The sequence below is a fragment of the Scardinius erythrophthalmus genome (genome assembly GCF_964197995.2).
Source record: "Scardinius erythrophthalmus genome assembly, chromosome: 8".
In the NCBI taxonomy this organism is placed as follows: Eukaryota; Metazoa; Chordata; class Actinopteri; order Cypriniformes; family Leuciscidae; genus Scardinius; species Scardinius erythrophthalmus.
In genome coordinates this window covers 7,185,506-7,329,684 of record NC_138228.1, presented here as the reverse complement: position 1 = coordinate 7,329,684, position 144,179 = coordinate 7,185,506, and the positions used below count along the sequence as shown (strand labels likewise).

The 144,179-nt window shown below is 37.5% G+C and overlaps 2 protein-coding genes and 2 long non-coding RNA genes across 6 annotated transcripts in view; 3 read left to right on the top strand and 1 right to left on the bottom strand.

Annotated features, from left to right (window-relative positions):
* LOC308695120 (arrestin domain-containing protein 4-like) overlaps positions 1-1,678 on the top strand; it is a 5,546-nt gene extending 3,868 nt beyond the window's left edge. The window contains exons 8-9 of the mRNA XM_081373105.1: positions 1-148; positions 1,174-1,678. The exon at positions 1-148 is cut by the window's left edge and continues 4 nt beyond it. Of these exons, the coding sequence (XP_081229231.1) occupies positions 1-148; positions 1,174-1,194 (169 nt within the window). The 3' untranslated portion in view covers positions 1,195-1,678. The remainder of the gene's footprint in view (positions 149-1,173) is intronic.
* A 37,163-nt stretch (positions 1,679-38,841) lies between these two features.
* Positions 38,842-43,445, top strand: lysmd4 (LysM, putative peptidoglycan-binding, domain containing 4). Of its 3 annotated transcripts, XM_081372016.1 has the most exons (5): positions 38,842-39,112; positions 40,684-40,961; positions 41,076-41,641; positions 41,727-41,814; positions 41,914-43,445. In XM_081372016.1, exons 2-4 carry the CDS (start codon positions 40,692-40,694, stop codon positions 41,728-41,730), a joined length of 840 nt encoding a protein of 279 aa, XP_081228142.1. In that variant the 5' UTR covers positions 38,842-39,112; positions 40,684-40,691; the 3' UTR covers positions 41,731-41,814; positions 41,914-43,445. The 3 variants fall into 3 exon arrangements, with proteins under 3 accessions (XP_081228142.1, XP_081228141.1, XP_081228140.1); XM_081372015.1 differs by having other exon boundaries at positions 38,844-39,112; positions 41,076-41,814; positions 41,914-43,443; XM_081372014.1 differs by having other exon boundaries at positions 38,844-39,112; positions 41,076-43,439.
* Positions 43,446-74,244: 30,799 nt separating this feature from the next.
* LOC308694467 lies at positions 74,245-137,491 on the top strand. Its single transcript, XR_014030597.1, has 3 exons — positions 74,245-74,327; positions 74,531-74,588; positions 137,418-137,491. It is a non-coding gene; the product is annotated as an uncharacterized lncRNA (long non-coding RNA).
* LOC308694688 lies at positions 91,104-92,304 on the bottom strand. Its single transcript, XR_014030631.1, has 2 exons — positions 92,133-92,304; positions 91,104-92,042 (listed from the first exon to the last, which is right to left on the bottom strand). It is a non-coding gene; the product is annotated as an uncharacterized lncRNA (long non-coding RNA).
* Positions 137,492-144,179: the final 6,688 nt, after the last annotated feature.

Here is a 144,179-nt window from a genome sequence, read left to right as displayed (position 1 = left end):
ACCCAGCTATGCAGAGGTTGTGTCAGAGGAACAGTTTGAAGAGCACAGAACTCCAACCTACCAGCCACAACCGGACTGGCTGTTGGATGGCCCAGAAATCGCTTACATCCAGCAGTTCCGCCTCCAGCCTCCTCCCTCTTATTCAGAGGTCGGTCATTTCTTCATCGTTCCATTCTTTATTACACCTTTGATAGTGTCTATGGCTGCGTTTACACTTGGCATTAACATGCAACCTATATCCGGATGTTGTCCACATACATATTGAAAAGACAAGTGTAAACGCGCTTCTGATCGGATTCCGATCAGCGTGTCTAGGTTCGAAGGTAGTCGAGGACGCATTGTGATCGGATCTCAGTGTAATGTAAACGCAATCCAGCCATCGTGTCTGCATTCACAGGTGGACGTCACACAAAACCCCACCCACTGTCATTATTCCCCCTCCTCTCTCCAGTAATTTCTGCACGTAGCTGTGTGGTTTTGCGATACAGTCGAGTGCGAAGTACATCACAAATATACTGAAATGTTTGCTTTCGCACCCTAAAGTTGCAGAACCATTCATTTTCTTTAAAGAACGCCCATTTTTCCCATCACAGCTGGCAACGTTCTCTGATATGTTTCTCTATACCGTTTCCATTACGGCATCTATCCACATTATTAGTACTTGCAGCCTCTTCTTCCACCTCATTTTAAAATTAAAATGCACCTCGACTGAAAACTGTTTTTAAAAGAAAACCCACCAGTTCAGGTCGACTTTGCACCGACTTTTTTTTTTTCTTTTTTCTTTTTTCTCGGGAATGCAAGATCCGATCTGTTATCCAGATACAGAAGCCACTTGATGTGGACAGGTGTAAACGCACCATGTCCTGATTGGCTTATGATCCGATCTGCTTGATCGGATCACGGTGATCGCATGTTATTGCCAAGTGTAAACGCAGCCTGTGTCAGGGCTGTCCAAATTCGGTCCTAGAGGGCCACTGTCCTGCAGAGTTTAGCTCCACCTTGCCTCAACACACCTGCCTGGAAGTTTCTAGTATGCCCAGTAAGACCATGATTTGCTGCTTCAGGTGTGTTTAATTGGGGTTGGAGCTAAACTTTGCAGGACAGTGGCCTTCCAGCAGCAGGATTGGACACCCCTGGTCAATTTCATATTATCAAGCCTTTGTCACATTGCAGATTTACCCAACTGAACACTGAACTGAGCACAAAAGTTTCTTTTGTGGAGAAGACCAAAGAACGACCATGTCCCTACACATAGCATTTTCCCATTTTCTTTGGATTATGGATTGAATATTGCTGCTCTTAATGGTGAAATGTTTGTTCTGATGAGCACATCATAATCAAGGCTTGTCCACTTTGCAGCTTATTCTGACTTTCTGAAGAGTTTTTTTTCTTGACTCTTCTGTTTGTTGTTGTGACATTTACAATTTCAAATAAACTGTTCTATAAAATGCAAATTAAATGCATAATAACTGTAAATGTTCTCTTTATAAATCAATCACACAGACTCTTCCCGTCCTATTGGCCAGAATTAACTGGAATGCCATCAGTCTGAAATCTGGAAATATTGTGATTTGGTTTAAGAAAATGTTCATTAGAATTTGTAATCATAATGTATGGTCACAATATTGTGATGTGTAAATATTTGAATCTGATTATGATGTGCTGCTTTAGGTCCAGGTTATCACCAGCATAGTTGCACTTGTATATATATATATATATATATATATATATATATATATATATATATATACACATCATGTTTAGCTAAAAATCACAAAAATGGATAATTAACTGGAAAACAACCAGCTGAATGGGGTTATCTGGATTTGTAATGTTTTTCACAGCATTATAACTTAATGATCCATTTTTGTACGACTGAATATCTTTTGGCTTTTCTGAAAACATCTTACTACTTTTTGTATGAGTATAATGTAAGCAATAAACTGAAATGCCCAGCTGTGGGAATCAAAATCCGGGGCAGAACAACTGCATTAGCACAAATGTTCATCAATAACCCCTCACAGTCTCGCCTGTCACCTCATTTGTCACAGAGGCATTTCCTTTGAATGGGAAAGATTAGAATTGCATGAATAAGTGTACATTCTTTATTCATTGTCAGATGTACACATACTGTATGATAATGATGTTAAAATTAACATCTGAAAAAATACCCAAGTTTCAGGAAAAAGTGCATAAGTGTAAAGAAATATTCACAGCATCACTTTTCACAGTTACATTAACTATAGCTTTATTGAATATTATTATGTAATTACTGTACACAAAGTTATAATAGTTACACTGAGTTTGCATTTACTGAATTTCACAATTATATTTGGATTGATACAATTACACATTTCTATCAACAAATAATGCAGTTTTCTGGCATATTTAGTGCCCATTTTGACATTCAAAGATAAAACTTCAATGTTATTGTACTGCATATATCAAACAGTTTAACCAAAAAAAAAAGTTAGTTTACTAAAGTAATGTTGCAAAACTAAGTCTCAGCAAAGCTAACCATTTTTTCCTCACAATCTGTGCTTTACATAAGTTTACAAAATGCAACTGTCTCCTCAGAAGCAAAAGAAAACATTAACAAATCGAATAAAATGTACCTATTACTGAAAAATACATTTTCCGTAACCATTAAACACTTACTTTTCCCCCGTATACCGCAACCAAATGAGCATAAATAGGATGAAGACCTACCTCACCATATGTGTTTATTTATCTTGCTGTGTCTCAGTAGTCCCATAAAGTGGATTATTGGACCGGCGGATCCACCTGAACTCTGAGTGCCCTGAACCCTAAGAGATATCTCAGTTGAGATTTTATCCAAGTGTGAATGTGCAATATTTATAAGAAGTGTGAATTATTTAGCATTTGGCCGTCATACAGCCAGTTTTTACCCTCTGAAATGCATCATTGATTAAAAAAAAAAAAATGAAGAGGCTGAAATATTGCTGAAATGAAAGATGTTAATATAATTTAAACTGTGTTACAGCAACATTCAGACCTTCCTCACCCTAAATTAACAATGTTCTAGATTGAAACCATGTCTGCAAATCATTATGATTTAAGAAGATTTTGAGAATATGAACTCTGCCTTTTTGTTTGGTTGAATGTGGATTTAATGTGATCTTACACAGTTTTATCTTCTATCACCTCATATATTTAGACGGGACACATGGTTATACACGGAGATGAGTCACACCAGGTTCCAAAAATCTTTGTTCAAGACGTAACGTAAATGTATCATCCATGTGCTCCTCATTATTTGGTCATTGTTCCATATCCTTCTCCGCCAGTATATTGTGTAGTCAACAAAAGTCACTTTTCATTCAGTTCATTGACACTTCTATGTTCCCTGTTATTCAAGCAAACACAAATGAGCTCTTCACTGAAAATATAAGATACCACATTTCTACATCAAGCAGCTAAAATCAGAACAAAGCCACTTTTTGTGAGGAAAAAAAGTTTATCAAAGTTTTTAACTTTTTGATTTTTAACTTTAATCAAACACTGCCCGATGAATTCACATCACGTGAAGACGTGTGACAGAAGATTCTTTAATCAAAAACGTTAACCTTTCCTACCCCTCGCAATGACATCTCTTCATGATGTGTCGCTGTGTACAAAATTGCATACTGTCTGAATAGGTTTTACATTTGAATTTAAATTTACTTTGCGACCGTTAAAAAAGTGAAAAAGTGTACTTCCATTAATAAATCCCCTCCCGTGGCCTCATGGGATAGTAAAGTGTCCATTGATTGCGCACTTCAGAATCTCAGTGAAGAAGGTCATCTGGGGACTTTTCGAACACTATTCGGACATACTACTCTTCTGGCGTACTGTTTTTCAAATACTATATAGTAGGAAGGAAGTATTCGATTTTCAGAGGGTGGGGCTAAATATCCTCCACAACTGACTGCAAACTGGCATTCATTTGAAAATATGTCACAATAAGGAAGAAAAGACTATTGCAACTGCTGTTTCATGCCGACTTTAAGAGAACATTCATTTAAAGTTATCTGGTCTTTAATAATGTTCTCAAAACGTTAGCACAAATACATTAGGCCTATTTATACATCAATCAGGGTATGCATCAAACGTGATCCGCGCCACAACAGCGGTTAACACTAGACATGACAAAGCGACCGTTGTTGACATTTGTCCTTTGTGTCAGAAGTTGCGGGAGCGCTTGAAGTACGCCCAGTTGTGGGGAATTTGTTGTGTCGTATGACTGTTTCGCTCCACGCCGCGCCGCATCAAGTGTAGACAGCATTACTAATTATAATGGGTTCTATTTGCTTTTGTCGCTTTGCGCCGCTCGCATCCGGTGTAGACACTGTCAATGCTCGTACAACCAAGAAAAAACATTTTTAAAACATGTTTTAAACATTGAATTGTTTTGTTTTTTTAAACGAAGCAGAGAGGGATCTCATATACCAACCATTATAGCGTGTGTGCAAATTTCACATGCACAAAGTCTAGTGTGACCATGGCTTAAGATGCTCATCAAGCATATGTTTACATGGAAAAACAATTAAAAAGTCTGTCCGTCTCACATATTGAACAGCACACTGCCAACAGTTTTTAAAGATACACTCCACATGCAAATGAAAGGCAGCCGAGGATGCGGCTGAAGTGGTTCATTACACTCTGGCATTTATCTAATTTTATTTACATTTGTGTAATTTGTTTTGTCCACTCTCAAGTGTGATATGAAAAGCCTGTTAGCGCTATTCACTGGCTTAGCAAAAAGCAACCCAGCTGAGCGGACTAAAGACAGAGTAAACATTGTTTCAGCATTACAATGCCGATAACTGCTGGAAGCCCCGGGTCTGTGGCAGATAAGAAAATGAGCTGACTGTCATCCGTCAAACACCAGGTCTCAAAAACGCCTCCACCTTTGTTTTGTTTGTTCCACCACTTCCACCAAAGCTTTGTTTGTTTTCATGGGCTTAGCAGAAGCAAGTGGGGTTCTCGAATCAAGGACGCAGGGGCATAGAGTTGTGCAGTGGGAAAGCGAGTGACGCCACATGCTGTGATGCCTGAATTTCCCCTGTTCTTATGTATCGGGTTAAGTGAAGTCACTGAAGGTTTATCTGCCTTCATATTGCTCCCTGCCACCATCAATAAAACGCAACAATGTGTCTTGAAAAGTCAGCTTATAAAAGTTTCAGGAAACTCTGAGAGCTTAAGTGATCTTCCTCCGGCTCTGCGGTAGCCCTGCAGCAGCCAGGATGTCTGCTTATATTAATTTCACAGAGTTTAAGAGGTCAGCAAACTCATTTGGAGATTCTTATTCATTTATGAACCCAGCAACCCCCTGTTCTGCACCGCTCTAAGCTACAGGGCCTCAGATGCTTAAATTTACATGGAATATTATATAGTTAGGTGTGTGAAAAAGTATAGTGCCCTTGCTCAAGCAGGCAGATTAAGACTAAGCAATGCACTCAGAGATGGCAGTCACCCACATTTTAATAAAAAGGCAGGTGGATGAACCTGTGTTTCATATGCTATGTTTTCCAAAGCTTTTGGATCATTGCTTCATCTAAAATTCAGAAGATTTATAATGAGACAATGAGACTGAGAGAAAGCAACTTAACAAGAGACCTGAGCAGAGCAGTCAGTGAAATAGAGTAAATGAGCTCCAAAGAGTGCAGATGAATTAATAATATAGTGTACACTTAGAAAATCTTATAATAAATACAATTTGAATAAAAACATTTATGGTGGTAAGGATAAAAAACTAAGCAGTAATTTTGAAAAAGTGACTCTGCATTATATTATCGAAAATCATACCAATGCATTTAATATCTAAAAATCTAAAAAACAACGTGGATAAGACTCATCAAACTTCGTCTCGGAAAACATCCATTCCTGTTCACGTAAAGTCCAGCTCATCCCTGCTAACAAGATTTTCCTCTAATTTATTATTTTTTCCTATCTCCTGGAGTACTTTAGCATTGATATTATGGAGAGGGGGTTGGGGGGGTTGGGGGGACGAATTAACGAAAAAGGATTTCGCTTGGTCCCAGAGCTAGTAATATAAAAAACAAATAACCATGAGATTTAGTCCATGAAAATGAGGCCCAAAGAGAACTGAACGATGCAGTGCCACAATAAAAAGCTCAGCCAAATCTTCTCTGATCATATTCATATTAAAATCTACTATAATTATATAGAGAGAATGAGATACTTACAACACATTATGCTATTGTATCCTGCAAAAGATGGCAAGAGAATAAATATAATCATAATACACATACTTTTTGAACATTTTTGCATATACATTGAGACAGCCATGTTCTTATGATAGATAAATTAGAATTAACTTAGAATAAATTATATTTAATACAAGAAAGCTTTTTCAATGGATATTGTAAATAAGTCTTCAGAACATAATATTTTCAGTTTATTTATATCTGTTAAATTGAAATTGTAATGTTAAATGTTGTATATTTCGTGTGTGTGTGCGTGTGTGTGTTTGAAGAGCATGTAAACATTTCTCAGAGGGCACAGGGAATCTCATTGTCTTGCAGGTTTTCTAGTGGGAGTTCAGTTCCATCCATCTGAGACTTTATTTAGTTCTGTTGTCCTGTCTAGGTTCTCTCTGAACTGAAATCAGTCTGCCGGCCTCCCTGGGGATGACAGTAATGTCACATACCAGTTTGGCTCTCATATTTCACAAACAGGCCTCTACCTATTAAGGATGTCTACTTACCATGGAAAAGGTGTGTCCTTCACATCTGCAACCTTCTCATATTTTCTGCATAGACATATATGATTGTTCACAAACACAGATATACGCCTGTGAGGAATACCACAAGAGCAAATACCAAACAGAGTGCACATGTGCAAAGCTCACAAATGATAGATCTAGCTTCACTTAGACTGAACTATTATAGTTTATAACTAGCATTTTTTTTCTGTGATTTGAGATAAAATGCATAATTCTGAGCAACTATAAGAGAACAGCATTATTCTTGAAGTTTGAAAACATTTAGACTAGACAACATGTAAAAACGTGTAAGGGGCTCTAAATCCCTTTCAAATAAACCCAAAGGAGTTGGTTGGGGATTGTGACTTTCCCACACACAGGAGTTTAAGTGCCTACTTGCTACTTTAATAATTCACCTCCATCCACCTGCTCATCCATTACAGGCTGTCCACTCTGGTCACGCATTCTCTAAATCTGTCAGAATATTCTCGCAAGACTCTTTGTGCAGTCATTAAATCTATAAATCTTCAAAATACAGTATGTTTGTTACAAAACTAATACTAGACATGTATTTGACATCTCATTCAAGGGTCTACGACAAACGGTGCGGGACGAGTTACGTGCCAAAATTCATACAGAAGAATATAGTTTCTATCATTATATAGAAAAAATCAATTGGAAAAAAAAGTATGTGAGATAGTAATAGTGTGCAACACTAGTTTGCAAGCATAATAATAATCAAATAATTGATCATCATTATTACATTGTTCTTTTGCTAAATTAGATATTTGGAAATGTAACATTTTTAATTACATTTGATACATCTTATGTCGGGTAAGTAAATGCAAATGTGTTGTGTATAAATAATATACATTAATGGTCATTATACACTGCCTGGTCAAAAAGTTGCAGTTTTGGATATAAATTGGCAAATGCTTTAGAGTCTAGATCATTATTGCAGTGATTATGCTTCTCGCATGTTGTATGTTTGGCAACAGTTCTTCTAACCCTAATTAATGGCTCAAATTGTGAAAGAATGGTTGTAAGGGGGCATGAAGAATCATTTTCACACATGATTTGGCACCTCTGAGTCCAGACCTTAAAAAAATTCACTGAAAGTCTTTGGGATGTGCTGGAGGAGACTTTACAGAGTGCTGGACTCTTGCATTAACCAAAAATTGGTCTTGATCTTGACCAAAAATTGATGCACCTCTTGATGGAAAAATTTGTATTTGGTCCAATTGCACTTCAGTAAGTGAAGGAGATAGGAGATCAAAATGCACTGTAGTGCCTTTACACTGTTAAGACATCAATGTAATTAATCAAGAGATGTGATTAATAAGTCACCCTCATTACGCCGTTAAAGGTACATTTGCATCTAAATAATTAATGTTTTGACTTTTTGTTAAGTTTGACTCAGTTTATTTAAAATTATAATTTCAAAACATCAAACACAAGCCATAACCAGCATGGTTCGAATTATTGGAGAGACACACTAGAGACGCAAACCCATCTATATTCTAGCGTTAAGAAAAGAGAACAAGTGCATGATTAATGATCTTACCTCTCTTTATTTCTCTTGAACCATACAGAAGAACAGCTCCACCTTGACCGCTCTATTAAATCGAAGAGCCAAAGTTATCAATCGAGATGTGGATGGAAGGAGAGTCGTCTTTTTGCAGCGCCACGGCTCCTCTCGGCCCTAATGGCCCTCAATACACGGCAAAGCTAGTGAGAGAGATGTTGCTTCTACATTTTTGACTGATTATGCATTTTTTTTCTTCTCTGTTCTCTCTCTCTCTCTCTCTCTCTCTCTCTCTCTCTCTCTCTCTCTCCTTAAGCTATTCATAGAAGATAGATTCATCATTCCAATTTGTCAAGCCAGCGAAGTTTTCAATTAATTATGTTGCTGGAGAAGAGGCAGTGTGTGTATTAGGGCTCCCTGTCAGGACTCGTCTGAGGCCCCATTTACAGGACTCAAAATAAAGAGGTATCAGAGAGGTGGTTGGGCGCAGCAGTAATTAATTTGATGAATGCCTTAGCGGTGCAAATAGTGGCAGCCGTGTGTCTCTTCATCAGCCGCCGTCGCGGCAGTCACCCTGCTCAGTGCTAATTTGAGAGGGGCCGTCTCATCTGTGTAGTGTACGTCCTCACGAGCGGGCCTACTCTTCACATCCGGGCCGCATGTGGGGGCCTTATGTTTCCTGTCAGCTTTGTCCTTGGTGCCAAGCAACTTGCTCCACTTAATGCCCAGTTCTTTGACTTTGTGGCCTGAACTGGGTAATCGGGAGCTGGCGGGATTTATGGGGCCTGGGGGTGCCGTGTCCTTTGCTGGCTTCCGTTGTCGTTCTCCCCAAAGACAGATTAGTGAGACGGGCGGTCTCAGTCTGGCAGGTGGAACCGATGATGAGGGCGAACCTGTGCACCCTTATGCCAGAGATGATGGCGAAACGCACCAAGCATCTTTAACACAGCGGTGATGAAGAAATATGGTGCTGTTCGCAGTGAGCAACGATGGAGTCTGCAGCTCTGCGCTGGTGTAAGCGAGAGAGGAGAGGTGAGTCTGTTCTAAAATGATGGATCATATTATTGTGGTTAGGCAAAAGCTGGGCAGGCAGCTGTTTTGACAATGCGCACCATCAGTGTCAACAGTCACCAAAACCTCATAGAGAAATAATTGGGCTTGTGCCACATAATTCAGGTTCAGATTTTCACAAGTGAGGGGACCTCATTATAAATCAGGTCAGGCTTTGATGCAACACTATAAATCAAAGACAGACATGACCCAAACAATTAGATAATTACCACAGCCCCATGTCATCACTGTTTTAGCAAACCACTTTGGAGGTACAGGAGCGGGGTGGTAAAAGTGCTCCATAAACCCCAGCATAATTAGTCTGGAGCGAGACAAGGAGAAAGAGAGGTGAGATGAGAATAACAGAGGGAATTCCTTTTGGCTTGCCAGGCATATGATTGACATAATGTTACTTAATGCTTCAAAATACCATTGATAACAATTGTATAGCATAGGCCGTAATGTCTTTAAAGGGATAGTTCACCCAAAAATGAAAATTCTGTCAGTAATCACTCACCCTCATGGTGTTACAACTCCGTAAGGCTTTCATTCATCTCCGGAACACAAATTTCTTAATTTCTTATTTTTGATGAAATCTGAGAGCTGTCTCACTCCTCCATAGGCTTCTATGGCATTTAAACTTGCCGGCCCAGAAAAGTTATTAAAGGGGTCATATAATGCCATTTTTGTACAAGCTAATATGATTCTTTAGGGTCTAAATTAAAAGTTTGTAATATACTTTAATTAAAAATTCTCATTAGTATTGTAAGAAAACACTAATTTTACCTGGTCAAAAACAGCTCTGTTTTCAGCACGCCGTTTCAGTGCATGTGTCTTTAAATGATAATGAGCTTTGCTCACCCCGCCCCTCTGTTCTGTGGGTACACCGTATCTAACACAATAACCACGTGTTATTCGTTATAAACGTGTGATTATGAATTATATTGAGAACGTCGTACATAGAAAACATGCCGTAATGTACCCTGAGTGTAAACCTTAGACGCATTCATTGTGAAGCCTGCAGCAAGGTTTGCAAATTTCGCAAAGATTAATATAAATACTAATATAAAGGTTAATAAAACATTACACTCACATCTTCTGGAGGTTCAGCAGTAACACGTTGGTACCGATCCGTTTTTTCTCATTTGTAAAGCTGTCTGGTGTGAAATGATTCGCTAAACATGAAAGCATGGACGATCGTGGGGAATCCCCGTGAGGGAATCCCCGCGTCAATCCTTTGGGCATATCGCTTCAAAAACAAAACTCAGCCTCTGCATCTATAACGGCTCAGATTTAGGAACATCCAAATGACTGCTGTGTTCCTTATTACATCTAAGAACAGAACACCACAATCGCGTAGACGCCATTCTACTCCGGCATATCAACAATGGCGGACTACTATGACGACGGCTGTCACAGCTTGCTCAGGGCGGGTCTTGTGTTGAAGCACGGCTGTCAATCACAATCGCGGGAGGGGCGTACGATCTTATGACGTCACAATATCGAACGGCTTGATTTCATAGATGGTCAAACATATAAGGAGATTAAAACAAAACCACTGGATGGATTTTAATCATGATAGGATGGTTGTGTACAGGCACTGCCAACAGACATTTCAGTGCAATCAACTTGTAAAAGTGCATGTACCATTATATGACCCCTTTAAAGACTTCGTTAAAATAGTCCAAGTGACTACAGTGGCTCAACCACAAGTTTATCAAGCGACGAGAATACTTTTTACGCGCAAAAACAACTAAAATAATGACTTTATTCAACTATTCATTTTCTTCTGTGTGGACCTGAATGAATTCACGTAGTGTAACAGCGCAGCGCGTCTGGGTTGTACGTCACTACGTAGGCTCACTATTGGCCGATGCTGGTCGTGTGTGATGCGTGTGACGTACAACACAGAATCTATCTATCTATCTATCTATCTATCTATCTATCTATCTATCTATCTATCTATCTATCTATCTATCTATCTATCTATCTATCTATCTATCTATCTATCTGTCTATCTGTCTATCTATCTATCTATCTATCTATCTATCTATCTATCCATCTTTAAATTATCTTCTTTTGTGTTTCATTTCATTTTTTGGGTGAAATATCCCTTTAAATAAAAATATATACCCCAATACCCACAAAAATTAAGATCAGTTATTTTGAAACTATAAGTGAATGTAAACATGACAACATTAAAAGAAAAATGGATAACAAAGCATGTCTATAAAGACTAAAATCAATAAATTCATCAATAGTTTTATTAAAGATTAATTTTAAGTGAGTGCTAGATAACATCAAAAGTAATCAAAATAAGAATGGAGAATTAAATAACCGATATTTACCGATACTGTACCGATACTTGCATTCCTAGTAAAGATTACAGTGTTTGTAATGAAAATGTTGAGTATGATTAAAGCGACAATTGACCGTTCGCAAAGACCCGCCCCCTTTAGTTACTGTTGCTATGTCCGACAAGCCATGCCGCTCTAACGCCAAACCATGTTCTCACGCAGTGAAAAATACATTGCGGAGCAAAGAGGACACTGACAACGTGCTGGCAGACAGGACAGAGTAGGTTACTTTTGATATGAAACAAAGTGTCAACTTTCAAAAAAAGAAATCGTGACAGATCGCTGTAGCGCCTCAGTTAAAGCTGCTCATGAAGCGATCATCTCTTCCTTCTAGTTACTTTATAGCATTAAATAAACATGAATGAACATCAGAAGGAATGTTGTTTCAACCGTGGAAAGACGTCAGTTCACGTTTTTCAAGTTCAAATCCACCGACGTTAATCTATTAACTCTCCTGACTGCTTTGTCGGACAAAATGGTGGATTTGGCGGATTATGATTGGTTAGATCGCCTGTCAGTCAAACTCCCTGCGAAGGGTGAATTGTGATAATAATAAAAAAAAAATTGTGTTACAGGGATGGACATGTGGCAGTAGCTGGTGTTTTAACATAGTTCACCTTTCTCCCACAGATCTAACCTCTGTGATTCACGCTAGATCCGCTGGTACCTCCATATTTAGGAACCTATACTCGGTTTCACACATACTTGAATGTTTTTGTGGACTTCCACTGACCCCTAGTGTTCCACAACCCTATATATCTCCACTGCCTGGTCCCACTATTCCTCCAGAAAGCCAATTATTTCCTCATCCTGAGATTACCCCTCGTCATGGCTGCCATCTCAGATCCAGAGGCAGGGGTCCAATTGACCCCAATTGAAAGTGTCATTTTTCAGCACTGCCAAACTGCAGAGATGTTCATCCCACCCTAGACAGGGGGGCAGTGAGAGCAACACTTTCCTGCACCAACTGCTCAGCTTTATGGGCAGCTCCGTGTCCATACGCACACGCACACACACACACACACACACATATTCACACTTGCCAAGGTTGGGACAGCATTGAGAAGGGCGGTCCTGTGCTTGTGTCAAGCCTGAGTGCAAGGAGCCTCTCAACAGCAGTCCAGAAATCGAGGTCACAGCACTGCAGCGAACCAAGCGGAACAGATTGTTGCAGAACCTCTAGGCTTTTGCAGACACGTGTTGATTCTGGAACAGTGTGCCCTGCTTTTTTTTGTTCACCCTTTCCCCCTTACACACACACACACACACATACACACTTCACATCTCCTCAGTCAAACTCCCTTGACTCCGGCTTTATAGAATATGAGGAAAATCTAAACTCCTCAACCGTGGCAGTGCCCCTTAAATATCTGCTCTACAAGCACTCAACACTGCCCTCCCTGGAGGCCGCAAGAAGGATCTGCCAAAGAACACTGTATGCTCTTATAGTCTACATCATCAGTCTTCATGCTAACTTTTAAAACACTCCATTAATGTCAGTGATGCTCAGAGGTTGCTGAAAGCTAAAGATGCCACTCATGTCAGCAGCCATATCACCCTGTAGCCCAAGACTGGTTGCCCACTGAAGCTAAGCAGGGCTGAGCCTGGTCAGTACCTGGATGGGAGACCTCCTGAGAAAAACCAGGTTGCTGCTGGAAGAGGTGTCAGTGAGGCCAGCAGGGGGTGCTCACCCTGTGGTCTGTGTGGGTCCTAATGCCCCAGTATAGTGACGGGGAAACTATACTGCCAAAAGAGCACCGTCCTTCGGATGAGACGTTAAACCGAGGTCCTGACTCTCTGTGGTCATTAAAAATCCCAGGATGTCTTTCGAAAGAGTAGGGGTGTAACCCCGGCATCCTGGCCAAATTTGCCCAGTGGCCTCTGTCCATCATGGCCTCCTAATCCTCCCCATATATACTGATTGGCTTCATCACTGTCTCCTCTCCACCAGTAAGCTGGTGTGTGGTGGGCGTTCTGGCGCAATATGGCTGCCGTCGCATCATCCAGGTGGATGCTGCACATTGGTGGTGGTTGAGGAGATTCCCCCTTCTATGTAAAGCGCTTTGAGTGTCGAGAAAAGCGCTATATAAATGTAATGAATTATTATTTATTATTATTATTCCCATGACAAATGTGAATGGTATACAAGACTCACTTAAAAATTAGAGGTCATAAAAAAAATGTTAAACCTTAACCGCTTATCCTTTTAATTAATTTTCTTAATTAATTATTAATACTTCATTAATACAACAAAAACTCAAAATATTAGGAAAAAAAAGTCTCCCAAATTGCAAGGGCCAATAAATGTAAAATCCTCTGCTCGGTAGATTACTTACAAATTGTAATCCGTTACTGATTTCAAATCACATGACAAAAAAATTTAGTTAGTAACATAATCCATTAAATTACACATCGAAGGTAATATAATCTGGCTATGTTTCGATTACTTTAAGATTACTTCTGACTCGTTTATCAAATTGAATTGAATAGGATGTACCATATTGATATAAAAATACAAAGAAAAAGAAAATACATTTCATTCTTATCAACAACATGAAGTGCATTATATTCAGTCAGGGTTTCCCAGACTGGGGTTTGAAAGTTTAATGAAAAGCTAATCATTAAATAAATCATAAAAATTTAAAATGAAAATAAATAAAAAAAAAATTGAAAGAAAAAAAATTAGAAAGAAAAAAAGCCTTTCAAAGACATAACAATACATGTTAAATGACTTATGGAGTGAATTCAAATAATAATGAATGGGTTTCTTCAGGATTTGATTCAGTATGCAATGTTGAGAAAACACTTCTTAACTTCCTTCTGTAATTCCAGTGATCAAATGCTTTGTGGTTTCTCAATTTTCTCAATTATAGCCACCTAGTGGCTCTGTGTGTGCAATTTCACTTTTTTTTTTTAAGAAGAATTAGTGAGAATCATAAATTATGATTTACTGCCATTGTGTGAATATGTAATAATGAAATCAATACAAAAGTAACTAGTCTGTTTACCAGTATTTTCAAATGTAATATAATCTAACTACAAGTACTTCATTTTTGGAATTTGATTATGTAATCCAGATGACATGTAATCAGTTACTACCCAGCACTGTGTGTATATATCATGTATCTTATATATGTCATTTTCCAGTGGTTCAGATCTTGGCATGTGTGACTTTCCCGCTTCTAATCAATCCACATTTCCTACAATAAGCTACATCAGCACAGCTGTCACTTCGGCTCGGGTCAGGGTTTTGTCAAAGCCATAGGTTTCAAAAGTGTTTGTCTCACTAGATCATTGTCAGTAAAACCTCTTTAAATAGATATTAAAATCACGTCTACATAAGTCCCATCTGTCGCGGTCATAGCCGTACAGTAGATCGGCAAGGTTTTGAGGCACAATTGATCTTTTAATAATGTCACGACCATCGTGTGACCTGTCGAAGGGGCTATATTTGTCATCGCAGAGAAAAGGGAAGCTTTCAGGTCTTGTGTAAATGTGGCAAAGGGTCAGGTGATGCAAGATGGACACAAGTTCTCCTTTTTCTTCACTTATTTGCCTTTTAAAAAGTTATTAGACTTGATATCACTTGTGGCATTCTGTCATTATTGTCATTTTGCATGAGTGCCATATGTGAGTTGTGAACACGGTGACAGCAGATTGACCCAGGCTGCTGTTCACTTGATTGATATCTGTGCAGACAATGATCGTTCGGAGCTTTTTTATTCTCCCCCTTGTGCTGTGCTAGTTGGTCGGAGAGGGAATTGTGGGTAGGGGGAGGGCCGATATGGGGGAAAATGTCACACCAGGAAAGTCAGCGAGGCGTAAAGCCCTGCATGGGCAAGCGGGGGTCAGTGGCTTCTTTTTGCCCTCTCTGTGCCCTAGGTAAAATGATCTAAGTGATTCTGGAGCTCTGCCACTGAGCCGCTGAGCGAGAGACAGGCATAGTGTGAGGACGAACGCATGCAGAGAGAGACAGAGATTAGCATGGATAGCAAACAACCACCTTTAAATATTCTGGGTTCAATACAAGCTAAGCTCAGTCGACAGAACTTGTGGCATTATATTGATTGCCACAAAAATAAGACAAGACAAGTGCTATGTGTGCAAAATCACTTTTTCTGTGTAATGTTACACACATATTAAAAATATATATTTTCTTCACATTTCTGGTTTTAAATTTACTTGTGCCTCACTGTAAACCTGTTTGTTTTTTAAGAAAATGAAAAAAAAATATTGTGTTAATCCACATTATGTGACAAATGCTTGTATTAAACCTGGAATACTCCTTTAATACTCCGGTGCTCTTCTGCCATTTTTGACCACAAAATATAACATTTAGTTTTTTTAGAATTTTTTTACATCATCGGAATGCTACAAAACTTGGTTTTGGCACTTGCTATGTGAAAAAAAATTGATAAATCATGAACACGATTCAAAAAGGTTAAATGGTCCTGAATAAAATAGTGGCACTTGTACTCCTCGCAGTCAAAAATGACCACATCAACAAATCTAATCTAGTGGATACATTTGGTACTGCGCCCAAACAAAATCTTACTGAAAGCTAATTTTTTGAGATATCAACCTCAAATTTGGAACCCAACTTTTTTTAGATTTATGGTTCTGATTTTTCTCACAGCTTTAGAGTTAACATGTTTTGGAAAATATATATTTCATATACAATTTTAAAATTGTATTTTTGTGCAATTTTCATAAACTTAAATTTCCATAACTTTTTTTCACTTCAGCCAAGTGTTGTCTTTAAAAAGTAACACCAATGTGGAATTCATCAATAGCAACAGTTTAAATGTGTAAGTCTAAATGGAAATGCATTCAAACAAAGCTTTCAGGATGATTAACATTTAGCTCACACACACAGCGCGCACAGTTGGGATTAATTCAGAGGGAGAGGATCCTTTTTAACTGAACCATTCGGCTTTTATGGTGTGTCCTCTGCCGTAAAAGACACAGATGTGTTTCTTCATTTCCAGCAAAATGACTTAAAGTCCCTGATGATGAGGCAGGGGGAAAGGTTAAAATTACATTGTTCTGGTAAATTACACTCAGAGAAATGGCTGCAAGGCAAGAGATATATCAGAGAATGGAGCCAAATGCAGATGGAGGTCCTGTGTGGTTTAGCCAGGCTGCTGGATGAGTCTGAGCTGCCGGTGTTTGATGATTGCGATCGGCGTTAATTAAATGTGCTAATATTGCCCTTACTCAGTGTTTGTCCCCTCTCATTTAGAGCAACCGGGTTTGAGAAATGCTTTTCTTTTCCATCTCCCCTCCCCCTCCTCATTGGGTGGTGCTTCTAAAACAATTCCAAAATATGTATGTTCATTGTTTGATATAATATTTAATTAATGTTGGAAGTGATCTTGAGGTAGAGAGATGGAGCAAAAACAAACGTAAAGAAATGGAGAGGGAGTGTGTGTGTGTGTGTGTGTGTGTGTGTGTGTGAGAGAGAGAGAGAGAGAGATAGCAAGTTCAGTGGCAAGCTCGTCACAGCGCAGGGTAATAAGGTCAATGCGAAAAACAACCCAGGGGCACATTTCCCAGTAAATGTGTGGAGCAGAAACACACATACACAAACACACATACACAGAGACACACACACACACACACACAGTCACATACACAAAACATCGTACCAGCCTTATGCTGCAGAATCCAAACCCATCGAGTCAATTGCCAGAAAACATGACATGACCTTTCAGATTCACTGAGCATCAAGCGTGAGCGGGACTGGCGTGCTTTCCATCTCACCGCACCCCATGCCTCTTCCGCCCACCCTGCAACCCCCAGGGCCCTCGACTCACCACAAATAATTACTCTCCATCCAGTCCACTCTCTGCAAGGCATGGCCGAAAAAACTTGACTCTACACTTGACCCATCCTTGTGTGCATATACTATAGACAAATCAGAACATTTTCAGCATACATATATAACAGATCCTTGTAGTCCAGCAGGATATCATTACAACATCTTTAGATTAATCTTGTTTTAGGTAAAAGCCCACAGAAATATTCTGCAAGTGGTTAAGATAATATCATACAAATTTTTAAAACTATTATTGTAATGGCTTTACTCATTTACTACATTGTTGTATAAATGTGGCCAAAGGATTTTTTTATATTTATAATTATATTTATATATATAATTTATATATATTAAATATTATTACATTTATTTATATATTTATAGTTGATTTATTATATTAAAATTATGTTTTTATTTTAAAATACTATTGTATTGTTATTATTTTAAAGCACCACATTTTTAATTATGTTAAATAATTTTTAGCATTTTATATATAAACAAAATATATATATACAAATATGTTTTTATCATTATATTAAAATATTTTACATATGCAAATATGTAAAAAAAAAAAAAACATTTTAAATAAATTGCACAAATGAAATATATATATATATATACTAGTTTCATTAATAATATCAGTTTCAAAACAAAAGATGCAATTTAGAAGCCAAACATGAACTAGCGCATCTCTCCCATGTATTGCCATGTATTGTCAAGTATCATTTCCGCATTCGTCCTGAGTTTAACTCCACAGCTGCTCACTTTCAGGAAGAGAATGTATGGGACCTGCAGAGTTATTCATATAGGGAGGGTGACTGCCTTTCCACAAACTCTGTTGTGTCTCTGAGCCGTGCCAAACTTCATGCTCTGATGTAATGTGACTACCCCCTACTGGTGGAAAAACAAGTCCCCAGTGCCACTGTCCCCATTTCCTCATGTCTCTGTGAACCACGGGCACTAATTGTCTGAGACACAATCGTCACAACTGGCTCTTGAAATGACCAATTTGGTTTGTTTGCTTGTTTGTTGTTTGTTTGTTTTCGCCCTACTTCCCTAAGCAAAGTTGAAAGCAGTACCATGAACTCTTATCATACACAGTTATGATATCAAGTGGCAACATGCTGTGCTGTTCCTTTCTGGTTAATTACAAAAGCCAATCACAATCATCTTGGTGGCCCGACCCTTATAAGGGTCTTTAGATTAAAGGATTGTATATGTTAAAAGGTTGTTATAAAGTCAAAAGCTCTCCTGATCTGCATGGCAGTGCTTTTAGTGCAATTTCCTATATGTACCAAATATGAAGTCCGGAAGCAGACGCTAAGCTCTTTAGAGGACTGACCCATGTTATCAATCTAATGAGGGAGGGGAGCTCGGTCAAGCAGCTTTTCCAAAGGCTATGCTTGCGATGCCTGAAACATGGATCACTGACTCTGCTTGTATTTCACAGTATGAGAGTTTACCTCTGTCTACTTCCACTGCTGTAGACAAAGGCAGGTTTGCCTTGGGGATTTTGAAGCGTGGTCCAATGACTCGCAAAGTAACAAGTGCTTCTGCTGTAGTCTGCTTAGGGGAAGCTTCTGGAAGCACGGATCACTAAGAGCCCTGTGTTTTTCTGTTAGAGGTCCCGGTCTTGATGAGAGGGCGCTGAACTCAAACATGGCCGAGGGCTGAATTCTTGACCCGAAAGTATCTCCTCCGTCTGAGCCATGCGCAATTGCATTGCCTCGCCAGCCTGACAGACATCTCCCGGCCATGGTCAGCAGGCTTGACCACACATTAGCCCTCATTATGTATTTCAACAAAGAGGAAAGTGAATTTAATGGGAAACTGCATTCAGAATGAAGTCTTAATGCGTTCTCTGAACTGAAGGCTGGCACATGTTAGGGGTAAATATTTGTATTTAGTCTAAGAGTGTAAAAAAACATACCACTCTGAAACGTCCTGTGAAATTCATGCTTGCAAAGTCTGTGCTTGAAATCCGTTCAGCACAATCCTCTTTGTTAACACTGTCAGGGTCTGAATCGGGCTTGAAATGGTTTGAAATTGACGCCATACGCCATCGTTAAGGTTTACATCTGACTGAGTAGAGCTTGCGGTTATGAAGGGCCGGGACATTTCCCGAACACGCGCTAAGCAGTGCCAATCACAACACACTGGGCCAGCTAATCAATCACAGCACCTTTCGTATTTTAATAATGTAAAATATGCAAAAAATAATGCGTTTTTTGAACAATCAAGCATGAAAACATATTATAGTACACCCCAAAAACAAAATCAAGACTTTGTAAAAGGGTATAATAGGACCCCTTTAAAATATCATTTTAAAACCTGAATTAGTCATTTTGGATTAATAGGCAATTTAAAATAGCATGTGGATGCAGCACTTTTCTTGTAACTATGTTGAGCAAACCAACTTAAAGTAATAAAGGACTGAACCATTCAGGGGTGTGTTTCCCATTCAGCAACGTACGATGCATCCTTGAAGAAATCGACTAGCTAAGAGAGCTTCCTGAAACCATATTATGTTGGTTAATGATGTCACGCAGGTGGTGGAATAACTTCTTTTAATTTATCTGTTTCAGATTAATGCCAATATTTTTGCTATAAATTATGGACATGGCACTGGGGACTAATTCTCTTTGTTTCTGTTATTTTACTTCATTTCCAGACTCAATAACAGGCTCTTTCTTACATACTAGAGCACATGAGAATGAAGGCACATGCGCACTCTTCAAAAATGGTGCTTTAAATCTTTTGATAACCAAATGTTGAAAGAAATTTTTATATATTCGAAATGAAAGATATAGGGCCCTATTTTAACGATCTGAGTGTATGGTCTAAAGCGCTATGGTCTAAAGCAGAGTCTCATCACACATTCCCTTTAAATGCCATTTGCGCTTGTGCTATTTACATGACGGAATTTGCAAGTGGAAAAACTGAACGCGTCTCCAAAGAGCAAACGGATCTGCTCGTGCGCGAGGTTAAAGAAGCAGACCATCTACGGGACAAGCCGGATTCCACCATATCTTAATGTACACAATAATAATATTTTACTTTGTAATCTTTGTAATATTTTACTCGGTAATCTTCTATTTTTAATATTTGGCATGTTTGTGTGCTCCCTGTGTGTTTAATAAGCAGAGTGTACACACGTTGTGGACCCGCCTATAGGCGCACATTATTAACACGCTCTTTAAATAACAAAAAAATACATTGACTTTAGACCAGGTTTTTGTTGGTCAATGGCACAGTCTATTTCAGTTGCCTCAAAATAGCAACGCGTCAAAAATGCGCCTGAACACACCTCATTTTCATTTCACAGATGGGCATGTATTTGCTATATTTAAACATCATAGCGCAGGACGTGAAAATGATAACTGCGTCGGGCTGAAACTAGCAAAAACACTTGCGTCAGTGTAATAGTATACTATGGAACTCAATGGGTGCTGTCAACTGTCTGGTTACCTGATAACATTGGAAACTATAACTTGGCAAGACAATTTTTAGTCAAATAGACCAAAGTAGGAACTAGTTTAGCTATTGACATTGTTACCAACATAAACTTTGTTATGTGAACCTATAATGTACAGCAAATGTGATGCTATATGCAAACTCTATGCTATGTTGATGCATGTTTTATTACGGGTAGCCTACTGTCGCTTAACCTTTTTGTTTGCCAAACTATTTTTGGTTCAACGTTCAGTTGTTGTGGCTTCAAGCTCTACTGCATATATTAACCTGACCTTCTTTCCTTTATTTGTGGATTTGAAATCAACATGCATGGCCATGGATGAATAATAAAAGCATTCTGACACCTCTAAAACAAACAATTATTATTGGCTTACCATGATAATTTAGGGTAAGGCAAAACACAGTTTGGAAGATGGTTTCATTATATATTCGCACATTATTTACATTTTGATAATTGAATCAAATAATGATAATTTATTAAATATTTAATCATTACATTTTGAGACTGATATGGTTCCAGTCTCAGGTGATTGTATATATCACTTTAAAAAAAAAAACACATTTATAAATGTAAAACCTGTTAATACTGAGTGTACCTTCAAAGGTAGCCTGTAGTTCAAAAAAAAAAAAAAAAAAATCATTGAATTATTGTATGACATTCATTCTTCTGTTGAACACAAAAGAAGATTTTTCGAGGAATAATGCTATTAATGTATAATGCTGTTCATTTTGCTAAATATCTTATTTTATGTTCTACAGAAAAAAAAATAAGTCATATAGGTTTAGAACAAGACGAGGGTGAGTAAATGATGACAGAATTTTCATTTTTTAGTGAACTATCCTTTTCAAACAGCAAAAGAGGGGGGAAAGGCAGTCTGTAACAGCCAGACTTGTATCACATTTCCAATACACGTTTCTTTTGATGAGATTGTTGCATACGGTATTGTTTTTGTAATCTTCCATAGCTTTGTTCACCTTTGATCCCTTCCTGATGGAGGGACCTCTGATAAGCATGGACTTTATATGACACAAGCAACCATGTCAAGCACATTTATTCCCTTATTCATCCAGCTTGTTCCGTCCTGACATTCATCCACCACCCCCAAATCCTAAGTCAGACCGCAACATAATGTTTCGAAACTCTTTGGCACTCAGCAGGAGGGATTCAACAAGTTTCTTTTTATTTAGCAAAAGAAATGATTGGACCTTGCAGGGGCAAGCTTCATCCCATAGCAATCCTATTTCATGGAGGAAATTTCCCCCTTTTCCCCCTGTCCCCCTGTAAAGTTGAATTGAAGTCATAGTTAAGATCACTCTCTTTGAGTCTGAGTCAGACCAATTTACCACCTGGAGAGGAGGGTAGGTTTGGTGGTGTCCGTTTTTAATTGGGGGGCTCACTTGGTACAGCGACGCCACATCCTTTGGGCACTGTGTCTGACTTTGTGCTGGGCTCCAGCCACAGGAAATCCCTCACCTCATTAAGGAAGAAGAAAGATTAATTGACCAGTTCACTAACTTCCAGCCCCAGGACTTGATCAACTTTGTAAAGGAACTCGCCAATTAGACCTTAGCTCAGCGTGACGTCTTCTTTAGACCAGGAGTAATCCTTTTATTATCATTATTCTGGGCAATCATCTAAGGAGATAAAGATTTGTTCTCCCTCATTTGCAGACACTACAGAGACCTTGAATTACAGCCAAGTTTTGTTTTGTTTTTTTATATAATGTCAAAGAATATCACCCTAAAAAGAAATGTACACACTGGGGAAAGCAATCACATTAGCAAAAACAAGTTGATGCAATAATTTCAAAACAGGAAGCAATACTGACCATCGACTACTTTTAGGGCCACCATCCAAAACACGGCTGGTACAGAGACTTATTGTGACCTGGATTCATGTGCGCGCTCTCCTATGTTCAAATATTCTTGTGAACAAACAGAAGAGCAAGATGTCCAAGCAACTTCATACAGGAGCGTTGTTATCGCACCCCGGGAGGCCTAAAATATGAATTTAATACAAGTTGTGAAGGTGGCTGGGTCCTGTCTACAACACATGCAGTTATATATAAGACCAGACCAGGTCAGCAACACAGTAAGCCCATTACAAATTTAACAACCCATTGCCTATAGAAAAACCCCATGTGGTGATCTCCGCCATTTCTCAACAAAAGGCCAGGCCAATTTCCTCTGGTAAACTGCTAGATTGATGTGACACTTTTGGCTCCAATTAACCTTAAAAGTGAACGTTCTTCCCCAGCCCCCTTGCTTTAGAAATTTACTTTATTTATTTATTTTCTCAAAGCATCTTCCATTCACAGGATAACAAAAAAGTATGGAGCAATCCATTTCCTTACTTTACTTACCTAACTTTTTTTTTACAATCCCTGCCAACGTAAACCGATCGCACAAACACATTCCATTAGACTAGAGAATAGCCCAGTGTTTAGGAAAAATATTTCCATAATACACAAACATAACTCCAATATGAAAACAGGTTCAAAATTAGTGTTTGTGATGCTGACCCTATAATGCTTTCTTCTCTGGTTGTTTAAGCAAAATTGCATGAGCAAGAGTGCTGCTGTTCCAAATATTTACAGCCTCAGGTGATATTGCTCTTATACTACAACAAATCATTAGTTCATTCATTCATACTGAGTAACTTAAACAAGAAAAAAGTTTATCTTTATCAATTGTAAAGAATATAGGCCAACTACGAATCAAGTGGATCACTCATGGACACCAAGTAGGCTATTTCAGAACCTGAATGATCGGCTCACGATTGCAAGTATTGTGCATAAATGTTACGTAAGTTCTGTGCTTATAATGCATGAAATATTAATAATAACTTGAAATAATATTTCACAAAGTAATTTCACAAAATAGCGTGAGTAAATTAGCGCTACTGTATCTCACGCGCGCACAGTGATCCGTATGTAAAGGAAGCACAGTTTTGCTCGGTGAAGGCTCGACACAAAAATGCCGTAACATAATGCGATGCAACAATTTCTCTCGCAACTAGAATCAAAGAAGCTATCTATATAATGCCAAATCCTCTTTGCCAACGTGCAGTTATAATACAGCACGTTTGTCAAGAAAGACAGCAGCAGTAAAATGTGTCTAATGCTACGAGAGGGGGAAGACGGATAAGCTACTCAATGCATTACCTGATAGCTCAACTTACAGTTACATACGGTTAATAGAGTAGTGCAGGTATGACATCACTTTCTAAGCCAAAATGCGGAAACGAGTTAGCATTTTAGCACTTTAGCGATTCCATCGTCCTGCAGTCAATGGGTGTTTTAAATGGGATTTTGGTTAAATGTCTGAAATAAAGTCTGTGCTAAACACAAGCTCAAGACACTTACGACATAAAATGCATCTGTATTACCCCACTAGTGATTCTTTTAAGCAGTTACATGTCTTGAAAATGGTGGGTTTTAAGTGACTAAATGGGACTACATAGCCTGGGAAAACCCAGACTACTTCCAGCGAATTTTCATTCTCTCTCCAGGATAGTCTGGAGAAGAGCCCATTCAAACTCATTTCTGTGCCGCCGAAATCGCGGCACCAATCAGAAACGTTTGGGGAGGGATTTACATGATGACGACAGCGCAGCGACGCTGAAGGAGTTCTCACGCACACGCAGTGAAAAATACATTGCGGAGCAGAGAGGAGACTGACAACACGCTGGCAGACAGGACAGAGCAGGCTACTTTTCGGTTACGTTTGATATTAAACATATTAAACAAAGTCTCAGCTTTCAAATTTGGTAATTTTTTAAAAGAAATTTAAACAATAAATACCGTTTTGTTGCTCTTTAATGTGCCGTGACAGATCGCTGTAGAGCATCAGTTAAAGCTGTTCTTGTGAACCGATCATCTCTTCCTTCTAGTTAATTTATAGCCTCAAATAAACATGAACAAACATAAGAAGGAATGTTGTTTTAACCACGGAAAGGCGTCAGTACACTCCATTTTTCAAGTTCAAATCTATGTTAATCTACTCTCCTGACTGCTTTGTCGGACAAAATGGCGGATGGCGAAGTATGATTGGTCAGATCACCTGTCAATCAAGCTGAGCTACGTCGGTTGGTGACGCCCCTTTGGAAATGATTTGTCTACATAGCTTCTCCAGACCCTACACTCAGTTTCAACTGAGAAGGGTCTGGTTTTAACCAGGCTAGGGACTACAGGCTGTTGGGGAGATTAAACGCCATCATGCTGGAAGCTCAGTCCAAAGCTCAGTCTCAAACTCTTTCTGGGAAAAAACTCTTTTTTAGATAAAAAATGGAAAGAGTTGTCAAAAGCTTAGTAGTGGTGACGTTGAAGTCGTGGGACCGTGGTGTAGTTCGTTTATACCCTACCATTAGCTTTTTTTACTTCAGACAACTGCATTTAGTTTTCAAAATTCATAAAAACTGGGTTCATCTGTGAAAATTATCTTGATGGACAAAATGTGTAAGTAGCCTATCATAAACTTTTGTTGATCTTAGAGCTTTTTTTTTTTTTGTTGCGATAATCCAAAAGCCTATGGTAAAATCCTATTGGGTTTTGTCGAGGGAACCAATGTGTTGCTAACTGCCTGTTGGCCTACACAGTGACTTCATACCTGCACCACTCTATGGTTATATACTCTATTGAAAATGAAATCAAACCATCTTATGTTATTGTGTCGGTTATTTCACATACAATGAAAATAACCACAAAGTGCCATCTATTGTTCAAGTTGTAAAATTCATTTGCATATGACTGCCTCCAGAGCAAGACATTGACGAATAGTTATACATGTGAAATGAGCAGACTGAGAACTTCTTGAGATCCAATTAGATAAAAATATATGTGGACATTTTTCCTTTCGGGACATTTGCAGTAGAAAAAAGGTAATCACAATATATCACAATACATTTTATTGCATTGTATTCAGCATATCACAATAATATCGTATTGTGTCTCAAGAATTGTGATAATATTGTATAAAGATATGTTGGTATGCTATTTCAAATTCAAGTCACTTGTTTCATTTTGAATGAATCAATATTTCAATTAAATTGGTTGACTGCATGAATCAAGAACTCAACAAATTAATCAAGGTAAGTGTGCAAGACTAAGTGTACCCAGTAGAAAGGGTCACTGAAAAAATCCCCACCTCTAATGCACAGAGTTACAGATAAGATGAAAATTCAAGAATGAGAATTTCTTAATTTTGATTGGATAAGCTGTGATCAGAGCTGTTTACCGTTGACATACACCTTGTTGAGTTCTGTATTAACCCACAGTTGCCATGTTGTCCTCCGTAAACAGCCTACATTTTTTCTAAATAATTATTAATAACTTTATTGCAACAATTTACTGAAAATATGTGGTATTGTTATTTATACAATTTTATTAAACCAATAAAGCACTTATCGCATGACAGTAATATTACCACAGTTAATTTAGGATTAGCATCATGCCTAAAAACACTCATACCTGTGCTAAAATCACTTCAAAGTTACTGATTCATGTGTACCACCACAATTCAACAATATCTTCCTCTGCCCTCAGCCATGCTAGGCAATGCGATAAAGAGGCCTCAGTCATTTAGCAATGTGCAATGGCTTTTTAACTCGAGGCGATAGAGATGTCACATGCAGCAAGGTGCCAGGAATATGGTGCTGCCAACACCTGTCGTTTCTGAAGAAGGTAATGTCGCCAATAGCAGCTCTGCTTCTAATAGACTGCATCTGCAGCACACACATGTGTGTGTGTGTGTGTGTGTGTGTGTGTGTGTGTGTGTGTGTGTGTGTGTGTGTGTGTGTTCGACACTCGAGAACACGCACACGTGTGCTTAGAAGAGAACAGAAGATATGTCATCCTCACTTACTTCAGGAGTTCATTATGAAACTGCTCCTAGGTGGGCCGCTGCATTTTTCCTCTTTCTCTTGGGTCCATATGGGTCAACTAGCACAATTGGTTGATGTTTCTGGTTGCAATTAACCTTCAATTTGACTAGCAGTGAATATTTTGGATTGGTGATTTTATATATAAAAACAACTAAATGAGCAGCCTGATGTCACTTCTGGGCGGTGTTATTTTATTATTATTTATATACTATTATAGTGCTTGTTAATATTTTATAAGAGGTCTTTGTACCATTAAAACATCCAGCAACTTAAAATGTTCTCCTCATTGTAAACAAAGCATTCATTTAATCAAACTCTAAAAATGCCTCTTTTGGATTTCGTGGGATTTGTGACATCACACAGGCAAATACATTTGCATATGACTCCTCCGGAGCAAGATATCGACGAATAGTCATCATCATTGCACCATAGGCCCCGCCCACCGCTGTTCAGTAGCTTAATGGCTGAAACTTGCCAACACCAGATGTGAGCATTGTGTCACATAAAAAATATAGAACCCATTATAATCATGAGGCTGTCTACACTGGATACAGTATACAGATGTGCGTTCAGTTTCTGATGTACTCCACACACTTGAGTCTGTCGACAACAGGTCAAATGGAAGAGTGAAAGAACCTTTGCTTTGACACGTCCAGTTTAAACAGCTTGTTTGTGTCTCTGTACAGACTTCAGAAGGATCCCAGCGTCGGAAACAAGTGGATGGTTTATTTTAATGGCATCCCGGATGGCGTCAGAGGATTATATGTTTTTCCGGAGAATTTTGCTTTGTAAACTAACACAGTGTAATGGAGAGTTCACAAAGAAACGTTTGTTGAAAGATGAAGCAGTTAAAGGGTTAGTTCACCCAAAAATTAAAATTCTGTCATTAATTACTCTCCCTCATGTTGTTCCAACCCCGTAAGACTTTCGTTCATCTTCGGAACACAAATTAAGATATTTCTGATGAAATCTGAGAAATCACTCCTTCATAGGCTGCTAATCGATATCTGCCATACCAGAAAAGTTAATAAAGAGTTCACTATGTGAACTCACTCAGAGGCCCACACAGAAGAAAATGAATAGTTGAATAAAGTCGTTATTTTTGTTGTTTTTTGCGCACAAAAAGTATTCTCGTCGCTACCTAGCAGCCTATGAAGGAGTGAGCCAGCTCTCAGATTTCATAAAAAATATCTTAATTTGTGTTCTGAAGATGAACGAAAGTCTTACAGTGTTGGAACAACATGAGGGTGAGTAATTATGACAGATAAATTTTTGGGTGAACTAACCCTTTAACTGTATTGAATCTGACAGCAGCGGCTTCACAAACCGTAAGTAAATGATTTCATTATACTTTGTCTGTAAATTATGGATTTATATGGATAATGTTTCCTAAAACACTTTCCCAGGCGCAATAGCGAGTGGGCGTTGATACTGTTTCATATGCAGTGACGTTAGCGAATCAGAACAGTGGCCGTTTACTGATAAGCCTTGAAGGAGCCGCCCCTTTAAAACAGATCATTTCAGACAGATCGAGGGTCAGAATGAAGGTTGCAAAAAGCTTTATGAACTTCAATGAACATATTAAAATAATAAAATAATCCATGTCATGACCCATTTAACTCTGGAGCTGCAGATGTCCCACATGTGTGGTCCCAAACTATGTGGTCTGTGATGTGGAAAACAACATAAAGTCCATTTAATGCTTTTGAGATCCATCCAAATAGTGTGTCACTGGTAAAACATCTTCTTGAATATAATGAAATACAAATTGTCTCATGGCAGATTAATTTTATATATATATATATATTTCTTTGTTTTTAGCATAAACAATATTACTAAGTCTTGTGAATGCAATGTATGTTGTCATAAGATTCTGTTGTGATGTTTTTAAGAATCAAATTGGATAAAAGTCACAATGCTGTAGGGCACACATGGTGCAATTATGCAGGAATGATGAATACCATGTTTCTGGGAAAGAGCCACATGTGATCAGTCAACATAGTTGAGATTATTTGACTTCTTGTACATTTGTACATTGTTTTTCCAATCCATCAAATGCACATAATCATGAGACGATTTACCTTGCCGTTTGGCTTTTTGTCGGTTTGATCAATGGTCTTGATGTGAGAATTAAAGATGTTTTATTGTGGATTACATGTATTGCAATCATCTATTTCAAAGCAACATCTTCCCATTTCATGGCTCCCTCCCATTTTCCACTGGTTCATTCAAAGGGCACCCGTGCCGAGTGTCTTCATGCAAGAATTTTCCTCATTTCAACCAATTCTGACAATCCAGGGCTCTGGGCACTTTCCGTTTCTCTCTCTCTCTCTCTCTCTCTCTCTCTCTCTCTCTCTCTCTCTCTCTCTCTCTCTCTCTCTCTCTCTCTCTCTCTCTCTCTCTCTCTCTATCACACGTCCATTCCCCCACATCCCTGACCAGTCTTTTATCCTTCCCTGAACAGTGTGAAAGGTCTTCTATCCATTACCTGCACTTTCATTTGAGGCTGTGATAAAAGTGATATGACAGATGTTGAGAGTAGAGGTTTATTTAGGGGAAGAGTAGAGGTGGCCAAAATTAGGGAAAATATTTTGCCAGCCCTCTGCCTTAAATGCCGACTTAACATGAAGGATGAAGTGCAGGGTTTATATTTAAGCTGATTATTTTTGTGTGAATGAATTAGACTGAGATTAAAAACTAAGATCCTTCAATAAAGGCAAATGCTTTGGGAAGCCATTATCTTATGGCCCGTTACAATACACGGAATTACCAAGAAGCGGAATTTTGTGCTAAAAAGATTGGGCACAACGTTTTCCATGTATTGTAAGGTTACGGCTCAACGCGGATAATAGCTGTGTGTTTGAACATAATTATATACGTAATAGTAGTCAATTCGCAGATGCTTTTACGCAGAATGCGGAATATGACCCAAAAGGCTGTTTGTTTGTGTGGAAGTTGGCTCATGTTGTTGTATGGCAGTGACCGAAAAAGGACCCTGGTGGAGATGAGATGAATATTTTAAGGTATATGTTTTTCTTTGGTCTGAAATATAATGTACAGTTAGAAGTGCTGAGGTTATGTGGTGGTTAAACTGAGGCGAGAGCCTTCACTGTGTGATCGGGTATACATTATTAAAATCCCCGGGTCAGAGCAAACTCACATCCTGTCAGATGAAGAAGTCAGTCAGTGATGCCTGTGACTTCGGTTTGAACTCTCACAGAGGGTACAAACCATTACAGGTTCAATAGTTCCCGCCTCTGTGTCCTCTGTCGTCAATTTATCTCTTGCGATGGTGTGTTACAAGCAGCCTTTAAACTGAGCTAGTCGCCTGAACTCTGTGTGAATTAGTGCATTCAGAACGAAGCAAAGAAGTCACCTCGCCATGCATAATTCTACCATCATGTTCATTATTAATCAGCTTAACAAATACGGAGGGTTGAAACTGAGCATATTACCCTGCTCTTAGGAGTTAGTATTTCTTATTCATAAGCTCAGTCTAAAATTCAAGAATGCATCTAATGCCCAAACACGTATATTTGACACGTAAGGCAGAGATGAAGCCGTTGACTAAAAATTGAAAACTTTTTATGAGTTTTGGAAGTTCATTTACACGACAACGGCGTTTTGGGGGCCTAAAAACACAAACTTTTAAAAACAGGTTTCAAAGTGCAAGCTTTTGAAACCGATACCATTGTTGTCTTGGTGTAAACTACAAAAACGTGAATTTGTGAAAACGGTGACTTCATGCGCGTTTCAGTCTATAGGCGAGTAGTTTTTCTTTACATCGCCAACTACTGGCCTGGCAACAGAATACAGCATTTTTAGTCATTTTCGCTGATCCATGTGTCGTCATCGTCTGTACACGAAAAATGCAAAGAAAAAATTTTTAAGTACATTGTTGTTGTGTAAAAGTGCCCTTATTCATTTTTTTTTCTTATTATTCAGAGATTCTATCTTCTGTGTCACACACAAGAAGACACTTTTTGTCCATACAGTGTGAGTCAATAGTTGTTTGGACCTCAGCGTTCTTCAAAATATCCTTCTTTTGAGTTCTTCACGAGTTTGTGTGCCCATTTAATCTTAGAGTAGGCCTACATGATAAAGATTTGGCTTGCTGTCCCCTATGGAGGGGCTCAGGATTATATTTTACCAGAGCCTTTTTTGACGAGGCAAAGAAGGCAGTGACACAGTGAGAAAATAATGCATATTACAAAAATAAAACAATGCAAATGTTTCAAAATGCGACATTAAAAATTGTATAAATCAATTGTAAAGTGACACTGTCCAACAGCGACACCTGCAGGTAAAGTTATAGCGGGACGCCGCATCTCTCTTGCCTCCCCTGAGCTCCATTGAGTTTTAACAGACCCCCTAAGCGTCCGCTGGGTTTAGTGGGGGGTAATTGAGAATGAATGGGGGAAAGTCACATGAGAGAAGGCAAAGCCTCATCGTGCTATAGTTGGATATGATTGGTTCGTGTAATAAATCCCGCCCCTTTTTTTCGTCCGCAAATCGGTCTGAGTGAACATCATTATGATGTTAATGGGAAGACTAATTAAAAAGTAAGTACACAACTCAGCCACTTAGATAGCACCACTTTTAGGTCACGTCAAAATCAAACTGGAAATGGCCTGAAAGCATGTTGACTGTGGGGGGGGGGGGGGGTTAGTGAGCAATCAGCTTGGGGAAATTAAAGGTAGGCTAGGCTACATCTTCGTGTCTATACCGAGCTTCTGAAACAAGTTGACTATTGAAAAGAAATGCTAAACATCAGCTCACAAATAAAATATATTGTTTAAGTTGTTAAGCTTTAGTTATTCTTTTGCAATAGATGTAAAAAGGCATAAAAAATAAATTGATGAGATTCATACTTGGTTTCAATAAATAGAACATTAACGTGATGTAAAAATACAAAATATATATATCTTTTTTGATGTAATGTTTAACCAGGAAAATGTGACAACATTAAGTGTAACTGGGGCATGAATTTACATTTGATTATTATAAACATGTATAAATATGTTATAAACTATATAAACATTTAAATATGTGAGGACTTTGCCTCCTTATCTCAGAACACTGTATTCTACTCATACTGTACTCTTTATAAAATATGTTTGACCACATATAGTCAGTTTATACTGTGCTTATATCCGATTCAAGAATTTAAAATGAGCGATTTCAGCAAATGTAAATAATGTTCTTTTTTACTTTCTGCTCTTTCTTTTTCTTTTTGCTCCCCGGTGTACAGAACAACATGGCGTAAACTATTGTGTTTGTTTATACACCATAATGTCCTCCAGCTATAGTATGTCATAACATGCACTTGGACACAATAAAATGCATAGTGTTTCAATCAGCCTTTATACTAGATGTACTGTATTCTTAGCTCACTGCCTTTCAGTATACCTTTAGCGCAAGCAAGATCAGTGTCACATCAGAGCTTTAAACCTATTGAGAATCACTATTTTAAACAGAGCATTTACTTAAGGGCATGAACTTTGCAATCTAAAGAAACACTTTTGCAGTGTGCTGTAAAAGCGGAAGGAATCCCCACAGGAAAGAGGAAGTGAGGGCGTGTATTAAAAGCATGCTCTTAGTGCACTGGCATCCCTGTGCAGCCAGCGCAGCACACGACATTAACTTGGGAAGTTAATGTTCATGATATCATTTTTGTATGCAGTGCGGGTCAATGCACATTTTAATGGCAGACAGACTTAGATATCATTGGAAATGACATTTTTCCTCTCTCTGCTGTCATCCATGTTTAATTCACTCTGCCTTGCCTTGCGCTGCCAAGTCACTCCACTTGTTCAGATTTTTCTTTTGAAGCTGAGACTGAGATGTAAAGCATAAATGCTCTTCATTTGTGATTTGCTTTAAAATTACTTATATTTATTAAATAATTCACATTTGCTTAACTTCATGTTGTTTTGAACCCTTCTTTTTGTAGAACAATTTTGTCTTTTACATGCAATGTTATTTGAACATGTTAGTTTAAACACCAAAAAGGACAAACAAGCACTATAAAATACCCATAAATTAGTCTAGACCACTATTTCCCAAGTCCTTATTCACTCCACCAACAGCTCTCCAATCAAACGTGGCACTTGTGACACAGGTTGGACATTACTAACGTTAAACATCTTGCGTATGTCCCTGCTTTAAGAATCATGTGGACTACTACCGTTCAAAAAAATTGTGGTTGGTAAGATTTTTTTAGAGTTTTTAAAAGAAGTCTAATATACGCCCATTCTATAAGGTATGAAAAAAAATCCAATACACGTTTTTTTTTTTTTAGTTTTAGTATAACCAACTTTGGGGGTCAGAATGATTTTTATTGGTGAGACACTGTCAAAAACAAGACTGCATTTATTTGATAAAAAAAAAAAAAAAAAAAAACAGTAAAAAAGTCAGAGTGAAATATTATTTCAATTTAGAATATCTGTTTTCTGATTAAAAATAAAAAATAAAATATCATTTATTCCTGTGATGGCAAAGCTGAATTTTCAGCATCACTACTAATATGTTGATTTGCTGCTCAAGAAACATTTCAAACAATTCTTATTATCAATGTTGAAACTGGGATACATTTTTTCCCAGGATTCTTTGATGAATAGAAAGTACAAAGAACAGCATTTATTTGAAAAAGTAGTGCAAGTAGTGCATTTTCCCCCTTTTTTGTAGCCAGTAATCAATTGAAACGTTCATTTTATGGAACTATCCTTTTAAGTCACAAAAGTGCATCAGTAGGACACTTTCTTTATAGACTCCTCTATGCTACATAGTGCTTTTATACAAGCTAGCTAGCAATATATTTTTGCATAGTAAGAGGTTGTCAAAAGGAGCTAAAATACAAGTTACAAAAAACTAGAACAGCAGACAGAGAACGAAACCTGGAGAGCGAGACGGCAAGAACATGCCAGACTCTACAACTCCAAATCCTCTGAATCAGATGGAATGTCAACTCACATAAACATAATAAAATCAGCACACAACAAACAAAATATTGCTATACGCTCATGTGATATGGTAATGAGCGTGGCTAAAAAAAATCTCCAAATCAAAGCGGGCATTTGTAATTCTTATAACACGGCAGAAGCGCTCGCCCTTGTCTCGGAGTATAGGACGCAGCTGAGGATGCCCTGCTTCCAATGTCCTCAGCCTGGTGAACAGTCAGGGCGAGGTTATATAGCGCCGCTAAACCCTCAGAGCCTGAGTGGCGGGTCAACGTCAATCAGTCTAATATCAGCTGACACACTGGTGAGGGTGGTGACAGGGCAAGGTTATGTGTCACCCAGCGCTCCGAGCCACCGCCGAGTCCAGTATAGCCTGTGAACCTACCTCTAGGGTAAAGAGACCGTCCAACTGGGGCTCCATGTGTGCCGTGGGGCCAAATCCGAGTTTGCGATCGCTTGCGGCGCATCCTCTGGACGGCTGGAGTCAGTGGATAACTTCCCCATGACCCTAAGGACGCCCATCCCGCCGACAGATCCGCTCCACATGTTCAGGGACCAAATGCAAAGAGTTTAATTTGACAAAGAGAGCATGATCTTCAGAACTCTAATTCTAGCCCTTAACCCGTTGAATGGTTTCTGTGTCAACACCATTAACCTTGGGCCTTGAAGTACACTTGTCAATCAAATTCGCTTATGATGATGGCACACGCACCTTTCTCGAGGGAACGGGTGGCTGTTTGTGGGATTGTGGGTTCTGACATTAAAGACTTGAGGTTTGAAGTCTGGAACAGACGGATAGATGGACGGACGGATGGACGCCAACCTTCATCCGGGCTGAAAGTGTTTAGTCTGTCGTAAGGCCTTTAATCTTCCTTTGGATATCATGTGATGGATCGTGCGGAGGGGCCTCCTCAGAGTTACGAATCACATTCACCTGGGTAGCTGACATTTAATCAATAAACTCCTGACCTGTTGCCATAACCTAGAGCCACGAGGATTAATTTTGTTTCCCCACACTGCCTCCGATGACCCCCCGCAGACAAAACGACTGGCCTCACGCTGATCGGCAAATCACCTGTGCCAGAAACATGGACACGGACATGCAGCGAGCGTAAACAAACAATAACGCTTTCCCTCTTAAATAGGCCTAAATGCGATTTTTTTTGAGTGTTTACGTAATTGGCTGAAATCTATCTTTGAAATTGTGTAGGTCTGTTATAACCAGGTTTATGGAGATTTAGATTTAGTCATAGAAATAAAGATGATACATAAAAGGCATAGAATGTGGATCAAATTTATACAGGCATCAATATCTGCAATATGTATAGCTTAATATAATGGATTTGTTTTGTGTGTATTTTCTTTTTATATTTAAACTCTCTGTTTGTAGTATAATATAGAAAAATATATTTTAAATACAAGGGACTATGCTGCCATCTGGTGGAAACGGATCAGATGAAAATGTAAGAATATAGGCACTCAAACACATCCTGAATTAAATCATATAAGCTGATAATTTCATACAAATTGTTGTGGTCTGTGACGTTTTTACCTCAGTGTTTTTTCTATTTGCTCTGGAGTCAAATAAAGCTGTTTCATAATTTCTTCTTATTTATTAAAAGGAAGGATGGTTAAAAAAAAGATCTGTCATCATTTAATCACCCTCAACCTGTATGACTTTCTTTCTTCAAAATATCTTTTGTTTTGGGTTTCGCAGTGAGTGTGTGTGTGTGTGTGTGTGTGTGTGTGTGTGTGTGTGTGTGGGTGGGTGGGTGTGTAAATGACACTTAAATTTCAATAGAATATGGCTTCCTATAGGCTAATTTAAGTATCATTATCAATATATATATATATATATATATATATATATATATATATATATGTGTGTGTGTGTATGTATATATATATACTGTATATTCGTGTGCCTATGTAGGTAGATAAGTAGATAGATACTGTATATAATTGACAGATATAGTATATATCATGTATATATCATGATTGCAATTCCGTTGGTCTTCAGCCATACTATCCGCAAATTATTCATTGTTACATTGCATCTGACCTTCCTCTCTCTCTCTCCATTTTTTTGTTCTCTCTGTCAGTTTGACATGCTGCTCGGTGGCCCAGAAACACAGCATGTTATGCCACTCTGTTGCACCGTGTTCAGAGTTGCACCCTGCATCTGAATGTGATGTAAATGATATGATGTGCTGCTCTGTGCTAATTTTTGTTTTGTCACATTCGCTCCTGCTTCCCCTTCAGGGAGGTTTTTGCATTGGACGAAAGATGTTTGTCAAGATGATAAAAAAATAATGTCCATCTGCTATCTGTTGCCTTAAATCAGTGACGCATCTACTTGACATAAAACTAACTTATGGGAAAAAAAATGTTTTTCGGGTCAGAAAGAAGTGTTAAAATTCTCACAGCACATTTATGTAAAAATAGGTCAGCTGTAGTTAAGTGCTGTGCTAACGGTTTATTTGCAGCACCATATGGGGTCAACTGAAGGTCAGGTGATTGCTCATTTTAGAAGGGTTGTGTTGTAAGAATTTAGTGGATGGTAAAATGTAAAATGCATATGACATACTATATATATTTTTATAAAAATGATTTTACTTATTTTTAAAAGCTTACATGGCTCACACGAGCTATATATAAATCATGGGGTCAGTTAAATGTCATCAGTTCATAGGAGTTGGAAAGCAGTGAAATATGCAAAGCTTCAATTAGCTCAGGCTCCACTGCAGTCCTGCCTCCGTTAGCATGCTACACTTCAAAACACATGCTAAGCATACATGCTAACATATAGAAATGGTCAAGAATATTTGGTGACAGTTTGCTTTTGCCAAGAAACAAAGGTCAGTAAACTCCGTGGAGAGAAACAATACAGATATATGATGGATGTTTCAGGGCGTGAAATTTGAGACTAGTGCTGACCCAGATAACAGCTTGTATGCTCATCAGATCATGTCGTCTGTGTAATCTGCCACTGAGAATGCACATATGCCCAGTTCTTGGAAGGATTGGACGGGGAAGGTTAACTGTACTTTGGTGCGTGAATGGCATATTCGCTTGTCAATGACTTTGAGCAGTGAGCAGTTGTAATTACTAAAAGAAAAAATCCCATTTCATTAAATATATTGCTAGTATGGCTTAAACTAAAACACTGTTGGTTCTAAGAGATTGTTGATGAAACTGCATGCTTTATTATTTTTATTTTCTAAAAGTAAAAATGACATTATCTTGTTGAAACACATTTCCTGAGAATTCTTATGCTCACCTCTTTGATTACCTCTGATTATCTGAAGTTTTTCTACCACTGTTTACCTGGCTGCTGTGACCTTTGACCTGCTCATTATAATTGTGTCTGGTAAGACACAGTGTGCATTGAATAATGACAGGCGTTTGCTCCTACACAGTAATGTGTGATGTTAATTAACACCAAATTTCAAAAATTAATTCAGATTTGAGAGTTCACACACAGGTTGCGGACCAGGCAATCAAATCATGGACCATAAGTCGTTTAAGTTGGATTTGAAAAGATCTGACTTTTTCACAGTGTCACATGAGGGGGGGGGGGGGAAGTTGTATTTTTATTGTTTTTTAAAAAAAGAGTCTCTTATGCTCATCAAGGCTGCATTTATTTGATCAAAAATACAGCGATATTATAAAATATGATTATAATTTCAAATAACTGTTTTATATTTTAATTTATTCTCGTGATGCAATCTGAATTTTCAGCATCATTACTCCAGTCTTCAGTGTCAAAAGATCCTTCAGAAATCATTCTAATATGCTGATTTGGTGCTCAAGAATATTTTTTTCTTAATATGATAATGAAAACAGTTGTGCTGCTTAATGTTTTTGTGGAAACCGTGGCTATCAGAGGGCGTATATCTGCTCAGACGAAACCAACTAGTCGAGCTTAGAGAGGACTGACAAATGACTCAGGGCTCCTTACATCAGTGTCCGAATGTGGATCAACTACGGCAGGCTCATGTCCTCCATCATAAACCGCTGAGCCTGAGCGTTGACCTGTGCTTTAGCAGGAGTGACTAAGGCGACCTGAAGCACATCAGAAGCACCTCAGTAGCACTGCATGTTCTAACACAGTCCTGCCATGGTAATTGACTCCTGGACTGGGGCGGACAAGTTCCTCTGATGCTGACAAAGAATATTCTGACAAAGAAGGTGAATAAGGGACATGGACCTTTGGCAAATAGAGGTTTAAAACGCATTACTGTGAACCATCCTTGAACAAATTGGTTTGAAACTACTGAAGATATTTGGCGCCATCTCGAGGTCAAGCTGAGAAATGCTGCCTGATTGAAAAGATACTTTAGGCACTGCCAGCACATTTATTCTGTGATCTGTAGGTTTGCATAATGTATAGATATGTTTTGAACTTTTGAACTTTCTGGCTATTCATCAAATAATTAGGCCTACGTTTTTCACAAAATTATTAGATGTTTTCAACTTGGAGTAGGCTAGTCGGTGAAAGAAAGAAAGAAAGAAAGAAAGAAAGAAAGAAAGAAAGAAAGAAAGAAAGAAAGAAAGAAAGAAAGAATGAATGAATGAATGAATGAATGAATGAATGAATGAATGAATGAATGAATGAATGAATGAATGAATGAATGAATGAAAGAAAGAAAGAAAGAAAGAAAGAAAGAAAGAAAGAAAGAAAGAAAGAAAGAAAGAATGAATGAATGAATGAATGAATGAATGAATGAATGAATGAAAGAAAGAAAGAAAGAAAGAAAGAAAGAAAGAAAGAAAGAAAGAAAGAAAGAAAGAAGCATATAACCTAGCAACAATTGTTGATAAAATGTCATAAAATATGTATATTATCTCCTCGTAAAGTGATAGGCAGCAGTGTATCACAACTAGATTACGTCTTACCGGTCTGACCTTCTGTTCTGTCAATTACAACATCCTGCCGTGACACGTTGTAAGAGACTCCGTATTCTCAACCACACCTTACATGACTGAGAGAAACTTTGTAGTCTTAGGAAACCATTTGTCAATCCAGATAATCCACTATGTCACTTAACCATTATACTTTTTAAACGCCTGACAGCAGATTTTGATTTCGAAACAAAGATGTCTTAAATTATATCGGCAAAAAAATATCGCTCACACAACCACTTATGTAAAAGAGAGCGTGGAGGACTCCTTCTTCAACGATCTGATTGGCCCGAGGACCTGTCAATCAACACTCGATCCCTCGCCAGCACTATCAAACTCGGTTGCGGTATGAAGTTTCTAAAATGACACTTTGGGATATTTTTGTCGGCACAATGTTGCTGTTTGTGTCTAGAAAGGTGAGTGTTATTCAGATTCACATCAATAACTGGGAAAATGGTGGAAAATCAGACTTTAACTTCGAAGTTGAAACCATAACACACTGAACGTGTCGGCTACTGTTGTAACCTTTGTTAGTGTTTACTGTACACCTACTCCATTTTTTCTTCTTTACAAATGTAAGGTATGTTTTGTTGATGTTTGCATTGTGTTTTGTACAATTTGGGAGGGGGGGGGGGGGCACTTTTCAGACAATGTTATTTCATGTAACGGTGTTAGACAGTAGGCTGATCCGCTGTTTTTGCGGTTGGTTGCATATAATAATAATAATAAGCTCAACTCTGCTACAAATAGTACCACTAAGTCTAGTAACGTTAGATGTATAATTATGGACAATGATGCACTGTTTTGTTTTGTTTACATTCTGCAGTATGTTTCTCACTTTAGTTTCTAACTATTTTTTAAATAAAATGAATCTCTGCCTGCTATGAATTGACTGCCTGCTTGTTTCTCTGCAATGGTTATTCAGATAACATGTTGGTACCTGGTTCTTCAACTATGGGCACTTGTGGTCATGTAAAAAATAAATTTAATCACACCCTAAATAGGTTATTTATTTTAGTAATCAATTTCTAACATGTACGTGCAACACAGGATATTTTTTTTATTCTGGCAGTCATGAACATTCCCAAAATGTCATTTCCAGAGCAATCTAAATAATTCGTTGTTTAATAGCATTTTGTATTGAAAATAACAGTGATGGAAATTACCCTTTAAATGTGAATAAAATGCAACTCCTTTGTCTTTATAAGGCTAAATTTAAAGCGTTATTAAGTTGTATGTATCTTATATACAGAGAATTAAATAATATTGTCACACCTTTTGCATAATTTGACAAAATTACTGCTTGATTGCAATAATAATATTCCATTTATATACAAGTGATATTCACTTTTTTGTTTGGAGGTTTTGGGATTAGGGTATAAATATTATTAAATTATATGAAAATATAATTCATGAAGGTATGGGAAATGTTTCCAATAATGTTTTAATGTGATCTTCATAAAAAAAAAAAAAAAAAAAAAGAATAAGCTAAAATCTATATAGATATAGCCTAAATCTCTAATAATAAAAATAACTTTTGAGCCATAAAAGTCCAAAAAGAACACCTAGCCTACACTGCCGTTCAAAAGTTTGGGGTTGGTAAGATTTTTTAATCTTTTTAAAAGAAGTAGGCCTATTTTAAGGCTCCATTTATTTGATAAAAAAATATAGGCCTAGTGTTTTCCACAACAGTATTGTGGAAAATGATTGCAATTGTTATTGTTAAAAATAAAGTAATTTAATTTTCAGCAGCCATTACTCTAGTCTTCAGTGTCACATGATCCTTCAGAAATCATTCTAATATGCTGATTTGGCACTCAAGAAAAACATTTTTTTGTAAACCACAATAATTTCTTTTTTCTTCACTATAACTTTTGATCATTTTAATGAATCCGTGCTTAATAGTGTTAATTTTTTAACTTTTTTTTTTTAATGGAGCGGTAGTGTAAATTTAAGGCCATATTAATTCTTTTACGAATTTGTGTAGTTGCAGTGATGAGGCGTGGAGATCCTCTCCCTCGAGCCTTCCAGGCTCCAGTGGACGTACATGCCAGTGCGGATGGCCAAGTGTACATGTTCAGACACAGACAAGAAGAACCGGAAGCTTCATCTGAGGATGAGGAACTCAATGTCATGGAGCTCCGGCCACGGAACCGAGAGCCATCCTCACAGGAGAGAGAAAGAGTGGGAGAAATGCTTTTGCTAGAACGGGACATTTCCCATGAGGACAATCTCAGCAAACTGGCCCTTCAGTATGGATGCAAGGTATCTAGTTCGATTGTGTAGGTCCTTCTCATGTTCATTAACATTTATATTGTGCAGAATTGTGTATGTTGTATGATTTAGGTCCTTAAAAATAATCGTTCTCTATGGTTTCAGGTGGCTGACATAAAAAGAGTGAACAACCTTTTTCAAGAGCAGGACATGTATGCACTGAAGTCCATCAAAATCCCTGTAAAGAAGCATAGTCTGCTAACCGAGGCCAACTCTGAGCTCAGGAATCCCCAGCAAAGACCGTCCCACGATGCAGCATCATCAAACAGCGCTGAAGCGAGCGTCTCGGGAAGACCTCAGGTGCAGGAGTACACCAATTACCTTAAAGAGGTGGACAGTGACATTGAGCGTCTCATCCAAAGCACAGACCCCTCAGAAGAGGCATTTTCGGGTGATTCCAGGGTATCCAGACGATGGGGATGGAGAAGCCAGCGCTTGCGCAGCTATGGCGCAGACTGGGGGATCCAGTGGTGGAACGCTGTAGTTGCCATGTTACTCATTGGCATTGTCCTACCAATATTCTATGTAGTATATTTTAAAACTCAAGAGAGTGCTGAATCTGTAGTGGACAATGGAGTGGTCAACATTTCTGTGCCTACCTCAAACAGTACAGGGGTGAGCGTCAGCTCAGTGAACCCTGGGAATATAATGGGAAACCATCTTGAGAAAAAGCAAGTATAACAATGGAAAATAGTGTATGTTTGTGTAGCCTTATCATTTGGTTTGATGCCTATACTTTTCTTTGGTACTTTGCAGATAAACTAAGTATTACAAGTTGACTACATCTACAAGTCTTTGTAGACACAAATATTATGGTAGATTCACTTAGCCGTAATAAAAAAAGGTACGTTTTGGGTTCAAAAGACTAATATTGCACACTATCCCAATGTATTTTGTCTGAAAAAGAGCAAACAGCACATCATTCAAAATTTGTGTTCCACAGAAACAAGTTTGGAGCAACATGAGGGTGAGCAAATGATGACAGAAGTTTTCATTTTGGGTGAACTGTTCCTTTAATTCATTTGCATGAAGGTACATTTAAAGAGAAAATGTAACAGATGAGATTGCAAACTAACTGTTAGTCTGCTTACACTCTACACATTGAAATTGTTGTTATTGGTTTCATGGGTGCTTTTTATTTAAATTAAGTATGAAATCGTACTAACAGTTTTTCTTTGTGGAGAAAGAAAAGAGCAAAAACCTTTAAAAGTCATTATGAAACATATCTTAGCTTTGCTCATAAAATTTATCATAGTATTGTGGCCATGCCAAAGCAGTGCCAAAGACTGGATGTGTATTCAATAACTGTTTGTTCAGTCATTAGAAGTGCAATAAAGATAAGAGCTAAGCTCATGGGCAGATGGACACATTTTGACCTTTGACCTTGCAACATTAAAACATTTGAATCTGATTTTTCTTAAAGATGTGAATTGCATGGGGATGGCCAGTGGGCGAGTGATTTTAAAAATGTTCAAATAAAACAAAGTGGGAAATTTTTTTTATTGGGTTCTAATGGTCTGATAACTTAAGGTAAAATATGCTATTGTCTACATGGTTGAACAAGGAAAAATGTGATTTCAAATGACATCTGTAATTCAGCTGTGGAGCTCCTCTATCATTTACTAATAAGAAAACAATTTAAAATGTTCCTTGTGACTCTCTGAGTAATGTTTTGTCTAACGTTGCTTAGGGTCAGGGTTGTAAACACAGAGGAAAAAATGGGCCTGAGCTGATTTTCAACTATTTATTTCCATGAACAGGGTCACGAAAAGCAGCCTGTAATGTATTTTTTGGATTTTGGAAGTCTTAGTAAGCTGTACAAACCCAATACACCCAGTTTAAACTTTTCACTTATGTGTTACTGTCGACACCACATTTGGAGGCAAAAAACTTGTAGATTTGCCATTATTTGCCTTTGTGTGGTATTCTCAGAATAATGTAATGATACACGTAATTTGTAGAAAGCTTAAATAAGCAAAAGTGTTGCAGAGACTGTGATTGTTAAACAGATTCTCCCAGAGCGTCCTAGTGTGCTAAAAATGCAGATTAGACAGACAAGGCCGTTCTATTTGAATGTACGTCAATGGGGATGTCTCTGCGTGGCATAGCATTATTTTGTGTGACTGGGTGCTGATCTTCAACATGTTCTGCATTTCATTCATTCTGGAGCAGAGAAAATTATTTATGGGTTGGCATGAAGACTGGGAGGGGTGGCAACAACAAAGCAAACAAGCATTCAATCATCTATACTATAATTAAATACAAAATATCCGCAGTCCAAGCACCAATGGCCCATGTGGATGATTAGCAATCCACCTTAAATTAATCTAACAATGTGGTTTTTGCAGACAACTCCAACTTGAAGTATTGAGCAAAAAAAAAAAAAAAAAAAAAAGTTTGCAACCAAAAATAAAGAATTGCAAAAGAAAAAGTATATTTAGAGAAAAAAGTTGTTTTACAAACAGAAATAAAGAATTGCAAAAAGAAAAATAAAGTATTGAGAGAAAAAAAGTTGTTTTACAAACAAAAAGAAAGAATTGCAAAAAGAAAAATAAAGTATTGAGAGAAAAAAGTTGTTTTACAAACAAAAAGAAAGAATTGCAAAAAGAAAAATAAAGTATTGAGAGAAAAAAGTTGTTTTACAAACAAAAATAAAGAACTGCAAAAGAAAAATAAAGTATTGAGGGAAAAAAAGTTGTTTTACAAACAAAAATAAAGAATTGCAAAAGAAAAATAAAGTGGTTTCAATTGCAACGCTCCTTTTATTCTGCGTTTCAGTCAAGTGTGCTCGCGATAGCCTACCGACTTTCCCATGCGCTTCACTTTTATGTGCATTTCTCTTTATGGCACTGTTTTGACGTGGAGTGGAGTCAAGAAACTGGGGCGTGTTCAACATAAAGTTTGTCTTCCAAAAAATGTCAATATAGTTACAAATTACATTCTACCTAACTCTACTATTAGTTGTCGTGATCGGCATCTTATGGTTGGTTTCATTGTCAAATGATGAATCAGCGCGTCACAAATAGTTTGGGTAGATCGAGGCAGGTGAAAATAAACGATGAGAGGAGTTTATGAAATTTTGTGGAAACGTTTTTTTTTGCGCTATACTGGTTTTACGGAGTGTTTCTGACTCACCAAAAAGAACCGGTTCATTAGATTCATATCTTTTTATGAATTTGACTACACCCATAGACGACCACACCTTGCGAGCATCGTGCAGCATAACTTACGTGTTTTCTGGTCATTTGTTCATGGTAGGCCTACATCATGTCCTCACATTAAAGCGCTACTTTTAAAATGCATTACAGAAAATACAGAAATCTAGAAAATTTAGACTGGGTGGCAAAGCTTTTTCTGGGGTGAGTTATATTTAAAGGGGTCATATAATGCCATTTTTGTACAAGCTAATATGATTCTTTAGGGTCTACATTAAAAGTTTGTAATGTACTTTAATTTAAAAATATTTCTAAGTATTGTAAGAAAAAAATCATTTTACCTTATAAACAGCTCTGTTTTCAGCACGCCTTTAAGTGCATGTGTCTTTAAATGATAATGAGCTTTGCTCACCCCGCCCCTCTGCTCTGTGCGTACACGTAACACAATAACCATAACACGTTGTTCATTATACACTGTAAAAATAAAAGGTGCCTGGAGGAACCTTTTGGGGTTCTTCACTTCGCCACACCGGCGGAACCGTCTGTAGATCCTCTAGGCACCCTTTAAAAAGGGGCAGTTCTCTGAGGAACCACACAGGTTTCCTGAGGAACTCTTATATTAGGCACTGTGTGGAACCACTTTGGGTGCCTCCAGGAACCAAATTTCATTTTTTTTTTAAATATTTAATTTCATGTTGTTACTATGGTTACCTTTGACTTCTATTATAATAAACAAATTGAACCAAATACAAAATAATAATTGTTTATTACATATTTGATATTCATTTTTATACATACACTTCCATGCACATGGGGAAAAAAGCTAACTACAGATTAATATCAATGACTACACAAAAAAATAGTATAATAAGCAACATGAATAATCAACCATGTATATACAATAGATAAACAAGAAAAGACATCTCAACAAAATGCATGGAAACACATATGTTCCACTAAATAAATCAATGTAAAAAAATTACATTTGAACTAATTAAAAATGTCCACATACTTAACTTTAAAACATTTGTGTTTCAGTCCGATGGTTAGTCTGACATCACTGTTTCCAAGTCCAAAAGCTCTATCAGATGCCAAAAACAAACAACAGTGCTTATATACACTAATTGTGCTGTAACCTTTATCTCTATACTGAAATCTCTGATGGTTAGTTATTCAGCTATTTTGAATCATAAAATGTTTAAGTCTGGGATGCCGTTAGACTGGAGACTGTAATGTACACTATGGCTTTTGAAAAGCTTAAATGTGTGACTTGAATCAACAGTGTTCATAAATGGTTGTTGAGTATTCTCATGAAACAAGATAGAGGAAGTAGAAGTAGAGGCTTCGACCCGAAACAGAGTTAAGGTGCAGTAAAATGATCTGTTGTTCTGTGAATGTTCACTGGTGAATTCAGTCATTTCAATATGAATTCACATGATCAGCAATTTCGTTTGTGGTCAAAAATGTCACTATGGGACCAAGTTGGTGTGAGGTACTTAAAGAGTTAGAAAAGTGAAAAGGTACAGCATCGTTTTACGTTTGTTTTTCCTCTTTTCTGGTGGATGGTCCAGGCACTTCGATGATTTTCAGGTCTACAGGAGGATTTTTATTCTTGATCAAACTTGTATTTCAGCTTACCGAGATCCCTGCAAAGTACAAAATTTACTGTTAGTAAGGTTATTAAACTGATAGTTGTGAAATTTAAATAATTTCCTCAGCCTTGTGACGTTCCAAACCTGTTTGACTGTCTATCTGTGGAACCCAAAAGCAGATCTCAGGCATAATGCAATCCCAGTCACCATTCACTTTCACTGCATGAAACACAAGCAGAAAACAATTGTGTAAATCATTCATGAAACCATTCTTATGCACACTTGTCTAGTTCAATTCAATGCAACAATTTATGTAAAAATGGTTAAGCTCCAAAAATTTCCCAGAAAAGATCCTAAAAATAATCAATGAGTTCACAACTCATGTGTTATGGGTTGTGTTGCAAGTCTTCTGAAGCCTAATTGCTTTTTCCTATTTATTTTTTTTTTTTGTCGAAAAAGACTAAACTTGAAGTTATAATTCAGTTAAAATGTCTATAGCATTTTTTGTGAATCAAACCTGTGATATTATTTTTCTGAGTAACATGAATGAGATTTGAGATCATGAGAAAAGATTTTCAGAGAGTATCTGATTAAAAAACACAAGTACACAGTCAAACAATACAATTTCACACAGAGAAAGTTCATAGTAATAAAGTACTTGCATGTGGTGCAGGTAACTTACTGTAATTCAATGTTGCCACTGAAATGTTCAGATTATTTTAGAAATGTAATGGTTGTTCTGGGGAAACAAAAGAACAAAGCTGATTATTCACAACATAATATTTATTGACCAGTAAATGGCTTTAAAATGGTATTTGAGAGAATGAGGGCACCTGTAGTAAAGTTAGGCTAAACAAAAACAGAGCAAACTATAACCTGTTTTTGTTATTCATAACAAACGCCAAGAATCAGAGAATTTTCTAAATTAGTTAGGCAATATCAGCAATTTGAATACACAGTTGTACAAAATATGTTGAATTGAATGACTAAATCAATCTAAGACAATAAGTCAATCATTTCCATTTGTTCATTAGATCAACGTAGTTAGCATCGCGGCTAAAACCTTCATACCAGATACTGTGCAATAAACGAGTGGTAAACACTGTAAAAACGTAGTAATGTATAATAAATTTAGTTTATATATATGTGTGTTTAAATATATAGTGAGTAGACTCTGTATTTATATTTATTTGGCGAGTTTACAAACCTTGTAATGGAGAGCCGAATAAACGGCGGAAGCTTTGATGAGAGGAGCCGTTACTTTCCTGATGACGATCAGCTGAGCTTTGTTGCGCGCGAGCAGCGCGAGGATCACTGAAGCGACGACAGCGGAGGAATAGCAGCAGTTTCGTGACAGAATAAACTCTTTATCCTCCTGGTTCTTCTTCTTCATATAATATTATTATTATTTAGTGTTGTTGTTTAAGGTTTAAATGACTTAATAAAATAGGCCTATACTAAATATATGTAAGCTACCCAAGTGAAAAAGACTATAGTTACTGTTAAATGTATTAAAAATGCATTAAAGTATATTTGTATTGTAGGTCTACTAAAAACACACTCAAGTACATTTTTAATACATTTAATAGTACGTCTTTTTCACCTGGGTATGTATACTGAATCAAAATTAAGTAGCCTATAATAATAATAATAATAATAATAGGATAATAATAATAATAGAATAATAATCTAATTCTGGCCTCACTGAACCATTGGGTTCCTCCAGATGCTGGCTTTAACATAAGAGATCTTCCAGGAACCACTTAAATGTTAAAAGATCTTCCAATAACCCTTTTATCGCATTCAAGTTCCTCTATTTTCCCCCAAAGCACTTCGAGGTCTCATGGTAATGAAAAGGTGACTCCAGAACCTCTGAAGTAAATACAAAGTGCTTAAAGGATCCCATAAGTTCCAGCAAGAACCTCAAAGATTGTCAATGCTCCTCCAGTAACCCTACTATAGGAAAAAGAGCTTTGAGGCACCAAAATTACATTTTGAAGTTCCTTGAGTATCCAACAGGATACTTGAGGCTCCTTTAGTTTTTACAGTGTAAACGTGGGATTATGAATTATATTGAGAACGTCGTATATAGAAAACATGCTGTAATGTACCCTGAGTGTAAACAGCCGCATTTATCGTGAAGCATGCTAGCGATATGCAAAGATTAATATAAATATTAATATAAAGGTTAATAAAACGTTACACTCACTTCTTCTTCTGGAGGTGCAGCAGGAACACGAATAGTTGGTACCGATCCTTTTTTCAGGAGCAGCTTCTTAGCAAAACCAGCTTTATAGCTTACTGACCCTCGTTTGTAAAGCAGTCTGGTGTGTGAAATGATTTGCGCAAACATGAAAGCATCATGGGGAATATTCCCTTCGAAAACAAACTCAGCCACTGCGTCTTCATTGGTTCAGATTTAGGAACATCAATATGACTGCTGTGTTCCTTATTACACCCAAAAACAGAACACCACAATCGCTTAGACGCCATTTTGCTCATAGACAGTGCTCCAGCATATCAACAATGACCGCGCCGGTCCGCGCAGACTATGATTGACAGCTCGCCCACAAGCGAGGGCGGGTCTGTGTTGAAACGCTGCTGTCAATCAACAATCGTGGGCTCGCGCTTCTGTGAGTGAACATCCGCTTGCTTTAATTGGTCTCAAACATTTTGACATTGACGAGCGGGTGTTTGAGTGCTGAAGCAGCTCAGATGAGAAGGTCGGTTATCGTCGCGATGGGCAAATCATTGCAGCACCAAATTAGAGTTAATATTAGGCAATTATTTCACAACTTTCATTATATAGGCTAAACTAAAAACAATTACTGAGGTCCGGACCTCGGGGACCTCAATGGTGGGTACGACCCTGACTGGGTGTTTTCACACGCACATCAGAGGGGATTTAGAAGTGGGTATACGCAATGCCGACTGAACAAGAAGTGGGTATACGCCGTATACCTGCGTATACCCTGCACTACACCACTGACAGGTAGGATTCATTTATGACACTACCCATTCATTTCATCCGTATACTGTCAACTCTGGACGCTATCAGTAAGTGAATTTCACATTTGTGTAGTCTTTTATTCATCCATCATATATTTTTTTTTAAACTAGTTTTAGAGGAACTGTTTTGCAAACAAACATTGTCATGTTTGGGCCTTATCTAGCAGTGAATAGGCCACCAACAAATTGTCTCTGCCCACAGCAGCGATTTTTCCCTACATGTGTTTTCAGCCTTTTTGCACGTCTATTCCAAGTCTTCTTTCCTTGTCCTGATTTCTTTCTCTTTCCATATTACTGTGAATCAGTGTTAGTATTATTGACATGTAGTTTTTTTTTATCTTAAAAAAAAGTCTTTAATATATTTACCTTTTTTTTGTTCAATCAAGTTTTCATCTTTATCATGTCTATATAGTTGTTCTATTTATTTTTTTCAGTTTTAGTTTATTATTTTAGTAGCCTACATCAAGTTGATGAAAAAGTTCCCATTGCAGCTAGCTAAAATAAAATTAAAATAAGTTATTAATTAAAGTTATTTAAAATATTTTTTTATTTCAGTTAATTTTATTTCAAGTAAAAAAATATATATATAATATATTTACATATATAATATCCCTGGTGAGTACCCAGTGCCTTTTCACTTGTCACTGGCCTCACTGTTTTAATGGATCCAGTTATCCAGCCGCTAAACACTTCCACAATAAACTCCACGAAGGTGCAATTTATGAAGTTTAATCATGAAAAGTGTGAAAAGATATTGCATTTCAAAGGGCTTTGATAAGCAAGATGAAGATGGATGTCTGCAACCACATGGAGTACCTTGCACAACTAAACCACTGAAGGAATATGGCCTACTTCCTCTTTAAAACAGGAAACCATTGGAAAACTAAGGAAAACCCAAAAATAAGTAACAAAATAAAAGACCTTGTTGAAACCGAAGTTTAAAGTCCAGCACACTCCCCGCCTGGGGTATGTAAAGACCTCACTTTAGTTTTTTTGTACTCCAATATCTTAGGGGGAGTAAAGCAGAACCACTTCTGATATAGGGCGAATAAAGTTTTTCTGCATGCCTTCTCTGATAAATTTCATCCTGATAGAACTCTTTGTCCATTAAGCGTAGAAACCTGTCATCGTCCACTGACAGTGCAAGCTTGTGATCTCTGGATGTACAAACAAAGATTGATTGGCCTAGCTTCTTGCTTGCACATGTTGCTAAAGCACTTACACCTTTTGATGCAAGATGATCTTGAAACTGAAGCTTGGTGCCATACTGCTCTTTTATATGGAACTGACTTTCACAGGGCCAGAAGAAGCTGGGGCGGCCACTTTCAAGTATGGAGGTCTTAAAAACATCTACATGAGCAGCTCGATGAGCACCTCCAAGACACACGTCTCCAATAACTACCCATCCAAGATCTAACTTTTGAGCAAATGGAGCGTTGTGTGGACCATTAATCTGTTGACGGACTTTGTGGACCCTAATGAGGTCCCTACCAAGGAGGAGGAGAATGTTAGCATCTGGATCTAGGGCTGGAATTTCATCAGCAATATCCCTGAGGTGACTGAAATGACTAACGCGCTGCATCTGGGGTAGGAATTTCAGAACGAATGTTAGGAATCTGATTGCACTCTAGCAGTGTAGGAAGATGAAGGCTTACACTCTTATCCAATGATTCCACAATGTAGCCACTTGCTCTCCTTCCTGTTGTCTCTTTTAATCCAGCACATGTCTTGAGTGAATATGGAAAAGAAGATCCTTCGATTTGAAACTCTTCAAAGAGTTCTGTTCTTGCCAATGAGCGGTTGCTCTGTTCATCCAGAATTGCATACATTCTTCTGGATTCTGATTTGTTACCCACAGGATAGATATTAACCAAACAAATCTTGGAACACGCTCTAGCACTCTTTCCAGCTCCACACACTTCAGTACACTTTGATGTTACCTCTTGATTGGTTAATTCACTTTCCTCCCCGCCATCTTCTAAGACAGGAGAGACGGTTTTCCTCCAGGGTGCTGGACCAGGATGTAAAGCGGACACATGACGATCACTATCACATTCAGTGCAGTGGATTTCAGCTTTGCAGTTTTTTGCCATATGTTCTATAAGTCTTCGTACCTGTTCAGATGATTCTCTTCCGAGATATTTGATGAGCAAATCCATCTCTTCCTCTGGCTTAAGGTCAAGGTTTGCAATAGTACTTTTGAAAGATGATCGCCAAGCCCAATAATTTACAGGTTTATCATCAAAAGAATTCAGTCCAGAAGTTACCAACTGACTGCGTGCAATGAATTTGGCCAGGCTGTAAGTGTCTGACATATGCTCAGGACTACGTTGTAAGTTACGGCTAGAAGCTTGGTCTCTTGCATAGTCTGCAGTGCGTTGGAGGCTGATCTCTTTGGAAAACTCTGATGCTGATACATGGTCTACTTCTGTGAAGGCTGCTGCTAGAATTTCTGCTTCTGCTACAGTATGGCCGCATCTTTTTCTTTCTCTTCCTGCAGTGCCTCTAGTGTTGCTTGAAGTCGGGCTTGTTCCACTTTAATCTCAATTTCTTTCTTTGCATGAGCCGCTCTTGCCTTGGCTGCCTCTGCCCTCGCACGAGCTTTCGTGATGGCTAAACTGGCCGTAGAACTTCTTGATGAGGTGGAAGCTTGAGAACTTGAGCAAGCATCATCACTTTCTTTGTGCATGCGATGGCGCAGTGCTGATTTAGATTCACTTGAAGACATGATCTTTGTGCAGGCTAACAAACAGAGATATTCCTTTATCTCTCTGATAGATGCAGTTGTTAGACAGGCATCCCCTCCATCTTTCCAATTTGCTGCTTATCTTTTCACTGTCACTGGCCTCACTGTTTTAATGGATCCATTTATCCAGTCGCTAAACAAAAGCTCCAAAACTATTCGAATGGTTTTTCCAGAGTAATAGGTAATGACGGGGGGAAAAAAACAATTCTGTTTTTGTTCATATCAATAGAAGACTTCAGGCTGGTAAAATCAAATACGAAATAAAATTGAAATGTAAAATTCGAATTAATATTTTTTATTTATAAATATCGGTAGTGAAACAGTCAACAAGGGTTTGCGTTTATTGCGTTAAAAATCAAAAGAACAGGAAGAAAGGAAAAAATGGTATTGTTAGCGTTTGTTCAACAGCTGCTTAGACTCAGTCCCATGTGATCTCGCAACCTGAAAGTTTGATCTCACAGAAACAGGCGCTGCTGTGATCCTGCTCCAGGCCCCACAGCTTTGGCCCCGTGCCTTCTCTCCGTCTGTGTCTCGGCGGCTGCAGCACAGACTGGGCCCAGAGAGAGGACCACCCCTTTTCTTTGTCTGCAAACCCAAACCACAGTATTACGCAAACCTTAACACTCCCAGAGCAAGTTCTGATGTGATCTGTTTGATTTCTGCATGATCCAAGGAATATTATCTCACTTTTTGAATGCTGGTTAGACTTACAGTATAATACAGACACACTTGCAATAATTGAAAAGGCTGAGAACCTCTCTTTGTGTGTATTCTGAGTGTTTCACAGTCCTGAAAGAATCTATAAGTCTATTAAAAACATGCGTACACTCTTAAAAATAAAGATTCCTTTTTTTTGGCATCTATGGTTTAATGGAGAACCTTTAACATCCATGGAATCTTTCCATTAATCAAAAGCTTCTTTATTGAGGAAAAAGGTTCTTTAAATTATTAAAAAGTTCTTTAAAGTCTAGAATATCTGATTGGCATAGATAAATGCACACCAGGCCTATGTGTGAGGAATCTTGTTTTGAAGGGTCTGAAATTGGATCAAGTAGCCATTTGTGTGTGTGTTGTGCTTTGTTTTCTTATGGTCGATCATGTGTACTTGTGGGACAAATCAGTCATCATCTGAAGCATGCATTGAGTAAAAAACAGTGAAGAGATTCAAGCTCTGTGGCTTTAAAGACTTTGCTCACTTGTGCGGTTGGCAGAATGCCGTGTGACCACAAAACAGCCCTAATCCTTTTTCCAATGAGCTTTCAACACTCATCTTCCTGGCAGTTTTGCCTCAAACTCATTCGTCTGCTTATAAATAAGCTGGTTCGATGGTATTGTGTGCGACGTCCACCAGAGGGCAGCCTTATCCTAAAATTGCAGATAAAATGAAAGCATGCTGTTGATTGCTATTTACAGTACAGTACACCTTAGGTATTCCTTTCATTTGTCCCTTGAAACTTTCTTGCACATTGCAATTTCAGGCTTGGTCTATGGAAATGTGTACATATAGGTTATATAAACATATATACACATACGCATATGTATTATGTTAAGCACCCAAAGCTCGTTGTGCATATGTTGTAGCTTTAATCAGGTGCTGATTTATTGTAACTTACTATGCATGTACAGTATAAATGTGTTTGTTTAGCATGGTTACTGAATAGGGGGTTTTCTTCTCCCTGGGGGATTGAGAGTAATTTGTAGTGAAATTTCCAGCCAGCAGGGTCGTTTCGCAGGTGGCTGAGAGCACAGGGCGTGGTGAGGAATGAGAGAAGCAATTTGCTGTCTGAAGGCTGTGAATATGAGCATTGTTGCACGGCAGCAGGTTGGGTCGTGAGGCGATGGGCTTCGAGATCAGGGGCAATTTCATGGCAGGAAAGGTGGCAGAGTGAGAGAGATCAAAACAAGAGGGTGATCCTTTGAGGTATCTCTTCGCAGACAACAAAATAAATAAATAGTCTTCATATTATATGTGACTGAACATGGATGATTTGTTGAAATTATAATATGTTTGAAATTCCCTGAGCTTTTTTGTTTTGTTTATATGACATTCTTTATGGTGATTAATGAGAATATTGACACGAGACAATAATTTTAAATGCTTTTATTATTACATTTACGTCCGTTTTTAATTGAATGCTTCACCTAAAAATACAAATCTTGGCATCTTTTACTCACCCTCACAGTGATTGATGAAACACAAAAGGATATATTTATCAGAATGTCCAAGCTGCTATTTTTAATGCAATTAATGGTGACCATAACTGTCAAGGGAAGAATTTCAGTTAATAGCTGTTGTCTTTAATTTTGTCATAAATATATTAAATTTCTGCACACAAAATGATCATATGATATCAAAAACAGTTATAGTGCACTGGTCATATGGATTATTTTTATGGTGCTTATTTATTTATTTATTTATTTTTATTATTATTTGCAGTTTAAAAGCCCCTGATACCCATCCACTTGCACTGGAACTTCTCTTTTTGTGAACTAGACCTTTTAAGTCAGTACCAGTAAGGAGAACCAGGGGCCCGAGGTCCACTAAGGCAGTGATTGCCAAACTGGGGAACACGCACCCTGGGGCGGCCTGGCAAATCTAGGAGATAGTGTACACAGTCAGCAGATTGTTATGCAAAAGAAACCTCTTCAGGGTGATAAAAGACCCGACTGCAAATTTATCCCACTTATTATGCAGCTGCTTGCCACGTAATTAAATAATTGAACACAAGATATTTATTAGACATTTTACTACCTCAAGATCTCTTGAGTACCCGCTTGAGCGGTCTGTTATCAGTTGTAGCGTTTTTTGTCGTGCAATACCCAGATGGCACAATTTAAAAATCAGAATCAAGTTTTGTAGGATTCTGCACTAAGCATGACAAGTTTGCGAAAGGACTAACAGTGTCAGGTAAACATAAAAAGCAGACAAAAATCTACTTCAAACGTAACAACTCCCATAACACCAGACGCGAGCGGCGTGACAAGGCAAAAACAACCCATTATAAATACTGATGCTGTCTACACTAGATGCGGCGCAATACAACGAATCCCAGACAGTAAACTGATGCCCTGTTTGACTTCTGACAGAAAGGACGAATGGATTTGCAATGTTCGCGTTATCGTGTCCAGTAGGCTACAGTCTCAAGCTGTTGCGTTGGTTAAAAGACAAGAAAATATGACGAGGTGGATTCACCAGTACAATAGTAGATAATGAAGAGAGACCACAGTGTGTTGTTTGTCGAATAGCTTCTGACAGTATCAGACAACTTACCTCTTCTTCATTAACCTAACATTTCTTGATCTATATGTGGGGGCCTTCGAATAAGTACCAACTCTCACGCATGCACTGTGAGACTCAAGCGACTGACACTTTTCATACACTCTCACGCCACACATCCATTTTCTCACGCACAGAAAAATCGCGAAGCAAAGAGGACACGGAGACCGTCAGACTAGACAGAGCAGGTTATTATGATATAAAACAAATCTCAGCTCTCAGATTCTGTCAATTTTATTACGAAATTCAAACAATAAATACCGTTTTGACGCTTGTAAATGTGAACCGATCATCTCTAGCTAATAGTAAATAAACACGAACACTGTTGAAAGATACAGTACAACTTACCAAAATGTATATTCCTCATAGATAATATTGATCAATCAGTGTTTTTCAACCGCGGAAAGAGGTCAATAAAACAGCTGGAGAACAATTATGCCACATTTACCGAAAGTCATTTAATGAACATAATATAGGCTATAGCACGTTAGTTGGCTAGAAAAAAAGAGCTACAGAGTATTTTGCTAAATATGTGTACTATATTACATATTTATTATATTTTTACTTAAATCATTAAATAAAGTTGTTATTATAATAAAAAAAATGCATTATATTTAATTTGAGTTATTTTTAACCTTAAATAATACTACCAGCTGAAAGGGCTCTCTGTATGTTTACAGCATTAGGTGAGTTTTTTTTTTTCTTGAGAAAAATTAAGGCCTATCTTGTGTACCTAATATTTATCCAAATGAGTCAATATTAAAACAAATCAAGAATTGAATTGAATTGAAATAGTGAAATTTGTGTCAAGCAATAAAAAAAGAAATTGTACCATGTAAACATTGTAACTTGTCACTAAACCTAATAAAATTCAGTTTAGTTACTAAAATGTAGTAACCCCCCACCCCCCACTCAAAATTTGGCAGCTATGCAACATAGGGCCAATGAGTCAAAAAGGTAAAGAAAAACTGCTTTAAATCTGCTTTTAAGTTTTTAAAAGCTTTTAAGCTTTAAGTTCCTGTAGAAATATGTGCACACACTCTAACACAATAAACCCAACACGCAATTTGTTTGGTGCTTTGTTTTAGTTACTGAAATGCTTATGTAGGCTAGACATGAGAATCAACGAGAGTCAGAATGAAGGTCATATCATCAGACACACAAGCGTGCAGTTGGCAGTTTTATTCCAAGAGGTATTATGGTAATCTCTGAGGCTTTGGTTCTGATTCAAATAGCAGTTCAACTCTTTAAATCCCCTGCCAAAAGTCTCCTACATGGCTTAGGTCATACCAGAGGAAAGAGAACTGTGAGGAAACACACATGGATCAAGGGGAGAAATAGTAGTTTGATTTCTTTAGCGAATATGCATTCTTGGCAACATTTTCCATCTTTTTCTCTTCTAACTGCCATTAATAGGATGGTGCATTACAATATGTCTGAAGAAAAGACCTGAATAAGCTTTAAAATGCAATAAGTAAGGTGTGAAGAGAAGAAAACCACAGCAAAGCTCACAGTCGCGTGTGTGTGGTCAGACATGTGTTACTCTTTCGGGTGATTTTTGCTGTGATGGTGAGCATCTCCTTCTCAGTGTCTCTTGGGAATGTTTTTATGGAAAATCAGTAGAAGACACAGCTGGCTGAAGAATGTGATGTGCTGTCAGTCAAGTCCGGGCTCCTGTGTGGGTGGGAGTTTGTCTTACTCCCCCACTCAGGGGGGAACCAATGGCATGGCACCTGTTTTACATTCCTCTAAGAGGCCTTGGGTTCTGGAAAGCTGGGGCTGATTCCAGCAAAAGCTGCTCAGGCATGGGATATGGAATAAAGCAGTCAATCTGTGCAGCACATTTCTTTGCAGTCATGTCCATAGTGTATTCTTTGTGACAAATGTAGATAATGCTCTTGAACTAATAAAAAAATTTAAACTGATGAAATTTTATTATAGCCTGCAACAGTTCGTTCAGGTACTCGAATCTGATTGGCTGAGCAGCATTCTGATATCCAGTCCAGCAGCACTGAGACACAGCACTCTTTGTATAATTCAGCTTATCTATTACGGGAATAACTGTACAAAATGACTTTTCAGCTCTTACCCTGGTTTCGAAGTCACGCTTCGGTATGTTTTCAGAAAATAATTTTCGGTGCAAATACACACCCCTGTAGTCTATTAGCATTGTTCCAGACTAAATCTGAGTGGTGCAGAGTAGAAGTGGGGTTGTATGATTTTTGCCTGGAGCGAGTTGTACTTATGAAAATGTTAATTTTTTTATTATTATAAGACAAATTCATCAGCCAACACCAGCTGCTGAGTATTTTCACCTTAAAATCGCAGTGAACCAAAACTTGATTTGAAACCGCCCCGTTTCTATCACAAACGCAACCAATCACGTCAATGTGCGGGCGGACGGGCTCTAACATATCAGTACTGTGCTCTGAAGAGGAGTCTCAAGAGTAGCCAGGTTATCCCAGATTATTTTTCTGTTGGGTACATTTAGCAATAGCGGGTGAATTATGTATATATTATGTATATTACGATGTTATGGTGAACTATATGCCTATCTCCACTGACGAGTTGTTAAAAGCCTTTTGTAAGGATGCAGATTTTCAGAAGGCAGCTGTCTGACTCTGAGATGGTGAACGGGAACATGGTTTGTGTAACATAATCAACACATTATTAGCTGTTTGATAGCGTAGTCAAACCAAAGGCCAATCATGTCAATTATGTGTCCGACGTTGTAGAAAGTGATACATAAAATGCTGATTGATGGACTTGTAGATGAATTCGCTCTTCCTCATCTTCTTCTGAATCAGTTTCTGGTTCAAATATATGTGGCTGAATTAAACTAATATTTCCACTTGCCATTGTGTAGCATTTACAGTGACGAGTGGATTACAGTAGGTAGTCCGAGCTGCTGTTATTGAGTGGAGGCCGAGACTAATTTGCATATGTATGACCCTGTGTTTACCCCTGGTATTAAGATGTGTTTTGGTCGATCAGTTCACAAGTGGACGACGTGAATACAGGTGTAAACGGGGTTTAAAAGGTTTTGAGATTGTCCACTTTCGAGTTTCGTCCACTTCCAGAGGTAGCTGAAAACGCATTTGACCGGATTGTTTTCGTAGGGTAAACACTCATGTGGTCGAATGCGCCTATCAGAGCAGAATCTGCTCCCTAATCACTCTCATGGTACTTTGATGTCATACACCTGCCAGAGATGGTCTTATTATTGGGAGATATGAGGGTCCATGGCTCTACCATTGGAGAAAGCATAACGTCCAACTTGGATCACGTGTGCCTTGATAATCACATTACAGCCTTGACACCATTGAATTTCCATTGAGTTGTGCGACAGCCAATCACTGTTTGCGGATGCCATAGAAATGAATAAGAAGTGTCCTAAACTCAATCATACCTGTCACGCAATTGTCCGTGACTTCTCTTATAAAACAGCTTTTTTTTTTCAGTGTAAACTCTAAAAATAGATCAATCCAAACTGAATGTTGAAGATTAGCCGACTGGATGTCGATTTATTAAATGATAAGCTATTTCCTCATAAAAGCGGTTTATTAAGTGTAGTTAAGCCTCATTATTGACATCCATTTAATAAAAACGGCCTCTTGTCTCCTTCTCTGCGTACCCACAGCGTTGGCAGGCATTACGCTTTTTTCGGCTAAGGTTGCAGGCTTGCCGTCAACTGGGCAGTGTTCAAGTCAAACACATCAATGTCCTTGTATGCTTTATTGATGACGCAAGACACAAGTTGACTTGATTAGGTGCCCTTGAAGCCATTCAGCAGAGGTGACATGCTCACAGATTTAATCCACAGGTGTAGAGAAGGACATCAAACAGATACCGCAGTAAGAAGTGGATTCAAACTCTGAGAGTCTTTATCAACAACAGACTGTCTGCAGGCATATATAAATGGACTCATCTTACTTTCAAATCCTCGCCAAGGGCACTACGTAACTTTGCATTGTTGTAGAAGTAGGTGTTTGATAATTGCTAAAAAGATGACCATAATTTGTGCATGCAGTCTCATCCAAACAAACTGTGGTGAGCCTGAAGCCTTGCTCAGATATTGTGTACAAAAGCCCATTCACGCAATAAAATCCCTAGTGGCTTAAATGTAATGTATACACTGTATTATTATAGTACAATAATTTAAGTACATGAACAAAGGAAAACAATATAACCATGGCCACAGAACTATTAAAAGCTGATTAAGCGTTTTTCTCTGAATAAAACCAAAATGTCTCTAACACCGTACCCACATGATAATTCGCATTAGTGGAACTTTTGCAGACTTCAGCTGTTTCTCTAGTGCTGCCCTGGGTTTTGTGCTGCAACTTTTAATTTGTAATTTATTCAGTTTTGATTTGCTATATTTTCTCTCACCATAATGGGCCCCATTTTGTAATGTGCTCACATCCTCAAGGCAGTATTACTGTACCGCTCTGCAGCTGTGTGCAAGACCGTCAGAATATGACTGAGCCAGTGTTGGAAATATTACAAGCTGCTCATGGAATGCGTGACTCTGGAAACGCTCCATCTTCATGTGGGGCAGCAGTCGTCCTTCTGCTCTACAGGAACAATCTCCACAGTGACTATTTGATAGCTGTACAACCTCATTTAAGGTCAATTCTCAACAAGTCTGATTTTTTTTTTAGATGAAACGATGCTCACAGAGCTTTGATCCCGCCCAGTGTAAAATACCATATGCAACTTAATAGTTTTATTTACCATGTTCAGATGCCAAACAAAAAACCTTTTAACCTATCAACGCATAGTTGATATCACAAAAATTGAGCCCGTTATGGTAAGGCAATGTGCAATTTCAAAACGGTTTCCACAGGATGAATTTTGAGTGGTTAAGCTTTCGAAAGATATCCAATTTATAATGATGATTACTAAAATATGTGATAGGGGGAATGGCTATTTAAAAATCAAAATTGTTTAGAATTTTTGGTGCAAATAGATAGGCCTACTTAAATTGTACTTATTGACAATATTTTACATTTAAAAATAAGGATTATTCGAAGTCTCTTTGATAATCTTTTTTTGTAATAAAGGATTTTCTAATGTTTATGTAGTATGGTTTTGTTTTTGTGAGTGAACTTACTAAAGCAAGACAAATTTCAGACTTTTTCTGAGTTATTTCATCATCATCACTTTAAAATAAAAATGTTATTCTTAACAAGATTTTATTTTTGCTGTATTGTGTTCTTGAGTTGACTTTATGGAGCTATGGAATAAGTTCATTGCTGTAAAGCCCTTTTTGAATCTTATTATTTTTTAGACACTATACTTGCTGTGAACAGAACTTCTCATTTACAGTATTTGTTAGTTGACTACAAAGTCTGTAAAAATAGGGCTCAATGTACTTTTAATTGTCCGTACTGATATTTTTATAGGTGTTTTACCCATATTTTGAATTATGCATTGTATTGTTTTAGCGTTTAAGGGTTTGTTCACCCAAAAATGAAAATTCTGTTATTAATCACCCTCATGCCGTTCCCATAAGACTTGCGTTCCTCTTCAAAACACAAATGAAGATATTTTTTAATGAAATCTGAGATCTTTCTGTCCCTCCGTTGACAGCTAGGCAACTACCACTGTGACGATTCAAAACGTTCATAAAGAGATCGTAAAACTAATCCAGATAAATTAAGCGGTTTAGTCCAAATTTTCTGAATATGATGAACTTCTTATGGTTTTGGAATAACATGAGGGTTAGTAATAACCCTTTAAAGGAAATTTAAGTCTGTAAACTTAATGAATAATGCCCTTGCAGAATATTTTCAATATATTTTCTACTTTAAAATTCTTTTTATTTTTTCTTATAGTGTTAGTATTTACTTATACAAAAGTTTGACATGAACTTGATGTTCCTAAAAATATTTAGTGCAATAATGTTGATTGTACATTGTCAGATATCTTTGCTCAACTGCGTAGCCCACTGGCAATAAAGTGGTCATTTTTGTGGCAAAAAAACATGTTGGGTGGACCACATGTTTTATTTTTTGCTGACATTGTCATTCCTTGATTCTAACAGACTTACATGTTGTATTTGCTCTCAAGAGCATGGTGATGAACAATTGGATGTCTATTGATCCTGTGCTATGTGCAAAACAGCTGTGTCAGGCCAGGTGAAGTCAGTTCATTTCTTCTGTCTGAGGAACAATTTATACCATAATTCCTGCTGGATAAATTTCAGTACTTGGCTGCCAAGGAAAACCAGATGAAAGCTGTTAATGCAGGGTGGCTTTGGAAACAAAAACGCCTCTCCATAAAGGTGTGGATTTTTGATATTTTTTCCCCTTCAGTTTCAGCACTCTTTCATGCTTATTTTCCTTGTCAGGCTCACAGCTGGACAGATGCTTCATGTCACACCTCACCCTTCAGTCACAGAAAATACATATTGATATTTTCCAGATTTCCCCTTTAAAGAACGCAAAATTATGACAGACTCATAATTACATTGAAAAGTAAGTGGAGGGAATAATATTCAATTACAGACAGAAAGAGATGGAATTCAATGTTTGCTCAATGTGCTGTAAAACAGCTCAGCTTTAATTTACAAGTTCATTGATTTACAAGGAGCAAATCAAGTAGTTCTATGTCCTACATTTTTGAACGCATACTTTTTTTTTCAACTTAAACACTTTACCATATAGTAAAACTTTTAATAAATTAACAATAATTTATGTTATAGATATCATGAACTGACATTGACAACATATTAATATAATAATTATTAATTAAAGAATATATATATCTTTGCCATCACAGGAATAAATTACATTTTGAAATATATTCAATCTGAATTTTTATTTATTATTATTGTCATTTTTTTTTACTTGGTGCAGACTTGGTGAGCATAAGAGACGTCTTTCAAAAACATACTGACCCCAAACTTTTGAACGGTAATATAAGATATCCATTCATAATACTTTTTTGGTTATGTTGCAATGCAACATTAACCACGATTATGCATTGCTAGTTCATGAAACACAATGAATATGCATTGTTAGTTCATGATACACAATGATAGATAGATAAAAATGTGCAATAACCAAACAATAAAGTAGAAGGGAAAACTTTCAGAAACAGTTCAACCTATTCTAATTCAGCCAAAAATGAGCACTACATGGGGTAAATAACATAATAAGTCCCCATAAGCACAGCCCCAGCTGCGAGAGCAACGTAGCAATTTGTTAAGAAGATGACACGGTTAATGAGAACCACTTGCTGCAGGACTCCATAAATTCTAGAGGGGTGGGAGACAGGGAAGGGGGGAAGGGGGGTAGTTTAGCTCATCCTCTGAAGTGCTTGGAAAACATTCGTTGCACGTCACGCTGACAGCCGCTGAATTTCCTGCCATCCCATATGTGCCCACACAGCTGTGAAGCAAATGTTACCCGGAGCCGGTTGTCTTAGGACAGTTTGAAAAAAAGATCTAGTGTGTGTGCGCTGTTTATATATTGTGTATATTTGTGCATCACGTTGCATGTAGAAGCTTGTGTTTGTGAAGCAACACGTCTCTGGCTCGGTGGCCATGATGGAAAAGGCACAAAAGACAGAAGTGTGAGGGATCCAAGCAAACTCAATCTTAATCACGGTGGTCAACGATAGCTTTCATACATTGCAATTTCTCTTTCTCACTCACTTTTCTTTCTCTTACTTTGTCTTTTCTGTTTACATTCAAGACAGCTGCATAACTGAACACACAAACGTGGAGCTCTGCGTCAGATTCACAGGTTTTTCCCACTCACAGTCAGCACTACATTTTCCAGTTTCCCACAGTGGACATCAGGACAGTTGCACAAATGGGTCAGTGACGTGCCCATGAAAAAGAAAAAGACAGATCCTTTAAAACTCAAGTTCTTAGAAATGTACTATTTGTATTCATTTTGGTTTCTTCTTGTAGTTTTGAAAAACTTTCATATCTTTTTCAAGAAGAACGTTGAACTCTAATGTCTCAAAAATGACAGTAAAAAAATAAAATACAAATTTCCTCACTATGTAAACAATGTACAATGTTTCCTCAATGTACACGTCTTTAACACTAAGCATTTTGAAAAAGGGCTTTAAATATATTTTCAATGTTATTAATTCATAACTATCTCTAAATTTTTGGGAAGTCACACCATGCAATATTTTTTAACCAGAACTATGACAAACTGTTTTCAAGAATCTAATTCTTTTAATCTGGCTTTTTTTTTTTTCATTATGACAACAGGAGTGTTCATTTATATTATTTATTATTTTATTATTTACTATTTATATTATGTATAATACTATTATATATAGCCTACTACTGTTTATTCATATTTTGAATGTTATTAGATTTTTCATTTTAATAATGTTTTAAGATTTTTTTTTTTATGTAGCCTACTTTTGTCATTTTGATTCGATTTTTCTATTTAAATATTTATTTTTTAATTCAGTTTTAGTTTGTCATTTTAATGCTTCAACTTGTATTTGTTTTATTATTTAAAGTTAGATGCCAAGGCAACATTTCATTTAGTGTTCCTATCACGTCACGGTTTGGTAAATCATAAATTAGGTATCATTTGAAAGCTTAAACTCAAAATTCATCCTTTGGAAACCGTTTTCAAATCGGCCATTGCGTTACCATGGAAACTGTACTTTAAATCCTTTTAGTGGGCTCCTTCATAGATATCATATAAAGGCTAGATGTCTCGTCCGCGCTACTGGCCAATGGAGGTCGACGTCCGCACACGGCGGCCATCTTACGACAGGGTGCTCGCTCACTCGTAACATGGTGCAATGTACTTTTAAATAACCATAACTTGCTCAATTTTCTACCGATTTTCAAACGGTTTGGTTTGTTATAAACGTCAGAGATATAGCCATGAAACTGCATACATATGAATAATTATACAAATGGACTTCCATATGAAAGAATTATAGCCACGGTAATGACGTTTAAGAAACCAAACCGTTTGTAAATCCGTCCAGATTTCAGCGAGATAAGAGGATTTGTGTGTGTGCTGCTCACTCACCTTAATTCACAGAGCCCTGTGGTAAGATGGCCACCGGTGATGCCGGAAGTGACTCCGCCTTAAGACATCTAGCCTTTATATGATATCTATGGGCTCCTTCCCCTAGCGATGTCATGTTTCATATTACACATTTTTTAAAAATATTTTAAAAATAAAAAAAATTTATCTTGATAAAACATATCGTCGGAAAGGTCTGAGACTCGAGGTTCCATATTTGGTGACCACCTTGTGATAGAAGTGATATTGTGACAGAAATGTATTAATTTGTTACAGGAGAACACACACACACACACACACACACACACACACACACACACACACACACACACACACACACACACACACACACACACACACACACACACACAAAATCAATGAATGTGGGTGTCACCAGGTGGCTATTTTTGGTATAGCGCCAAAACAACATCTCATAGGAACTTCAATTTTTGTGATATCAACTTCAAATTTGGAACACAACTTGGTTAGACATATGGCTTTGATTGTATAGAAATTTTGCAGTAAAAGTTATTTTGTTAAATTTATATTTTGTATAATTTATGTTTAGTACACTGCATTTGTTTTACAGTAAACCTAAACATCTATAACTTTTGTACACTGTCATTTGATCAATAATCTGCTGAGTGTCTTTTTTAAAAAGAGACCAACCTTAAGTCTGTATTCCAAAGCATTCATGAATTACAACCATTTAAGTTTGGTTAGTGCATTTTCAAATCTATGCTCAAAAAGGGGGGTGAAAGTTAAGTGGTTGTTATTTAAATCTACTATTTATATATTTTTTAAATTAATTTCAGCTTTATTTCAGTTTAGAAAACTTTTTAATTGTTTTAGTTAATGACAACAACTCTGCATAATAGTACAATACAGTGGTACTGATTATTATTATTATTATTATTATTATTATTATTATTGACCTCCTCCTAGAAGAGGTATATTCAAGTCATTGTATGTGTTTTTAAGTGTATAAAAAAAATAAAAAATGAATAGGACAAAAAAAATGATGTCGCATCATTGACCCAGGACAACCACCCAACATACGCGACATGAGACAATTCTGCCCTGTCGCTGGCTATATTACTACTCTCTGATCCCACACAAGCTGACATTATGGTGCAGATAAGTGCACAAAGCAGCGGTGACATGAGAGGCCAAACATGGAAGAGGTTATCAGCGACGGACATGATAGATGGATTAGCCACTCTGAGGATGGACACAGGATCCAGGCGTATGTCTCTCATCATGGCTACGGAGATGGTCCACAGTCAGGCCTGTTTGGGGCCTCTGAACTGAGATCAGATAAACACTCTGCTGATGGGGACTTTACTGGCTTTGCTGAAAACCAACTGGACGTTTTCTTGAGCAAGCGTGTGTTTGCACAGCCATGTTCAGCAGACACGGCCTGTCATGTCGTGCTAACCGGTGAATGGAGGCTCTGTTTCTTGCAGTTTGTACATTCAGTCAGTCTTCGCTGGCCCTCTGGCAGTAGTGGAACTGACTTGAGCCTTCAGACTATCATTCACTGTTATTTGTCTTAAACATTCCTCTTAAAACACTGGCACACACTGAAGGTCTGTTCCAAAACCTAGTGAGGAGCCTCCAGCCTGCATACGCAGCTTACTAACAGGCGTGAAACCTCACAGGTGACTGATTTGTAACTTTCTCAGAAACCCTCAGTGAGAGGAACAATGCTCAGGTTTTATTCTGTGGCTTCAAAATCTTGATTTTGGTTTTGGAGTCTACTAGAATAGGCTTTCAAGCTTGAATGTTCAGAAAACACTTTATTTTTCACATATTTTACATTGTTGCAGTACTTTTCTTCCCAGTCTGTCAGTAATGCTATAGAGTGCGTTTCCCGTACAACAACGTAACTCGCTGCTTAACTATCATAGTACAATGCATCGCTGAAGAAATCAACTAGCTTGTCATGACTGTTTCCCAAAACCGTATTGTCACAAATTTGTCGTTCAACCACATTGTTTAATGATGTCACGCACGTGGTGGAGTAATAACTTCTTTAATGAAAATGTTTGAGATCGAATAAATCGAATAATTCCTCAAGATAAGGATTTATTGAGTCCACATGTCATGCAAACAAGAAACTATGCTTCTAACCACAGGTCGAGAGATGTCGTTCCAACCACACAACTTTGTGATGCTGTTTGTGAATGTTCGTTAGAACTATGTTTTTGGGAAACACCGCCTTGTTGGCTAACGATGCTTTTGGGAAACGCACCCCTGTTTAGTTCCTGTCTCTATGAAACCCATCCTTCCAAAAATCGCAATGTGCTCTGATTGGTTGGCTAGACCAGTGTGTTGTGATTGGTCAAATGCTTTGGGCGTGTTCACTATAGCGGCGCCAGGATTTTGATTGTAGGTGGGCCTCCAGAAAACTGGATGGGCCAGTTAAAATAAGCCAAAAAAAAAAAAAAACGGGTTCCCTTTCATCTCCGTTTCAGCGCTTTTCTGCGGCACTGAGGACAGCGACTCACTAGCCTACCTGAATTTAATGCATAGTTAGCAAAAAAACAAAACAAAAACTTAAACCGGATTTTTTTGTTGCTTTTTTTAATACAATTACAATTTCATTTAATTTATTGTTTAATAAAATTATAAGCCTATTATTTTTAGTTTATTAACAGCAACAACAGCTGTAAAGATTAAGTTGACGATCGCCATCTCCGTATAGTGAACGTGCCTATAGAGAGAAATGCACATCATGGATTACATAATCAGAGAGTAGCCTATTTCTTTTCGTTTTAAATTGTTAAAAAGACATTTCAAGCTTTCTTAAGATTTCATGTCTGTGAGGCATACGCTGAGTTTCTAAGTTAGGATGAGATGCGCTCCTGTTCACGAGCAATGCAAGTGACCGCGTGGGCACCTCCATGATTATATTGTCTCTGCTATAGCCTATTTGCTTCTTATTTATCAAATCCAGGCATTTGGTTGATAAAAAAAATTATTAAAATTAAGATACAATTTATACAAAACGAAATTCACTTAAAAAAAGGCTTTCTACAAAACAAAAAGTGGTCAAAATCATGTCTGACCCACATCTCTCGATATATCGCACAGCTATCTTACTCGTGCGGTTCACTTTTCATAATCAACATAGATGAAAAAATAACATTATAATATTTTAACAAATATGAAACTAAAAGAGCTTATTTAATGGCTACAACACATATAGTAGGCATACAGACTCTCTATTTGTACAAATTGCTGCACATTCATTTTATTCTGAATTTTGCACGCATATGTTGAAAGGCATTTGTTTGTGCATGCATAGTAAAACATATCAGTAGAGCAACCAGGGCCGGCGAGTGCACAATTGTGCCGCCCCTAGGGCTGGTCCGAATACCATTTTTTGAACATCGAATATTCAAAGCTTCGGAGAGAGGGTGCTGAACATATTCTTCTCTCTAATAAAGGCAGGAATCTTAATGAATAATGTAACAAGGAGGAAGCATGTAAACTGCGTTGTTTGTTTAGAATGGAATGGATCGCAAATAGATCCGAATGAAGAAACGTACAAAACCATAGTAGAAAATGGGTGGGCCCGGACCTAAAATGGGTGGGCCCAGGCCCACCCGGGCCCAATGGTAGCGCCGCGGCTGGGCATGTTTTGGAAATGTCATGTACGTAACATGCTGCCATAACAGCGAGTTTCACCTGGTTTCACCACACTAATAACGCAACCTAACCAGGCCTCGCCCCTTTTTAGCATGTAAATTATTTAAATGAGGAATATTGTGTCGTGTACGTTCTCAGACTTACGGGTACATTTACACAACGATGTACTAAAAAGTTTTTACTTAGCATTTTTCGTGTACAGACGTCAACATTGTCAAAACGATCCCCATTCACACGGAACGTGCACAAAAACGTGCACTTTGAAACCCATTCAAAAGTTAGCATTTTCAGGCCCCCAAAATGCAATTGTTGTGTAAATGAACGGCCAAAACGCTAGCCTAGAAATCTAGACGCACCCTAGCGGCAGCAAAATGTATTTTGCAGCCAGGGCAGTCTAGCAACTCTCCATTGACTTTCGAGCTGCAAAAACCTAAATTGGGTCAGGCCAATCACATCGTGTATAGAGTAGGCGGGGCGGGCTTAACATAATGACGACAGAGTTGCGACGGTTACCTGCTACTTGAAAACAAAGAATGGCGGCTGCTGCTGGCGAACAGCGGTCTTTCGAATCGGCTTTGTCCGCGACTCTGGAGGACTTGGAGTTAGGTTTTTCTTTGAGAAATGAGCATAGAACGGCACTTAAGTCATTCTTAAAAAAAGGAAGATGTGTTCGTAGTTTTGCCGGCCAGATATGGCAAAAGTTAAATCTATCAACTAGCTCTGCTGGTGGGAAAACGCTCTGGTTGGTTGAAGCGCTGTCCTATTGCGTGCAGAGGGAATTTGAAAGACAGCCGTTTATCCCGCCCCTCGGATTGAGCCGTGTCTATGGTGAGTTGCCAGACCCAACATCTTGATGTAGGTCTGGCTTGCCAGGCTACCAAAACGCATAAAAAGTTTTGCATTTTAGTTGAAAATGGGGTTATGTAAATGGCCCCTAAAATGTAGGCATTTCATGGAGTTCAGAAACTGCTTATGTAGAGAATAACTCCCTTTGGAGTGACTTTGTGCTTTGCAACTTTGCAGACACTTTTCAGGCTCAAACAGCAACATTATAAAGAAATTGAAAATGTGTTTTTAAAAAACACGCCATATGTTCTTGAATTTGACAAAAATAAAATTTGAATTACATTTGTCTTTGTTAATAACCTTTTTTTAAGCAGTGTGAAACATGCTAAAGTTTATTCTAACTTACCCTTGTAGTACCTAACCTGCCTAACTGATTCAAACACTCTCACCATCTCTGCAGAATCCTAAGAAGCGGCAAAGAAATGTGAATCCTAAATCCCGCCGAGAGGCCTGCTGCCTCATGCTTTCGTGATAACGTTTTCTCACGTCATGTCTCGGCTAATTTCTTGCGGATGAATGTCTGAAGTGCTCCGTTCACAGCTCTGGAGAGGAGACGAGAGGATAGGAGAGAGAGGAGACGACCAGATGCCCATGTCTTCCTCATTACAGCCATCTGCAGTGACTGAGGCCTGACCTGCGTGTGAAGTCCCTCTCAGCACTGCAATGAGTGAGTGAGAACAGGCTGCGAGAGATAAGGTCATGAGCCAGAGGAAGAAATGTGATAGCATGAACGTGCTTAACTCACACTCTCTCTCTGTTTTCACCTTCTTATCTTTGGTCTGCTTACTTTCTCTTATATTTTTTTTTGTGCATATTTCTGTGTATGTCTTTGCCTATCTGTCTCTCTCTGTGTGTGTGTACGCGTATATGTCTTTATGTGGAAGGTGATGAGTGAGAACCAGGCCCACGGGAGATCACGTCACCTAGATGGCCACTATTGCCTAGCAACAGGCCCCTTAGGCCCAGAGAAGGAACTGAGAAGGGAAAGTCGATCCGCTTTTTAAAAATGATAATAATGGATCTTTTCAAATAGGGAGACAAATGGATTAACCCGCATAATGCTAAAACCCATGTTAGCCTGCTTTAATTAGCATCCGTGAATGGTGACAAACTGAGTTTGGAGATTAGCCAAATGACATTTTAAATACCCAAATGAACCAAACGCATATGGGTCAGTGACATGACGCTCATTTTGTTTTGACTGGAAGTATTAATTTGTTCAAAAATACATTAAAATGCCATTGATGCATACAATCTCTTCAGTACATCTGCTATATGTTTTTGTGCTGTACTGAATGTTTTTGAAGAATTTGAACCTCTTTTATTGTGAATGTTTTTTAATTTTTTTAAATAGCGATTAATCGCATCGAACATGAAAGTTTGTAATTTTATATTATGTATGTGTGTATATATATATATATATATATATATATATATATATATGCTACAAATACACACACACACACACACACACACACAATTGTTATGTTAGAGGCTATTAATCGCGATTAATCGATTTGACAGCACTCATTTCTATTAATATTATTGAACAAATAAATGTAGATATACATTTTATGATTTATAATTTAGTTAATTTTGAGCTATTACATTTTATACGTTTTATATATTAACTATAATTGTATTAATTATATGAAGATATGAATTGTAAATATGAATATATTCATGTTTAATGATTAGTTCATAAATCATAAATTAATAATGATGAAGCTATGAGAAATACTTTAATCATTAAACTGAAACTTTGCTTGAAAATGAAACAAGTTTTTCAAAACATGAAAACCTAAGATCTTGGAGAGCGTGTTTTATACTAGATTTTTAAAAAGATTTCCTTTTCCTTTTTTTCTCTTCATTGTAGACACTATTATTTGTTATTGACCCATATTCCAGTTTTTGTGTGTGCACCATTTGATTGTTAAAAAACAGAATTATCAGTATAATATAAAAATAAAATATAAAGTTAAAATAAGGAGTGTTATCTACTGCTCTAAATGTAATGTCCTCTGTGTATTTTGTATATGGCCATGTACGTGTCTCTTCCCTTCCTTACATAAGCCATTATTCAAATTCTTCCTTAAATCTCACTTATCGTTAACGGTCCCTCAGCACTGTTAAAACCTGCTCACACCCACATGAGGAGCCCCAAACCGTTTAACTGTCAAGCTCTAAAATCAAGCTCTCTCTTTTTTCTTTTCTTTTTTTTTTTTTTGCCGTGTCCTTGCGAATGAAAAACATCCATATTCATGAAGATCGCAAATGGTCTCTCAGAATATCAATGTATGCAACAGTATCTCTGCGTGATTTACAGATAGATTTGCTTCAAAATAGGCTATAGTCTTTGTGTTTTCAGTATGTATAAACTGCTATATATCGTTGTGCTGTACCGAATATGATGTTTCTGAAGCATTTGAACGGCGTATAATAGTTCAATTATGGTGTGCACTGTTTTTTAGCACTTTTTCACCATCTGCGCAACATATTTTCTTTACGCCAATTTCTAGCCAAACACACACACACACACACACTGCAAGCAAGCGAGACAGATCCTGAGCTCATTTCAGCCGTGTAACGAGACAAATGATTGTCTTCCCGCTAGACAGTGCGCAGGACGTCTGCGGACACGGCAGGTGCAGCTGTGCCTGAAATTGCTTTGTTTAAACTTGTCAGGTCAAAATGGAGATTTTAGAAAGGTTTCATCCCAAGGCAAGTGCAAGTGGGCTCCATGGAAGTGCTGTACATGGGGTGTGTGTGTGTGTGTGTGTGTGTGTGTGTGTGTGTGTGTGTGTGTGTGTGTGTGTGAAATCAGAGCTGGTGTGTTTGACCTGAGCCTTGGATGAAAATAGCACAAAGACTGTGGCACAACAGTCTAATCAACTGAGCGTTTAATAATTTAGTGTGTTATCTTCATACGCCATTGGCTCTGATGTAGAACGCTGAGTTGTTTGTTTATGCATGTCCTTGCCTCCTTGGCTGTTAGAAAGAGGTCTGGAAGAAACACTCTTGCTGAGAACTTGCATTTCTGGGGTAAACAACTCTAATGATTTATAACTGGAGTCATGTAATTGATACCAGCAATAATTGTAATTAATTGCAGGCTTATTTCAGTACGACACCCGACTCTTTTGCTCAAACTCAGGCTATATTAAAACAACCAGTCAGCGACTTCATGCTAACTTGCTAAATTTGTCATATATGCAAACGCAGACAACAGTTTAGCATTTTAAAACATATAGAAGAATCAAACTATACTTCCTTTTCCAGAATATGTAGAAGTGCTGGTCTGTACTGAGGTAGTTGCACGTGGTTGTTGGAAAAGAAAAATTTGCACTGCTCAGGGTTAACATAGCTTCATGCAAATCTTTGCCTTTGGCAAATCATTCAACAATGATGATTTAGTTTGAATTCCCACAGGAGCAAAACTCTAGCATTCTGACTGCAGTTTATGAACGTTCACAGTTGAGAGAGGAGACGTTTCCTATTATTCACATTTACAGTTTAAATCAGAGTGTTAACACACATGAGCCAAGCCATTTTGTCTAGAGATTTCCGTGACAAGTACATTTATCCCTCATGACGTTATAGAAATAATACATTAAATAAGATCTTAATGTAGTTTTTGAAATTTTTTGTTGTTAATGTTTCAGAAATCTCCAATTATCTTTATTTCTTTCACATTCTCATGCTTGCTTTTAGAGAATTGAGTTTTTTTTAAACTCATGTAGTAAGTGGTTTTTGTTTGTTCAAAACAAAACAAAAAATTGTAATAAGAAAATGAACATTCAAGAGATATGTTTTCTTAAGTCATGCCCAACCCTGATTATATTCTAACCGTGGTATTTGGACCCGACAGTGCCCATGGGTCCCCTTATCTGGATCTGGGTGCTATAAAACCATATGTGAAGCCCACTGTAAAAACCCTGGGTGTTGTTATGAACGGTGACTTTAAACTGGATAAACAGATTAATTCAGTAATTAAGTTTCATCAGCGAACACAAACAGAAGCTCAACTGAACCTGCTTGACGAGAACAAACCTCATTGGTTCTTGCTGAAGCTCAAACGTGCTGCGTAACATGAGAATGAACCTCATTGGTTCTTGCTGAAGCTCAAACGCGCTGCGTAACATGAGAATGAACCTCATTGGTTCTTGCTGAAGCTCAAACGCGCTGCGTAACATGAGAATGAACCTCATTGGTTCTTGCTGAAGCTCAAACGCGCTGCGTAACATGAGAATGAACCTCATTGGTTCTTGCTGAAGCTCAAACGCGCTGCGTAACATGAGAATGAACCTCATTGGTTCTTGCTGAAGCTCAAACGCACTGCGTAACATGAGAATGAACCTCATTGGTTCTTGCTGAAGCTCAAACGCGCTGCGTAACATGAGAATGAACCTCATTGGTTCTTGCTGAAGCTCAAACACGCTGCGTAACATGAGAATGAACCTCATTGGTTCTTGCTGAAGCTCAAACGCACTGCATAACATGAGAATGAACCTCATTGGTTCTTGCTGAAGCTCAAACGCGCTGCGTAACATGAGAATGAACCTCATTGGTTCTTGCTGAAGCTCAAACGCACTGCATAACATGAGAATGAACCTCATTGGTTCTTGCTGAAGCTCAAACGCGCTGCGTAACATGAGAATGAACCTCATTGGTTCTTGCTGAAGCTCAAACGCGCTGCGAAACACGAGAATGAACCTCATTGGTTCTTGCTGAAGCTCAAACGCGCTGCGTAACATGAGAATGAACCTCATTGGTTCTTGCTGAAGCTCAAACGCACTGCGTAACATGAGAATGAACCTCATTGGTTCTTGCTGAAGCTAAAAACGCGCTGCGTAACATGAGAATGAACCTCATTGGTTCTTGCTGAAGCTCAAACGCACTGCGTAACATGAGAATGAACCTCATTGGTTCTTGCTGAAGCTAAAACACACTGCGTAACATGAGAATGAACCTCATTGGTTCTTGCTGAAGCTCAAACGCGCTGCGTAACATGAGAATGAACCTCATTGGTTCTTGCTGAAGCTAAAACACACTGCGTAACATGAGAATGAACCTCATTGGTTCTTGCTGAAGCTCAAACACACTGCGTAACATGAGAATGAACCTCATTGGTTCTTGCTGAAGCTCAAACGCGCTGCGTAACATGAGAATGAACCTCATTGGTTCTTGCTGAAGCTCAAACGCGCAGCGTAACATGAGAATGAACCTCATTGATTCTTGCTGAAGCTCAAACGCACTGCGTAACATGAGAATGAACCTCATTGGTTCTTGCTGAAGCTCAAACGCGCTGGGTAACATGAGAATGAACCTCATTGGTTCTTGCTGAAGCTCAAACGCGCTGCGTAACATGAGAATGAACCTCATTGGTTCTTGCTGAAGCTCAAACACACTGCGTAACATGAGAATAAACCTCATTGGTTCTTGCTGAAGCTCAAACACACTGCGTAACATGAGAATGAACCTCATTGGTTCTTGCTGAAGCTCAAACGCGCAGCGTAACATGAGAATGAACCTCATTGATTCTTGCTGAAGCTAAAACGCGCTGCGTAACATGAGAATGAACCTCATTGGTTCTTGCTGAAGCTAAAACACACTGCGTAACATGAGAATGAACCTCACTGGTTCTTGCTGAAGCTAAAAACGCGCTGCGTAACATGAGAATGAACCTCATTGGTTCTTGCTGAAGCTCAAACGTGCTGCGTAACATGAGAATGAACCTCATTGGTTCTCGCACATCAAGCGAACATGCTTTAGCTTCCGTTTACCACAGCTTATGTCTGAGTTGATTAATGTTTATATGTGAATAAAAGCCTAAATTCAGCCTGTACATCATATACAGCGATCGATTATTTTCAGAAAATGTGGACTAAACCGCTCAATTCAAATGGATTAGTTTTACGATCTCTTTATGAACTTTTTGAAGCGTCAAAGTTGCGAAGCTGTCAATGGAGGGACAGAAAGCTCTCAGATTTCATCAAAAAGATCTTCATTTGTGTTCCGAAGATGAACGAACATCTTACCGGTTTGCAACTAAATGAGGGTGAGTACAATTAATGACAGAATTTTCATTTTATCCCTTTAAGCGGCCTGTTTAAACACACCTTTGTGTGGTTTATATGCCACTGCAGTGCAGAGGTTTAGCACGCATGAACAACCAAAACCGGCATGTCCAAATGACCTTTTTAATGTTCAGAAAAATTGGAAGTAACGTTTACACATACTTCTTTCAAATATCTGAAATAGGAAGAGCAACAGAGGGATCCTGCTTCATTCTCATAGCTGTGAATAAGAGCAAGTAAAGGTATGCTGCCTTGGGCTGTTTTTTCACTCTGTTATGAAGTTGCTATTGTGAGTTTTTTGGACTGAGATGCCTGATAGAGGACGAGCACAATATAATCTATCTCTCTCTCTCTCTCTTTGGGAATCTTTGTACATTTTCCAAAAGGTATAGTGTTGCAATAAATTGCTTCACTCAGACAACACAATCAAGTTAGACAGACCACATAATTAGTTTTTTTATGCTGTGTTTAATTACATGTCTTTATTGTGAAAGGTTATCTGTGTGACTAATAGAGAATGTGATCCATAAATGGATCTATTTCACTTGCTTCTATGAGGACACTCTTTTCCCCTTAATATTATTGGCTATTATAATTAGCAGTCTCTGTGTTGTTTTGGCAAGGTTTGTTCCCCTCTTTTTGAGCCATTCCAGTCTCATTGCTCATTAAATAGGTATTATGAATGTATGTTTCACTGTGTAACAGAGAAAATAAGTTTGCTCAGACATATTGCTTAGTTTAACTCAAACAAATGGTTGGTTCTTTGTGTTTTGACACAAACCATTACCCGCAGGATTTTATTTTTGCACAAAATGCCTCTGTCTCGGCCTTAAAATAGGCGTACAAGTCAATACAGGAATGATAAGACTTGAATTTTGTTTCAAAGCTCTCATATTCAATGAGTAATGTGAGCGTTCTAAAATGAGCAATATTACAGGTGTAGGTTTGATTGATGCATTGTGTTTGGGGTGGACAGCAGTAATATGAACAGTCTGAGTTGTGCTTATGAGATCAGTACAGTAAATCAGTAAGCGGAGCAGAGAACTCCGGCGAGAGAGCGGAGCCGTCCAAGCCACAAAATTACAGTATCTTAGCTTGTGGCCGCGGGAATGTGCTCAACGGTTTTCTAATGAGGACTTTAGACATGTTGTCCCAGACCGCAGACGAGTGCTGCAGCGGCCAGCAGAGGGCAATATGTGTACTGAAGCTATGTGACCAAAACTGCCTTCTGATCCATAATGTATGCCTAACACTTATGAATATTAATGCATTACTTGAAAATTTACCACATACCAAATGAGTTGATTTATATACAGTTTAAGAATGCTAATGGATTCAGGAAAAATAACAGTGAGACAAGCTGTTCGTTTTCTAAAATACGTGGATCTTCATTGAGATCTTATTTCATGAAGTTAGGTTGAACTAATGAGGAATGGGACTGTGAGGCCAATGGGGTTATGAATTCATTTCTGCCCCAATGGTCAGGCAGAAATATGGATATAGCTCTCAACTCTGAATCTGTAATGATGTATTTTAATCCTTAGTTTTGTATCAGTATAGGAAAAACATGGTAGTATGTGACATTCTGAATACTGTCGTGAGGTTTGAAGAGAAATTCTAGATGAAATAAATCTAGATTTGTTTAGTTTATCATTGTCGATACAGATATTTGTTTCATATCCCAGTTGAGACTGGCTCCCTTTTAATTAATCCACTAGGAAAATATTATCTGGAAATTAGTAGATCTTACCTTGTTTATTAAAAGCTGTGTTTTGAAGAAGAAAGTAAAAAATGAAAAAGACGGTTAGATCACTTTGGCCAACGTGTTTTGGAGAAAAGCATTTATTTGATGATGTGATTTGATTTTTTGATATTTTTTTTTTATGAAAGATCAAAAGGATAAACAATGCAGATTTATTTTTACAACCATCTTTGATCATATTTACCAGGGTTGCAAATAATTCTTTCCACAACTGTGTCTGTCTGTCTATTTTAATAAACTGTTAACTTGGTTTTGTTCCTTATAATCAGGGGTTAATCATGTTAAAAATAACATATTTAAACCATGGTAGAGGCAAAATATGTGAGGTCACACTGACACAAGTAAATTCCAAATTCTAAAATTAATATGCATGTATTTGTATCTACATGTCACTGTATGTGTATTTTTGTGTGGGATATAATTGCAGTGGATGCGCAGAAGCTAAAGGATTATGAGAAATGTGTGTGAGTGTGTCTGCACTTATCTAAGAGCCGGCATATTTACTAATCATGTATGTAAATATAATAAGCCATGCAGCAGATATCAGATGTCTTGTGGTTGTTGTGGTGGTGTGTGATTGTGCCAGTGCATGCATATGTGTTCATGTGTGTATGTCTGAGTTAAAACAGCTGCTTCTACAGACCTGCTTCCAGCTGCTTCCAAATTGGTCTGCCATTAAGTTATTATCTGTTTATGGCTCTATGACCAGGCCTGCCTCTGGCGGTACTATCCCTCGTACATTGGAATGGGTAGAGATGGGTTTTAGGGTCTGGTTTGATAATTGTCCATGTCATACTCATAAAGGCTGGATACCATAAAGACTTGGACTAGCCTTGTGAGCTTCTGGGTTGCCTTGCTTGTGTTTTTGATGTTTTGATGTCTTGTCATATGATAAACGTTGCATATGTTTTTTGCTGTTTAAACACATGCAACAAGATCTGGGCAGCGTTTCTCAAAAGCATCGTGATCAAAGTTGATCATAGAGACCATAGGGTACCAATGGTTCTACGACCTACTTAGATTTAGGTTTAATGCTTTTGAAAAATGCTGCCCTGACCTGTTTGAAAAGTTAAAAAAAATATATCATCAGTACCACGTAAATGCGGCCATGTTGTCTTCTTGATGCTGGCAGTATTACTAGTTTCTTACTCTGGTTAAGTAATTTTATATCTATAATCAAAGTTATGTTCATACTGTCAGTTTTTGGGATTGGCAACCACATTTACTTACAAATGTGAGTCCAAATGTCCCATTCACATTACAGTAGCGTCTCGAATACTGTCTTTATGAATCAAGCACGTATTCTCTTACCAATAGTAGCCTAAACATAGCGACAATGACCAAAGTAATATAAAAAATGGCGACGTCCATAAAACTGAAAAGTCTTATTACTTTTGACATAACGAGTCCAATCGATCCGCGAGTTCATCCATTAAATCTTCCCTACCCGACAGCAGCTTTTATATCCGTGTGGAGAGCTGAGCATTTGAGTTGCGTCGCTCGTAGAACTCAAAACTGACAGAGGCAACTCCAGTGCAGAACAGTGACTGGATCTAAAGCCTTAAGATGACACACAGCTCATACTGTATCTCCGCTGCTGTAAGTTACCAAAACCACAAATGCAAACCCACAACACATGGTAGACATGCGGTTGTGCAGCGCAGAGCGGCTCTCTCACAATGACGTGACAGACGACTAGTTGTCCAGTTCGGTTCTGTTCACACGGCACGGGTTTTCGAGAATGCTGAAAATTAAGGGGTGTAAGTTCCTTTAGGCTGTAGAATGCGGCTGTCACTCCTGCAACTAAACTGTGTGTGAACATAACCGTATTAAGGACTCAAATACAGGACTGACAACTGTATTCTGCTGCTGTGTGAATGTGGCCTGATAAGATTTGTAATTGATTATTGATGGAACATTACTTTTAATTGGTACCAAGTAAACCAACATTGCAACCACTTTGACTTTGATTTTGTTCTTGTGATATTTTGCCATTCCACATAATCAGAGCCAAAGTTGAAGCTGTCAAATTGTACACTGCAATAACTGGATGGAGTTTGACATGAATTGTGTGAAAGTGGCGGCCTGTGTGCTTGTTTCATGCTACAACATCACAACCACAATGAAGTGCAAACATAGTGGTAATTCATCTCAGACTTTACAATGAAAGACAAGACAGGATATGAACTCAGTTCAAAACTATACAAATGTATGATTATTCAATTCTCTGGCATATGCAGGCTGTGTTTTGAAGAAACTCCTTCCCCTTTTAGTACTGGTTTGCAATATGTTTCTGTATTTTATTTAAGTCAGCCAAGTCTGTGGAATTCATGTCACTGAACCACTTTAAACAAGCTTTATCAGCTATTTATAACCTTTCTCTACTGCAATCTAGCCTGTCAAGCTCAATACAGATCTAAAATGATTCCAAAATCAACTTTTCACCCCTCCACAAAGAGCTGAATTGAAGTATCTGTAGGTAAACAAATAGTTTGATGTTACTTGACCTTGATTTCATGCCTTTCCAATTCCTCCAGATACGATATTGTGATGTGCGTTTTAGTCGCGCAGCTTTGGCAGTGCGCGACGGAGAGCAATCTGCCCGCTGTCACTGCTGCGTAAGGTGAACATTCATAAGGCAAGTCATTTTCAGAAACAGCCACCCAAACCCCACAGCACTGTGACAGACAGGCCATTTTAGATACAGATAGACATGAATTGATTTTCTGGACACCCTCTAGTGAACTGCCTTATCATGGCATGCAGCTGGCAGATTAATTCACTAATGCAATCCTAATTAAATGATTTATGAAATGTCTACCTCATGTATGACATGTCTTAGGTGTCCCAGGGTAAACTGTAATCAGCAGCAACCATGTAGAGAATAAATAAAACTCTTTGAGAATGAAGATTGCTGCTCAAACAATGTGTGGACATTGAGTGCATTCATATATTTCTGCAAGTGCCTTTCTGTATTGTGTATTTTGTGTTCTGTCAAATTTACCTGTGCATGCCTAACTACTATGAAGCATGCTTCAAGGTCAAAGGTTTGCAGTCCTGCTTTCATTGCAATTAACTTTCATAGAGAACCGTGGAAACACATCATCTGTCAATTAGCACAACTCTGTATCGCACCATGCCGGCAATTCGCTCAGTGAAAAATATTCATTTTGGCCTCTGAGCCGAGCTGTCATGGCAGTCCATGGGGAAGCTCTGCAGCTCTGAGACAGATTGGGGGTTAATCAGTCCCGTACCACCACGGAGAACCCCATCCTGTACTTCATCCTACTGGAAGGAACCACGGAGGCGGCATTTTCAGAGCTGCTGGTATTTCTTATCTGCCATCTGTTTACAGAGAGGTAATAGAAAATACAGATTTCAATCACAAGGGCCATGTGCAAGATTGGTTTACGCTCAACTGGTTGCCTACAGATAGCAATATAGATATGTGGTTTTTTGGCATATTCGAAACCGGTCCTATCAGATGGGGACTGTTGAGGATTAAATGAAGATTTTCAAGTGTGGAATACCTTCAACACCAGAGTATGAAGAGAATATGATCTGGTTGTGAGTGGAAACTACAGTATGCATGTTAAAATTGGTAGTTTAGCCTTTGGCAAGAAGCATTCCTTTGTCAAAGTAAAAAAGAAAAGTGCAAAAACTTTTTTTAATGTACTTTTTTCTAACCATATGCACTTTTGGCTCTGTGGGCCTTTATAAAATATAATAAACTCTCTTAAAACACACTATTTTTTTTTTTTATTCGTCTACTAACACTGTCCAACATTGTTTATACTTTTTAATACTTTGTCTTGCCTTGGCTTATCTCAAAGCTAGCATAGAATTTAATGTATCCTAAATATAATTTAAAAATATTTTACATTTTTTGCATAATTTGAAAAAATAAAAGCTTAAATGGAAGTAACATCATAAAAATTATTTTATATAAGTTCTTTGAACTTGTGAAATCACAAGGAATGGTGAGAGAACATCGTGCTTGGTACGTTTTTACTGTTCAAACAAAATCTGGGTTTTCAGCCGACAAAGTTTAAATCCCATCTGGCTAGAGTTCTTCCAATAATTTTTATGCATTAGTTCAGTAGGCGGAGAGTAGGCGGTCTTTTGTGGCTGTTCGAACGCATTCGACCACATGAGCATTTACACTACGAAAGCAATCAGGTAAAATGCATTTTCAACTACCTCTGGAAGTGGTCGAAAGTGAACAAGCTCAAAACATTTTAGACCCCCGTTTACACCTGTATTTACTGTAGTGATCCGATCGACCAAAACTCATCTTAATACCAGGTGTAAACAGGGCCTAAAGCTTGGTACAGTAATCCTGGTGCACAGATGTTTGATTACACTTTATCAGAGCTAAATTGCTTATTGTAGAAATGACACTGCTGGACAATACCTATACAACAAGAAAAAGTTTTTGTTTTTTTTATCATTGGCACCTGAAAGTTGAAGAAACACCCTTAAAGTCCTCCTGTAGTCAATAATTGTATCCCTTAAAACTCATCTTTGATCACCAAAATGACATATTTAAGCTTTTTTCATGTCATAAAATAGCTTGAATGTAACTCTACACCCTTGCTTCATTTAGTATACGCTAATATGCAAAGTAGCCCCGCCTCCACTCACTCTCACCAGCTCAGAGATCCACCCGTTGATGACACGTTGACGTGATTGGTTACAAGGTAGTTTGTGACGTCAGAAACAACCGTGATTTTGAGACTGTCTTTGGTTCACTGCAGTTTTAAGGAGAAAATACTCAGCAATGGTGCTGACTTATGAATTTGCACATGGTTTGTCTTAAAGTATATTAAAAACACCACATAGCCATATAAACAACTTTAAAAACTTGATTTTCCCCACAGGAGGACTTTAATTTTTGTGTATAGTTTCTTCTACAAAAAAGCATGCAGATAGAATCTAATATGTTTTTCCTTTCGTCCAACAGAAGTAATTAACTAAAGATTGCTCAGTGGAGCCTACATGTAGAGTTTAATATTTGTTTTACTAGCACATTCCATGCACGCAATAACACGTTTGAATTGTAAGAGTAGCACACGTGACCGAATCCCTGTTCATGTGGGACAATTGGGACAGGGTGGAGTAATTTGCTTACAAATTTACCTTTTTTTTAAACAATGGTTCGGAAAACCAGCATCAGTCGCTTACTTCCTGCCAAGTAGCCTGCCACAACAAATCACCAGCCCTCCAGTGGTGGAGCTGTCTTTGTGAAAAAGCTATTTTACTGCAGAGAGTAATTGCCTCTCAAATGAAAATGCACCTGTAATGCATGCTGCTAAATGTATTGCCTTTCTGTTGGCAGCGTTTTTACAGCAACTCTGTCAGAGCTGAAATTGCTCAGCATCATCAACTTTCATAGTGCTGTGGAAGTGCGATGGCTGAAAGCAGTAACTCAAGGGAAGTCTACCTGCCTGCTGTGCTAACAGTCATCCAGCCGCACATTTATCTCTACTGTGAGCTGCATGGCAGACAAAGAGGAGTTGGAATCTCTTGATTGTACTGTGGTGGTCTGAGCTTTTCATACACAGACTGTATATTACATTCAAGAGAGGCTCTGACGTGGTGGTTCTGTGCAAATTGTCTCGCTGAAAGTGGGAGCCATCAAATGGAGCAAAAGGGAAATCATTCACCTTGTTAGTTGGAAAGTATATCTTTTCTCACAGGTACATAGGCCAGAAGATTGTGTTGCAATGTCAAGATAGCTTGATACTTTTTTATTGTTATATTATTTTTCTTTTTGTTTTGTACTGTACCTATTTATTTTCAGACAAATTATTAGATGTTTTCATTCTTATTTAATTATGGAATAAAACAGTTTAAAAGATAAGTGTGACTTTTTTTCTCAGAATTGCCAGTTATAAACTCGCAATTGCGAGTTAAAAAGTCAGAATTGCGAGATATAAAGAGTTTACATGCAATTGCGAGTTTATATCATGCAATTCTGAAAAAAAGTCAGAATTGCGAGATTTAAATAAAGTTGCAATTACTGTTTTTATTTTTTATTCATTGGCACAAAACAAGCCTCCATTCTCATCTTTTTGTCTGGGATCTATTTTGAAAAAGCTTATTTCTTATTTCAATTGCTTTAAATTCCATTTTCATCATAATGTTTTTATACTAACAAAAATATGTTAATTTAACTCTTTTATCTGTCTAATTTTTTGCATCAATTGAGAATAAAGTGAGAATTCAGGCCATGCTCAACATTTGGCCCACAAACTAATCTAAAGCCTTGCGAACAATGATATCTCTACTGAGCCAACAGATAGATAGAGCACATTGTACTGTATTCTTTCAAAGCCCAAAAGCTTTTTTTCTGTGCTTATCTGCACCATGTTTTTATTTAAAAGTTACATTGCCACCTTTTTAGAGATATCTACTCCAAACATTTCCTCTGTGAAACATTACTCCTCACACTCATTGTTTTCATGGGTCTCATGAGAGGAGATCAATGAGGTTTGGGTTTGTATTTAATACTGCCTCTGTAAGAACGTTTGGATGGCCTTTGATAGGTAATAGATCAGACCATATTAAATGACCTAAGACACAGATTATCTCAGTCGGAGATCGATTCTTGTGTGTATGTGTGTGTGGGACAGGTAATAACAGCTCTGCAGACAGTAAAAAATTATATTATAATATTGTATTGTATTGTGTTTTTGCATATTATATTGCATTCTATTTATGTAAACTGTCAGTTGCTTGACAGACATTCAGATGTTTTAAGATCAACCATAACATGTTCAAACATGTTAATTTATAATGGTGCAAGTTACTTCAAAGCAGATGAATAACTGGTCTCCATATTACACACAACTTACTTTTAGATCCATCTGAATTTGCAAGCAGGAATGAATAAATATTGCAAATGAATGAAAGTGTTTGTTGCTTAGCAGGAACATGCGAAACAACTCAAGTAGAAATGAGAAACACTGTGCACCAGAACCTTGTCTTGACATGTCACTGGATATCAACACCATGATGAAGAAACCCTTTATTAAGATATTGTTTGATCAAGTTGTTCCCCCTTCTACCCAATGGAGATTGTTTTCATTACCACTTTTACTGTGTGTGTGGTCTCAAAGATTTTTTAATTAACATCATGAAATTTGCAATACATTACTTGCACAAGGACTAATATTCAATGTTTACTGATAATAAAAGGTAGCATCAATGAAAAAAAATAGTTTTATGGAAATGGAGAAACCTTTTTTACATTTGAAACATGTTTTTTTCCATGCCATAACAATCCTTCAACACCTCGCAGAGTCTTTGAAAGGATACTAATCACAAAGACTCGACATCAGGGCTATAAAACAACACAGATATGTCACTTCCTCCATGTTGATATGGTGAGACTTGAGAGGTATATAATTCATGCCAGATATAGAGCTCAAATGCACATATATCATTTTATGCCAACCCTTTATCTGTCAACATAGGCTTTTTCCTTAGTTTATATACACTGAACAAAATTATAAACACAACACTGTTGTTTTTGCCCCCATTGTTAGTGAGCACCTCGCCTCGAGATAATCCATCCACCTCACAGGTGTGGCATATCAACATGCTGATTAGACAGCATGATTATTGCACAGGTGTGCCTTAGGCTGGCCACAATAAAAGACCACTCTAAAATGTACAGTTTTACTGTATTAGGGGGGTCTGGGGGGGTCTGGGGGGGGGTCCGAAAACCAGTCAGTATCTGGTGTGACCACCATTTGCCTCACGCAGTGCAACACATCTCCTTCCCATAGAGTTGATCAGGTTGTTGATTGTGGGCTGTTGAATGTTGGTCCACTCCTCTTCAATGGCTGTGCGAAGTTGCTGGATATTGGCAGGACCTGGAACACACTGTCGTATATGCCGATCCAGAGCATCCCAAACATGCTCAATGGGTGACATGTCTGGTGAGTATGCTGGCCATGCAAGAAATGGGATCTTTTCAGCTTCCAGGAATTGTGTACAGATCCTTGCAACATGGGGCTGTGCATTATCATGCTGCAACATGAGGTGATGGTCGTGGATGAATGGCACAACAATGGGCCTCAGGATCTCGTCACGGTATCTCTGTGCATTCAAAATGCCATCAATAAAATGCACCTGTGTTCATTGTCCATAACATATGCCTGCCAATACCATAACCCCACCGCCACCATGGGCCACTCGATCCACAACATTGACATCAGCAAACCGCTCACACACACGACGCCATACACGCTGTCTGACATCTGCCCTGTACAGTGAAAACCGGGATTCATCCGTGAAGAGAACACCTCTCCAAAGTGCCAGACGTCATCGAATGTGAGCATTTGACCACTCAAGTCGGTTACGACCACGAAATGCAGTCAGGTCGAGACCCCGATGAGGACGACGAGCATGCAGATGAGCTTCCCTGAGACGGTTTCTGACAGTTTGTGCAGAAATGATTTGGTTATGCAAACCTATTGTTGCAGCAGCTGTCCGGGTGGCTGGTCTCAGACGATCTTGGAGGTGAAGATGCTGGATGTGGAGGTCCTGGGCTGGTGTGGTTACACATGGTCTGTGGTTGTGAGGCCGGTTGGATGTACTGCCAAATTCTCTGAAACACCTTTGGAGACGGCTTATGGTAGAGAAATGAACATTCAATTCATGGGCAACAGCTCTGATGGACATTCCTGCATTCAGCATGCCAATTGCACGCTCCCTCAAAACTTGCGACATCTGTGGCATTGTGCTGTATGATAAAACTGCACATTTTAGAGTGGCCTTTTATTGTGGCCAGCCTAAGACACACCTGTGCAATAATCATGCTGTCTAATCAGCATCTTGATATGCCACACTTGTGAGGTGAATGGATTATCTCGGCAAAGGAGAAGTGCTCACTAACACAGATTTAGACAGATTTGTGAACGATATTTGAGAGAAATAGGCCTTTTGTGTACATAGAAAAAGTCTTAGATCTTTGAGTTCAGATCATGAAAAATGGGGGCAAAAACAAAAGTGTTGCTTATTACAAAAGTTATAATTTTGTTCTGTGTATATAACAAGAGTTTTCCTTGATCTGATTGAACAACTATCCAATCTTTATGCCTCTGTTTTTTATACCACTATTTATTTTGGTGCAGGTTCAGTCATTGGAATGAGGACTACAGTCACACAAGGCAAATTGTCATATTAAATCTGCTCAGCTGGTGGTGGAGCTCTGGATGACGCCCCAGAACCGCATGCCACAGGGATTTCAACCCTTCCAAGAATGCACACATGCTGTCTTGGGGTGCAGTTGCAGTGACAAACCCTCCAATGGAGCAGTCCTTTCTGTGTGCCAAATAACAGGGGATTTATACCTCTGTAACTCATCACCAGCCCCAGAGCTCAGACACACAGACTTAGGGATTCAGAGTTCACTGGGCAGGGATGAGACAGCGGTCTGCATTCATTTACAAGATTTGCACATGCACAGTTGTAAAGACTCTCAGATGAGCAAGAACAATGGCTGACAGTAAGCCCTGAAGCTACTCTGAGAGGAACTGTAATTAGATCATGAGTATTCCATGCCTTTTTGGTATATTTGGAATGGCGGTATCAAAAAGGCATGTGGTTTTGTGAGACCCATGTCATCGTAGTCTAATAAGGGAATGATTATTATTCCATACATTTAAATGAATAAACACAATTTAAAAAAATAATATATATTTTTTATTTATTTTTTATTCACACCTTACAAATCTATATTTATTTTATATATATTAATTATATTTAATCATTTATTTGAATCCATTGTGATCAAGTTTAAAGAGCAACTAAAGTGTCTCAAAAAATATTTGGACACTTTACATTCTCTATGTTCAGTATGAATGTCATTGCATTATATAACATTATTAGTTACACCTTCATTTTAGACTATAAGTAACTTTGCAAGTTGCAACTACATGTCAACTAACTCTCATTATAGTATAAATTTATTTGACTGTTAGGTTAGGGTTTGTAGAATAAGTTGTTAAAATGTAGTTGCAAAGTTACTTATAGTCTGTAGAATGTCTGTTGGGGAGCATCAAAATAAAGTGTTAGCAGATATTAGTCAGACAGTCTACTAATATACTAATGATTGGTAGTTGGCATGTAGTTTCAAATAGGTATGTCCCATCAAGTTTTTTCTTTGATCCGATCTGAGTCATTTGAAATTGAGTATCTGCCGGTATACCGAGTTCTAATCCGATTATTATTCAAATCAATCCAGTGTATACAGGGTCGGTACATAATGTTTGAGATTGTGAATATGATCCAGATTCTGAATGTACTGGGGAAATGAGCTTTGACAATGACAGTGATGATGGTAAAAACTAAGCATCTGATAGAAACGGACCCCCTCCCAGTTCCAAAAGTTAATGGCCTTGTTTTATTCTTTTGTAATTGTTATAAATTATCTGGAGAGTTTTCTACTATTGCGGCAGTTACAGATCCATCCATGTTAGATATAGATCCTGGTCGCCAAAGACCCAAATTTGTAATAATGACTGGAAGAACATTCATGCATTTTTAAGGGTTAATGGCGGCTGGCAAGCCCAACTGAAGGTGCATTCTGCATACTTCACAACAACTGCCTGACAGCTGGCATAAAATAAAGGATCGGGCTTAGGATAGCCGATATAGATCAGTTAAAATGTTCTTAATCAGCCCCTCTTACCAATCTTTGAGATCGGCTCGGGACATCCCAAGTGGACTATAAACCCAATTATTAAACCAAGTGACATTCATTTTATGTAAATGTCATTATTATGTAAATATCATTAAATGTAACACACGTTCACAAATGCAAAACATTTCACAAAAGTAGGATTATAAAAAGGCAACACTATATTTTACAGTGTGTTTTACACTCACAGGTTACATGTTTACTGTAGTAATAACAGTAAATTATGCATAATTACATGCAACTAACCCTAAACCAAACTTTAATCCTGATAAACTTTAATGTTGATAATTATTATTATTCAGTACTTAAATGTATAATTACACAATAACAAGGAAACCTTTAAGTAAAATGTGACCGAATAAAACAAAAAGATACACTCAAGATAGTTTGCAGGCTTTGTGGAATTTAGCTATGCTTGATGAACTACATATGTAGTGAACTAATCTTCGCAGAAAAACTACTTCTGAGAAAAGGACTAGCATTTTTTTTTTTTTTTTTTTTTGCAGACTGTATGCAATGCTATGACATTCATATATTTTTAAGCATGTCTTAGTTGTTCAAAAGTGTATAAGTCTATGCTTTTTGGGGCCATTATAACTATTAACAGTAGCTTAAAATAAAGGTCTCAAATGTAGGACTGCATTTTCAAACCAGTCTCTTTCCAAGCAGAAAGTGTTGTGCATTCTCAACACAAGACACTCTGGGCAAAATGTGTTAGTGTTTAATTACATCATCCTTATCAACGTGATTTATGCCCTTTTAATCATCTCCTGGCAAGGGTTTGGCCTCCCCCAGCATGAGAGAGAAAGCAGTACTTATTTTTGGCATATTTTGTGCTTTCATGTAGCTTTTCATTCTCTTTTACACGCTAGAAGCAGGGAGATGACTGTTTGTAAGTTTTTCGCATATGGCAGGGTGAAATACTTCCCTTTTAACTAGACAATTTTGAAAAGCACAGAGAAAAACAGCCATATTTCATTGGTTTTAAGCCTCAGCATAATTCTCATGGCTATGGCTCCATACGGTCAGAGAGAATTATGCCTAATAAACCTCAATCTCACTCTTGCAGATCCTTTATTCTTCGAGTACAGCTGCAATTTGAAGTGAAGTGTAGCCTATGGAAAAGCAATACACTATGGTCTTGCTTTTATGCCAGAAAATCAAAGAACATGAGAGTGTATACTGTACTTGCTAGGCTAAATACACACCAAGCGATTGATAATGTCTTTGTCACCTAAGTTCCAGCTTTGAGCTTTAGTGAAAATTCCTGCAGTCTGCAACTTGGAGCGAATGCATATTTTATCAAGGCTTCGCACCATGTGTGTTGTGTTTACGACTCCTCGTAGGCTAGACGGTCCTCTGAGCTTTTATTTCTCTGCTGTGCATTATTTAGAAATCTGACGGAGTTTGTTTTCAAGTTTGTCCAAGCATGGCTCTCTATTCCCTTTACGGTGTCTCTGTTAATACGAAGCTGCTTGCCAGAGTGTGGCTCGCTGGAGCTGTGCGTGCGTTCACCACGTTCTGCTTTTTGAAATATAGCTTTAATAAAAAACTGTGTGATGGGAGGATTCTGAGGTCGACCTCTGTGTGTGGCCACCTCTGATCTCTACTGAGGCTCATTGGGTTCAGATTCATAATCTGCTGAGGTGTGGGTGATGGTTATGGAGCAAGCACATGCCAGACTCAACTCCTGCTTTCTTGGCCTGTGCATTGGAGCTCAATATTGAAGCCATAAAATCAGCCTATAGGAACAACACTGGAAGTGAGCTTCAGAGCTTTGTATTAATGGTGTGTCGATATGCGTGTGTGTGTGTGTGTTGTTTGTGAGGCAAGCACTGTATTTCACATGATTTTGCAATGTTCCCACAGTCTATAAATGCTTAGAGACACTATCAGTGTTGTACATATTATATTGCAGATAATAAAGACAGATTGTAATGCTGGCTTCTGATTGGTTTATACATTGTCACTATCCTAAAAACAATATAATGTTAAATGTATTAATGGAAGTTTGTCTCTTAATTATTAGGAATGCACAAAAGATCAGTAACATATTGGAAATTGTAAGATATTTCAGTTACAGTTTAAATATTAAAATAAAAAAAACAAGCATGTAAAATTAAATGTATAGTATACTACAAATACAGTCAATATACAGCTTCTTTTTTACCATTGCTTAAAAGGACAGTTCATCCAAAAAATTTGTCAATATTTACTCACCCTCAAGTTGTTCCAAACCTGTATGAGTTTCTTTCTTCTGTTGAACACAAAAGAAGATATTTTGAAGAATGTTGGAAACCAGACAGTTGATGGTATAGCCATTGACTTTTAAAGTAGGGGAAAAAAGTCAATGGCTACAGTCAACTGTCTGGTTTCCAACATTCTTCAAAATGTCTTCTTTTGTGTTCAACAGAAGAAAGAAACTCATACAGGTTTCGAACAACTTGTGGGTGAGTAAATGATATGAGAACCATCCCTTTAAAATATTTAAAATGTTAAATTCTGGTAGAATGTCTCTTTTTAATTTAAAGGAGTTTGATATGGCTGTTTAGAAATGATGAAAAACATTTCAGCTTCATTGAAATACAGTATTTAAAAAAAAACAAGATTTGTTTTCTAATTGTTTCAGTTATCCTGTGAAAAAGTAAAGCGCTTAAAGCGTTTTCTATGGGATTCATGCTGAGGACACACAGCTGGAAATGGAGGGACTGTTAAAAAACAGTTTGGGTTATATTAGCCTGTGCCCTTCCCCATGCAATGAGAAGTATGCAAAGCGCTCTGGCAGAAAAATTTATCATGTCTAGAGTCGGAGCGTTTGAAGCATATGTTACCAATTTAAAGGAAACATTCTAAAATCATCCATGGCCCAGAATACAAATTACCTTTGCACCATAATGTTAAAAAACAGACAAACACACAGCAACCATTAAGGTAATTGTTGTGTGAAATTACATTGCTTGGTGAATTATACTGTATGTGGTAATGTGAAAGCAGTAGCTATTGCTATGCTGTACTATAGCAGTAGATCCTCAGTATTGAGATAAAGCATTTGACATACAGGGATGTTGTTTTTGGTGACTGTTTGTAACATGCAATGTCTTGTTACTCAGTCACTCATATTGTTATCCAGCTGGGATACTGCCAACATTAGTAGTCCAGTGTAAGGTTTTCCTCAAAACAAACAAACTAAAACTAGACCAATTTGCACAGAATTTGAATCACTTATGTTGACAGTAAGTCATACTGAAACGTTTTATGTTCAGTATAACATGTTTTCAAGGTGATTGCACTTTTTGAGTTTCTTCAGAGAAATAAAGTTCATGTTTATTCAATTCTCCTCAGGCATAATCTGAGACATTCTCTTAGTTCTTTGCCATTCGTTTTGAGGTGACATTTTTATGTTGCCTTCTCTGATGTGCACAACAGAATATCAAAGATTCAAACGTTTTAAAGATGTGACAGTGTGAAAGCTGCAAGAGCTTTTACCTTGTAGCTCAAAAAAGAAGCAGGGGAAAAGAAGTCTCTATTCGCTAAAATAATATAGGAGCCAATTTATTTTTATGGCCAATAAAAGGGAATAAATTTCAGTGCTACAGCACCATGGTGAGCTAAACATCCTTTTCTGCCTGTTTTGTTTTCATTAAGGGTCAAGTGTCAAACCCATGCAATATATTTATCCCATAATGTGGTTCCTGTTCAAAAGCCTCAATTTAGTCCTGGAGATGGGACAAAAACTCAGTCTACTATAAATACTGACAATATATTATGATTGCCTTTGCCCTTGCTAATCCACCCGGCTGCTATAAAGAGCTAAATTGTCCACACAAAAAAAGAAAGAAAAAAAAGAAAAGATTATTAGATTTCATTAATAAGCTACATTAGGTCACCAAACTTCTACAAATGTCAAAAATATACAGTACTGTCATTTTCAGGTCAATGTTATATAGAGGATACTGTAATACAAAAATGCCTTATCCAGACATTCGTTTCCAGTCATTGTTAAAAAGTACACTGTAAAAATAAAAGGTGCCTGGAGGAACCTTTTGGGGTTCTTCACTTTGCCACACCGGCGGAACCATCTGTAGATCCTCTAGGCACCCTTTAAAAAGGGCCGGTTCTCTGAGGAACCACACAGGTTTCCTGAGGAACTCTTATATTTGGCACTGTGTGGAACCACTGTGGGTGCCTCCAGGAACCAAATTTCATTTTTTTTTTATATTTAATTTCATGTTGTTACTATGGTTACCTTTGACTTCTATTATAATAAACAAATTGAACCAAATATAAAATAAGAATTGTTTATTACATATTTGATATTCATTTTTATACATACACTTCCATGCACATGGGGAAAAAAGCTAACTACAGATTAATATCAATGACTACACAAAAAAAAGTATAATACATAAGCAACATGAATAATCAACCATGTATATAAAATAGATAAACAAGAAAATACATCTCAACAAAATGCATGGAAACACATATGTTCCACGAAATAAATCAATGTAAAAAAATACATTTTGACTAATTAAAAATGTCCATCATACTTAACTTTAAAACATTTGTGTTTCAGTCCGATGGTTAGTCTGACATCACTGTTTCCAAGTCCAAAAGCTCTCAGATGCCAAAAACAAACAAACATTGCTAATATGCACTCATTGTTCTGTAATATTCCTGAAAATTATGATCCTAACCTTTATCTCTATACAGAAATCTCAGATGGTTAGTTATTCAGCTATTTTGAATCATAAAATGTTGAAGTCTGGGATGCCGTTAGACTGGAGACTGTAATGTACACTATGGCTTTTGAAAAGCTTAAATGTGTGACTTGAATCGACAGTGTTCATAAATGGTGGTTGAGTATTCTCATGAAACAAGATAGAGGAAGTAGCAGTAGAGGCTTCGACCCAGAAACCGTATTAAGGTGCAGTAAAATTGTACCTGTGAATGTAAAATGTTGTTCTGTGAATGTTCACTGGTGAATTCAGTCATTTCAATAAGAATCCACACGATCAGCAATTTCGTTTGTGGTCAAAAATGTCACTATGGGACCAAGTTGGTGTGAGGTACTTAACGAGTTAGAAAAGTGAAAAGGTACAGCATCGTTTTCCGTTTGGTTTCCCTATTTTCTGGTGGATGGTCCAGGCACATCAATGATTTTCAGGTCTACAGGAGGATTTTTATTCTTGTTCAAACTTGTATTTCAGCTTACCGAGATCCCTGCAAAGTACAAAATTTACTGTTAGTAATGTTATTAAAGTGATAGTTGTGAAATTAAAATTATTTCCTCAGCCTTGTGACGTTCCAAACCTGTTTGACTTTCTGTCTGTGGACCCCAAAAGCAGATCTCAGGCATAATGCAACCCCAGTCACCGATCGCTGACACTGCATGAAACACAAGCAGAAAACAATTGTGTAAATCATTCATGAAACCATTCTTATGTACTCTTGTCTAGCTCAATTCAATGCAACAATTTATGTAAAAATTGTTAAGCTCCAAAAATGTCCCAGAAAAGATCCTAAAAATAATCAATGAGTTCACAACTCATGTGTTATGGGTTGTGTTGTAAGTCTTCTGAAGCCATAATAGCTTTTTCCTTCTTTTTTTTTGTCGAAAAAGACTAAACTTGAAGTTATAATTCAGAGTTAAAATGTCTTATATTCAAATGCAAATGATAAAGATATAAGAAAAAATGCATAGCATTATTTGTGAACCAAACCTGTGATATTATTTTTCTGAGTAACATGAATGAGATTTGAGAGCATGAGGGAAGATTTTCAGAGAGTAACTGATTAAAAAACACAAGTACACAGTCAAACAATACAATTTCACACAGAGAAAGTTCATAGTAATAAAGTACTTACATGTGGTGCAGGTAACTTACTGTAATTCAATGTTGCCACTGAAATGTTCAGATTATTTTAGAAATGTAATGGTTGTTCTGGGGAAACAAAAGAACAAAGCTGATTATTCACAACATAATATTTATTGACCAGTAAATGTTTTTAAAATGGTAACGTATTTGAGAGAATGAGGACACCTGTAGTAATGTTAGGCTGAACAAAAACAGAGCAAACTATAACCTGTTTTTGTTATTCATAACAAACACCAAGAATCAGATAATTTTCTAAATTAGTTAGGCTATATCAGCAATTTGAAGACACAGTTGTACAGAATATGTTGAATTGAATGACTAAATCAATATAAGACAATAAGTCAATCATTTCCATTTGTTCATAAGATCAACGTAGTTAGCATCGCGGCTAAAACCTTCATACCAGATACTGTGCAATAAACGAGTGGTAAACACTGTAAAAACGTAGTAATTTATAATAAATTTAGTTTATATATATATGTGTGTTTGAATATATAGTGAGTAGACTCTGTATTTATATTTATTTGGCGAGTTTACAAACCTTGTAATGGAGAGCCGAATAAACGGCGGAAGCTTTGGTGAGAGGAGCCGTTACTTTCTGATGACGATCAGCTGAGCTTTGTTGCGCGCGAGCAGCGCGAGGATCACTGAAGTGACGACAGCAGAGGAATAGCAGCAGTTTCGTGACAGAATAATACTTTTCTCCTCCTGCTTCTTCTTCTTCATATAATATTATTATTATTTAGTGTTGTTGTTTAAGGTTTAAATTACTTAATAAAATAGGCCTGTACTAAATATATGTAAGCTACCAAAGTGAAAAAGACTAGGTTACTGTTAAATGTATTAAAAATGCATTAAAGTATATTTGTATTGTAGGTCTACTAAGAACACACTCAAGTACATTTTTAATACATTTAATAGTACGTCTTTTTCACCTGGGTATGTATACTGAATCAAACTTGCCTATAATAATAATAATAAAAATGCATTAAAGTATATTTGTATTGTAGGTCTACTAAAAACACACTCAAGTACATTTTTAATACATTTAATAGTACGTCTTTTTCACCTGGGTATGTATCCTGAATCAAACTTGCCTATAATAATAATAATAATAAAAATGCATTAAAGTATATTTGTATTGTAGGTCTACTAAAAACACACTCAAGTACATTTTTAATACATTTAATAGTACGTCTTTTTCACCTGGGTATATATACTGAATCAAACTTAAGTAGCCTATAATAATAATAATAATAATAGGATAATAATCTAATTCTGGCCTCACTGAACCATTGGGTTCCTCCAGATGCTGGCTTTAACATTAGAGATCTTCCAGGATCCACTTAAATGTTAAAAGATCTTCCAATAACCCTTTTATCGCATTCAGGTTCCTCTATTTTCCCCCAAAGCACTTCGAGGTCTCATGGTAATGAAAAGGTGACTCCAGAACCTCTGAAGTAAATACAAAGTGCTTAAAGGATCCCATAAGTTCCAGCAAGAACCTCAAAGATTGTCAATGCTCCTCCAGTAACCCTACTATAGGAAAAAGAGCTTTGAGGCACTTAAATTACATTTTTAAGTTCCTTGAGTATCCGACAAGATATTTGAGGCTCCTTTAGTTTTTACAGTGTAGACGACCTTTGCACAAGGGCAGGCACAGAACTGTGAGCAGTGAACACTTTTGTCTCCTGTTTCTCTGGAGATTCAGGCAGTCCATCACTGTCATAAGCTCATTATTGATTAGAGCGGCTTCTGTGTGATGTTCACAAACTAGCCTGTCCATCCCTCCGTGCTTCTGTGCCGCACTGTCTTTATCAAGCAGAGAAAGTTTATCAAGTGGGTCACTGATAAATGTAATCGTTGAAATGTAATTAAAAGGGGGAGTTTTTTTCCTTCAGTTTCATCTATGGCCCTGTCCTAACATATGTCTTATGTATGTGAATATTTTGTACATATCATTTTTATTTTTTTCCTTCTATTTATTAGTTGTTTTGCAATAAAAAAAGAGTAAAGGGGGCAAAATGTGTTTGTTTTATGGAGTAACAGACTTCTACATGGTTAAAGGGGTTCTTCACCACTGGCAAAATGGGCTTTCAACAAAACATGGCTGCCTATAGGCTACAAAAGAAAGGCGATTTTATATTTATTTTTTTTAAATCGGTGCTACCTTACAAGAGAAAAAAAACTAATGGCTGTTGTCTTCCTTTTTGCCAAATAGGTAGGAAAATTTCAACACCCATAATGCACTGGGCATGTTGCCGTCCAAGGCCACTCCCACTAGTCAAATACTGTTAAAAAGGCCACTATACGCTGATTTCACGCAGCCGTTATTTTGAAATCGAAAGCGAGGCTCCGGTGGGAAGAAAACCGGAAGTGTCGCCTTTAATCATAGGAGAGTCGTGAATGCGATGGCGTATTGTTGTGTTTAATGATGTTTTGTCAATTCTAAAACTGTACATACATTTCTTTCATACTTTAGACTATATACAGTGAAATTCATTTATAAATAAAATATATTTTTTTATATTATTCAGAAAGTAAAAAAAGAAGCAGGAATGAACTATATAAATATCCTATATTGGATATTAACATCCAAGAGTGTAAATCGCGGCAGCAGCTTCAGGTTGGTAGTCCAAAGCCATTGTTGTTTATCTTTACTTCCGGGGTTTTTCCCACCGGAGCCTCACTTTCGATTTCAAAATGGCGGCTGCGTGAAATCAGCGTATTAGGCTTATATTTAAAGGGATACTTCACCTCTGGGAAGATGAATGTGTATTTAAAATATGTCATTTAAGTAGAAGAAATGTGGAGAAATTTTTGAATTTGGAGCTTTCTAGACTGAGAAAAGCCAGAAAATGTATTTTTGGCTTATGTGGATGAAAGACAACAACTCCCAGAATGCACTTGCTTCGCTGCCTTAGGAGGCCACGCCTACCGGTTAGAGAGCACAGTTGAAAACAACAAGGCTAGCCTAAGTGATGAGTTTGCCAGGGATTTAGAGACCCAAAATGTCCGGGATTCGGCTTTTGCGTTCTACAGTCGCCATTCATCATGTTTATTGTGGCGAGCAGGACGAGGCTGACGGCCGCGGGAGAACGCATCTCTCACGGAGGAGCGGGAATTTTCTTAGCAATGTTAAAACGCACATCAACCGCATCAAACGCACTTGTTTAGCGTCCATGTAAACACTACAGTCAGATTCACCGATCGGAATTAATTCAGTTAGATTGAAACGAGAGGTGTGCATGTAAACAATGAATGGCGACCGTAGAACGCAAAAGCCGAATCCCGGACATTTTTAACAGTCTCGCCCGCCGGACAAGTCCGGGAAAAGGAAGATGGTAACCCCTACTTACTCAGCTTTCTCCTATTATTCAGCTTTCTCCACAGAACAAGAGCATGCTAGCTTAGCTTCCAAAGAAAGACGGCTGATACTGTGTACATTCTGTGAGTGAGATCCCACCCTGTATGGGCGGGTTGAAAACATGCGGAACAACGCCATCTACTGGCTGTAGTCTTTAGCCTCTGGCCAGAAAATCCTCTGATGACGCAAAATGACGATTTTTGCGTCATCGGAGGATTTTTTCCAGACAAAAAATACATAAATCTCTCCTCTCAGGGGGATATGAGGGGGGAAAGCATGGTAATTCGAAAATACTACAGGTTTTCTACTAATACAAAGCTTAATGCTAAATCCTGAAGTAACCCTTTAAGTTTCTTAGTTTCCTTTGCTATATGCCAAAATGACGCATCCGTCATAGCATCCGTCCAGCGGGCCAATCAGCGCCGCGGAAAAGACGTGCAGGTCAGTGCTCCCGCCCACTGAACGGAGTCTGACTGATTCGAGAAAGCGGACGAATGCAAGCTGTACTGTAACGATTAATCCTTGCTAAAGTTGTGTGCGTGCCTCTAATTGTTTAGAGTCTCTAACATTGTTCTTTAGGCCTACTCATTTTATGAACGTTTGAATAGCCCCGCATGTGTAAAAGTTAATGTATGCAGGTGACGATACGACAGAGCTCGTAAAGATGTTCGTGTGTATATTTACATACTAGTTTCCTCACATATTTTATTGTTTTATTCATAAGACATAATCTACGTGCCTTTTATTCATTATATGGTCAATTTGATATACATCACTCACCTCTAGAGTTAAAGCACTCTTTGAGCGCATGCGCACTAATGTGATAGACAGAGCGGCTCCATTTCTGTCCTCAGCGCGCAAGGGTGTCGAATTTCAACCGCTCAGAATTAATCATTTCTAGCAGTGCATTTTTCCATATAATGGCACATTTGTTTTTCTTATTATACTTTATTAATCATTTTAACTTAATATTCATTGTGAAGATTACTGTTACTATGTTTATTGTGATGACTACTATTATTTGTTATTGTTACTTATAACTTTTGCTTATATCTTTATTCATAGAAAACCACACACACATGCAAATCAGAATGATCCAGTGTACTGAGTTGTGATGACAATAAATGGGTTATTCCCGAATATCTGATCATCTCTGGTTAAAGTCTCTAACCAGACTCTCTGTAGTGGGTCTGTTATCAACCGGCAAATTCGGCTTCTACTAGCCAACATTTGTACAAATACTGCCTTACTTTAGTAGGAAATACTTCTTAGGAAACTTTTAGTCATAATGGTGTCGACTTGTGTTGTTCCCGGGTGCAAGAATTCAAAGAGTAAACGTTTAGCGTTAATTTTGGTTTCCAGTGAAGGATCCAACACGTCTTAGGCAGCGGCTGAAGGCTGCAAATAATCGTAAATACGGCGAGAACGCAGCAACGAAAAATCTGAAAAACGTCCATGTTTGTTGTCAACACATCTAGATGACCATGAACATAGTCTTTTAAGCCAAAGGGAAAAAACTAAAAGAAACTGCCATTCTGTCAATTCCTGTTCCTGAAGCAAAACGCCATCCCGTACAGGTAAGAAAGTTGTTGCCATAGTGTTCCATTTTTACCATAATGCTGTTTAAAGAGTGGACATAGTACAATACGATTTTACAATGACTGTTCTAATAACCCTCTGTCGATCCGACTGTCCGTGGGTGGGGATACAAAAATGCAGAAGTATAAGGTAGTTTTCACAAAAGCTCTGTCAAAAGTCGGCCGGATGACGGATTTGAATTATCCGGTGGACTTTTAATGACAAATACACGTGAATTTTTTGGTCTAGGTAACACGAAGAACGAGTAAAAATTGTTCATGGTTATTGTTCATTTACATTTACTACCGTTACGCTTTAAGTGTCATTTTCCTGTTGAAATGAAGAGGTTGTGTTGGTGTGGGCACACAGGGAGTTTGCCCGGGTGGGAGTCAGGATTGCTTTTCCATCCTAACCCTTTAAACACAGCCTCAAGCTTTGTACAAACAGCAGCAGGAAATTGCTGCAAATTGTGCACACCAGTGTGGGCATGATCCACCATTTCCCACTGCCACAGAAGTCAACATTTTCCCCCCTTCCATCCTCTACAAAATCTGCTCATGTTAGAGGAGAACTCCCCCTGCTATCCTGCAACCTTTAGCATTCCCTCCCAGCGATCACCACAAAAGTCTGTTTAATTAGCCTACATCTCTAGAGGCCCAGAGCCCCCTGCAACCCTAGCAAGCCTTGCTGGTGCTCCTCTGAACAAACCTTGAGGCATGTTTGCTTTTCTCTGATTGACTTGTTGTGCCGTAATTATCACTAAGTGCTTTAGCTGCAATTAAAACCCCCTGCACCAGTTTTCTCATTTGCTTGCTCATTTTATGAGAACATCCACTGTGCAGTTTAGATAACATAAAACTATTAAAAAAAAATAGTGTCTGCATCTGAGCTCACTATCCTTAAAAGTTACCATTTTACTCAGACACTTGCAAACTGCTTAAGCAAAATTGGTCTAATGTTTTACAATATATAATGATATTATATATAATTTTGTGTTTTCATCTTTTATGGGGACATAATGATCCATAAAGACATTTACATTTACATTTAGTCATTTAGCAGACGCTTTTGTCCAAAGCGACTTACAAATTAGGACTAAATTAAGTGAGTCATCGTGAAGAGGCAAAAAACAACGCAAGAAGTGCTCAAAATACGAAGTTCAGGCATTGTTCAGATTAGCATAAGCCCGATAAGGAAGGATTAAAGGAAAGGAAAGATATATATATATATATATAATTTTTTTTTTTTTTAGGTTAAGTGCTCACTGAAGAGATGGGTTTTCAGCTGTCTTTTGAATGTTGTCAGGGATTCTGCATTCCGGATGAGGGTGGGAAGAGCTTTCCACCAGCATGGAACTGTGAATGAGAATGTTCTGGAAAGTGATTTTGTGGCTCTCTGTGATGGAACCACAAGACATCGCTCGTTGACCGATCATAGGCTTCTGGTAGGGATGTATACTTGTAGGAGTGAGTGAAAGTAGGAGGGAGCTGAGCCTGTGATAGATCTGTAAGCAAGCGTCAATGCCTTGAACTTGATGAGAGCAGCGAGTGGTAGCCAGTGCAGAGAGATGAACAGAGGAGTGATGTGGGCCCTTTTTGGCTCACATTGCCTCTTTGGCTTGAAGACAAGACGAGCTGCAGCATTCTGAATCATTTGTAGAGCATTGCTGTAGTCAAGCCTAGAAATGACCAGGGCCTGGACGAAAAGTTGTGTTGCATGCTCAGTTAGGAAAGGCCTTATCTTCCTGATGTTGTGCAGTGCAAACCGAGCTGTCTTTGAAATGTGGTCTGTGAAGGTCAGCTGGTCATCCAATATTACTCCAAGATTTCTGACCGACCTTGATGGGGTGATTGATGATGAATCTAGCTGGATAGTGAAGTCGTGCTGTAGAGACGGATTGGCAGGGAGGACGAGAAGCTCAGTCTTTGCCAGGTTGAGCTGCAGGTGATGTTCCTTCATCCATGCCGAGATGTCCGCCAGACAACTTGAGATCCGTGGAGCTACCGTGGGATCATCTGGTTGAAATGAGAGGAAGAGCTGTGTGTCATCAGCATAGCAATGGTAAGAGAAACCATGTGCCTGTATGATGTGTCCCAGTGATGTGGTGTAGACGAAGAAGAGGAGGGGACCAAGAATTGAACCCTGAGGAACCCCTGTTGTTAGTTGATGTGCTCTGGATACCTCGCCTCACCATGCAACCCTGAAGGACCTACCTGTGAGATAGGATTCAAACCAGTGGAGGGAAGTACCTGTGATGTCCCTATATTGTTGGGTTTTCCAGGATACACACACACATGTATATGTGATTTATGGGGACTCTTCATGGACATAATGATTTTTATACTGTACAATCTCTATATTCTATCGCCTTACACTAAACTAACCCCTAAACCTACCCATCACAAAAACTTTTTTTTTTTTTTTTGTAATGTAAACAACCACTGTTTAGTATGTTTTTAAACCATTTGGTCTGCATATTATATGCATACATATATATAATATTAACAATTTCAGTTCACATGCAGAACACTGTGGCTGTGTCTGTCCTCAAGATGAAATGTGAATAATTGTTCTTGGATGGTTAGATGGTGATGATTTATTTTCAGGAATGTTGAGGTGAGGTTACAGTGCAGCACGTTCAGGTCGAATTAGTGAGAGTGTCATGGCTCCTCCATGAGCTTGTAAGGCAGTTACGAAAGGCAAAGAACCCAGATCAAAGAGCAACGCATGCTCACGCCCCCCGGTCCTCTCTGAATGGAGATGAGACGATTTTGAAAAATGCATTGCCTTTGAAGGGTGTTGTTACCTGGGTTACCATTTTCTTTCGTTGTATAGCATTTTGGAATTTAGTTTGGCATGGAAGTGAGTGGATTTGGCAATGGAAGAATGAAGAACTTAAAAAAGAAGGAAGTGAAATGAAAAGCATGAAGATGTAATGCTGGCCTAGTGCAGAGCTGTGAGGAGGATAGCCTTCAAACGCTCAGTATGTTGAAGTACTATTGGTTAATCATACAACTTAACATAAGCTGTACAATTTCTGTCAGTTCTGGACGGTCAGAAAACACCTCAAAATGATCAATGGGCCTCAGTCATGAAACACGAGCAGAACGGATTTCTGTGTAAACCGTTCCTAAGTTTATTCTTAGGTGAAATTGTCACATTCAATGCGGCTATTTACTCAAGAATAAACTTACGAGTAGTTTACAGTTACACAGAAATTAATTATCCTTGTTTCATGAATAAGGCCGATTGGTTTCTTTGGAAAGGAGAAGAAATTATCTTTTTTTTCTGAATTTAATCAAAGTTGTAAAAGTCTTGAAGATGGTGAATTTTAAAAATGATATTTCAACTATGATATTATATTGCTGAAAAAAACACACACAAAAAAACAGGAATAACATGAGCCAGGGACTAAAACACTTTCTGTTCCCTTTTGATGCATACATTCTTTTTTTTATTTTGTACAGCAGTTCACCACTTCAGTAAGCAATTCTTTCTCAATGACTCACTATCCCAGATGGTGTTTGATATTAATGTTGCTATACTTTGCACAATGCTCCATTGATTTTGTTGTTTAGCTTTGTGTGTTTTCAAGGCACTGAAAACAGGTATCTCCCATTAGTAATCTAGAATTGGCATAAGTTAAAACAGCAGCCTGGGGCGATGTTCATCGACAGAGAGCGGCTCACAGGTAGGACGCATTATTTGACTTTCCTCTAGTTTGAATGCCTTCGGCTCAAATTAACACCACACACACTCCGCCTGACAATTCCTGACCTTAAGGAGATACATTTATTAGCTTAGCTTTCTCATCTAATGAAACTGATACTGATTTGAACAAAAGCCAACATGCATATCCTTGAAAATAATTAGAATCTGGCAAATTTATTCCGTGTGATATTACGGTTATCTTTTTCTTCTAGTATTGATACTGATATTTGTTGCTGCCGCTGATCGTTCTTCCGTAAGAAAATTTTGTCACTGCAGACAAATATTATCTTCTTTCAGCTTATGTTAGGCACGGTGAGAAAAAAGACAACATGAAAACATAACCTCATCTTTTCAAGTGAAGCAAAGCAGAATGACTCACAAGGACAGCTTAAATTACACCTCAGGTTTGGAGAGCAATTCAATAGGAAGTGAATCAATCTGAGGATGAATTGTCTCACCACATCCTGAGCAGCAGACACCTGATCTAGCCAGTGGGAGGCTGCAGTAATGTGCCGGTAATACTGTCAACGCAAGACATCTGCACATCTTCATATACACTCACACCGTCACTGTGAGAACAGCCAAATCCATTGAGCTCAGATCGGTTCATTTCACAAACGTGCCTTTTTTATTACCTGACTGATTTCACAATACACTGAGGATTTAATCTGTTGTAACCATTGTGTCTGCAAACAAGAAAAGCAGAATAATCTCATCATTACTAAAAGGTAATATGTTCCCTTGAAAATTCACATCAGCATTAATCCTTAACTTAAAGTGACTTTTTGAAGAGCCTTAGCAAGGGGCTGTTATTGAACTTGATTGGGCAAATGACCAAACGCCACATGAACATCTACTAAACGTGGTTTCAACAATGGATAGAGTCAACTCAAAGAGGGCAATTATGAAGTAAAGTCATAAAACAGACCATGATTTTGCATGTGCGCAATTTAGTAAGTTAAAAATGAAATGCCATAGAGACTCTTAAGCTTTTAAACATGATTTTATGTTCATCATTTTCTGGAGAACTATGTTTCTTCTGTTGTACAGTGTCAAAGTCATTTTTAGATCTCTTCTGAGACTTTCTGAGACTCAGTTGAGCCATTTTTGCAGCTTTGTTTCAGTAAATGGACTGGAGATGGATAAAGCTGTGCATTGTGTACAGTACCTCAGAGTATGTCAAGGTAGTTCTTTAAAATCTTTTACTTCAAAAGTGCAAGGGCAATCCATAATACGGAGTCTTTAAATCATAAGGAACGATTGTGGCGATCACTTTCTGTCAAGAGATCAGCCTGTACCAGTCTGCAAAAGAACATTGTGTAGAAAGACACTGTAAATGTCTAGATGAAGTATAACGGTTCGTCTGTCAAACATGGCAGGCATATGGCTTTGGTACATTCAGCTGAGACTTTACCCTGCTCACTTGTCTGTTCTGAACTCAACTTGATATTTAGTGAGGCATTCTGTGTACACAGATGTTTTGAAATACCTAAAATTGCCTAAAACAGCACCATACAGCATTATTGCCAGAGAAATGTTTTGTGGGGCCAAGACATATTTGGTCCTAGCTTAATTTAGCCATTATTGGATATGGTTTAATTGTTTAAATAGGCTGATTTCTAATTTTTTTGTACATTGTAGTCTAAACTCATTTGTAGCATTTAAAATGGTTGACTTTAGCTTTGAGTTCATTGTAATATTAATCATTTGTCACTTAATGTTTAGCATGCAAATAGGATATTTAATAATATTCTTGAGCACCAAATTTGCATATTAGAATGATTTCTGAAGGATCATGTGGCACTGAAGACTGGAGTTATGGCCACAGGAATACATTTGAAAATATATTAAAATAGAAAACAGTTATTTTAAAATATATATTTCACAATATTCCAGTTGTATGTTGATCAAATAATTGATGAGCATGAGAAATCTTCAAAAAATGTAAGAAATCTTACTGACCTCAAACTTTTGAACGGTAGTGTAGCTATGTACTGTATATACTCTCAGCTTACATGAAATATATTTCAAAAAGGAATTTAGAGCTATTTAACAGCTGGTTTACATCAGCATCTGTTAGGAGCACTGCTCACTGTCCCCAGAATGAAATGTAAAGAATCTGAATTGAGTTAAATCCAAACTGCAACTCTATCAAGACTACAGTTGCTCATGAAACACATCAAACTCTCAGAGCTGAAATGATCAAACATCTGCAAACACTTTTCCTGCTATAATGTTTAACTGAAAAGTCTTGTGAAGCTGCTCAGGCACAGAGGTTTATGGTGAGCAACTCATAATCTTTAGCTCATTCATGTTTATTATAAGTTTCATGTAATAATAGCCTCGTTTCACAGACAGGGCTTAGATTAAGCCAGGATTAGACCTTAGTTCAGTTAGGACATTTAATAGCTTTTATAAACGGGCCTTATAGAAAAAAACATTACTGGTGTGCATCTTGAGACAAAACAATGCCAGTGACATTTTAAGATATGTCAGTGCAAGCTGCTTTCAGTTAATGCACTAAAACAGCATGTTAGCCTGAGACTTAGCTCAAGCCTTGTCTGTGAAACCGGTGGAAAGTATGCAATAGAGAGACAACTATGCAGATTCTGTACAGGCTGTAGAGATTCAGATACATACTTCCTTTCTCTCTCTCACTTTAATATCTGCAGGTTGAACACCAGAGAGGCTTTACTACAGTATATGTTACATTTACAAGGAAATAACAGCTTGCCCAAAATTACTCTCTTCACCATTATGACTTCACTGCGATATCCTTCCAATTACATGACAACTGTCAAGACAGTGACAGGCTTCAGGATCAGTAGTAGAACTGAGATATGTGGTTTAAACTAATACATTTCATGTCATGCTGGATTATATGAATGTAGGAGACACAAACACTCCTTTGAGACATTTGCTGCATTAACTAAGGTTAGATTGTGTTGTAGAGGAAGGAATGAACGATGGCTTTCTCTCCAGGGACACCATGAGTATCCCCAGATAGCAGGCTAGTTTAATATAAAGCTTTATGAAATGTAATTTGTCACCATGCTACCCTGAACACCCTTCGCTGAGGCTGCTGGGCCTGAGCTGGACAGCAGATAGGTCTTAAAACTGATGGACCTTGTCACACCGGCGGAAGGGGTCTTAAATGAAAGTGTGAAGCTCTCCGCTTCTCTTGCACACATCATTTATTTGGTTACCCTGGAGCGGAGAATGTAATAGGATCCAAAAGAGTGTAATAATAAATGTGGGTCTACCCAAAGAGCAGGCTAATACATGCTGCTTTTTTAGCAATAAGCACATTTTCATTTCTGATTATACCTCTAACTCAAAGAAAATGACGTAGTAAAAAAATGATCTCTGAGAGGGAGAGAGAATGAGAATGAGAGAGTCTTCTTGGGAACATCTTGAAATGCATTGTTGTGCGTTTTAAGTCAAATTTGGATATGCTGTTCTTCTGACCATTACACATTGACTCTGGCAGCTGAGACATATGCAGCGTGTCAGTAAAATACCAGGAGTTTCAGTCTCTAAGACGCACAGTCCCACCATGGTAATTGTGAGCTCCCAAGAGGAATTTGCATTTGGGAACTCATCGGAGATCTTACTGTAAACTCTGCGTACATTCCTCAAGCCATGTGAAACATGTTCCATCCATGCAGATACAAGATAATAAAAGAAGTAGGTCACTTCCAGAAGAACTTCATCCATTCTAATAAAATTTTGCTCTTTCTCATTGCCTGAACCATTTTTGCTCATGCTAAACACATGGAGTGTAATAAGTGGCCAGTTTCCTACAGTGAGTACTGAGGTTAAACACATTTGCTGCACGTTTTCAAATGTCAATGGATTCATAAATGGACAGACAGATCTTGAAAGGAAAGCCGTTGCAGTATTTTCACTTTCAAAGGAACTTCATTGGTGAGTCAATCTGATCGTACTTAATTAAACCACACCACTTATTTCATTGAATTGTAGAATAATGCTTTTGAGGTGACTTGTACTTTTCACAATAATTGCACACCATTTTTATTTCATTAGTTTATACAGTTCATATGAGTTTTAGAATATGTGGGCCAATCAGCACCACTGTAATTGGTATTTAAACCATTGGAAGGCCTTTGAGCGAAATGCTACATTTGGTAAAATGTGTGAACTGTTTAGAGTTGATTTTCCCAGAAACAAATTAAGCCTAATTGTTTGCCTGCTGAAATCAATATCCCATTGAGATACAATTACATAGTCTTTTAGACTAAGCATTAATGTGAGTTTAGGAAAATATGTAGTGTTTGTGGGGTTCATAAAGCCCACTCCAAGCATTTCTTAATCTCTAAATAATTAAAACACACCCATAACATCTTTAGAGTCAATGTGTTAAAAAACCTCCTCAACTAGCATCTTTGTAAGATCTGCATTAGCTATTAGCGTTGTAAGCTATTAGCCATATATATATATATATATATATATATATATATATATATATATATATATATATATATATATATATATATATATATATATATATATATATATTATATATATATATATATATATATATATATATATATTTATTTATATATATATATATATATATATATATATATATATATATATATATATTGGAACAGTCAATGTGAACACTCGAGAGCAAATTGACTGTGTCTGCAACCATAGTTAGAAGCATATCTGATTATCTCAATGCTATCTCCAGACCAATTCGTACGAATTCGTACGAGTGATTAAAAGGTGGCTAATTCGTACGTATTCGTACGACCTCACTCGTACAAATTCGTGATTTGTCTAAACCCCCATGATGGGTAGGTTTAGGGGCGGGGTCAGGGGAAGGTCCTTCGTACGAATTCATACAAATTGGGCAACTCGTAAAATATGTAAATGTAAAAGTTAAGTTTTCTGTGATTGGGTAGGGTTAGGGGATTGAATATACATTTTTAATTAAATAATCATTATGTCTATGGAAAGTCCCCATTAAACATGGAAACCCAATGTGTGTTTGTGTGTGTGTGTGTGTGTGTGTGTGTGTGTGTGTGTGTGTGTGTGTGTGTGTGTGTGTTCATATAACAAGTACCACACAAGTCACCAAGTTTTGTACCATTTCCATGAACGTAATCAGGAGTTAATGACCAAAGAGCACCAGGGGGTTCATCATGAAGCTCTATTTAACAATTTCAAGTGTTAAGCTAATCAAAATAAACCTGATATAATTAATTAAGCACAGCTTGTAAACGTGAAAGGTTCCTACTGTTAACTTCTGCCTTCTGCCATAGCAGTTACCCAACCCACCCTGGAGCACACACCCTTTGGGGGATGTATGCCAAGCGTGGATGTCTATTTCAGTGTTAAGTGTTTCTCCCCTCCTTCTGAAAGTGAGCCTTGTGCCCCTGAGGATTTCCTCCAGCCGGCCCTGTTAATAAATAGATGACTTCAGGACCTCTCCACTGCACACACTACACTGTTTTGCACTCCAGTGCTCTACTCACTTCTGAGGAAAACACAGAACAGGTCTGATTTCAAAATCTGCTGTGGGGATACGACTGCTTTTGTCCATTCAAATCAAACTAAAAATACTGATAAAACTTTACAGTAAGGCTCAATTTGCAAGAATTAGTTAATGCATTAGATATCACTATTTACAGCGTTTATTAATCTAGATTAATGTCAATTTATGAAACATTGTTAATTAATGTTCTTCATAATACACTTACTAATGTTCAATTATGCAACTTAAAATGTTAAAAATATATAATAGTATATGTGGAAATTAACATTAACCAGGATTAATAAATGCTGTAAAAGTATTGTTGGTTTTATATTTAATGGAAGTCATTGAATTAACAAATGTAAACATATATACAGTAACCGTACTGTAAAATGCTAAATATAGTATCATTACAATGAGTTAATATGCAGTTTAATACATAATTAAACTAAGTGATTTTTATTAATTTTCTTTTATCCAATAGCTTTCTGTTTCGATTTAGGTGTATTTTAGTTTAGTGAGATGGTAAAATATTTGATCATTTAACTTTTCTTGGTTTTTTTTTTTTTTTTTTACCTTTACCTTTCTCTTTTTAACATGCACTTGCAGTGCAAGTACAGCTTTAGCCACACCTCTGTGTAGCAATTTTGTGTCAACAGGTGACAGTTGTGTTTTTGTTTGTGCTAACTAAACAAAAGTTCGTAGTTGCTAGGCACACAGGCTCTTACCACAGACTTGTCCAATCAAAAGTTTAGATTTTTTTTTGCCGCCATGGCAACAGTTTGTTCAGACATGACCGTCTATTTTTCCTGAGAATAAGTCAGAAACTTATGAAGAGCATTTGTTCATTGAAGGGGACCATTTACTTCTGCTACAACAAAATGCAGGATTGCATATATTCTTGTTGTTCACATATAAATCCTTAATAGTCCGAGGCTTTAGTTGGTTCTGTTTTAAATATTAACAAAAACAGTCAAAATCTTTGGATTGTTTTTAATCATTCAATGGCATTTAGCAATTTACAGACATGCTGTTACTAATCAGAAGTATTTGAGAGAGTTTGACCATCTAAAATGTGTTACGCAAATACACTACACTACAGTTTAAAAGTTTGGAGTCACTAAGTTTTTTTTTTTTTTTTTAAGAAATGAATACTTCACAGTCCACAAAAATATTAAGCAGCACAACCATTTTCAGCATTCACAATAATAATAAATGTTTCTTGAGCGTCAAATCAGCATATTAGAATGATTTCTGAAGGATCATGTGACACTGAAGTCTGGAGTAATGATGCTGAAAATTCAGCTTTGCATCACAAGAACACATTACATTTTTAAATACAATAAAAAGTGCACTACAGTTAATTGTTGAGGTTGTGAGTGGGATGGAAAGTGTTCTTGAGTCTAGTGTTCACTGAAGCCCTGCTTTGACAAAAAGCTGAGCAAAACAAAGCATCATAGAAGGCTCATTTTACCACAACAACATAATTCTGTCGATGGAAATGACTCTAAAAACCAATACCTAAAGTAAACATGGCAAAATATTACTTTGTGTGTTTCTATGGGGAAGGAATACTTGCTGGTCCTGGTTAGTCCTATGGGATTGTGCAAGTTATTGCACTTCCTAAATTAATATTCCACACACATACAGGGTTGTGCGATTGTGTGTGAATAAACTCTACTACCCACATCATTATGCCTTGTGGGATTGTGTCTGTATATCCAAACAATACATTTTGCTCTTGCTGCTCAGCTTACCACCTCAAGTAATCATCAGTTTCAAAATGAAGTTGCAGAAACAGACCGTAGAATACCGTAGGTGATGTACTCTAATATCATCTGCAATAAAATTCCTTTGTTTCCTTGTTTCTCTAGCCAGATGTTTGTAATGGAGATGCATAGGGAACCGTTCAAAGGTTTTGGATCGGTAAGAATTGTTATTTTTTTAATTATAAGAAATCTTTTATGCGCACTCTTATGCTTCAAGCAGAGTCTTCTCATCCAGAATGTGTCTGTATACTGTACGTCCTGGCAGGCGTAACTATAGCAAACCTTCACTAGTTCACTTTTGATAAGGTCCACACCGGCTCGGTTCCTTTGTGCTGCCCACGAAGCCATCATTAGCAAAAACAACCTCTCCGAATGCATTGGTTGGTTATTTTTCCCACTCTAACTAGACGGCGACACAAATCGATTTTTATACCCCAATAATTCCAGTTTGCAATTGTTAAATTTTTACTGTGGTATTGTAGTTTTATGGGAAAATTAAATCATATAGCCAAAATGTAAATGCGGTTCATTGCTTTTTAATTACAAGACGCGAGACAAACGTTACGATTTCGGGACTGTCCCGCAAAATGCAGGGTGGTCACTATGGTATGGTGTTCAAATATAATATAATTAGGAAGCCAGCGCAGAGTAAATGTAGGCTGTGGTCAGCCAATCAAAGCATATCGTCGCTGCCCGATGAAAATCACGTATGTCCAAAACGGTTACTTTTCAGGAAGTGAAAAAAACACCGTAATTTAAAAGCATATGAACATAGCGTTGTCATACTTGGTATGGCATCTTTAAATGTAGCCATATTCTTGCCAGTGTAATGATATAATCCACATTTGACCAAAATCGAGTTTAAATGGACATACGCGCATATTTTACAGTAACGGTGGTCGATACGCGTTTTTCCGATCATTAATTAGAATGGCCAAGTCGCGTTTCATATTGACAGATGAATATGCTCAGTTTATTAAATAGCCTACGTCTCCGTTTATTAAATACGCTCAGTTTATTAAATGTCTCTTGCAAACTATGAAGGGACAATGAATCAATACACTCATTGCTGACCCCAGGGCCGGCGCGTCCATATAACTAGGCAATTGCCTAGAGCGGCACTTTTGTAAGGGCATACATAATCAGAGAGTTGCCTTTTTCTTTTCGTTTTGAATTATTTCGTTTAAAGACTTTTCAAGCTTTGTGTATTTGATGTCTTTCTCATGTCTGTGTGAGGCATACACTGAGTTTCGTTAATGAGATGCGCTCCAGTTAACGTGCAATGCAAGTGAACGCGATGGCGCCTCCATGATTATATTGTCTGCTATATACCGGTTTTTGCTTATTTATTAAATCCATGGTTGATGAAAAATTGATTAAAATTAAGATACAATTTATACAAAACTAAATTCACTTTAAAGAAAGGTTTTCTACAAAACAAAACTTAATGAAGTGGTCAAAATCATGTCTGACCCGTCTCAAATTGTGCATCCTATTACTCGTGCTGTTCACTTTTCATACTTTCAACAGCATAGTAGACCTACAGACTCTATTTGTACAAACTGCACATTCATTTAATTCTGAATTTTGTTGAAAGGCTTCAAATCAAGTTCACGGATAATTGTGCGTGCATTTATTAATCATTATGATACTAAACTCATAACAAAGTAGGCTATGCTATGTACAAAAAAAATACAGCCATTTCTGTTTTTTTCTTTTAAAAAAAAAGGAAAAAAAGCTACACCTTTTTTTTTACATTTCATCTTTCATTCCGAAATAGAATAATGAATGGACGAAAAAGTATACGGACCCAACATGTAGGCTATTAGCCTTTTTACCCGTTATCAATCTAAATTAATCTCGTTTTTAATTTAACTTAATTTCGTTTTTCTTTATTTAAATTTCGTTGTTCTTTATTTAAATTTCGGTTTTTTCTTTATTTAATTTTCGTTTTTTCTTTATTTAAATGTCATTTTCTTTATTTAAATTTAGTTTTTTCTGTATTTAAATTGAATTTTTATTTTTTTAAATTTAGTTTTTTTCTTTATTTAAATTTTGTTTTTCTTTATTTAAATCTACCCTTTACTGTGTCAGTAATTTATTAGTCAGAAAAATATTAGACTACCTTAAAAGTATTGCTTAAGTTAACAGGCCCGTGCGTTAACATCTCCACAATAAACAGTGACAATTACTTCGTCTAGACCATTTACTGGTAAATAACAGTTGTGAATATATTGCGAATATATAATAAACTTGAACAGTTGTCAAAAACAAACGTTTGCTGATACTTTACCTCACAGAGTTATTCGGCTATCCAATGCTGAGCTTCCAGAGACGCTTAGACCGCGCGATGCCTCCACAGGGCGGGAGATACGCGGCGTGATTGACAGCTTTGACACCAAATGGATATACGTGAAAATCAGATGACATGATTTCACAACTTTTCATAGGTCATTTAGATATGTGAAGCATACTGTATACGGAAATGAACCTGGACATTCTATCCGTCGAAAAATCTCAAAATCGGCAAAATGGACATACGCGGTTTTCATCGGACAGCGACGATATGTTGATAATGGAGGTCAGATACTATAGACACAATAGTGGACGTTTTTAAAACATGAAGGGACAAAAGACAGAGCGAGGGACATGTAAAACAACAGCTCTGCAGTATTTTACACAATGATAAAGAAAGAGAAAATAGCTTCATTGAAATTCAGTGTAATTGCTTACAGCAGCTGAAGAGGTCATGGCAAGGAGATGCAAACATCTTTCTTTCTTTTTTCTTCTATATAAAATTTGAGGATTCTAATGTTAATATTGTATGGATATGGGGACTTTATCTCTAATCTGGCCCAGTATTTAACTGTAATCCTGAAATGTATAAGTCATAGCCCAAATATGTTGTCTTTACTCATTCATTATATGGGATAAATTAATATATTGCATATATACCATATTCTTTTGGTGACCATCACTCTTCTGAGCACCTGCCCTTTATAAAGGCCAATGTGAATTTCATCTAAGACCCTTCTTATTGAAAGAAGGACCCAATGAAAGGGGTCTCAGTTGAAGTATAACCCAAACAGAGTAAGGTCAGACTGCAAAACTGCATTTCTGTAAATGTCAAAAGTCCACTATGGCTGACTGGATGGAAACGATCATAGAAGCAGCAACCCCAATATCTCCAGTTAACAGAGGCTGAGGCTTCAGTTAGCCTATTTAATGGAATAATACTGTCTCTGAAAACTTATTACCAGGCAAACGTATGCAATTAATTAGACTTTTGATGCTCATCATGCACTTTATACAACACTGATGCTTTCAAGATGAGAGATAAATTTCACTCAGACACTTGACACTTGGTATTTGGACTAAAGATGGGTTTGCATTTGTACGGTGGCCGAGAGAGCTCAACGCGCTGCATCTGAAGAAAACACATGCAAATAGAAAAAACACCCGCAAATTAAGAAAACATCTTCATCAGTTTTACAACACACTGTGTGCTCCAAATACTCACAAAACAACCAAATACAGATATGCGCTGGTGTCCAAGTCTTCTTTAAGATTGCTGAACTTTGATGAATGATAGCTGTTAACAGAGTCTGATATGAAGCAAAAAGTAATCCCCCATAGACTCTCCTAACCCTCCACCCAGCCAAATCCCAATACCTCTTTCCCATTCTAATATTTCAAACCTGCAGGGGCAAGACCATTCATGCTGCACAACTACTTGTAGATTAATTAGGTAAGAAGTTTGTATAAGCTGACCCAGAAAATCTGTTCATGAGTAAAATACCATCATAAGTAAACATGCATCATAATGGAAACATTGCAATTCATCCATTTTTGGCAGGACTAAACAAACATTAGAGCTATACCTGTGATCTCACTCTTTTGAAAACATAGTTATCATCACTGTTAAGTCTTGTTTGATTAATGAAAAAGGAGTCAGAGAAAAGAATAGAATCAAGATAAGTCACATATCAGAAAATACAAAGTGAGTATAGCTACAAAGAATTTGTTTGAACAAATAGATTAAAGCATGTTCAAAGTACTGGGTGAATCTGAAATGCAAAGTAATGTTGAATGTAATGTTATTTATATGGCCATTTGCATAAGTCAGCATATACTGTAAGTGAAAATATACTGTCATATATGCGTTATTGGGATATCAACTCTAGATCATTTTCCATATACAATCACTTTAAAAGATATAGTTCACCCAAAAATTTAAATTCTGTCATTAATTACTCACCCTCATGTCGAGCCCATAATACTTTTGTTCATCTTCGGAACACTTTTTGATGAAATCTGAGAGCTTTCTGTCCCTCCGTTGAGAGAAACACAACTACCATTAGGTCAAAAAGACCTTAATTTGTGTTCCGAAGATGAGTGAAAGTCTTACTTGTTTGGAATGACATGAGGGCGAGTATTTAATGACGATTTTCATTTTTGGGTGAACTACCCTTTAAAGTTCTAAGCTGTGCAACTCTATACTCCAGTTTTTGTAAGCAGTGAAGCTAAGGATCTTTAGTTGCTTTGCCTGAAGGGATCAATCAATCACCGGTTATAGACATACTGGGACACGAGAGAAAAGACTATTGGCTGGGTGTGGCCTGGCCATCTGAGAGATGGACTACATTAGCTAGAATGGCTTTTTGTCCATGATCTGCTACAATTCGGTTTAGTAAACAGCTATATTTTTAGCTAAGTTACCTCTGGGCTCTTTTTTAAAGTTTCTTCAGCAAATTGAAGTTTTGCTTGCTCTGTGTAAATCTTGTATTTGCTCTGTATATCTATACCTGCCCGCGCCCTCAGATCATCTGGACGCGGCTGTATTCAAGAGGTAACAACGATATAAATCCTGTTCGTTTTCTCACACAAACCGCTCGTTTCGTGTCTTAGGCCATCAATGTGTACTTACGATGGGGAATTGTTTAATTTGGACGATGGGGAATTGTTTTAATTTGGACTCTGTGCATGCTCTTTGAGACCGTGACCATAGACCTGCATTATATGACTGACAGACAAGAACGGTTTGACCTAAAAATATCAAAATTGAAACTACTGCGGAAAAAAAGACACCTACATCTTGGATGCCCTTGAGGTAAGCTAAAACAAACCCAAATTTAATTTCAAAGTGAACTATCCCTTTAAAACAAAATTACAAAAGTACAATGTAAAACAAAAACATGTTTGACATTGTAGGCCTACTAATATATATAGCCTATATATATTTAAAAATACCTGTATGTAATTACAGCTGTAGCCTAATTCATTTATGTAATTATATATATCCACAACTTTCCTGCGAGTCTTAATGGGCGTCGCCATGACACTCGATACTTCCTGTTGCCGGTATCTCAGTTCCGGTTTAGCGTAACGCTTAATGAAGCTTGCACACAAGGGATGCTCGCGTCGCGGTACAAACGGGTGAAACTGATTACTGACAAGTAGTAATGCTGACAGATAAGCAATGGCTCCTTGTGGTTCAACGTGTACTGTTCAGGTGCACTAAACAATACGCGAAAACTGAAGGATTTTATGAATGGGAGTTGTTTCCAACATAAACGGACCCTCTACGCAGAACGAGTGTTTCTTGTAACGCTACTTAGAAAAAACTGCAGTACAACTGTATATATATTTTTAAGTGGTATGTTTATTGTTTTCAATAATTTGAAAATTAATTCGAGAATTAACTTGAATGTGCAGCAATTTGTACAAATAGAGAGTGGCCTATATTTGTTGTAGCCATTAAATAAGAGCATTTAGTTTCATATTTGTTCAAATATTATAATGCAATTTTTTTCCATCTATATTGATTATGAAAAGTGAACACCATGATCATCTTCATCTTTGCAGCAGACACTGACACAAAACACTAGTTTATTAATAAAAATCAATGCACGCGTTTCACTGGATTTACAAATGCACATCTTGCTTATTGCACGCACACTCGGCACACATATGATGTTAAAATAACGAGATATTGTGTTGAAATAACATTATTAATAATAATAAATCTTTAATAATATTTGATTGAATGCCGAATGTTGTGCTTGTTCAATTTAATAACATTAATACTTTAATTGTGATCATTAAAATAATTGAATATTAAATATTAAGTGGCCAATTTTTTTATTATATTTATATTTATATATAATAGCACCCCCCCAGCACACGTTAAAAAATTATCTGGCGCCGCCCCTGGTTATAACGGCCCACGTATTAAAAATGATTGGGTCTAAATTGCCTCGGGCTCATAATTACAGTTAATGTGTCGGGCCGGGCTCGGACACAACGGGCTCAGGTAGGGTCGGGCTTGATTTTTTGGGCCCGATCTAAGCTCTACTCTTCATTATCCAAGCAAATTGTTTGGGCTTGTTGAGGCTCTCTGATAGCAGTATCTTCAGGCTAACGTAAACCGGAAGTTTGATACCGGCGTGTTCTACGCTTGTTCCGACTTGTTCTACGCCATAGCGATCACGGGAAAGGTCAGAGTTCGGGAAAGTCGTGGATAGTTACACTGTTGACCCTTCTCGTGAGCTGAAGCTTTGTTTGTTTACAACAGAGGGGGAAGACGCACATGTTTTATTGTTCAAATTGGTACTTACTTTTGCTTATCCTGGATGCCACAACAACCTATATAGCTCTCAATCAGTAAGATTGTCTTTTCCCAGATTCCCAACTTTGAACTCCCGCGTTTACGTCATTATGCGACAGGGAGCTTGCGCTCAGGACCGCTTGCCGAGGCTGTGGATTACAGGTAAAAATGTTGTAAATTATGTTCAATTTCTTGGACAGACCGATCGTTTCGTATTATAAGACCTCGGTGTATCGTTGGGAGCCACGGGTATTAATTTAGTTTTGCCTGCATATGCTTTTTTTAACTTTCAAAGTTACGGTAGTCATTGACTTGCATATTATTTTTTGGGTGAACTATCCCTTTAACTATACCACGAAACCCTTAAAGGTGGTATCAGTGATTTCAGGCCCCAAAATATTTTTATAACATTCATCTAATCTTTCCTAACGGTCCGCTAGCTGCCCGCCCCATAAGCATGCCATCAAAAAAACGCGTCTCTGTAGGCAGCCTAGGCTCTGAGATCTGCACACAAAAACAAATGGTTTAGCCAAACACTCAAAACCAAAACAAATAGTGTTCCAACCAATCACCGACAGGGGGAGGGTGTTGTGAGGTTTTGTGCTCGTGCACGGCTGCACACGAAGTCAGAGCTGAAGAAAAAGCTGGCTCAAAACCTCACAACACCCTCCCCCCTGTCGGTGATTGGATTTGTTTTGGTTTTGAGTGTTTGGCTAAACCATTTGTTTTTGTGTGCAGATCTCAGAGCCTAGGCTGCCTACAGAGACTCGATTTTTTGACGGCATGCTTATGGGGCGGGCAGCTAGCGGATCGTTAGGAAAGATTAGATGAATGTGATAAAAATATTTTTGGGCCTGAAATCACTGATACCACCTTTAAGTAAGACCAGTTATTACTACACATTTTTGACAAATTTCATGTTTAGTATGAGTGACAACACTAATACTGCTAAAAGAAACTTAACATTGTGCATTAAATACTGTTCTTATGCGAAAACCAAACTGAAGATGATGGTATGACATCATGCATGTTGAACAGAATAAAAGCTGACAGTTGGCAAAGATGATAGTAATATTTATATCATGGCCAGACCTCAAACTACTACTGTCATTGCGTTATGGTTTCAATGTTAATCACACAAAATCACTTGCATGGGATGGTTAGAGCAAAGCATTTAGATAATTCTGGATTGCATCCATATGAAGAATTCTCAGAAAGTGCTCTTCTGATTGGGTCATGAGTTCTGTTCCTTTGTTTTCATGCGCAAGTGGAGTGTTCAAGAGGATCAGCATATAATTCCTTAAAAATATTCCTTCAGCCAAAATTCAGAGAGATTCTAAGAGGATCACTTTTAACCCACAAGCCTCCGGGAAAGATAAACTGTAGCCTGCCTTCAAATCAAAGCACATTTGATAGGGATTAGAAGGACTGCACCACAGCCTCTTACTAGCCTACTGCTACATGCAGAATATATTGAATACTGACTACTATTAAAAAAAACCATATGTGAAATTCAATTCATTATGCAGCGAGACACATTTCAAACAATATGCTACATTGTTATCACCTTATGATGTTTGTCACAATCTCATTACATGCATGTTATTTTTCATTCTTTATACATAGATTATATTATATTAATAACAAAAAATGTGTAGGTCAAGTTGATACTGTATAGTATGCTATACAACACACTTTGATAAATGTAGTACATATATTTGCATACTATCCACATTATACAAACTATTTACTGCAGAAACAGTAAGATGGTGATATGATATAATGAACATAGCCAGAGACTGTGAAAACCACACAAAATGCAAACAAAATCTCTCCTATAATAAAGTCATCACTCATGCTGATATACTTAAACCACAAAAAGTGCAAATGCACTGATCTCTCAGAGTGTTTATGGAATGATAATGATACCTAGAATCTAATACAAGTTGTTTCTTTCATGGAGATTTTTCTTATTTTTAATTAGCCGGTGCACCTGTTTGCAATTACTGTGCTTGGCAATCAAATGACTTCCATTTCCAAATATGATGGATAATGCAAACTTTTATCTGCACTAACTAATGACTGGCAACACTTGCACAAATTGCATTAGTAAAATGCACTTACCATGATAAAGGCACTGAGTTTGTTTTACTGTCTTTTTTAGAGGTCTGTAATCAAACTGGCTTCTCATAGACCTTTAAATCACAGATCCGCAGGCTCTTTGAAACAGGCTTGATTTAGGAAATCTCTAAAGGTGGCCAAAGACATCAAAAATTCAAGTGATTTTGTCTCTTTGCACAGAGCCGATTGGCATGCTGCTTTAGCCATTGTCACCTCTGCTGGAGAGCTGGATTGGAACAAGAAACACTTTCCTCCCATTTGTCCTGCTGCTGGCAAACCTTAGACAGGCCTCTTCTATGCTGCCAATGACCTTGTTGGACAGACTGCAGGTGCTCAGAGGACATGCGGCTGCTTTGCCAAACCAGCTTTTTCAGATGGGGCAGGTGTGAGTGTGAGTGTGAGAAGATGGAACGGATGAGGTGTGTGTATAGTACTTGTATATGGGTATGTTCTTGTTCATACATGTTCTTGCTAAGCAATAGAAAAAGACACAAGAAAAGAGTATTTTTAACTTTACAGCCCTGTCACACTTCAGATTATATGACTGCAGTAGGGGAGACCTGAAAGTGTTGTCGAATTTTAACAAAATCATTTTAACCTATTTGAAATTTGCAGCAAGGGTAAATCACTATTGTGCTTTTTTCAAATCTGTTTAAAGTTTAATTTAATTAATTATTCAATATTATTTAATTATTAATAAATATGAATGTATTTGTTAATATTAATTAATTAATAATCATTTAGTTTTTTAATGCTGCCTTCACATGCTATCAGAATTGTCGCAAATACAAGTTAAAAATACAAGTTAAAAAATCCTAGTTAAAAATTGGACATGAACGAAAGCTTGGGAACAATTTTGATACCCAAGTTCCCGAGTTGGGCGGGCCATAAACTTTAAACATGTTGGAGGGCTTTAAATATTGCTGGTGGGACTGGTAATCTGTAGTTTTTTCCACAGCAGCTACATCGCCTTGTGTTGTCATCGAAGTAGTGTATTAGCCTGGCTAACGTCAGACCTCTTCTCATTGAGACGTGGTCTGGGAACCACATGTTCTTTTTGTCTTATTTGAGGCGTGGTTTACGAATGCCCAGAGCCGTTTATTGGGCGCTACGAATGTCTATCAAATGCGCCTGTATGTAGCTCATAGCCAATCGTTTCAATTATACCAGATGACGTATGTAGAGCGATAGAAATTCGACGAGGAAGAAGACGAAATAAACTTGCGTTCTAAACTACTTGGAACATTATCCAAGGCTGCATCGAAAGGTAACTTCGCGTCTGCTGCCATGTTGGATCCATAGATATAAACAAACTGCTCCGGTGTGTCGCATAGACATCGTCATCGTCTTGCTGCTCCCTCCCCGTTCTGTGATTGGTTCCCTTTTTGAGGGGAAAATCTGGTCCATGGTGTCCAGGCTGCCTAGCAGCGTGAATAAAATCGCGCTGCGCGCAAGGCAGCATGGGGAAACCCAGGCTAGTAGTGCATATTTATATATGAATAATCATTTGAAGTGTAGTGTATGCTTTATACACAGCAAAAATAGCCTGTGTTTGACCCAAATTCCAGAATTGTCAGCAAGCTGACCAGATAGAAAGTGTGGTGAATGTTTACAGTTGTCAATGAATGCGACGCTAAAATATAATTTTTGCTTTAATAAGAATTTCCCAATAAATAGGCAGGAATAAACCTGGTATACTCAATGATTCCTGTTCTTTCCTGTACAACAAAGCACTTGAATGCGACAAATGCGTGGAAAGGAAGAAATTTCCGATTGCACGTGAAGGCAGCATAATATTTCTATTTGGCTTTATTTTTATTTCAGTTTTAATTTTAGTAATTTTAATACTTCAACCTAAACTTTTTCATTTCAGTTAGTTATCAAGGCAACTGTAGATAAACCAAACTAAACTCTTCAACTGCCCCCCTTCAACTGTAATCGATTAAGATTTTCCTTTTCACAGGATGAAAACTATGAAAACTAATTGCATGATGAAGCAATGCAAGAATGAATGTTTACTCGTGTCTGGAGGAGATTAAAAGCTTTTATGATAATCCCTTTATTCTAGCATAGCAAAACTGTGATGCTGATTTTTGTGTCGCGGTCTTCCCTGCTGTGTGATGTGTCTGGGTGCCAGTCTAATTTGTAGGAATGCATTTGAAATTGTCATCAAACCTAAAATGGTGTTTGAACACAAGAAGGGATAAGCATAGGATATAAAACAGGGATTCTGAAGGGCTCTCACATTTGTAAGTGGAACCACTTGCATTTTCTCTAGTGCCCAAACAAATAATAGAAATCACACCCGTATTTAAGCCAATTTGCATTTCAGGCCATCTGAAGAGGCCATTGAATTTAAATAGGATTCGGTACTCAAGCAAATGAGTCTATGCATATTTTACCATAGAACAATTTCTCTTTTGAGCAGTCGCAAATAACATGAGCAAAGTATCACAGAAATATTGCAATACTAGTTAACTATTACATTGCAGTTGGCATTAAATGAAAGTTCACGATTAATTTGTGCATGTTTCATTTAAAAGAAAATGTACCCAATTACTTAATCAAAATATCATAACTCGATCTTACAGTGAAATGTCACTTTTCTCTCTGGTGACGTATGCCAGACTTCTCCAATCATTTCGTCTGCTTAAACCCCGCCCCTTTCTTACAATCGACTGCAAACTCATTCAGATCTGCCTTTATCCCATGAACAACCGATGGAGAGAAACATATATTTTTTTTATTTTTCTTGGTTAATCCACTTCACTTGGATGTACATCACAATATGGAAGAAAAAAAATCTGACACTATATTACATTGCAACTTTAATAAATAAAAAAGTATTGATTATGTAACCAAAGAAAACAAATAGGTATAGGGATTAAATTCGTGACACAAAGCCTTTCAAAATAGCCTGCTCTAGTGTGGGTAATTTCTTAGACATTTGTGATGTAAATGTAATAGAGGGCTGTTGTAAGTGGAACTTTTGACAGTTTCTTATAATAGTAACCATTAGCACCAACAAGGAGTTCATTATGTGAGGTTAGACACCATGGAGTACAATAATGAAAGAGCTGCATGTAGTCTGCAGCCATGGCATAGAAAGACACCCCTGTATGGACACTATAGACATAATTAATTAATGTCTTCACTCAGACTTTCCACGTCAAACTGGCAGTTTAAAAACATGACACATATTCAGTGCTTGCTAGGGAAGTCCAAATACTGTATGAATCAGAAACTCCCATAGCTCATTAGCATAACTGAGCACCACAGTTGGCTCCAGAACTAACGTTTTCGGCAGCAGAACTATCAGTTTATGCTGTATCTCACTTTCCATTTTTAGCTAAATTAACAGAGATGTCCCAACTTTATACTAGTCAAGCCATAGCTTAGCTGTTAACATTCACATTTTCACTCATCTTCACTATTGACTAAGAGTCAGTATGAAACATATGCTGCAATAGTCTTTACTTCCCTAATGTGACACATATCCGAGTGAAACGGCTTCTCGAACAAGAAAAAATGTAGGGCGGGACTTGATTTTGTCATTCGGGAATTGACTGAATCGTTGGATGGTTGTGGTTTGCTATTGCTGTTATCAAATGTGAGTAATGGGTTGTCTTGCCCTTGTGCCGAAAAACACGTTATCAGAGAAGAGAATGTCAGGATATATCACAGACACAGATATGAGAGGAATAGGAGAACTTCAATAATTGGCGTTTATTGAACCAACGACATGCAGGTAAGTACTGACATTGTGGGCAGGATCACCAGAAGCAGACGCAGAGACAAGAAGATGACTTGAAACAAATATCGAAGATAAAGCGTTGGAGATCTTTCAGGTAAGACTCACCAAGTAAGTATCCAGGTAAGTGAGTCCATAACTCAAGACAAGGGCCAGACAATGGGCCTGTCTAAATACCCACACTTGCAGTCTTGGCCACTTGAGAGCGTGTGCACACAACAGGAAGTAAGTGTCTCAAACTGACCACCAACAGCTATTTTTAGAAGCCATATTATTTTTTTTAGTCCAACTGTCATGGAATGGAACACACAGGATTGTGGGATGTCAATAGTAGCGAAGGATACATCTATGCTGCCTTCAAAAATCAGATCAGATGAAGGGATCTCTAATGACAGAATTTTTATTTTTGGGTAAACTATCCCTTTAACACCAACAGCCTTGTGACAGAAACATTAGCGATACACTAGAAAATTTGTATTATTAAAATGCTCGACACCTCTAATGTCATATATCATAAACAAGGTACGTCCTAAAACCTTTTTTTTTATTATTATCTTTTTAAACTTGAGCAACGAGGCTTTGTGATTAATTTGATCACAACAAGGTCATTTGATCAGACAAATTTCTGACGTATATTGCTTGTGCCCCATTAAAAAGGGTTTGTTAAAGGCTTTTAAAGCTGTTATTGGGAGGAAAACACAGTAATCGACGACACCTGCTACAGTGCATGTCTTACTTTGGCTTTTATCCACAGTTATATGGGTCATTGTATCCCTTCATCCCTTGATTCTTGTCACCTAAAACTGAGTCACACAGTCAGACAGACAGATTAATTATAAAACTCTCTCTCTTTCACTCTCTTTTTCTTTTCCTCTCTAACTCATAAACAACAGGCATAGCTGCAGGCTGTCTCATGCTAGTTTCTCGACTGTTCCAGTGGATTGCGGTACATTTATTCTCAGGTCTTCTTTCTTAAAGGTCCCATGGCATGTATTATTTTATAATGTTTCCTGGGGTGCCCTTATATTGTTAGTGTGTTTTTTTAGATCAAAAATTGTCATAATTTAGAAATAATACCCTGATTTTAGCCTCTGATTTGAGCGCTCTGTTTGAAGGGGCGTGTCTGCTCTGAGACTTCAGTGTAAACGCCCACTGCTGTGATTGGCTGATATGCTTGCATATGAAATATCTGGCATTACATGTGGAACTCTCTCGAAAACTTTTACTATTACAGCTATTATACGTTTTTACTATTACAGCTATCGACTGTCATTTGGAGCCTCCATTCTTGGTATTTGAATCAAGGAAAGCCATTTGCTAATCTACCACACACACACACACACACACACACAAAAAAAAGCTGTGGTGGAAATTCTGTGGTATGTTGCTGCGGACATTAATCCCATTCTAAAATGTCATGTAATCCACAAATTAGTTTTAAGAAACTGATTTTAAGTTAGGCTTAATGGTAACACATTACAATAAGGCTCAATTAACTCACACAAAACATCAATTCATACGGTAAGAACAGTTCTTTTATAGCATTTTCCATTTAATGTGTTTTACATTTCATTACATTCCACAATAGTTATTATTGGACATAAATAATAAATATACATTACTGATAATTCTATAAATAAAATAAATAAAATATAAAATAAGTATATATTTATATATATAAAATGCTGGGTTGTATCAACCCATGTTTGGGTAAAATATGGACAAACCCAACCGTTGGTTCATATTGTTACATTAAGTTTTTAAACACAACAGTTGGGTTTGTCCATATTTTACCCAAACAAGCCTTTTTTAGTAAAAATATTCACTACCTTTTGAAGTAAAGTAATGCTTTTTAAAAATATTTTTTAAAGATGTCTCTTCTGCTCATCAAGGCTGCATCATTTATTTGATCAAAATACAGTATAAATTATAGAATTTTCAGCATCATTACTCCAGTCTTCAGTGTCACATGATCCTCCAGAAATTATTCTAATATGCTGATTTGCTGTTCAACAAACATTTCTTATCAATGTTGAAAACAGTGCAGCCTAATTTGTGTCCCCCCAATGTAAATGTTTGTAAAGGTCTTTGTAATAAAAAACCTCGTACCATCGTACTGACCCCAAACTTTTCAACGATCTTACAATCTTACATTAACCTAAATGTATTAATGCTGTAAAAAAAAGTTTGTTGTTGTTAGTTCATGCTTCCTAATGTTTAACCTAATGTCAAATTGAACCTTACTGTAAAGTGTTACCAGCTTAAAACACATTTGTGTCAAATATTATTGTTTTTATGGAGATACAAGACTAGATAAAGACATTTGGGTTTTATCTTGCTCTCAAATCAATGAGATGGGTCAATAGGGGTCATACAGCTGACCTGTCCTGTTGTAGCTAAGTTGTTTGTCATATCATATGCAGATGCCTGGTGTCATGGATGACAGGCTGATGGAGTCATTAGTCACCGGTACCATTATCAACAGTTTGGATGGAGATGAATCAGCTAGTAATTAAATGCATTGCCAATTTTGACACCTGAACCAGTGTGTATGAGTGCTTGTCCTACAAACCGAAAACTAACCAATAGTGCTTGTCTGTTAAAAGGTCATTCCCAAGGGTTAGCACTGTAACTATGGAAACAGAAGGTGCAGGATAAGCAGCGATCAATATGATGCAGGTCAAAGGGTGGATGTTGTTTAAAGGTAAATCTAATATAGATTCCTAAACATATGAGGGACTCAGAACACTGAATTTTCTGGTATACAATAAGACTAAACCAGTGTAAATGTGAGTGACAAATAATGGTGCAGGTGAATGGTAATTACAGTGTTTCTTTGTGATTTTGACACATTTTAAATACTGTAAATTGCCGTTAAGTGGATGTGATTAAATGTTCGACATAGCAGCCATACAGCTCCTTATGTGTCAAAAGCCTCCACCCATTGCATCAATAGCATGAAATAAACACCGCTTTAGGTATCTTCGAGGCAATCTCTCTTTTTCTCAAGCAATGCGATTACACATGTCCTTGTTCCCATTGACTTGTTGGTGTACAATGTGTTAGTGATATGTTAATAGGATTATAGTGCAAAGAACTTGCTGTTTTACCCCTTCATATGGTCACTCTCCAGATCAACTGAAATTAGATGAGGAAAACTGCTTGTCAGCAATGCTAGGATGAATTGATCCTATTGCACGCGGCGTATTATGTTGGGTTAAAGTACAATATTATGGAGTGAAAAATATATCTTAATTTGGTTCTAGTAATGTTATATTTGATGTATTGGGCTACTATCTCTGCTGTTGATTTTTTTTTTTTTTTGATTGTTTACCAGCATTACTATTGTAGAATTAATCATGTAGCTTTTTTTAAGCAGTGAGATTTACAATTAGATTACAAAGTGTTTGTCTTACATACTGAAGACTGCAGCCCTCAAAGGCAAATCTGACCATATGTAATGGCCCCTAGGGAAATGGGTGTTGGGCTCTTTGAGTTGAGACAGTTAAGGCTGGCACACACTAAAAGATTTTTAAAATCTTATTTTTTTAAAAAGTGAGAGATCACAAACATGACAATAAAAAACAAAACATAGATTTAACAGTTTTGTTTCTATTATGTGTGGAGTGCCACAATGTGACCAAGACAGCACACCAGATTCCATTCACAAACAACCAGAGTCCCGACTGTGAACACGGGAAATCTTGCAAAATCTCTTGTGGTCAAACGTGACTTTAGAGTAAACAAACATGGCGGACGACGGGCAAGAAGAAAAGGCGTTTACTTTGGACTACTTTTTGCAAAAAAGTTTGGTTGAGGTTGTATTATGTTTCTGTCTTTCGTCAACTCGCTTTCTGATTGGGTATCGTTTCATTCCACGTGACAATCTACAAAGTGTGTGCATGTTTGTCCTCGGGGTCCACACAACAGGACTTCTGATCAACATGTTGAATATTTACGATTCGAGATCGGTGCGGGCCCAACGTTATTCTGAGCAGATTCCTGAAAATCTGATAAGAACCATCAAGATAATCGTGACTTTACCTAGGATTGTCAGAAGGGGAGAATTGGGCCCAAAATCAGCCCGATTATCATTATTATTAGTAACAGCATAGCAATCCTTTAAAAATCTATTTTAAACCGCTAGCAACGACTTAGCAATGTCCTGGAAACCTTCCACAACCCCTCATGTTTTCTACCCATATTTTCTTCTGAAAATGTTTAAAATTTCCATACGAGTGTAATGTAATTCAAGACCTGGTACCGGTTTTACGCCCTTAAGAGATTAAAGAATACATGTAGAGGAAATGTACACTATCATTATAAAATTTGGGTCATTAAGATTTTTGTTTTTTAAAGGAATTAATACTTTTATTCATAAAAGAGACATTACATTGATCAAAAGTGACAGTAAAGACATTTAGAATATTATAAACATTAGTAATGGCTGCCAACAATTGAGTAATGGCTGCCAACAATTTTGGATTGGCAAATAAAATACAAATAAAATACAAAATTTAAAGTGTAATAATATTTCACAATATTGCTGTTTTGTACGTTTGATAAAATAAATGCAGCCTTGGTGAGTCTAACAGACGTCTTTCAAAAACATTTAAAAATCTTACTTACACCAAACCTTTGAATGGTAGTGTACATGATTACACTATAAACATGTTGAAATTACGCCACATTGTTTTAATAAAAGCGAATCATTTCATCATCTTTTATTAGGAACAGCTTTATTGTTGATCATTTGATTATGGCACTGAACCCAATGAGAGGGTCAGAGCCTTGTCAAGCTGGAGCCATAATTAAAGCTGCTTTTTCATTCTCAGTACGCATGAAATGTTTTATTAAAACTCGGAGCATAAGTAATACAGTCAGTGAACCCAAAGATTATTGTAATCGAGCACAACCAGAGCCACTGACGGGGAAGGTGATGAGAAGAACAGGTTATCAGAGCTGATTTATAAGTGTTTTTAGCATTCAGACTGAGCCGCATGGATCCAGACTGCAGTGGAGAGGGCGACCCCTGGTCAAGTGCCTGTGTCTGATGACTTAATTAGGGTCAGAGTCTGGGACACTGGCCGACTGAGGGACAAAAGCAGTCTGGGATGGGCGCTATCAGCATTTCATACTCTGTCTTTGTTCATGTGACAGCACCAGATATGCTTTTGTCAAGTAACAAAAATTAATGTTTTTTTCTACCAGTTTTGTTTATAATGCTTCTTACATTCGCCTATATAACGCCTTCATTCAATTTAGGAATTTAATTTATTCTTCTTTTATTATTTTCTTATAGTTCTGCATTGAAATTGGATTGAAACTTTTTAAAGTACTTCAACAGTAACATAACATTTTTCTTTTCATTTACACCCTGTTTTCTCTCTCTTTCTCTTGTCCTGTCTTTCAAATCCTCCTACAACTACCCCTTCTTCCCAAAACCACTGGTCCGAGCTCAAATACCCTACACCAAGGGAAAGGTGATAGCTGACAGTGGGATCTAATCTGTTCTATTGATCAGTCTGTCAGCCAGTGACTTCAGTCAGTAAAAAGGCCAGGCACACATCCATTTACCCATTATATTTACAAGAAATGATTTTTCCGGTGCAAACCTTTACTTTTATCGACTTGTATAGATTTCTTTCCTTACATAATCTTAAAGGTGTACTCAGTGCTTCTTTTTGATAATTAAAAAAAGTGCTATGCATTTAAGTAATATAACACAAACAAGAGTGCTGTTGTTCTGGAAAAAAAAAATGAAAAAATCTGACCTATAGCACGATTGTGAGTGTGAAATTGCTTTTTTTAAACAGTTTTTAAACTGTTTAAACATTTTTTAAAAACATATCCTAACAAAGTCAGGAAATGCTTAATCATAATTGAGCATTTCCAAGCAGTGGTGTTCTGTTTCTGAATTAATCAGCGTTTTTAAAGGAATCGATTAAGGGACAGATTCAATGGCTCACTCATAAAGACATTGACTGGTTTTAGAAATACAGAGGTCTGAGGTTTATCACATTTGGATCTAACTGCGATAAAGGATTTTGGATTTTGGCCCAATTAGTTAAAGTCGGCATGAAACGGAAGTTGAAATAGTCTTTTCTTCCCTATTGTGATGTATATCTGAGTGAAACGGCTTCTCGAACAAGAAAAAAAAAAATGTAGGACAAAACTTGATTTTGTCCATCAGAAAATGTTTGGATCATTGAGGTTTGCTATTGCGGTGATCTCATGTGAGTGACAGGTTGTCCCGCCCTCGCGCTGAAAAATATATTATCAGAGAAGAAATGTTGCTAAAATCATTTACTTATAAATTCTGCAGTTTTCCATAAAAAATAAGAATTGTCCATTTTGATTTCATAGTGAAATAGAGTTGCAACTGAATAGAAAAAAACTGTTATTAAGTTTCTGTTAATGTTTCTTGTCTCATCTTACTGATAATTACGAATTACATTGCATGAATCACGTAGATTATGTATTTTCAATTCAAAATGGTGAAATTTGATGAAAATAAAGGGTAACGCTTTATTTTGATGGTCCCTTTTGAACGTGCTTTTGACAAGTAACTTTGCAACTATATGTCGACTAACTCTCATTAGAGTATTAGTAGACTGTCTGCTTCATATCAGCTAACTCTTTATTGTAATAGTCCTCCAACAGACATTCTACTGACTATAAGTCATTTTGCAACTCCATGTCAACTTAATCTAGCCTTAACCCTACCAGTCTACTAATACTCAACTTACATGTAGGTGCAACATTACTTATAGTCAACAGAATGTGTTAAAGGGACCATCAAAATAAAGTGAAACCAAATAAAGTAGTTTGCTGTCAGTAGTTTAACATTTCTATCCTAAAACTGTTGTCAAATATTAAATGTTTAGCTACTTCTATCTTTGCACAGGCGGATGAACAGAAAAATCCCAGTGCTGTTGGACTGTCAAATCAGCATTTTTAAGGAACAAAACAAAAGGAAAATAAACAGATTTGGTGTGAAGTAGCAGCATTTAATCAACAGACTTCAAGCTTTAACACTAACAGCTGTTAGTAAGTCCACTGGAATGAAGGAAAAGCAGTGAAAAGAAAGGTTTTTTTTCTTCTTCTTTTCTTTCTGACCAGTCTATCAGTAATACTAGTGTGTTTAGCATCTGCCAGTGAAGAGTAGGAATAGTGAGCTCTGGGGTTTGGTTACTGACATCTGGGGATTGGTCACTGGCGTCTCTGGATTTGGAGATCAGAGCAAGTATCCCAGGGGGCGTTGATAAAAGTCTTGACTTCAGCTTTCACACAGAATCACCACATTATGTCACTCCGCCAGCGCCCTCCTTCAAACGCGGAGAGAAATGGATCCAATTGTTGCCCACAAGTCTCTGTGTCATTGAATATTTATCACCTCCATGATATTGGAAAAAGGTTCTAGAGCGGCAGCCCGCCTCAGGGGCAGGGAATTGAACACCCTATTATAGAAGAAGAGCAATATGGCTGTCATCAGCTTCCCCTTGGTTGTGTTTAATTAATTATCTGTAGCCCCCCTGATCGAGCCCCTCTTTAAACGCTTCCCTTAATCCCAAAGACATGTCTGAACACATCATCTTTTAGCTTTAAAGACTGCGTGGTAGTGCAACAGGCTTAGTTTTAGTCAATTTTATTTTTTTATGTAAGAGCTTATAATAAGATTTGTAGCTGTATCAAGAGCGAAAGACAAAGTAAATATATTGTATTACAGTATCCTCTCTTAAAATGACAGCTCATTCGTCTATCTCTGTATCAATCCCTCAGGCACATATCATAATACCCTTTTCTGGAAGTTTCACAGTCTCTTGATAAACAGGAGCTGAGCATTTGTTTTTATAAAAGGGAAATGCCCTTGTTACTGTGGTGAAACTTCCCCTTTAAAATATTCAATCTCATTACTTTTGTTTTTTATTGAGACTCATCGATGGTGCTCTAATCCTCCAGCAGTGTGCGTTTAAGTTCGAATTGCTGTGGTGTTAGAAGGATCGATTTTCTACAACAGGAACATTAGCGATTCTCGAGTTGAGGGTATTAAACTCCAATCATTGTGTTCTATTGTTTGGCATGTCATATTGATTATCTCCCAGGTTTCACTGGCACAAGTGAAATATTGGAACCTTCATCTGCCATGCACACGAAGAATACTCTCGCCTCTGTAAATGAATAGGTATGTGCTCTTGCTTAGGGACATCAGGTGGGATTAAATATCAGTTTTTGGATGATTGCATGGAGGAATGGAAAACAAATACATAAAACCATTTTCAACCTATATTGCTGTTAAAAAATGTTTATGACTTTGTCTTCATATCTTGCAATTGCGGCTTTATTTCTTGTAATTGCAACTATTTACCACTCAATGACTTTACAATTGCGGCTTTGTCTCACAGTTATGACTTAATATCCCACAAAGTGACTTTATATCTTGCTATATGACTTCATATCTTGCAATTGCGGCTTTATTTCTTGACAGGGCAGCTTTATATCTCACAATTATGTCTTTATATCTCACAATGTGACTTCATATCTCATATCTTCATTTTATCTCACAATTTTATCTTGTCTTATTTATTTTTTACTCTGAGGCAGAAACAGGCTTCTACAATATGTTTGTGTTTAGTAGGGAAGGAGATACGGGTCTCTCCAAATGCAAGGATAAACACCTCACAATCCAATAAATATAAAACGAGTCTGGCTCATGTATGTTTTTATGTGTGGAGCGAGGAAGGGCCTGAGGCAGTTTCTTGTCATTGCAGAGAGTGAATTGTCAGCCTAGTGTGGAGGTCAAAAAGTGAGAAATGCAGCAACCTCTCACACAAGTAGCCCACGGCTAGCCTGTCCATTCAGCAGACAGCCTCTGACACCGATAGCACACAACATGTTAATAAAAAGCCCTGTAAAGTTGCACTGAGCCAGCAAGGGCTTTGACAGGAACAGATTTTCAATCATTAATATTGCCCCTCTCACTACCCCTCATTACTTTATACCTTTGCAGGAGAGGTTGCCTCGAGGGAAGCCCGGTGGCAAACTCCTACAGTATGACCGGCTTCGATCTCGTCACTCGCCTGGGACACTCTGTGCATAATAAAGATAAACTTTCTTGCTCCAGCACCAATCGATATTGAAATCCACAGTTACATTCACTGTGCTATCTCTCGCTTTCATGTCAGTAAAAAATGCCCCTAGACATACATACCAAATATGTTATTCCAGAAATCTGGAGTCAAATGTACAAGTATTGGTGAATCTACACAGGGATCATACTCGAAGGTGGTTTGTAATTACATATACTGTAATATAATATAATTTGTGTGTAATTTGTTTTGTTATTAAATTAACTTTTTATTGTGTGTGCGTGTGAGTGGGGGGAGGGGGTGTTCATAATTAGATTTTCATGCCCAATAATTATGTAAATACTATTTACATAACTGAGAGCATCCATGCATTTTGTATTCTACATTAAGATTCTTTATATGAATGATTGCATTTTAATTTGAGGATATAATAATCCAAGCATACTGCATGAGACTCCTGAAGGATTTAAATAAATTAAAGGGGTCATGACATGGCTCTTTTATTATTTTAATATGTTCCTTGAGGTTCACTTATAATGTTAATACAGTTTTTGCACACACAAATGCAAACTAAAATATGTGGAAAAACGATTATTATCAATTCCCTCCGTCTAAATGATCTTTTTTTAACGACCAGGGGGACTCATTACTACCCAATATTATTTTATATTATTTAATTAAATATATAACTATGTAATGTAAACACGTTTTTTACAACATCAACTTCAGCATTTAGAATTCAACTTCAGAATCTTGTGGAAATTTCTTTTTTCTAATACTCAAAGATTTATATTTATTTAATAACTGGACTCGGACATCATGTATTGCGGCAGATAATGACATGCGTCTTGACATATGGCTATCTGTCCGGAGCAGAAAAAAATATGGAAATCCTTTCAGCTGTGTGTTATAGTTTTTCTGACAGCTAGATGGTTATAGCTAGATTAAATTGTAGATTATAACAGGTTTTATTTGCTTTTGACACAAGAGTTTCAGCCGCTAAGCGACTTAATGCCATTTGGTGATGTATAACTATCAATCGGTTTCCTATGCAAACGTATTTGCCCGTGTGACGTCACAAATCCCACAATATCTATAAACAAACCAGTATTGTAGCTTGATCTAATAAAAGAAACCTGCAGGATGTTGTAAGACCTCTTACATGTCCAAAGATCAAGGCAAATTTGATTTCCCATGCCATGACCCCTTTAACAGGGTCCCATAACATTATTTTGCACAAAAAACTTGATTTGATTAAATTGTATTTTTGTTGGCTATAATTGTTGATTTAAATCTAAACAGGTGTTTTAATCCATATTTAATTATTTGCACCTCTTCCATACACTGAGTTGCATCCTGGTAGGTGTTAGTGTCACTGAGTGTTGAATATTGATGAAACAATAAGACCTGAAATGACAGTCTCTCAATGGCGGCCACCCCCTCCTCCTCCATCTCTCGGCAGGATTCAGAGAGAAGCTAATGGCCATGCAATGCCTGTCATAGTTTCAAAAGCACTGCCTTTGTTCCAGCACTGCTTGGCTCTACACCCCCCGATAGGCCCAGCCCTTACTAAAAATGTCAGCGAATATTGATTTGGTGGGGAGCAACAAAGACTTCACTAAATGATAGTTCCCTTTGTGCTGCGGCGATGAAAGGGCTAGACCTTTCTCCATAGTGCTTCGATGATGCTTAGTCCATCAATATTTCATATCCGTCTTACACTACAAAGTGAAGACAAATTGACAGAAAGGGTTTTAATACACATCAGAAAATGTTTATTGTGGGCCGACATTAAATATTCAATCAATTCAAGTTAAATAGACGCTCATAACAGGTGTGCTTGTTGCTACTATTTTATTTGTTTTGTTGTTATTTAATACTTCTTGTTTCCTGAAATCGGAGTACATTCACACCTACACAATAAGCAGTATAAATGCTACCTGATGATATTAAAAGGATGTAGGAGGATATGTATACAGATTTTCCACTGGCTGTTATGGTTTTCCAGTGTAGACTTCAAAAAGCACAGAATCAGGGTTATGGGGGTTGGGTTGCTTCATCTGTAAAAATGCAAATGAAATGTCCTCGATTCCCCATTTGGCTTTGTATGTATATAGATTGTACTCGCCCCGGTAGTGTTTAATATGTGACTGCTGACTGCTTGAAATTAAAACCTTTTTTCAGTTGAATCATATCTTGCTAAATGGTCTGCTACCGTTACAGCAGTTTGCTCTTTAGAAGTATAGATGTGTTGCAACAGGAGAAAACAAGCTTTTTGCATGTAATTAGATCAGGGAGAGAGTAATAGAAAACTAAAAAGGATTGTTTGTCCAGAGCATTGTCATAAACTTACAAATTTCAAAAATATAATATTTGATATTTATGTTATTCTTTAAATGCTACATACAATTACTAACTATTCCTCCTATTTCATTATTTAATTCTGAATTTATGTGTGTGTGTGTGTGTGTGTGTGTGTGTGTGTGTGTGTGTGTGTGTGTGTGTGTGTGTGTGTGTGTGTGTGTGTGTGTGTGTGTGTGTGTATATATATATATATGTATGTGTGTATATGTATATGTATATGTATATATATATATATATATATATATATATATATATATATATATATATATATATATTACATTTATTTCCTGAGCAATGAATTTCAGTAACTGACCTTCAATTACTAGTTATTAAAATATCATAAATTGTTTCAATGATTGTCTTGGAGCTTGTAATGTGACAGAATGCTTCCTTTGCAGTGTCTTGCATGACCAGCTTTCAATTACACCTCTGTTTGAAAATTGCAGAAAACTCATTAGAGATCAGCTGAGTGGAAATAGATGTTATCATATTAATGGAACAAACCATATAGCATTTGCCCTACGAGTTTTAAATAAATACAAAAAAGGCTACATTTTAATCATACTAGTTTTTGTTTGTCCTTTTAGCATGACACACTCGTTCTCTGAAGGTCAGCCGAGAGTATATTATGTGCACATCACAAATGAGTCTTTAAGTGCAAATATCTCAATTGTATTAAATGTATATCTTTCTCTTAATCAGATATTTTATGCATATTTTTGAAAGACCGACGGTTTATCGCCATCCTTGAATGAAACCTCTTTGTTAAGAGCAAAGTAGTCAGTGGCAACAGCCTAGGGGCCAGTTACACTACACCGTTTTCAACTAAAAACGGAAAACTTTTTTGCATTTTGACCACTCATTTACATGACAATGGCGCTTTGGGGGCCTGAAAACACAAACTTTTGAAAACTGGTTTTAAAGTGCAAGTTTTTGAAAATGATACCAATATCGATACAAAAACGTGATTTTATGAAAACGGTGACCATGCACATGCATATTACGTGTTCAGTCTATAGGCGCATAGTGTGTCTATACAAAGTTACATCGTCAACTACTGGCCTGACAGCAGAATACAGCATTTTAGTCGTTTTCACAGATCGGGGATCATTTTAACGTTGTCGTCTGAATGTGCAAAAACGCAAAGGACATTTTTTTCCCGTCTTGTAAACCTACCATTAGAAAGGTGGAAAGCCTCTGGGAGTCAGGATTCAGGTAATGAAAAGAGACATGTCCAACAGCAGCAATCTGTATCGGTTTAACAAGATGCATTGCAGTGGGCCAAACTGCATCAGGTAAAGAGCTCTACATGCAAACCGAAGCAATGAAGCACTAAAATTGTGGTTTGAAGAAACCATCAATAGTGCATTTGTGGGATTTGGTGAATCTTTCGCATATATCAGGTTCTAAAATGGAGATGATGAATGGATATATCAAACAAATAACCACATCTTCACAGATCCATTCTTACTTCAGATCCAAAAACCTAATTCGTTTTGCTATATGGAAATTGCATCAAATAACAGCTTCCTTCAACCCCAGTTTCAGTGGTCTTTATTATGTTTATATAATTTAAAATGAAACACTTTCACATTTGTAGCTTTTTAAGCCCGACTTTTCATCCTCAAAGCAAGTTTCATTCATTTTGGTTGATTTGATTTGATTTGGCTTGTTATTTCAATACATTTAAAAGGATAGATTACCCCCAAAAAATGAAAATTCTGTCATCATTTACTCATCCTCATGTCATTCCAAACGCATATGCATTTCTTTCTCCTACAGAACACAAAGAAGATATTTTTGGGAAATCTGTAGATTTTATGTCTATATTTCACTGTTTCACAAACACACTAAAGTTCCCTCGACTAATGAGTGTCATGATCATGTCTTGTGTGAATGGAGTTTGTATGTTAAGCAGTTCAGGTTAAACGTACTGTATGGTTTTTGGGGATTAGGACAAAATCAAAATGTTTGAGGAATATCAATACAGTGCAAAACTGCTGAAATAAATGTATCGTTACTTATATCTTTATTCCTGGCTGTTAATTTTAGAGAAACGCATCTTTAAAGTTTATTGAAATTGTAAATGTAAGTTCTTAGCAATGTGTTTCAAAAGCAGGAAATGTCTATATCTCCATCTAATACATAATTCATGTAGTTTGTTCATGAAGTGGAATCATCTGTATGAAATTCCACTTTTTTCCCTTGAAATAAGCTAAGCTTATTGTTATTCACAATATCAGGTTTCTGCCAAACATATCCAATCAAATTCAATTTGACGGTAGATTCCCTCACAAGTTGATTGCTAATCTAATTTTCTTGCATTATGCAGCAAAGCGTCTCCAGGCTTGTTCACACAATGTCTTTCTCTTTATAATTCCCTTCCTGAACATAGACATTCAGTATGAAGCATTTGTGGATGAACTGAGCATTATGTCTATTGCAGTGTGCAGGTCGGAGAGCTTTCGGGGACAGGCAGGTGTGAGGTGAACATGAGATTCAGATTTGGGCTCATCACCAGGGTGTCGTTCCACTAGAGAGATGTGTCAGAATTGATTGCATCTCATTACAGGTTTCGCTTTAGAAGTCTTCCCATTATTAATCTATTATTCATTTTGGTTTTATTTCAAATATAATAATCTGCTTTATGGTCTTTTATTGAAAGAAAATATGGAAGTTCATTTGATGATCTTGTTAAGGAATTATGATTCATATTTAATGGTTATAACTTAAAAATCACGTTTTTCAACATTTGAATAAAGTGACGGCATTAAAACAAATTTAATTTATCTTGATTACTCAGGGGCCGTTTACATGACGCCGTTTTCAACTAAAAACGGAAGACTCCGTTCATTTACTGCATATGACAACAGCGTTTTGGTGGACTGAAAGCGCAAACTTTTGAAAACTTCAAAGTGCAGGTTTTTGAAAACGATACCATCACTGCCTCTGTATAAACTACAAAAATGCGAATTTGTGAAAACAGTGATGTCATGCGCATGCGTTCTGTCTATATAGGCGCGTAGTGTTTCTAAGTGACATCGCCAACTACTGGCCTTGCAGCATAATTCAGCGTTTTAGTCGTTTTCATGGATCCGTGTGAACAGGGATCGTTTTGACTACATTGTCATTTTTATTGAAAAAAAAAAAAATCATAGGAAAAACGTTTCTATCTTTAGGACATTGTTGTCAAGTAAACGTACCCCTTAAAGTCTCCATGAAACAAAAGTTGCGATAGTCTTTGCTTCCCCAATTGATGTGTATATCAGAGTGAGGACAAGAAAAAATTTAGGACGGGATGTGATTTTGTCCATTGGGAATTCATTGGATCATTGTCATTTGCTGTTGCTGTGATCTCATGTGAGTGACAGGTTGCCCTGCCCTCATGCCAGTAAACACGTCATCAGAGAAGAAACGTTGATGGTTGTCTTGATTAAAGACAAAGACTATGTACAGAAAGACGGTGCACTCGTATTACTATGAATGAGGGAAAGTGCAACGCACAATATGGCAGAATAAGTCCCGCCTTCTAAAGAAAAGAGCCAATCGCCAATTTGTAAAGTGATCGCGTCACTGCAGCTGCCGTTAGAAGCTTTGTGTTCACGTGCATGGGACTGCATATGCGCATTAGCTTGGTCCAGCCTGAAAAATGCATTTTTTTTGTCAAGATTTGAGTGTCTAGAAACAAAATTTCAAATTTCATTGTAAGCTTGGCGAACAGTTTTGGAGAATTGATGTTTCCCCATATAAAGAGATAGGAACTGCACTTGCATCCCTGAGAGGCGTTTTAAAGATGGCTGCCGAGTGAAATGACTTGTCTTAAAGGGACTTGTTAAAGGGTTCACCCAAAAATGAAAATTCTGTCAGTAATTACTCACCCTCATGTTGTTCCAACCTCGTAAGTTGGAACAACAACTTACGGGGTTGTTCTAACCCCATTTCCTTCTCTCTGGGCCTCGAGTCTTTTCACGTAGTATGACTGCGCAGCGCTTCTGTGTTGTACGTTACACGCACCACACACATGATCAGCGTCAGCCAATAGTGCGCCTACGTGTGACGTACAACACAGCGCAGTTATAAAAACAAAGCGCTGCGCAGTTATACTATGTGAAAAGACTCGAGGCCCAGAGAGAAGGAAATGAATAGTGGAATAAAGTCGTTATTTTTTTATTTTTTTTCGCACAAAAAGTATTCTCGTTGCTTTATAAACTTAAGATTGAGCCACTGGAGTCACTTGGACTATATTAACGATGTCTTAAATACATTTTCTGGGCCAGCAAGTTATAATGCCTTAGAAGCCTATGGAGGAGTGATCCAGCTCTCAGATTTAATCAAAAATATCTTAATTTGTGTTCCGAAGATGAACGAAGGTCTTATGGGGTTGGAACAACATGAGGGTGAGTAATTACTGACAGAATTTTCATTTTTGGGTGAACTAACCCTTTAAGGGGCACATTAACAAAAAAAACAAAAACAAAAAAACAAAGATGCACGTCAATTACAGTATTACTAGACTGTTTAATATCTGCTAACACTTTATTTTTATGCTCCCCCGAAAGACATTCTACTGACTAAAAGTAACTTTGCAGCTACATGCCAACTTATCCTACTAACCTGAACCCTAACACATAACTTTAATAGTCTACTATAACAGTCTATTAAGTCTACATAACAGTCTACTTTAAGTCTACTAGTACTCTAATAAGAGTTAGTTGACATGTAGTTGCAAAGTTACTTATAGTTAGTTGACCATCAAAATAAAGTGTAAGCATAAGGACTTTAACTGAAATATTTTTTAATCAAATCACAGAAACGCACTTAGCTCTTTGTCTGTTTTGACACTCTTTCTATTCACCTAGGGCTGTGAAGACCAAGAGACTTGCAGCTAAAGGAGCCATTGGAGAGAAGCAGACTGCTGAAAGCCTATTCACACTGCAGCTCGCCAGCGTTAGGTTTCAGCTGTCGATGTGCCAGGGACTGCTCTAGGAGCCAGGTGGTACTGAGGTATCAGTCGAACACAAGTCTAATGAATCCTTCACTGAGCTGCTAAAATCAATGGTGCACTAAGTAAATGGTGTTGTAGCACATTATGTTGGAATTAGTTTTAATTTAATGAGATGGAACAGTTCTTTACCGGTGGAATTGATCTTTTTAACTGCCCTTGAGAAATATGTTGAAATCTGAGCCTCAGTTGACACCACAAACTTTCTGTATAGATCTATGAAAACTTTAATTTGATTTAGGAAGACTTTCATGACACGACCGGGCTAGATTTCGATCGGGCAGCACTGATAGATATTCCATCTCTACCACTATAAATGAAGTCATTACCACCCTGTCATAATATGTGTATATATATATAATGATCAAAATTAAATACCACAGCCCTTAGTAAAATTAAATAAAAATAATTATAGAAAATATATATGTAATAATATTTCACAATGTTGCTGTTTTTACTGTATTTTTGATCACATAAATGCAGCCTTTTTTAACAAAGATTTAAAGAGATTTCTTTCAAAAACATTTAAAAAATCGCACTGACCAAACCTTTGAACAGTAGTGTATGTAATATAACTTGCTTATGCAAAATGTTTGATGACAATCCCAAAAAAAAAAAAAAAAAAAAAAAAATGATATGACATAATTAAGTGTTCAAAATCCCAAGCAAGACTCTGTCCACATACTGAATGAATAACCAGACCCAAGAGGTCTGTCAAATATCATATAAAAATAAGTACTTATATATATTTCTGATAGACCTCTGGGGTCTGGTTATTCATTCAGTTTGCAGACAGCATCTGCTGGGGAATGTGAACATAACTTGTGTGAGGGACACAAATGACACCCATTTGTTTTGGAATGATCTTATTCCTCCGCCAATCTGTAAATCTTTCATTACTACATTGATAGTTCCTACTGACTCATTATTTCAGCAAAAAGCAACAGTTTGTTTAGAGAATATCTCTGAAAACACTCTGTGCTGCACTTACAGGACTTACAAAATTAGCACCCTGTGATTGCAGTGTTGAGCACTAGATCACCTTCGGGGATTTGATGTGGTGAAATTACATGGCCTTTTGTCCAACCAATCATAATTATCCATGTCAATTACATGCAGCTGCATAATCTCTTTACAAAGACATGTGAAAACCTCATATTGCCAGATTACTGTCTGACAGTCTTTCCCCTGTGCTGTGGCGCGAATGTTGTCTGACAGCCCATCAGACTGCTTTTACTGTAGCCTAACCTTTGTAATTACTGGGTTTTCTCTCAGAGGACTAAAACAAGTGCAGTGACATTGAAGGCTGCGCATTTTTGTGTGGATATGTAAAAAGTTGTGGATGTGATTTTCTCTCCTGAATGCGAGACATGTCAACAAATCCCCCTGGTCTCTGCCTGTCCTGCTCTCTCCCGGGGTGCGTCGTGTGTGTGTGTGATGGCGCGCAGCTGCCATGATTGGGGTTTCTCTCTGGCACCTGGAGATTCAGTGTGAAACGATGGCAGCAGCCTGGGATTTGCTCTGGCTGTCTCTTTTCAGCCACTTTGAAATTTAAAAGTCAGTTCATGGAGCAGAACAGTTGCTTTTAACAGGATTTGAGCCTGATTATTTATTAAATGTTGATATGTGAAGTTTTCACTGTCAAGACCAAAGCGGTGCATTATAATTCAGATTCTTATACCTAAATTCAAAAGTGTTTCTTGTCACCGTATTAGTGTTATCTAACTTTTGATGCATTATTTTCTTAAAACATTGAATATTCATTTGAACTCTTTCCCTGCCAGCAAGTTGCTAGACAACACAACACAAAACTTTCATGGCCCACAGAATATTGTGATGTATGAATATCTGAACATGCAATATATCTAAAGAAATGAAGAGCCTCTGCTTTTAACTCTTTCCCCGCCAGCGTTTTTTTTTTTTTTTAAGTTGCCAGCCACCACCAGCCTTTTTGATGATTTTCACAAAAATTTCATGGCCCCCAGAATATTTTGTTGTATGAATATCCGAACAAGCAATATATCAAAAGAAAAACAGAGAATTTGCTTTTAAACAACAACAACAACAACAAAAATATTTTATTCTGGCTTCATGCATTCGTTTTTTTATCAACACTTGAATGTGGGTAAGTTTCATAAAAAGCCATATTTTAAGCAAAAAGCTGAGAAAAACACGTTTTTGTCGGATTCAGAACGATGATCAAAACATAGATGTAGTAGATCGAGTCCATCAACACCCCCAAAGCTTGACAGTACTATAGCTCGTCCTGGGTGAACAATGACATTTAATTTAGTAACATTAGGCAGTTTTGATTTATATTCTGTTTAATGTTGATGATTGTGTTATTGTACATGCATCGGCTTAAGTATGATACCGATTGTTTCTGCTTCTTCTTCACATGTCTTTTGATCAGGAGATTCAGTATTCAGATTTTCAGATGTGTTATAGCGCCCCCAACCATATAACAGTGAAAACAAGGAAAGCCGGAAAATTCCGTCAATGGCGGCGAAAGAATTAATGCTTATTTCAAAAGTATATTAACAATGTAAAATCGGCTTTATTATTTTCGCTCAAAATCCTAATTTTCCCTATGATTGTATTGTATTAAAACTATTGTGATTCTTTTATTTTTGAATCTATTAATTGTTCTATGTCATTGCATTGTCTTTTGATTTAATTATACTGATATGCATGGGTTTGGAGTTCATATTACACATTAGTAATGAAGTGTACTGTCACTTTAAGAGACCCTTAACTTTGGCCGCATTCTCACCTCTCTCAGTTCACGCTAAGCTGAGCTGGGATGAGGTTGTTAACCCTAATTTCTTACTAAAACAAACCTTACTGACCCCAAACTTTTGAACGCTAGTCTAAGTACATATATACAAGTACAAATATATAGTTATACAAGTCATGCCGGTGAAATGTTCTTCATATCAATATTTTACAAACCTTGTGTTTTTGATGAAGTCAGATTAACCCTCAGAACTTCTGTGGTTGAAAATGGGTATTCATATGTTGTGTATATGTTAACTGGTATGCTTTGTTTTGTGCCATGCTTCAGTGTGCTCGTGAGGGGGGGAATTATCACTGTCTGGGTCTTTTGGAGATCAGAACAAACATACTGAGAGGCTTGATAATTACTCTGATTTATTACCAGTCACTGTTGGACTGAGGAGTCAGTTGGTCAGCAGTCACAACTCTTTTTTCAAATCGCATTGTCTCATTACATTCTATGTACTTTCTTTCTTTCTTTCTTTCTTTCTTTCTTTCTTTCTTTCTTTCTTTGAAATCTTGTTGAGCTTTAAAATCCCCCATGTCTTACATTCTCTGGGCATAACATAGTATTTTGCTCCCTTTTTGAGCGGCTTTTGTTTGTCTATGAAAAGAGACTGCTTACGAAGAAGTAATTAGGTGTATTATGTCCACAGACCTGGGCATTTGCAATCATTCTCAAGTGGAGTTCCCACCATTATTGTCGAATCTTTGTTGAACACTCTACCTTAATTGTAAATCTCATTAGAGACTCAGCATTACACAACTATGTTTGCTGTAAATGGGTGAACATGATTGTTAATAGAAACCAACACAGTTTGTAAAGTATTAGGATCTTGTAACACTACTGTGTTCAACCGTGTCTAGACAAGACATGATCTGCCAGCAGTAGCTGACTGGGTTATTAGGCTCAAAGCTTCACAAATGCTCCTGAAATTGTCTTGTCAGGGTAACAAATTACTCTGATGTTTTCTGGCCAAACTGTTGAATAGCCTTTATAATATCTGAGGCCTTCCTGATTCTTTTAAGTCTTTTAAGTGTATTTAAACATCTTCCTTTTCCATTAAGGCACAGCGTCATGAAAAGCACTGCAATTTGATGAAGGATTAGAACGACTCTCTGTTTGTTCACAGACCTCACAAGCGGTGGGCTCTAGAGACTCCACTGAGAAGAGTTCTGTGAAAAGAGTGTCACGATTTGATGATTACATCACATGAAATATGCATCAAAAAAACATGCATCATAATTAGGTAAGAACGCTTTAGAATTATTGTTTGATGCTGGTTAGATTGAATCACCTTATACCTTAATACACTTATAATAAACAAAGACATCAATATCTATCTATCTATCTATCTATCTATCTATCTATCTATCTATCTATCTATCTATCTATCTATCTATCTATCTATCTATCTATCTATCTATCTATCTATACATCTATACATCTATACATCTATCCATCTATCCATCCATCCATCCATCCATCCATCTATCTATCCATCTATCTATCCATCTATCCATCCATCTATCCATCCATCCATCCATCTATCCATCCATCTATCCATCCATCTATCTATCTATCCGTCTATCTGTCCATCTATCCATCCATCTATCCATCCATCTATCCATCCATCTATCCATCTATCTATCCATCTATCTATCCATCTATCCATCTATCTATCCATCTATCTATCCATCTATCTAGCCGTCTATCTGTCTGTCTGTCTGTCTGTCTATCTATCTATCCATCCATTGCATTGTCTGTCTGTTGATCTATCTATCTATCGATCGATTGTATTGGACAACCATCACTACATTCTTGATAAAATAATATTTACATTAACCATCAAAATTATATTTATATAGCTACAGTTCAAAAGTTTGGGAATTTAAGAAATTAATACTTTTATTAAGGATGTATTAAATTGATCAAAAGTGACAGTAAAGACATTTTCACATTGTTACAAAAAAAAATCTATTACGAATTAATGCTCTTCTTTTGAACTTTTTTATTAATCAGAATCTTGAAAAAAGTATCATGTCTTCAAACAAAACATTAAGCAGCACAACATGTATGTTTTCAACATACATTGAGAATAAGAATAAATGTTTTTTGAGCTGCAAATCAGCATATTAGAAGGATCATGTGACACTGAAGACTTGAGTAATGATGCTGAAAATTTGGTTGCATTACAGGAATAATTAACATTTTACAATAGATTAAAATAGAAAACAAAATTTTGTAATAATATTTCACAATATTAGCCTACTGTTTTACTGTATTTTGATCAAATAAATGCAGCCTTAAGCATAAGAGACTAAATACAAAACAAAAATATACAGACCCTAAACATTTGAAAGGTAGCCAGTTTTGAGGAGATCAATATTTTTTTATTCAATATTTCCTCAATATTAAGTCTTACTGGAAAAGTTATGTTTCACAACATTAAACTGTCAGCCAGACATCTTTTATCATGTGTGATTTAGACTGTCTAATCTAATGCAACAATCTATAATAAACAGTCATCTTTAACAGCCCCAGTGGGGTACTTTCATAACATGTCTGTTATTGACCATTGTGTAGTCGTGGCTCCCTACCACTAGGGCCTCTTAACTTTGTAGATAAAGGACAGTGCGAGTGACCCTGTGGTTCTGTTTGTTCCCCAATTTGTTCTGCAGGATATCTGGCTCCTGCAAGGTGCCTTTGGCCAGAGCCAGCGTGGCGGCGGCAGCCTACGTCTGCTTAACTGGCTGAAAAATGAAGATTTATCTGCACATCTGCGAAGCGCTCCACAGACCCAACCATGGTGTGTATCTTAACTGCCCTCAAATAGACGGTGGGAAGCTACAAACAGGAGCAGACTGAGAATGTAACTGGGGAGATGACCGGGTGACATAAATACAACTCTCTCTTTCTCTGTTTCTCCCCCTGCATAGTAAGAATATTTACAGGGCAACAAAAGACAAAACTGTGAGAGTCTTTTGCTTGTTTATTCTGTTAGTTGCAGCCTTCATTAGCCCACAGGGCCACACCACCTCCATTTCCTGCCATTTTTTGCCCCCTCTCTCTCTCTGCTGTGACCTCTCACACAGTGATCCCTATGAATGGACAATACTGGCCTTCACAAGGGCCTTCGGGACAGCCATGACTGCAGCTGGGGCTGCTTGCCCTGCCCCGAGGGCACTCAGACGGATGAAGGGGATTCTGGGGGGCCACACAGATGTGGCAGCTCACTAAAAGCAGGCTCTTTTAGGCCCTCTAGTCTTTTATATTGAGGGCATGAACAATACTGGAACTTTTAAATACGTTATGTCAGCAGGATTCACAAGGTTTAGGTACAACTCATTAAGAATAATGATTTATATTAAGTTTTTGATTAGTCATTGAAATATCAAAATGTTTTAGGTATTCATAGAGGGTGTTCATATAAAGATTGACGATAATCGTTCTGCGATGGAGCTCTGGTAGTACGAAACCTCCAGGAATTGACCGGCTGACTTATTGAAACGTCATCCCAGGGAGGATGCACTGTCCTGGGCATGACTTGAATAACACCCAGGGCTTAATTTGAGCCGGAACACGCCGGAACATGTTCCGGCACCTCCGACAATGGATCCGGAACCTTTTTTATTGGATCCGGCACCTCCCGTGTCAATAAAATTAATTGCCTAAATAAAATAAAATTACTGTTTTAGTGTTCAATGTTTGTGACACATGACTTGCGCGCTTGTTGTACGAGTTGAGATTGATGTTAGCCTCGATCGTTTCACTCAGGGGAAAAATGTCAAAAAGACGCTATAGACAGTCAGATCCCAAACAAGCAAAAATCGTTTCTGCTGA

Bases quoted from the DNA above. Each gene is read 5' to 3' on its own strand.
- lysmd4 (XM_081372015.1), top strand. From the start codon at position 40,692: ATGAGGCGTGGAGATCCTCTCCCTCGAGCCTTCCAGGCTCCAGTGGAC. The intron at 40,962-41,075 runs GTATCTAGTTCG...CTATGGTTTCAG, and splicing joins CCCTTCAGTATGGATGCAAG to GTGGCTGACATAAAAAGAGT.